At 43.9% G+C, this 128,129-nt stretch overlaps 28 non-coding genes across 28 annotated transcripts; 15 read left to right on the top strand and 13 right to left on the bottom strand.

Moving 5' to 3' along the window:
• Nucleotides 1–9,115: 9,115 nt before the first annotated feature.
• trnav-aac (transfer RNA valine (anticodon AAC)) lies at nucleotides 9,116–9,188 on the bottom strand. The gene has a single exon. It is a non-coding gene; the product is annotated as a tRNA-Val (tRNA).
• A 446-nt stretch (nucleotides 9,189–9,634) lies between these two features.
• Nucleotides 9,635–9,707, bottom strand: trnav-aac (transfer RNA valine (anticodon AAC)). Its single transcript has one exon. It is a non-coding gene; the product is annotated as a tRNA-Val (tRNA).
• A 6,082-nt stretch (nucleotides 9,708–15,789) lies between these two features.
• On the top strand, nucleotides 15,790–15,863 carry trnan-guu (transfer RNA asparagine (anticodon GUU)). Its single transcript has one exon. It is a non-coding gene; the product is annotated as a tRNA-Asn (tRNA).
• Nucleotides 15,864–22,173: 6,310 nt separating this feature from the next.
• Nucleotides 22,174–22,247, bottom strand: trnai-aau (transfer RNA isoleucine (anticodon AAU)). The gene has a single exon. It is a non-coding gene; the product is annotated as a tRNA-Ile (tRNA).
• A 4,742-nt stretch (nucleotides 22,248–26,989) lies between these two features.
• trnas-cga (transfer RNA serine (anticodon CGA)) lies at nucleotides 26,990–27,071 on the top strand. Its single transcript has one exon. It is a non-coding gene; the product is annotated as a tRNA-Ser (tRNA).
• Nucleotides 27,072–32,433: 5,362 nt separating this feature from the next.
• On the bottom strand, nucleotides 32,434–32,507 carry trnat-agu (transfer RNA threonine (anticodon AGU)). Its single transcript has one exon. It is a non-coding gene; the product is annotated as a tRNA-Thr (tRNA).
• A 4,154-nt stretch (nucleotides 32,508–36,661) lies between these two features.
• On the top strand, nucleotides 36,662–36,750 carry trnap-agg (transfer RNA proline (anticodon AGG)). The gene is given in 2 exon segments: nucleotides 36,662–36,697; nucleotides 36,715–36,750. It is a non-coding gene; the product is annotated as a tRNA-Pro (tRNA).
• A 5,009-nt stretch (nucleotides 36,751–41,759) lies between these two features.
• Nucleotides 41,760–41,841, bottom strand: trnas-gcu (transfer RNA serine (anticodon GCU)). The gene has a single exon. It is a non-coding gene; the product is annotated as a tRNA-Ser (tRNA).
• Nucleotides 41,842–50,592: 8,751 nt separating this feature from the next.
• Nucleotides 50,593–50,663, top strand: trnag-gcc (transfer RNA glycine (anticodon GCC)). The gene has a single exon. It is a non-coding gene; the product is annotated as a tRNA-Gly (tRNA).
• Nucleotides 50,664–62,905: 12,242 nt separating this feature from the next.
• trnak-cuu (transfer RNA lysine (anticodon CUU)) lies at nucleotides 62,906–62,978 on the bottom strand. The gene has a single exon. It is a non-coding gene; the product is annotated as a tRNA-Lys (tRNA).
• A 2,726-nt stretch (nucleotides 62,979–65,704) lies between these two features.
• trnap-ugg (transfer RNA proline (anticodon UGG)) lies at nucleotides 65,705–65,794 on the top strand. The gene is given in 2 exon segments: nucleotides 65,705–65,740; nucleotides 65,759–65,794. It is a non-coding gene; the product is annotated as a tRNA-Pro (tRNA).
• A 526-nt stretch (nucleotides 65,795–66,320) lies between these two features.
• On the bottom strand, nucleotides 66,321–66,394 carry trnai-aau (transfer RNA isoleucine (anticodon AAU)). Its single transcript has one exon. It is a non-coding gene; the product is annotated as a tRNA-Ile (tRNA).
• Nucleotides 66,395–68,081: 1,687 nt separating this feature from the next.
• Nucleotides 68,082–68,171, top strand: trnap-ugg (transfer RNA proline (anticodon UGG)). Its single transcript is given in 2 exon segments — nucleotides 68,082–68,117; nucleotides 68,136–68,171. It is a non-coding gene; the product is annotated as a tRNA-Pro (tRNA).
• A 526-nt stretch (nucleotides 68,172–68,697) lies between these two features.
• Nucleotides 68,698–68,771, bottom strand: trnai-aau (transfer RNA isoleucine (anticodon AAU)). The gene has a single exon. It is a non-coding gene; the product is annotated as a tRNA-Ile (tRNA).
• Nucleotides 68,772–70,653: 1,882 nt separating this feature from the next.
• trnap-ugg (transfer RNA proline (anticodon UGG)) lies at nucleotides 70,654–70,743 on the top strand. The gene is given in 2 exon segments: nucleotides 70,654–70,689; nucleotides 70,708–70,743. It is a non-coding gene; the product is annotated as a tRNA-Pro (tRNA).
• A 506-nt stretch (nucleotides 70,744–71,249) lies between these two features.
• On the bottom strand, nucleotides 71,250–71,323 carry trnai-aau (transfer RNA isoleucine (anticodon AAU)). The gene has a single exon. It is a non-coding gene; the product is annotated as a tRNA-Ile (tRNA).
• Nucleotides 71,324–73,143: 1,820 nt separating this feature from the next.
• Nucleotides 73,144–73,233, top strand: trnap-agg (transfer RNA proline (anticodon AGG)). The gene is given in 2 exon segments: nucleotides 73,144–73,179; nucleotides 73,198–73,233. It is a non-coding gene; the product is annotated as a tRNA-Pro (tRNA).
• Nucleotides 73,234–73,759: 526 nt separating this feature from the next.
• Nucleotides 73,760–73,833, bottom strand: trnai-aau (transfer RNA isoleucine (anticodon AAU)). Its single transcript has one exon. It is a non-coding gene; the product is annotated as a tRNA-Ile (tRNA).
• Nucleotides 73,834–83,459: 9,626 nt separating this feature from the next.
• Nucleotides 83,460–83,544, top strand: trnak-uuu (transfer RNA lysine (anticodon UUU)). Its single transcript is given in 2 exon segments — nucleotides 83,460–83,496; nucleotides 83,509–83,544. It is a non-coding gene; the product is annotated as a tRNA-Lys (tRNA).
• Nucleotides 83,545–86,311: 2,767 nt separating this feature from the next.
• trnag-gcc (transfer RNA glycine (anticodon GCC)) lies at nucleotides 86,312–86,382 on the bottom strand. The gene has a single exon. It is a non-coding gene; the product is annotated as a tRNA-Gly (tRNA).
• A 12,764-nt stretch (nucleotides 86,383–99,146) lies between these two features.
• Nucleotides 99,147–99,220, top strand: trnai-aau (transfer RNA isoleucine (anticodon AAU)). The gene has a single exon. It is a non-coding gene; the product is annotated as a tRNA-Ile (tRNA).
• Nucleotides 99,221–99,746: 526 nt separating this feature from the next.
• On the bottom strand, nucleotides 99,747–99,837 carry trnap-ugg (transfer RNA proline (anticodon UGG)). The gene is given in 2 exon segments: nucleotides 99,747–99,782; nucleotides 99,802–99,837. It is a non-coding gene; the product is annotated as a tRNA-Pro (tRNA).
• Nucleotides 99,838–101,587: 1,750 nt separating this feature from the next.
• On the top strand, nucleotides 101,588–101,661 carry trnai-aau (transfer RNA isoleucine (anticodon AAU)). Its single transcript has one exon. It is a non-coding gene; the product is annotated as a tRNA-Ile (tRNA).
• Nucleotides 101,662–104,127: 2,466 nt separating this feature from the next.
• trnai-aau (transfer RNA isoleucine (anticodon AAU)) lies at nucleotides 104,128–104,201 on the top strand. Its single transcript has one exon. It is a non-coding gene; the product is annotated as a tRNA-Ile (tRNA).
• A 526-nt stretch (nucleotides 104,202–104,727) lies between these two features.
• trnap-ugg (transfer RNA proline (anticodon UGG)) lies at nucleotides 104,728–104,817 on the bottom strand. Its single transcript is given in 2 exon segments — nucleotides 104,728–104,763; nucleotides 104,782–104,817. It is a non-coding gene; the product is annotated as a tRNA-Pro (tRNA).
• Nucleotides 104,818–108,076: 3,259 nt separating this feature from the next.
• On the top strand, nucleotides 108,077–108,150 carry trnan-guu (transfer RNA asparagine (anticodon GUU)). The gene has a single exon. It is a non-coding gene; the product is annotated as a tRNA-Asn (tRNA).
• A 2,104-nt stretch (nucleotides 108,151–110,254) lies between these two features.
• On the top strand, nucleotides 110,255–110,327 carry trnak-cuu (transfer RNA lysine (anticodon CUU)). The gene has a single exon. It is a non-coding gene; the product is annotated as a tRNA-Lys (tRNA).
• A 13,614-nt stretch (nucleotides 110,328–123,941) lies between these two features.
• trnas-gcu (transfer RNA serine (anticodon GCU)) lies at nucleotides 123,942–124,023 on the top strand. The gene has a single exon. It is a non-coding gene; the product is annotated as a tRNA-Ser (tRNA).
• Nucleotides 124,024–128,129: the final 4,106 nt, after the last annotated feature.

The following is a 128,129-nucleotide window of genomic DNA, read 5'->3' as shown; positions in this document are numbered from 1 at the left end:
CTTACAGTCCCAACACCTCCGTCTGAGAAACAGTTGGGTAGCAATCCAGACTTTGCTGAATTGTGCAAAAATGTGTAAACCAGCAATGCGGAAAAGCACTTCTTATCAAAGATGGGTTTTTGGTGAGGCGGCCAAAATGGAAGGGTGCACAAATTCTGGCAGCAGTGAGATTCGAACCCACATAATTCAAAAATGGAAACCAGCATCTGAGACAGCGCAGTTACTCACGCATATGACAAGCCATTCAGATCTGATGATGAAGGTCATAGAGCTGAAACGTTCCCTTTGGTTCTTTCACCACAGGTGCTGCCTGACCTGCTCAGCGTTTTCAGCATTTTCTATTTTCATTTTTGTGATTTCACAATGGCTGTTTTCCTGAAAACACCCAATTTGACCCAAGGACGCAGCTCGCACTTCACTTTCCTCACGCGCTTAAAGTCTGCCGTTTCCGAACAAAATCTCCTCCGCGCCGAGCTTTCAAAGGACCTTTCGCTCATGGTCAATCTGTAATCGACACCTTTTCACCATTGCCGCTCTTTTCATTTCTCCTCATTCCTTTTCAATCGGACATTTCCACAGACCTATTAAGATCAAGCGAAACATTTCCGACTTTGCTGCACCGCCCAGATTGCCAATAATGCACCTTCCAGCCGCCATTCGCAGCGATGCAGCGCCGCCCGTCTCTCCCGCACATCAACTGCTCGGGGAAAAGCGCCAACGACCATGAAAACAAAACCCAGTTTTTCAGTTAACATCCCCCGTGTCACAAGATACCCCATGAAAATTTCACGGAAAAGTATGCGCTGTCCTTCCGAATGCCAGACATGCTTTCTTCGAGCTTGTCTCTGGAGCAGACAGGCAGATCAAAATGTATCGACTGGTTTCAAGTCACAAATGAACATTGATGTGAACGGGACATGTGCCCCCGAGAAACAGCGGTCGATGGAGAGCAACCTTAAAGGCGTAAGAATGTGAAAGTGAGTGTTAGAGTGGGCAAGGCCGCAGGAAAGTCTCAATGAAATGGACCATGATTGTGGAAGGAAGGAAAAGCTGGAAGAAGCGGCGGGTCTGAATTTTGGATCATCCAACAGAGACACGTGAGAGAACAAAAACAGGATACAGACAAATGTGCTGGAGGCAGAAAGACAAAGAAAGAAAGAAGAGGAATGGGAGAGAGGGAGGTGAAAGAAAGAAAGAGAGAAAGAAAGATAGAAGGGAGCGAGAAAATCAAGCGTGCAATACTCACCCCGCAAACGGGCGCTGCTCCCAATCGGCTACACTTCGCCCCACTGACCCTCATCCCATTCACACCATCCGACAATACACTGTCAATGCTGTGCAGAGAGACAGAGAGTATAAAGGCATGAAGACACACACACCATCCTACAATACACTTTCAATACCCGTGCAGAGAGACAGAGATACTCACATACTATCCTACAGTACACATTAAATATCCGTGCAGTGAGTCAGAGAGTTTACAGGTACAGAGACACTCACAGCGTCCCACAATACACTTTAAATCATGTGCAGTGAGTCAGAGCGTTTAAAGATACAGAGAAATTCACCTTTTTTTTTCAAAAGTGGCACATCCCAGAAGCAAGAGAGAGCGTGGGTCAGTCTCCTTCTCCTGATAGAGCTGAGGCTTGTCAGTCAAGAGTCCCCTCCTCCCTGTATTGGCCGTGGAGGAAGTGTAGAGTAGATTTAATAGAATACCTTCAGCCTGACGGAGGTTTGGCTGACTGGCCTGTAATTACTTGATCTATCCTATTCTCCCTTTTTGTACAACAGTACAACTTTAGCAGTCCTCCAATCCTTCGGCATATCACCTGTAAACAGGGAGGATTGGAAAATTATGGTCAGAGCCTCTGTTATTTCCTTCCTTGCTTCTGTTAACAGCCTGGGATATAATTCCTCGGGTTCTGGAGATTCAGGTGGAGTGATCTGCGTACTTCATTTTCCTTTTGCAAAGATTGGCACCGCAGGTCAAGATCACAAGTTTTGGTCCAAATTAGGACTACTTCCGGGTTGAACCTCAAATCGTGAAATGTACCCGAACCCCAACGAGCCCAGAAACAAGAACGTGTCTTAAGTTAACCCGTTACAGACACATTCTATGAGAGGTCTGACTGTACAATGAAAGGGCGTTATGGAAGAGCCAATCTGATATCCGTTTCCTCCTCAAACCTGAACAAATACCAATTCCAATGTGCCATTTTGTCACTTAATTCCACAAATCAGGTAAAAATAATTAGTTGGACAAGGCATTGCTGGGAGTTGAACCCAGAATTTTCTGTTTACAAAACAGATGTTTTAACCAACGAAGCCACAGGGCCCATCCATGGTAACTTAGCCCTACCTCCTCTCACTAATATCTATCAGCGATACGTTACTCTCTGTTTGGGGTTCAGACCGTTTCATCTTTGTCTGTTTCGCTTGTCCGTTCACCTGTGCATGCCGATGCTGCCTGCATATCTCGTTGTGTTTTTCTTTGTGTGTCCATCAGTGCGTTGATACAGGGATGATTACGTGCACTTATGTTTGTTACATTAAATAAATTCCAGGTTTAGACAATTCTCGCTCTGAAAGTGAAGAACTATTGAGATGAACTTTACAGCAAAGTATTGTTTATTTTGGTGCTGAAAATAAAAAAACCGTAAGAGGTCCAAACAGGGAAAAGGAGAAAAACCTGTTAGGGAAAATGAGGACAACAGTCAAGATTTTTACCAGTATATTAAGTGAAAGAAGGGAGGCTTAGAGCAATGTGGGCCGCTTAAAGACAGATGGAGGTGATATTGTAATTGAAAATCCTGAAATTGAAAATCCTAACCCTAACCCGAATGCAGAGTTGCTAAATATTTACTTTGCTTCGTTCTTCACAGAAATAAATGAGGCTAACATATCAAAGATATGAGGAAAACTGTAAATAAATCAAGGGGATTCAGTATAAGTAAAATAATGGCAATGGAGAAAATAATTAGATTGAAGATAGACAAATCTCCAGGACCTGATGGTTACCATCCCAGGGGACTGAGAGGACTAGGTGAGGAAATTGTACATGCTTTAGTCATGATCGTTCAAACTCTCTTGATTCAGGAATTGTTCCTTTGATGGAAACAATTTCAATGTCACTCCATTATTTTGAATGGGTAGCAGAGATTAATTTGGAAATTATAGACCTATTAGTCTGACATCCGTTGTGGGGAAGTTGCCAGTATCCGATGTTAGGGAAAGAAAGATTGAGCACTTGGATAAATGTGAATTGATCAGAGAGAGCCAGCATGGATTTGTAAAGGGTAAGTCAAGTCTAACAAAACTAGTTGAACTTTATGAAGATGTAACTAACGTGGTAGATAATGGAGTGTCCATGGTTGTTAAATGATATTGACTTCCAGAGGTATTCGATAAGGTACCATATAAGAGACTGTTAACGACAATGACAGTGCGTGGAATTTAAGGCAACCTAATGAAATGGGTAGGGAATTGGTTAGAAGGTGGGAGACAGAGTCCCGGTATATCAGTGACATAGACGAAGGAATAGAGAGCCGTGTATCCACGTGTGTCGCTGACACCAAGATAGGTGTCACGGTGAGTCGTGCAGATGGAAGCATAAAGTTACAAAGGGAAATTGATAAATTAAGAGAGTTGGCAAAACTGTGTCAGATGGAGTAACACAGAATTACATAGAATGTACATCACGGAAACAGGCAATTCGGCCCAACTAGACAATGCCGGTGTTTATGCTGCAAACAAGCCTCCGCCATCCCCATTTAATCTAACCCTATGAGCAAACCCTTATGTTCCTTTCTCCTCCATTTGTTTTTCCAGGTTCGCCGGAAACGAATCCATGCTATTCGCCTTAACTACTCCTTGTGGGAGCGAATTGAACATTCTAACCACTCTCTGGGTGAATGTGTTCCTCTTGAATGCCATATTGAATTAAATAGTGACTACCTTATATTCATTGCCTCAATGATTTGGAGTCCCCACCTCCACAAATGCAAACACCTTATCTACGTCTAACCTATCAAACCCTTGGATAATCTTAAAGTCCTATATCAGGTCACCCCTCATCCTTCACTTTTCTATACAGAAGAGCCCCAGTCTGTTCAAACTTTCAATATGGAGAAGTGTGAGTTCATCTCCTCTGGACTGAAGTAAGATAGATCAGAGTATTTTCTAAATGGTGAGAAGCTAGGAACTGTGGAGGAGCAGAGAGATTTAGGGGTCCAAGTACAGAAATCGCTAAAAGCCAGTGGAATGGTAGAACAATTAATTTAAATGCCTCATGGGATGTTGGCCTTTATCTCAAGGAAGCTGGTATTCAAAGGGCGGGGGGGGGGGAGAATGTTGCAGATAGAAATCTCTGCTGAGACCCCACTTAAAGTACTGCATTCAGCTCTGGGCACCAGAACTCAGGAAGGAAATATTGGCCTTAGAGTGGGTGCAGCGCCGAATGACCAGAATGATACCGGGGCTAAAATGGTTAAAATATGACGACAGGTTATGCGGAGGTCGGTCCTCATTTTTCTCTGATGGATCCGGCCCCATCCGTTTACTGTGGACGGGAGCGCGTCTGATACTAAGTCAGTCAGAATCCGATGCAAATCACATAACCCGCACAGCGGATCTGGAAATCGCGACTGGTTTTACATTGAGTCTTTTTTATGGGATAGGCTGTACATTGTTTGTATAATAATAATAAGTTGGATACAATGAAGGTTTTTTCATTTATTTCCCATTTCCATCCGCACCAGTTTTACATAGTAAAAGGTAACAATGTTTAAGGGATGTGATGTGCAGTGTTGGTGGAATCAGTGTATTTTATCTTGATACATTGAAGAATCTCTTGTCTATCCCAGGCTCTTACCTCAGGTTTAGATCCTCACCGAGTTTAAAAGCAGTCACTCACTGATATAAATAAACCAGGAACAACACCGAAACCTCAGCGGGGATATTTGTTCCGATACTAAGTGACGGTCCCAATTTCCACTGAAATTCTCGATCAGCAAATAGCAGAGGCTGTTTTGGGTTTGACAAACTGTGAAACCGATTGTTTTAAAAGCCGGGAAGAGGAAAAAATGGTGATTGATATGAAGTGTTTTACATTAACTCTTTCTGTTTCAGATTTACAATTTATCTTTGTGTGTGACTGACAGGAGCGGCTATAACGGAGCCCAGTGACTGGGTAACGAGCTGCACTGAATCATTGTCCTGTGTTACAGACCGGCTCGTTAGACCTGTTCATTTCGTCTCATCTCATTGTCAGCAAACAGGAAATTACTAAAGTTAAGGCTGGTGAATAACAGCTCGAAATATCAATCCTCTCCACCATTGGGGACAGAGTCTTCCGAAAAACAGGGATTTTCACTCGTGCAAATTTCATCCACATTTTCTGCTCTTCATTTCTCTGATCTGTTTGATGCGGCTTTCCCTTCCATTCACGACCTACAGGAAAAACCCGATTTTATCGTCGATTTTCGGGTCAAGAGGTATGGTGAGATTTCAAATAATTGAAATCGACTCTTATCAAACCCAATATCGTCACCAACACGTTTGACGAATGCAAAGCGGCTTCACTCACGGTTTTGCTGCACAACTCGTTCAAAGATACTGTCGGTAATTGGAGGGTCTTTGAAGTGATGACACGAACATAACAGTTCGCGCTGCCGTTTTTCTCAAGACGCTTCAGATTCATGTGGAATGATTTCGGTCTGGCGGTTAAATCCGTTCCCTCTTCACAAATCCGCCTTTGAACCTGTATCCTTTAGTATTTTTGATAACCGATACCAAATCGGTTTGCCCTGTACTGAACATTACGTTTTTAAATATTACAGATAAGCAGAGCACTTGAGCTGTCACAGCTGTGACTTTGACTTTTCTCCCTCTGCTCTCGATCTCCCCGGTAACTGCCACTAACCACAATCTTCTGTCACACTTCTCCATCAGAAAGTTCCGAGCCTCGGTTTTCAAATGAAATAACGCCCATCTCTTCAATCAACGACAGCCCAGAGAGAGTTTGTCAATTTCATTTCACACTTTTTCCAAATCCTCCTTAAAGCACCATCAAAAGTTGTCCTTCAGTTAATAATAAGATCAATAAAAGTTCTTATCTTCTGGGGTTTTGTTTCAGATTCCAGGGTTTTTAAAGTTCACTGCGGATATTTATCGAAGCGCATCTTGATTGGAGGCTTCTTGGAGAAATCGGAAAAAGATCACAAAGCGATAATTCAGAGACGGAAAATGAAGCTGTTTGACGGGAGCACTGATCGAACCGATTGTGCGCTGCTCTTGTGGCGCAAGCGCTCAGCGTGCGGTATTTTTATGAACTCCAGAAATGCCCAGGTTGTGAGTTTGAGCCTCATCTGGAACAATCGAACATTTTGAGTTCAAGGTCCAACTGGTATGTTCCATAACGCATCTACTTCTTAGTGTTCCCATGTGAGCACTTGGGTTCCTCTGGCCTACCGTCTTAAGAACATAAGAAATTGGAGCAGGAGTAGGCCAATCGGCCCCTCGAGCCTGCTCCGCCATTCAATAAGATCATGGCTGATCTGATCCCAACCACAAATCTAAAGAACACAAGAAGTCGGAGCAGGACCCGGCCACATAGCCCCTGGGCCCTCTCCGCCACCCACAGGGCATTGACCGATCCGAACTCAGCTTCATGTCCAATTTCCTGCCCGCTCCCCATAACCCCTAATTCCCTTTACTTCTAGGAAACTGTCTATTTCTGTTTTAAATTTATCTAATGATGTAGCTTCCACAGCTTCCTGGGGCAGCAAATTCCACAGGCCGACCACCCTCTGAGTGAAGAAGTTTCTCCTCATCTCAGTTTTGAAAGAGCAGCCCCTTATTCTAAGATTATGCCCCCTAGTTCTAGTTTCACCCATCTTTGGGAACATCCTTACTGCATCCACCCGATCAAGACCCTTCACAATCTTATATGTTTCAATAAGATCGCCTCTCATTCTTCTGAACTCCAATGAGTAGAGTCCCAATCTACTCAACCTCTCCTCATATGTCCGCCCCCTCATCCCCGGGATTAACCGAGTGAACCTTCTTTGTACTGCCTCGAGAGCAAGTATGTCTTTTCTTAAGTATGGAGACCAAAACTGTATGCAGTATTCCAGGTGCGGTCTCACCAATACCTTATATAACTGCAGCAATACCTCCTTGTTTTTATATTCTATCCCCCTAGCAATAAAAGCCAACATTCCGTTGGCTTTCTTGATCACCTGCTGCACCTGCATACCAACTTTTTGATTTTCTTGCACGAGGACCCCCAGATCCCTTTGTACTGCAGTACTTTCCAGTCTCTCGCCATTAAGAAAATAACTTGCTCTCTGATTTTTCCTGCCAAAGTGCATAACCTCACATTTTCCAATATTATATTGCATCTGCCAAATCTCCGCCCACTCACCCAGCCTGTCCATATCCCCTTGCAGGTTTTTTATGTCCTCCTCACTCTCTACTTTCCCTCCCATCTTTGTATCATCTGCAAATTTTGATATGTTGCACTCGGTCCCCTCCTCCAAATCGTTAATATAGATTGTAAAGAGTTGGGGACCCAGCAACGACCCCTGTGGAACACCACTGGTTACTGGTTGCCAGTCCGAAAATGAACCATTTATCCCAACTCTCTGCTTCCTGTTTGATAACAAATCCTCCACCCATGCCAGAATATTACCCCCAATCCTCTTGCAATAGTAGGTGTGAATTTATTTGTTTATAGGGGGAGAGGGAGCTATTAGCGGCAGCTGATATGGCAAAGGGGCCGGTATGAGAACTTTCAATCTAAAGAACTAAACATACAATTCTTCTTTTCGTTTAGCGGATATTCATCAGTTGGAAGTTTCGTGTGGGGAAAATCTGGATGGGAAATATTCTCCCTGGTGTCACTGTGTCACGGGTGAAATTATTCAGCTTACAGATGTTCATACGCTGAAAGGTCGAGAGGCCTTTTCCAGCTGCCGTGTGGGACAAGTTCAGCTTTTGAGCCACTGGGTGAAGTGTTATTTTAATTGCTGCTAACGAATGACAAGATATTGTTAAATAATAGCTGCATCTTGAAATAAATTTAAAACAGAAATAGATAGTTTCCTAGAATTAAAGGGAATTCGGGGTTACGGGGAGCGGGCAGGAAATTGGACATGAATTTAGATTTGAGGTTAGGATCAGATCAGCCATGATCTTATTGAATGGAGGAGCAGGATCGAGGGGCCGATTGGCCTACTCCTGCTCCTATTTCTTATGTTCTTATGTTTTTATTTGGCACAAACACGAGAATTGTAAACTCACGAGTTCACTGTCCATGTTTCTTACATCATGTTCAACAGAAACAAGGATTGTCCTCAACACGTTGCTGATATTTTATAACAGGGACCCTCACCCAATTTCGACATCTACGATGGATAATTCAGAGTCCTACAATGAATAAGTACGATAGGAACTTAACAAATTGCGAGCCTGCGTCGCTCCGGAGATAGAGTAACAGACTTTTAAAACGGATAGTGATCTGAGGATCCAGTGTTCTGGTTGTAAATTTTGAAACAGCTGGCAAGTTCTGTCTTCGCAGCGGAGCAACAACTACGGGACAGACGATGCCTGCGATGTGTTGTCAAAGCTTCGGTGTTATCTTGTTTCCCAGGGATGGGCAGTAATGCGCTGCCTGAAGCGGCAATTGCAGCTTCCCGCCAGCAACGTGTGATCGGACAGGCGGCCTGAATGTTGTTGCTCTCGTGGCCTCACTCAATGCGGGAGCTGGGGAACATCGAACATCGAAAATCTGATCTGTTTGTTGCCGCGGCTGCAATGCAGTTTATAACTGTATTTATAAACCGAGGCAGCGCTGCAGGATCCTTCAATGACCTCTCACAAATCAACTGAAAACAATCGCAATGTGCAGCTTTGAGAGGGGCTTCCTGCTCAGTCGGGGCATGAAACGTGAATGAGGGCGAGACACATGTGTAGTGTTTGAATGTGTATTGAACTATACAGAGAATGGAAAACATATCGGTTCTGTGAGGTGTGGTATTTTATTCACATTTAACCACAGAATGAATTCTTGCTTTTTTTCAGACGTATTGATTTTTAGTGGGGAACTTTTTCAAAATGATTCTGCCCGGTTTCGAACCGGGGACTTTTCGCGTGTTAGACGAACGTGATAACCACTACACTACAGAAACTCTGCTTTACAGTTTAGTATTGGAAACCCTCAGAAGATAGCTGCCGACTGCAAATGCTCTCAGTGTGGGAGACGGGTCCCTGTCCCGTTCAGGGAATTCAATTCTCCAAAATAGTTGACTGTATTAATTTCGCAATACTCATTAAACTCTGAAAAAAGAAGAATAGTTGTTCAAATCGCCATTGGTCAACTAATAACTTTTTGTTTCAAGCTGACGGAAATACTGACTTTTTGAAAAATTATTCACCAGGCAGATTACAGAAAGTTCAGAGGGGAACTGAAAGTGGAAATAAGAGGGGCAAAGAGAGGGTATGAGAATAGACTGGCGGCCAACATAAAAGGCAATCCAAAAGTCTGCCACAGGCATGTAAACATGAAACGGGTCGTGCGAACCCGACTCTGATTCGGGACCACAAAGGAGATCGATTCATGGAGGCAGCCCAAAAATGTTTCTGCCCGGTTTCGAACCGGAGACTTTTCGCGTGTTCGGCGAACGTGATAACCACTACACTACAGAAACTCGGCTGGATATATTGTTATAGGAAACCCTCAGAAGATAGCTGCCGTCTGCAAATGCTCTCAGTGTGGGAGACGGGTCCCTTTCCTGTTCAGGGAATGAACGACGACAAAATAGTTTGCTGTATTAATTTCGCAATACTCATCAAACTCTGAAAAAAGACGAATAGTTGTTCAAATCGCCAATAATCAACTCATAACTTTCTGTTTCAGGCTGACGGAAATCCTAACTTTTTTTTTATTCATTCACCAGGCAGAATATCGAAAGTTCAGAGGGGAACTGATAGGGGAAATAAGAGGGGCAAAGAGAGGGTATGAGAATAGACTGGCGGCCAACATAAAAGGCAATCCAAAAGTCTTCCACAGGCATGCAAACATTAAACGGGTCGTAAGAACCCGACTGTGATTGGGGAGCATGAAGGAGATTTGACTCATGGAGGCAGCCCAAAATTTTTTTTGCCTGGTTTTGAACCGGGGACTTTTCGCGTGTGCAGTGGACGTGATAACCACTACACGACAGAAACTCTGCTGCGCACGTTATTTCAGGAAACCCTCAGAAGACAGCTGCCGTCTGCCAATGCTCTCAGTGTGGGAGGCGGGTCCCTTTCCCGTTCAGGGAATGAACTAAGGCAAAATAGTTTACTGTATTAATTTTGCAATACTCATTAAACTCTGAAAAAAGACGAATATTTGTTCAAATCGCCATTAATCAACTAATAACTTTCTGTTTCAGGCTGACGGAAATCCTAACTTTTTTTTCATTCATTCACCAGGCAGAATATCGAATGTTCAGAGGGGAACTGAAAAGGGAAATACGGGGGGCAAAGAGAGGGTATGAGAATTGACTGGCGGCCAAAAGACTTCCACAGGCATGTAAACATAAAACGGGTCGTGAGAACCCGACTATGATTCGGGACCATGAAGGAGATCGACTCATGGAGGCAGAGGGGGTGGCCCAAAAATGTTTTTGTACGGTTTTGAACGTGCTGCACACGTTGTTTTAGGAAACCCTCAGAAGATAGCTGCCGTCTGCAAATGCTCTCAGTGTGGGAGACGGGTCCCTTTCTCGTTCAGGGAATTAACTTCTACAAAATAGTTTACTGTATTAATTTCGCAATACTCATTGAACTCTGAAAAAAGACGAATAGTTGTTCAAATCGCGAATCATCAACTAATAACTTCCTGTTTCAGGCTGGCGGAAATCCTAACTTTTTAAAAATTCAATCACCAGGCAGAATATGGAAAGTTCAGAGGGGAACTGAAAGGGGAAATAAGAGGGGCAAAGAGAGGGTATGAGAATAGACCGGTGGCCAACATAAAAGGCAAACCAAAAGTCTTCCACAGGCATTTAAACATTAAACGGGTAGTGAGAACCCGACACTAATTTGGGAGCATCAAGGAGATCGACTCATGGAGGTAGAGGGTTTGGCCCAAAAGACTGTGGGCCAAACTCTGGAAAGTGGGTTGAGGCTCGATACCTCTTTTTCGGACGGCTCAGACACGAAGGGCCGAATAGCCTCCTTCTGTGGGGTAACTTTCTATGATTGTATGATTCCATAATATTATTGCCGTCTGTCTCGGAATGGTGTTAATATACAATCTACTATAGGTATACTTTAATCAAATTGGTGCCTCTGTTTCACTGCGAGAGAGAAGAGGCATTAATGTGTGGACATTGGCTGCAGCAGCTGGGTTGCCCCTTTACTTTTCCTCCTGTCCCAATCTTTCTTTAACCTCCTCTGCTGGTGTTGCAGGTTAGATCAGCCATCGCCGTTCAAGGAAGCCTGAGAAGTCCATCAGGGGATAACACAAGAGACAGAGACAGGGAGAGATAGAGAAATGCATGCAATGAAAATAAACTGTATAAATAGAATTATACAGTCATTATTTTTTGAGTTCGTTCATGGGATGTGGGCGTCGCTGGCGAGGCCAGCATTTATTGCCCATCCCTCATTGCCCTTGAGGTATGGTTACAGTACAGAAGGAAGTTATTCAGCCAATCAAGCCCGTGCAGGCTCATTGTAAGAGCAATCCAGTCAGTCCCATTCCCCCGCTCCTTTCCGGTAGCACTGCATTTTTTCCCTTCAAGTACTTATCAAATTCCTTTTTGAAAGCCACGATTGGATCTGCTTCCACCATCCTTTCAGGCTGCGCGTTCCAGTTTACAACTACTCGTTGGTAAAGAAGTGTTTCCCCATGTCGCCTTTGGGTCTTTTGCCAATCACCTTCAATCTGTGTCCTCTGCTTTTCGACCCTTCCGCCAATGGGAACAGTTTCTATTTATTTACTTTATCTAAACCCTCCATTATTTTGAACACTTCTATCAAATCTCCTCGAAATGTTCTCTGCTCCAAGGAGAACAACCCCAGCACGGGGTAAATGCGGTCAATTAGCTTCAATTCATTTATTTGAGCATTAAACAGCTCTTTAAACATTACTGTGACATTATGGTAGCGTGCCCTCGCGGTCTCAGGTGTTCCATCAAATTTCGACGGAGGCGTGGGTTTGAATCCCACTGCTGTTAGAATTTCTGCCAATGTTCATTTTGGCTTGTTCGCAGAAAACCCGATTGTCGTGCGATGGAGCAGAGGATGTGAAAGAAGTTGAAAGTGAAAGTGCAGATATTATTTTCATCACAATGACTGGACACGTTTCCACAGGTAAGTGCCTCTCACCTTAAGGTTCTTTCCAGCAGAGTGGGACAGGTGATCAAAGTGACTGGGCTCCAGCGGCGCAACCAGTCAGTGCGCGGTCCTTATATGACAGTCCAGGGCCGGGAAATGGCGAGGTTGTTAGTCGAGGCCCACCGAAACCAACCAATCCTTTTCCTTGTGAAAATGTCGGCCGGAGTTGAAGGTACAATTGGTGTGTTCCAAAATGCATCTAGTTATTTGCATAGCCGTGTGGTTCCTCTGGCGTATGCTGTTGCAATAGCAGATGAGAACATTTCGGACTGAGATGAGGAGAAATTTCTTCACTCAGAGGGTGGTGAACCTATGGAATTCTCTACCACTGAAGACTGTGGAGGCCAAGTCAATGAATATATGTAAGAAGGAGCTGGATAGATTTCTAGACACAAAAGGCATCAAGTGGTATGGGGAGAGAGCGGGAATATGGTATTGAGGTCCAGGATCAGCCATGATCGTATTGAATGGCGGAGCAGGCTCGAACGGCCGAATGTCCGACTCCTGCTCCAATTTTCTAAGTTTCTATTTACAATTGGTGTGTTTCGTAATGCATCCAGTTATTTGTTCAGCCATGTGGTTCCTCCAGCCTACTCTGTCGCAATCGCAGATGAGATGGTTAGTCTTCTTAGTTTACAGAGGGAGGCTTCGGAATTGGAGCCACAAACTATGATTTTGATCCATCTCCAAATTATGGGATTTAGATTGAGCTTTAAACCAGCGCGTTCGACCGCTCAGCCACGATACTTTCCATCTTGCGATCTTCACGTGCTACTTTTACAGGAATAGAATTACTCGAAGCAAGAATTCTACCGCTCAAGCACCAATGCTCGCAGGCAGCAGGATGAATGTGTCCAGTTAGAAACCTGTCTGAAGGAACATCCCGTCTGACAGAGCTGGAAGTCCAGCATATTGTCTTCCGCGGTAAGCAGATGATGAGCCTCCTTCTTGAGAGTGTTTCGCCAATCCAGCTCAGAGTGGATTAAGCATTATAAATTCGGGTGGGACTGGAGCCACTAGTATAAGAGAAAGTGGATGGGGGCTGTTTCCCTTCCTTGACAGATATTAATGATCCTGTTCCGGTTTTGCTGCAAAATTTCACTTCCCAGCTCCGAAATCAACGAACTAAAATTTAACGGTGGTGCGATGCGAACACACAATTTCTGAGCGAAAACTCCGATGTGCTCCCCATTGCGCGACAAAACCGGTTATGAATTATATGATTTCACATTACCCATATGCTGCTTATGAACTTTTGATGCGGCAGAGCAAGTGGTTCGAAAGCTCAGTGGGGTTTCAAATGAACTCCTGAGAAAGTTTGTCAAAATAGTGCTCTCTCTCCCTCTTTCTCTTCCTTTTGCTCTCTCTCGCTTTCTCTCTTGAGCTCTCACTCTCCCCGTTTATCTATAGAGGGGTCGAATACAAAGAGGTGGAAGTTTTGTTACAGCTGCACAGAGCTCTGGTGAGACGCCATCTGGAGGACTGCATTCAGTTCTGGGCACCCCAACTCAAGAAGTATGTATTAACCTGGAGGCTCGAGGGGCTGAATGGCCTATTCCTGTTCCTATTTTGCAATGAATGAAACAATAATTCAAGAATCGAGACGCTAATGTATCAGGATGAGTGAGTGAAGGATGTTTTATGTTTGAAGTACTGATTTCATGAATTGAATATCCTCAGTGACTCAGCTCAGTGCAGTCCAGTCCAAACACCTGCTCGCACAAAGTGGCATTTTCTGTGAGAACACGAAAGACGTGTTCAGGCCATGACAGTACCGAGTGCGGGCAGGCCTGCGCGTGAAATGGAAAATTGAGGTGAAATACTCCTACAAGCAGCGGATGTCTCTGTTTCCATTTCCAAAATGCACGCACGCACCGGCCGAATCGATGCAGCTCCTGGGAAAGATACGAGGCGAGGCAGGGCTGCAGTGGATCATTTGAAGCAACTGAAACGCAAAAGATTCCGCCTGTTTCACGTGGCATCTCCAGTTTCTGACTATTTTTCCCCTCCCGCTTCCTCTACTCCTCCAGCTGCCAGGTGAATTAGATGCTTGATGAAAACACAGGGGAATTCATGAATCCCATCCTGACCTGGACAGCAGGGGGAGAGGGAAAGAACAATGCTGGCCATTGAGAAGGGATGGATTTTGCACATGCCGGGAAAATAGACACAAAGATCTCATCTCCCTGCTTCTTTGGTATGTGGGATATCTTAATGCTCAGGTGATGATATCACTGCCCCCCGGCCCATGATCTCCACTCGCACTCTCCTTCCAATCTCGCACACCTTTGCTTTGGTTTGAAATCGTGTAAGTTTTCACACTGGGATTCAATTTGAAGAAAGCGATGCTGTGATAACCTGGGGCTATTGAGGAGTTGCAGTGCAAGAAGGCTAATGATAACAGTGACAGTTCTGACACTATGAGCGACAGTTAAAGGTGAACAACATTTAAAGTCTCATGCAGCAGGTCTGGGTCCAAATCTTTCACGTGGCATGTCCTTCTGCTCCTGTCACTCATTTACCTCCACGGAGAGTTCATTTGGAATTCCTGTGCTGCTGCATTGCGCATTTTCCAGTTCTGCTTCGAACAATCGGGACTTTAAAGGCACCTCTGTGACCCGCACTTTCTTTCAATGAGTTTAGTTCGCTTTGCATTCGACTGTGAAATCGTTTTAGGATTTCATCTCAATGAACCAGACTGTGACCGCATTGTATCTGTCAGCGTGTAAGTGGCGAGGTTGGGGTCAGCACGGGTCGTTTTCAACTTTTGAAATCTCACCAATTACAAGAAAAAAGAGACATTGAATCAAACTGTCCCTGTCAGTGATGAATTGAAGGGAATATCGCTCCAAGCAGATCTGGACAATGAGCAGTGCAGCCGCACAGGAGTTCCAAATCCACCCTCTCGCCACTCGGCAATCGCATTATCTGAACTTTACTCTGACCCAGTGTCACCGCGCTGAAATCGAATGTTTGTCGGCCACATTTTTTCTTAACATCATAGTTACTGGTTTAATGGTGAAAACTGCCGTCCGCTGCACTGCAAGTACAAGAGACAATTTTGTAGACACCGTGTAGTATCACAGACCTGCTCGTTGGACCTGCTCGTTTCATCTCCTCTCATTTTCACCACACCTGAATATGACTGGAACAGAGAATGGAGAATCACAGCTCGAAAAATCAATCCTCTCTGCCACGATGCGACTCAGACTTCCAACATACAGATGTTTAATGGCAAGGTGAGTTTAATGTTCAGAAATAATAGAGCACAGATTTTCACTCATGCAAGCTTCACACCCTTTATTTTGGAAAAGTAAACTGATGGTGGAGAGATGTTGTATTCATCGCGGCAACCTGAATTTTTAGCTGGTTGAATCAATGGCTCAAAAACAAAAGTGTCGTGTCTCTGTGGCGCAATCGGTTAGCGCGTTTGGCTGTTAACTAAAAGGTTGGTGGTTCGAGCCCACCCAGGGACGGTGGGAAAATTTTACCTTAAGTTTCATGGTCTCGTATTTCCTGGTTTCAAATATATGTTTTGTCTGCAAAAAAATGCACGGTTTCGATGGCCAGCTGAGCACGGCCAATCTTCCACCATTTAACCTGAGATTGCCTTCACGGAAATCAGAATTCTTCTTGACAGACAAGGTCGAAAGATTGGAGGAGAGCCGCTTCACTCTGACATGGATGTTTCTGCAGTGAGCGACACCAGACTGTTTCCACAATAAATGTCAGTCCTTTTATTTTGGAAACGCAAAATTGTTTTCGCATTCCGACGGGTTTCAGTTCATTTGTGAACTCCACCACTGACACTGCTGAAGGTTGTAGGCTCATAGGATGGGACCTCCAGGAGTGGACTGTAAGAAAGCTGGGTTTCGGCATCCTGACAAATATATGCCGAGGAACCAGAGGAAACCTTACGAAGGAACCGTCTGGGGTTTTACCTGTTAGTTTAGGTCTCAGGGTGAATGATTCCTGACTCCCCGAACTGTCTTACATTAAACTCAGGTCAGATCAGGATGAATTCAGTTTACAGGAGGATAGTGTCAAATATCACCCACAATCGAGGGGGACAAAAGCAGCCATTAGAGAAGCTACGAGATCTTTGGAAAAGAAGATGGTGCACAATTGTGGGAATAAAAGCAAACGCCTTTTCAACTGCGTCGGGAGTCAGAAGACCATTAAAGATAGTTTAGGTACACTGAAAGGCAGTTCAGGACAGATTCCCAGGCTAAGGCAGAGCTGTTAAATGACTATTTCTCATCAGCCTACACTCCTGTGATTGATGCTGAGATTCCAGCTGTGGGATGTGCTGTCGACAATAACATCATAAATATTAAAATAGAAAGTGATGTCATCTTGGATAAAATACGAAATCTCAAAATAGATTGTGCTCCAGGTCCAGATGATATTCACCCACGGGTGTTTTAAGAGATGGGACGGGTGGTCTGTGAGCCCCTTGCCTGTATCTTCAACAGCTCAATAGAGTCAGGGATTGTCCCCTGAGATTGGAAGGTAGCTCACGTAGTTCCCATTTTCATTAAAGGGGACAAATCAGAGACAGGGGATGACGGGCCCATCAGTGTGACCTCGATCAGAGGGAAGATGCTTGAATGGATCCTAAGCGATGCTGTTTTGACCACGGGGAAAAAGAAGGAGCCATTAGAGATACTCAACGCGGCTTCCGAAAAACAAGGTCGTGTCTTACAAACTTGCTTGAGTTTTTTGAAGAAGTTGCTCGGTTAGTGGATGAGGGTAATCCGGGTTCACATTGTCCATCTCAGGGGTGTCAAACTCATTTTCGATGGTGAGCCTGATCTGATATCATGGCACTTGGCCTGGGCCACATTCCGCAAAAGTTATTAAACTGGAAATAGATGAAGATTAACTATATTGGTACTTACTTACGTTTAGATTTTATTTATTGCTGCTGCTGCTCCCGATACCTGGCACCTCTTAGCTTGAACCATTGCATCAACATTTGGAGTAAATGACTGGGCTGTGTGATGTCTTGGATAAAAACATGAGGAGAACTTGTCATTAAAGAACTTTGGAAGTGATTTCCATAATTTCACAACACCCTGTGTAATGAGATTTCTCTTGATCACTGCACTAAAGCAGAAAGTAGGGGTTAAGGTTCGCTACTCAGACTGGTAAAAGGTGGAAAGTGGTGTTCCAAAATGATCGGTGCTGGGACGACTGTTCACAATTTATATAAACGATTTGGACTCGGGAATCGGATGGAAAATTTCAAAATTTACGGATGACACCAGTTTGGGGCGGGGTAAAGCTGATACTGATCAAGACTACAAAAATATACAAGAAGACATTAATAAACTTGCAGAATGGGGGTGTAATTGGCAAATTAAGTTTAATAAAGATGAGGATGAAGTGGAGCATCTTGGTAGCAAGAACAAGGAGGCCTCATAATGCTTGGATAATAAGAGTCTATATGGGGTAGAGGAGTAGAGAGATCTGGGGACACAGATCCACAAATCACTAAAATTAGTGATGCAGGTTAAAATGGCCATTTAAAAGCAAACCAAACACTAGGGTTCGATTCTGGAGGGATAGAATTGGAAAGCTATGTTAAACTTGTATAGAACCTTGATTAGACTACACTTGGAGTACTGTGAACAGTTCTGGTCTCCATATTATATGAAGGATATACAGATACTGGAGAAGGTGCAAAAAGGATGTCACCATTTTAGTGGTCGCTGGATTTGGTGTCTCTGTGTAACTGATCCCTGTATTTGGTGTCCAAATGTAAATGATCCCTGGACTTGGCGTCTCAGTGCAAGTGGTCCCTGGATTTGGTGTCTCTGTGTAAGTGGTCTCGAGATTTCGTATCCCTGTGTACGTGTCCTTGGATTTGGTGTCTCAGTGTTCGTGTTTCCTGGATTTGGTGTCCCAGTGTAATTGGTCCCTGGATTTGGTGTCTCAGTGTAAGTTGTTCCCGGATTTGGTGTCCCGTGTAAGTTGCCCTCGATTTGGTGTCACAGTGCACGTGGTCCCTTGTGTATTGAGGCATCGCTCGTGGAATTTTTCACCTCCTTCCACTTTTGCAAAAGTTGTTGACAGCTTATTAAAGCCACTAACTGGCTCTCGGGTCGGGCACAGAAAAAATGAGACATCGTCAGTTTCCCTGAGAATGACAGGTCTGAATTCGAGTGAGAGAACAATTAGCAATTAAACCAGACTGGGCGGGTCGGGCCTGAGTTTTTTTTTATTCGTTCACGGGATGTGGGCGTCGCTGGCAAGGCCGGCATTTATTGCCCATCCCTAATTGCCCTCGAGAAGGTGGTGGTGAGCCGCCTTCTTGAACCGCTGCAGTCCGTGTGGTGACGGTTCTCCCACAGTGCTGTTAGGAAGGATGTTCCAGGATTTTGACCCAGCGACAATGAAGGAACGGCGATATATTTCCAAGTCGGGATGGTGTGTGACTTGGAGGGGAAAGTGCAGGTGGTGTTGTTCCCATGCGCCTGCTGCCCTTGTCCTTCTAGGTGGTAGAGGTCGCGGGTTTGGGAGGTGCTGTCGAAGAAGCCTTGGCGAGTTGCTGCAGTGCATCCTGTGGATGGTGCACACTGCAGCCACAGTGCGCCGGTGGTGAAGGGAGTGAATGTTTAGGGTGGTGGATGGGGTGCCAATCAAGTGGGCTGCTTCATCTTGGATGGTGTCGAGCTTCTTGAGTGTTGTTGGAGCTGCACTCATCCAGGCAAGTGGAGAGTATTCCATCACACTCCTGACTTGTGCCTTGTAGATGGTGGAAAGGCTTTGGGGAGTCAGGAGGTGAGTCACTCGCCGCAGAATACCCAGCCTCTGACCTGCTCTCGTAGCCACAGTATTTATATGGCTGGTCCAGTTAAGTTTCTGGTCAATGGTGACCCCCAGGATGTTGATGGTGGGGGATTCGGCGATGGTAATGCCGTTGAATGTCAAGGGGAGGTGGTTAGACTCTCTCTTGTTGGAGATGGTCATTGCCTGGCACTTATCTGGCGCGAATGTTACTTGCCACTTATCAGCCCAAGCCTGGATGTTGTCCAGGTCTTGCTGCATGCAGGCTCGGACTGCTTCATTATCTGAGGGGTTGCGAATGGAACTGAACACTGTGCAGTCATCAGCGAACATCCCTATTTCTGACCTTATGATGGAGGGAAGGTCATTGATGAAGCAGCTGAAGATGGTTGGGCCTCGGACACTGCCCTGAGGAACTCCTGCAGCACAGTTGCGACTTACTAACGGAAAAGCAGCGGCCAGTTTACTTCGCACCATGGGGAAGGTCTGAGCACTCGGGTTTCTGTATAATTTATTTATTATGTTTGTTGCTTCCCTGGCACCAACCTCGATGGGATGACAATAATTAATTTTCTGTTCACCAATTCCGGCTTTCAATGGCGGGGCATTTCCCCACAGTCCCCCGCGCCTCAGAATGTGCCCTATCAATGAATACAGGAGTCCAGTGCGCGGTGCCAGGACCGGGCTGTGCTCTGAGCATGCGCAGTGCGAGTGGCGGCGAAGCACTGAGGAGGAACAGGCGTGTCGGAGGCCGGGAGAAGACGGGGGAGTAATTGGACCTATGGTTAGGCGGAGAAGCATCACAAGCACCTGATGGCGTCTTGAGGCCACAAATCCGAGTCCACAGGCCCAGTGTTTGCACCTCGGTGACAGGCCCGACAAGCAGCCGTCCGAAAATCAGTGTGACTGGCCGCCATCTTGCGAGCGGAAGTCATGGTAGAATCTTGGCGCATGCGCGGCCATCTTGGCGCTGGAACAACGAGTGGGCGGGGTTTCAGGGTCCCAGTCCCCGGTCACAAAGAGTGGGCGGGGCTTCTGGGTCCCAGTGACCAGGAACAAAGAGTGGGCGGGGCTTCTGGGTCCCAGTGACCAGGAACAAAGAGTGGGCGGGGCTTCAGGGTCCCAGTGACCTGGAACAAAGAGTGGGCGGGGCTTCTGGGTCCCAGTGACCAGGAGAGAAAACCATTGCCTCATTTATTTTATTCTCACTCTGCCCACAGCGCGTGTAGAACTGAACCCAATCAGAGGAGAGGGAGGGAGAAAACTGGGAGTGGAGGGAAGAAATATTGGAGATGGTGGGATGGGTTTGGATTTCAGCACAGGGAGGAGGGAGAGTGTGTGGGACGGGGATTTACGGCTTTGGCGGAAAAGAGAGGATAGAAAGTTCCATAGAAACTAGAATTGTCTGTTCCAAATTTCGATCCTGTATTTAGAGTGATGACTTTTTAAAACTTTTACAGGGTATTAGAAGGGGAGGATTTGCAGACGGGAAATTCAAACCAAAGATCACGTCAAGATCTGACAGAGTCACTCGATTCATCAGGACTTGAATATCATCGACCTATGAATGTGGAAGGAGAAATGTTTGTCTTTTCTGTCTGTGGAAGAAGATTTCAAACATCAGTGTGACTGGAAAAGCACCCAGACACACACACCCGAGTGAGAGTGTTCCAGTGCACTGTCTGTGGAAAGAGCTTTCACCGGTTACACAGCCTGAAAAAACACTGCACCATTCACAGCGGGGAGAAACCGTCCACGTGTCCTGTTTGTGGACGAGGCTTCAACTGATCATCCAACCTGGAGAGACACAAGGACACCCGCACCACGGAGATACCGTGGAAATGTGGGGACTGTGGGAAGGGATTCAATTACCCATCAGAGCTGGAAACTCATCGACGTAGTCACACTGGGCAGAGGCAGTTCACCTGCTCCACACAAAACAGGAAAACCACAGTTTCCGGTCTGGGGTGCGTTTCCTGATCTCACCCGGAGTGGTACTGAGCCCCACAGAGCAGGAAACGCCCAGGCACAGTCCCAGGCCTGTGCCAGACAGTCGAACTTGGGATGGAGCCGATACAGCTCAGTTGAGAATGCAAAAATTTGAAAGTCCCGAGTTCAATTCCGAATTTCAGCAAAATTTGGTTGTTTGGATCTCATTCTTTGGGTCGAATCTCGCATTAATTTACACTGAAATATTAACCGGCGCTGGAGGCTTGGGGAAGGAGCAGAGAAGCATCAAGGATGAGAAATATTGATAGCATCTTTATTTAGCTTTATTTCTTTCTGCATTTTTCTCTTTTTTTTGCCTCTCTCAGCGCCGGCGAACATTTGATTTGAAGCATTTGATTCCTAAACTGATGCCTTTTCCTCATCTCCGCTCTGTCTGTTTCTAACTGCTTGTGACCGTTGAAGAGAACAGGCCCCGAGTTAAACGTTTTTCAGCAAACCGACAGAGAGATATCACAGCGGGAATAAAACTCGTTGCTTCACATTGTTAGATACTCAGTGACTCAGTTTGTAATGTGTGTCAGTAAACATACCCTGATACTGAGTGACACAGATTGTAATGTGCGTCAGTAAACATACCCGGATACTGCGTGACACGGATTGTAATGTGTGTCAGTAAACACACCCTGATACTGAGTGTCACAGATTGCAATGTGTGTCAGTAAACATACCCGGACACTGAGTGACACAGGTTGTAATGTTTGTTAGTAAGCATACCTGGAAGAATGGTCCCGGAAATGGAAAGAAATGGAGAGATAGGAAAAGAGACAGTCAGAAAGAGATGGAGACACGGAAAGGTGAGTGAGAAATGAAGGATAAATGAAAAATGAGCGGAAAGATTTTTTTTCTCCGCCCCAGGGGCAAAGGTATATCAAACATTGTAATGAATGCTATTCCAAAAACGATTCCTTCTGAATTTTGCATGAACTTCCTTGTTTGTGAAGTCTGGATTTTCAAAGTCACTCAAATAATGTCATAAATTACTGATGGCCCGGAAGGGGATCGAACCCGCGACCTTGGCGTTATTAGCACCACGCTCTACCCAACTGAGCTAACCGGCCATTTTTTTTTCTTACGGCAATCGGTTTGGGGCACTCATTGGGTGGTCTGTGTTTTACTTCTTGCACTGCGTTGTTCGGTTATTGCACGAACATTGAACACACCACATCCCTGAAACATTGTTACTTGTTTCTGCATAAAACTGGCAAGGGTGTAAATCGAAATTAACAGATAAGGAGCACTTTAATGCGACAAATTTAATTCTGGTAAAAATTATGTTCTGAACATTGAAAGCCCACCCCTGAAACACTGCCCCGCTGTGAAAACAGTGGGCAGGACACTGAGGGACTGCGAAAATTGTGTGCTGAGTTTTCCGCAGTGCAATGCTTGTCATGTTCGCCTTTTACGTGAAAAAGCTCTATTTCAGTTCCCGCATAAAAACATAGTTTTGAGGAACTTGCTTCGGATAAACCTCCAGTCGTCAACTTGTGGTTCGAGAAGGGACAATTCTTGTTCCTTCCTGTTAACTTTAACAACGGCTGTACCAAATTCCAAGTGTCATAAACTATCAATATTTGAAACCAAACCCTTAAATGCAGTCTGGAAAGTGGAAAACGGTGAAAGTGCATCACATACAAAACACAAAAACTTATTTAAGGTTTCACTATCCATGTTAGTATTTCCGTGATTCTGCAGCACAAAGTTATCGGTTACAACAATTATTCATCTTTCACAGAATTTCATTAGTTTCATCAATTAATTTAATAACGTTCTTTGGTTACTGCAACCACAAGCTTTAGCTCGGTGAAAAATTAATGTTGTTAATCATGCGATGTGATGTTTTTCTCTGGCACAATCATTTAGCGCGTTCGGCTCTTAACCCAAAATTTGATGGTCCAATGACCCCCAAGGGACGATACAATATCCTGGATTTCAATGCGTGTTTTCACTGTAAGAAAATGCACCATAAATGAATTTGATGAAAAGTGACTAATATTGTTGACTTTAAATAGTTAGTGTCCAACTTGACATTGCACCACATCGGAATCGAAATTCAGATTCGGGGCCAGAAAAGCAGATGATGCACGGAGGCAGAGGGCAAGGCTGAAGTATTAAATGAGTACTTTGCATCTGTCTTCACCAAGGAAGAAGAAGCTGCCAGAGTCAGTAAAAGAGGAGGTCGTGGAGATACTGGATGGGATAAAAATTGATAAAGAAAAGGTACGAGAAAGGCTGGCTGTACTTAAAGTGGGTCAGTCACACGGTCCGGATCGGATGCATCCTTGGTTTCTGAGGGAAGTAAGGGTGAAAATTTCAGAGTTGCTGGCCATAATCTCCAATCGTCCTGAGATATGGGGGTGGTGCCAGACGACTGGAAAATCTCAAATGTTACTCCCTTTTTAAAAACGTGTGCAAGGATAAACCCAGCAACTACAGGACAGTCAGTTAAAACTCGGTGGCAGGGAAGCTTCTGGAAACGATAAATACGGGATAACAATAACAGCCAGTTCGACAAGTGTAGATTAATAAAGGAAAGCCAGCACGAATTTGTTAAAGGCAAATCATGTTGAACTAACTTCATTGAGTTTTTCGATGAAGTAAAGTGCCACATAATATGCTTCTCAGCAAAATCGAAGCACATGGAATAAAAGCATGGATACTAAATTGGATAAATGACAGGAAACAAACAGTCGTGGTGAAGGTATTTTTTTTCGGACTGGTGGAAGGTAGTCAGTGTTGTTTCACAGGGGTCGGGACTAGGACCACTGCTTTTTGATATATATTAATAAATTGGACTTGTCCGGACAGGAACAATTTCAAAATTCGCGGATAACACAAAACTAGTAATTGCAGTAAACAGTGAAGAGGATAATAATAGTCTTCAAGAGTACACAGACGGGCTGGTGGAATGGGCGGACACATGGCAGATAACATTTAATGCAGAGAAATGCGAAGTGATATATTTTGGCAGGAAGAATGGGGAGAGGCAATATAAACTAAATGATACAATTCTCAATGAAATGCTGGAATAGAGAGTCCTGGGGGCATATGTGCACACATCTTTGAAGGTGGCAGGACAGGCTGAGAAAGTGGTTCTGGGTATCAATAGAGGCATGGAGTACAAAATCAAGAAAGTTATGTTGAACCTTTATAAAACACTGGTTCGGCTACAACCAGAGTATTGTGTCCAATTCTGGGCACCGCATTTTAGGAAGGATGTGAAGGCCTCCGGGAGCATGCAGAAAAGATTTACTGGAATGGTTCCAGGGATGAGGGACTTCAGTTAGGTGGACAGACTGGAGAAGTTAGGATTGTTCTTAGAGCAGAGTCGGTTGAGAGGAGATTTGATAGAAGTGATCAAAATCATGAAGGGTGTTGAAAAAGTAAATAAAGAGAAGCTGTTCCCATTGGCAGAAAGGTCGAGAACCAGACGACACAGATTTAAGGTGATTGGCAAAAGAAACCAAAGGCGAAATGAGTAAAACTTTTTTACGCAGAGACTTGTTATGATCTGGAACGTGCTGCCTGAAACGGTGGAAGCAGAATCAATCGTGGCTATCAAAAAGGAATGGGATAAAGACTTGAAGGGAAAAAATTGCAGGGCCACGTGGAAAGAGCGGGGGAATGAGACGAACTGGATTGCTCTGACAAAGAGATAGCACGGTCTGGATGGGCCGAATTGACTTCCTTCTGTGCTGTAATCATTCTATGATTCGATGATTGGATGGACAGAGCGGTCTAATAGGATAGGCGATCGGTTGTGGGGAGCAGGGAAACTTTCGACTGGTTGCACGGCTGTGTTACTGACGGCTCGTTGGTCTCGGATTATGGTTTTCACTTTGGGCGTTTCACTAATTGATATGTGAGAGGTCCGGGGTTCAAATTCCTGGACGAGCCCTCCTGTGTCACTATTTTCAGTGGAAATTCATTCATTTATTTTTCACATCTTTTCAGCCTTGCAGAATACAGGATTGACTTAATTCTAGAGCATGTTTGACGTTTCGTGGCTGGAATGCAGAGGGTTTGTCGACGCAACACCACATAGGGAAAGGAAAATGTCTCAACGTGGTGTGCAGATTGAAGCTGAATGTGAATCTATCTCTTTTCAGGGGTGCAGAATGAAAATGCTTCTTCATCGGCCGGGAACCAATCCCCGTCTCCTCGGGTGGCAGGTGAGAATTCTACCAGTGAAACAGCAACATCCAGACGGTCGCGGCTGCATGTGTCCAGTTGGAAACCTGTCTGAAAGAACATATTGTCTCACAAATCTCCTGTGAGTACCCTGTTCATTCTGATTTACAGCCGTGCATCAAAGGCGCTCGCAGCTGCGGTAGTCGCGTGGTTCAGACGTTAGATCTGAAACCCAATGGGGTATTCCGGCAGAAGTTGGAATCGTGCTATCGGCGCTATTGTGTAAAGTTTTGTTCAATGCTCAAATAAATATGAACTGGAGATAACGGGCTGCAATTCCTTCCCTCAGAGAGATACTCCACCGCGGCAGATCATTTTAACTGGGAGCCCAGTGGTCACTTGCAAAATATCAAGATACGTGAAGGGAACTTCACAATGTTCCACAACTGTCCAAAACTGGGCACCGCACTTTATAAAGGATGTGAAGGCGTCAGAGAGGGTGCAGAAACATTTACTGGAATGGTTCCAGGGATGAGGTCATCAGTTACGTGGGTAGACTGGAGAAGCTGGAGTTGTTCCCTTCGAGCAGAGAAAGTTGAGTGGAGATTTGATAGAAGTGTTCAAATCATGACGGGTTTAGATAAAGTAAATAAAAAAAAACTGCTCCCGTTGGCGGAAGGGTCGAGAACCAGAGGACGCAGATTTACGGTGGTTGACAAAAGAACCAAAGGCGATAAAAGGAAAAACTTCTTAAACTAGCGAGTGGATATAATCTGGAATGCATCGCCTGAAAGGGTGGTGGAAGCAGATTTAATCATTGTTTCTAAGAGGAATTGGATAAGTATTTGAAGGGAAAATATTTGCAGGTATACGGGGAAAGAACGGGGGAATGGGACGATCTGGATTGCACTTAAAGAGAGCTGGCACAGGCTCGATGGGCCGAATGGCCTCCTTCTGTGCAGTGACGATTCTATGATTCTATATCTCCCAATCTCCATCGTAAATGCTGCTAACTTGACGTTAGGTTTTTTCGATACTTTTATCTCTCTGTCTCTCTCTGTCTCTCTGTGTTTCCCCCTGATGGACTTCTCAGGCAGCCTTGAACGGCCAAAGCTGATCGAACCTGCGACACCAGCAGAGAAGGGTAAAGATAGAAAGACTGAGACGGGAGGAAAACTAAAAATCCAACCCAGATGATGAACTCGCAGATAATATCTACACATTAATGTCTCTTCGTCCTCATAGTGAAAACATCAGTAATTTTATTCCAGTATAAAAAGAAAGAAAGTCTTGTCTTAAAAAGCGCTTTTCACGACCTCAAGACCTCCCAAAGCGCTTTTCAGCCAATGAGGTATTTTTGAAGTGTCGTCACTGTTACACTTGTGGTTGAGTGGATAATCTGCGGATCCCGAGGGAGACAACAATGTAACTTTCGAGAAATTAATTCTGAAAAGTCTCACTTGGCATGACAAGTCGCACATTCAAAACGAATGTGGTAAAGAGAGGCTAATATTGTTGATATGAAATAGTTAGTGTACAACTTCACATTGCTGTGCATCGGAATAGAAAAAGTGATTGGATGGATCGCAGGATGGCCGATCGGCGATGGGTTGCACCGAATTCTGCACTGGTTTCACCCTTTTGGTAGCAGTAGCTGCTCTGTTTTTGCATAGCTGCGATGGCCGAGTGGTTAAGGCGTTGGACTCGAAATCTAATGGGGTTTTCCTGCGCAGGTTCGAATCCTGCTCGTAGCGCTATTTCTTATAGATTTGTTCAATGATCAAACAAATAAGGACTGGAGTTGACGGACCGTGTTCCCTCCCTCAGAGAGATGATCCAGCGTGGCAAATGCTTTTAATTCGGAGCCAATGGTCTCTTGCAGAGTTGCACGGCACGTGAAAGAATCTCTACCAAGCTCCATCTTAAATTCTGCTCGTTCGCAAAGCTTGATATTTATCCGATTTGTTTCTATACTTTAATCTCTCCCTGTCTCTTGACTCTCTGAATTTTCCCCTGATGGACTTCTCAGGTTTTCTTGAACGGCCAAGGATGATCGAACCTGCAACACCAGCAGAGAAGGGTAAAGATGGAAAGACTGAGACGGGGGGAGAAGCAAAGGTGCAACCCTGTTGATGTATTCGGAGCTATTGTCCACACATTTATGTCTCTTCGACCTCACAGTGAAAAAAATCAGCAATTTGAATACAGTGCACTTATGGTAGAGTGTTTAAATGCGAATGTTGAGACATACAACAATCAAACCGTTGCCATGGTGATGATCGAATCTAAACACTAGACCACAAGGAAACGCTGAAAATTCTTTGGTGCGAACAAGCAGCCCAACGCGGCCTTTCCTACTTGCCTCTTTGTAATTCAGGTCATTATTGTGCGAGACAAGCTGCTCGCAAAAAAATGGCATTTTCTGTTCAAACTACTATCGCGACAGAAGGTGATGTTCAGGCAATGACAGCACCAAGTGCAACTAGGCATGTACTTGAAATGGAAAGTGAGGTAAAATACTACCACAAGCTGCTGATGGACATGTTTCCATTTCCAAAATTCACGAACCTGAATGCAGCTCCTGGGAAAACTGCAAGGCCACGCAGGTCCATCATGAATCATTTGAAGCAACTGGCAGTTTAAAGTGGCATCTCCTCCTGCTTCTGTCGGGGGTGAAGGAGTGACACCGTCGTTATAAACGTACAGTTTGATTTTGTACAGAACTGTACAGAGAAGGAGCACATATACTGGGGCTGTGAGATATTCTATATTATTCATATTTAACCACAAGAATATCCGCAGTCAGAAGCTGAAAAGAAGGGAGAGATAAGAGGCCTGAAAATAAACACAGAGCTGAATGAATCACGGAAGAGTGAAAGAAAAGTCAATCTTACCAGTTCTGCTGTGTTCCGTGCGCAATCTTGGGCGCTCCCCGATGGACTGATGGTGAGAATTCAGTGCTCCCACCAACGCATGAGTTCGATTCCAAGTCAGCGAATTAACTTCAGCAAAAGTTATTAAATTAATTACATGAAACTAATTAAACCCTGTTGGTAGATGAATGACTGTTTTATTCACCATGAATCAAACGATAACTTTCGATTTCATACTGAAGGAGATGTTGACGTGGTTACCGAGAGACAGTCAAAACTTCAATCAGATTTTTATGCTTTGCAGGTGATCAAATTTCATCATTTTACAGACTGTATCTTAAGAGTATGATTAAAAGCTCAGTGCAGCTGTTGTTAAATTTAAAATGAATAGGAAATTGTCGCCTTTTATTACAAGAACGCCCGAACCGGTTCTACGATCAAGATGAAAGTAACGCAACGAGGAACATCTGATACAAAAATACCCACCGTTTTGCTTTTCCAACATAAAGGGTGTGAAATTTATTTTCTGAACATAGAAACAGTCTGGTCTCGCTCACTACAGAAATCTCCATGTCACAGCGAACCAGCTCTCCTGCAGCGAGTGCGGCCTCCCTTCGGCTTGTCTGCCAAGGAGAATTGTAATTTTCTTGCTTCCAAAACATACATTGAAACCTTGGAACTTTGAGGCGATGAATCCTGAGGAAAAATCAAATAAGAGCTCGAACCATCAAACTTCCGTGCTAACCGACAGCACCAACTGGACAGGCGAAGAGGTCACCTGCTAAACCAATAATTAATTGGGCTAAACTTTGAGTTTGCAGCGACCAATATAACAACTGTCTGCAGTCAGTCCAAAATGAATGGTTGAAGCTTGTAGGAGTGAAAATCCAAACAGCCGGTCTTCACTCTTAAACCAGCAACTATGAAGAAAAACATGCCGGAGAAATACTCACTTTCAGTGCGGTGACACTGGGCCAGAGTAAAGCTCAGTTAATATGATTGGTGAGTGGCTGGAGGGTGGATTTCGAACTCCTGACCGATTGCACTGTGCATTTTCCAGATCTGCTTGGAGCACCAATCCCTTCAATTCATCACTTACAGGGACAATTCGATTCTCGGTTTCATTTCGCTGACGCTTGGTGAAATTTTACAAATTGGAAGCGATCAGTGTCAAAGCTCACCACGTCACCGACATGCTCGCAGATACAAAGCGGCCACACTCTGCTTCAGCAAGATGAAAGCCGAGAGCGATTTCACGGTCAAATATAATGGCTAACAAAACTTATTCAAAGAAAGTGCAGGTCGTTGAGTTGCCTTTAAATTCCTGATTGTTCGCATTGAACTTCTTCCCATTGCGTTTGAGAGCCACGTGGGGCGATTTGGGGACTTCATTTCATTTTATGCAGAAGTTTCAAATGCAGTTCAAGGTCAAAAGTCCTGGGACCACTGTTGTTCACAATTTACCGGTGCTGGGACCACTGTTGTTCGCAATTTATCGGTGTTGGGACCACTGTTGTTTACAATTTGTCGGTGCTGCGACCATTGTTGTTCGCAATTTATCGGTGCTGGGACCACTGTTGTTCACAATTTACCGGTGCCGGGACCACTGTTGTTTACAATTTGTCGGTGCTGCGACCATTGTTGTTCGCAATTTATCGGTGCTGGGACCACTTTTGTTCACAATTTGTCGGTGCTGCGACCATTGTTGTTCACAATTTATCGGTGCTGGGACCACTTTTGTTCACAATTTGTCGGTGCTGCGACCATTGTTGTTCACAATTTATCGGTTCTGGGATCACTGTTGTTCACAATTTACCAGTGCTGGGACCATTGTTGTTCACAATTTATCGGTGCTGGGATTACTGTTGTTCACAATTTATCAGTGCTGGGTTTGAGAATGCATACGGGGCGCCCTTTTAATAAAAATGCATATGGGGTAAGCTTTTAGTGGTTTATAGTGAGATACCTCCATAGCGAAGTAGCTGTGTGGTGAACCAATGGTTAATATAAGTAGCCCATTTTGCTAGCTAGAATTAGAAACAATGAGCTTCTTCTTTGACCACCTGTTTACGTTATTAATTTTTTTTATGTATAAGCCTGCCTTGTGTTAATCAAGCAAAGAGATATGATAAAGTTGAATTCTAGTATAAGGAGTTGTCATGCAGCTGCATTAATGAATGGATCTCCCTTTGCAGGCAAGGTCAAAAAACATCCCAAGCCAGAGATAAGGTAGCCTCCCTTTTCCTTGGCATACGCATGAACAAGTATTACCTGTGAGTGGTCGGTCATTATGTCAGTTAGCATGGCTTGCCAAGACTCAGCTTATGATTGGTTTTAACCCCTTGCTACTCATGTCCCTCCCCACTCTGAAAATGTATAATTGTGTGGATCTGCCTATGTAATTTTGCCTGCTCTATGAGATTGACCAGACTCTGTCAAGAGTTGAAATCAATTCTACAGATAAGGTCAGCTGCAGCTAATAAATTGTGTTAAACTTTCAAGTGTTATTCTCATCAGTTATTGCTGAACCAGACTAAGGGTAAAGAAATCCGGTATCGTCAGGTCCACTGTTGTTCACAGTTTATCGGTGCTGGGGCCACTGTTGTTCACAATTTATCGGTGCTGGGACCACTGTTGTTCTCAATTTGTCGGTGCTGGGTCCACTGTTGTTCACAATTTATCGGTGCTGGGTCCACTGTTGTTCACAATTTATCGGCGCTGGGTCAACTGTTGTTCACAATTTATCGGTGCTGGGTCCACTGTTGTTCACAATTTATCGGTGCTGGGTCCACTGTTGTTCACAATTTATCGGTGCTGGGACCACTGTTGTTCACAGTTTATCGACGCTGGGGCCACTGTTGTTCACAATTTATCGGTGCTGGGACCACTGTTGTTCTCAATTTATCGGTGCTGCGACAACTGTTGTTCACAATTTATCGGTGATGGGACCACTGTTGTTCACAATTTATCGGTGCTGGGACCACTGTTGTTCACAATTTACATTAATGATTTAGTCATAGGAATCGGAAATACAATTTTAAAATTGACAGACAGCACATAATTGGGAGCTGTAGTTAATACATCAGTAAACTTGCAAAATGGGCGTGTAAATGGCAAATTAGTTTCAATATTTATTGTGTATTCCCTTGCCTTGCTTGCCCTCCCTAAATGCATTACCTCATTCTCCAGATTGAATTGCATTTGCCACTATTCTATCCACCTGTCCATTCCACTGATATCTTCCTGCAGTCCACAGCTTCCCTCCTCACCATCAACCACACGACCAATTTTTGCATCTTCTGCAAAATTGTTAATAATACCCCGTACATTTAAATCCAAATCAATGATCTGTGCCACGAAAAGCAGCGACCGAGTACGGATCCCTGCGGAACCCCACTCGAGACAGCCTTGCAGTCACAAAAACACCCGTCGACCATTGCTTCCTGCCACTCAGTCAATTTTGGATCAACTTGACAATTTCCCTTGGATCCAATGGGCTTTTACACTTTTGACCAATCTGCCATGTAGGACTTTGTCAAAAGCCTCGCGAAAATCTATGTAGACTACAAAAAACGCACTACCCTCATCCACCTTCCTTGATACCTCCAAAAAAATTCAATTCAAACGACCTTCCCTTAACAAATCCATGCTGACTGCCCTTCATTAATCCGTCCCTTTCTAAATGAAGATTAATACTTTCCCCCAGAATTGTGCTCAATACCGAGGTTAGGCTGACTGGCCTGCAATAATTCGATCTATTCCTTTCTCCCTTTTTAAACAACGGTACAACTTCAGCAGTCCTCCAATCCTCCGGCATCACACCTGCAGCCAGGGAGGATTGGAAAATGACGGTCAGAGCCTCCGATATTTCCTTCCTTGCTTCTGTTAACAGCCTGGGATGTATTTCATCCGGGCCTGGCGATTCAGGTGGAGTGATTTGGGGACTTCCTTTCCCTCTTTGCAAACGTTTGCACCGCAGGTCAAGATCACAAGTCTTGGTCCAAATTAGGACTACTTCCGGGTTTGAACATCAAATCGCGAAATATACCCCGACCCCAACGAGCCCAGAAACAAGAACGTGTCTTTAAATTAACGTGTTGCAGACACATTCCATGAGAGGTCTGTCTGTGCAATGAAAGGGCGTTTTTGATCTGTCATTCGGTTACCGTTTCCTCCTGAACAAACACCACAGTGTTATTTTGTCGCTCAATTCCACAAATTAGGTAAAATAACCAGCTGCACAAGGCACTGCTGGGAGTTGAACCCAGGATCTTCTGTTTACTCGACAGACGCTTTAACCAACTAAGCCACAGCGCCAATTGATGACACTTTGCCCCCACCTCCTCTCATTAATATCTATCAGCGACACTTCACTATTGGGGGTTCAGGCCGTTTTATCTTTGTCTGTTTCGCTTGTCCGTTTACCTGTGCATTCCGACACTGACTGGATTTCTCGCTGTGTTCATCTTTGTGTATCCATCAGTGCGTTGATACACGGATGATTATGTGTGATTGTATTTGTTACATTAAATAAATTCGGGGATCAGACAATTCTCGCTCTGACATTGGAGAACTATTGAGCCGAACTTTACAGCGAAGTGTTGTTTATTGTAGTGCTGAAACTAAAAAAAAAGCGTGAGAGGAGCAAAAAGGGAAAAGGAGAAAAACTTGTGAGGGAAAATGAGGACAACTCTCAAGGTTTTTCCAAATATATTAAGAGAACGAAGGGAGGCTTGGAGTAATGTGGGCCGCTTGAAGACAGATGGAGGTGATATTGTAATTGAAAATCAGGAAATGGCAGAGTTGCTAAATTTTTACTTTGCATCGGTCGTCACAGAAATGGATGAGGCTAAAAGCAGTGACACGAGGAAAACTGTTAATAAATCAAGGGGTTTCGTTTTAGTAAAATAATGGCAATGGAGAAAATAATTAGGCTAAAGATAGACAAATCTCCACGACCTGATGTTTACCGTCCCAGGGGATTGAAAGGAACAAGTGAGGAAATTGTACATGCTTTAGTCATGATCGATCAAAACTCTCTTGATTTAAGAATTGTTATTTAATGAAGCGCATCTTGATTGGAGGCTTCTGTTTGAGAAAGATCTCGAAGTGATAATTGAGAGACCGAAAATGAAACTGTTTGGCAGGAGCGCTGATGCTGTCGGTTGTTCGCTGCTCTCGTGTTGCACAATTATTGAGCGTGCGTTACTTATTTACAGCAGTATGGGCTCCAGAAATGACCAGGTTGTGAGTTCGAGCGTCTTCTAAAACAATCAAACCTTTTACTCCGAACATTTTGACTGGAGTTCAAGGTACAACTGGTATGTTGAATAACGCATCTACTTCTTAGTGTTCCCATGGGAGCTCTTGGGTTCCTCCGGCCTGCCGTCTTGCAATAGCAGGTGCCAGTTTACTTGTTCATAGGGGGAGAGGGGACTTTTAGCGGCAGCTCATATGGCAACGGGGCCGGTACGAGATCTTTAAATCTAAAGAACCTCACAAACAATTCTTCTTTTCGTTAAGCCGATATTCATCGGTTGGAAGTTTCGTGTTGGCAAAATTTGGAAGGGAAATATGCTGCCTGGTGTCACTGTGTAACGGAAGAAATTATTCAGCTTACAGATGTTAATACGCTGAAAGGTCAAGAGGCCTTTTCCAACTCCCGTGTGGGACAAGTTCAGCTTTTGAGACTCTGGGTAAAGTGCTACTTTAATTGGTGCTAACGAATGACAAGACATTTGGCACAAACAAGAAGAATTGTAAACTCACGAGTTCACTGTCCATGTTTCTTACATCTTGTTCAACAGGAACAAGGATTCTCCTCAACACGTTGCTGAGAATTTTATAAAACGGACCTCACCCTTGCTCGCCGGCTGCAGGGATGATTCAGAGGCCTCCCATGAATATGCACGATGAGAGCTTATGTAGTATCGAGCCTGGGTAGCTCAGTCGGTAGAGTATCAGACTTTTAAAGTGGGCAGTGAGCTGAAGGTCCAGCGTTTAACTCCCTGTCCAGGCTCCAAATTTCGGAATAGCTGGCAAGCTGTGACTTTGCAGCGGGACCTGCTATGTGTTGTCAAAGTTTCGGAAGTATCCTTTTTCCCAGTGTGGGCAGTAATGTGTTGTCTGAAGCGGTTCCCCATCAGGAATTCTAGTTCACTATATTAATTTCGCAACACTCATTAAACTCTGTAAAAAAGACGAATGTTTGTTCAAATCGCCATTAATCAACCAGTAACTTTCTGTTTCCGGCTGAATGAAATGCTAACATTTTTATGCTCTCATTCACCAGGCCGAAATTAGGGAGTTCAGAGGGGAAGAGAAAAAGGAAATGAGAGGCAAAGAGCAATATGACTATGGACTGACGGCCAACATAAAAGGGAATCCAAAAGTCTTCTGCAGGCATGTAAACAGTAAACGGGTAGTAAGCGGAGGCGAGAGGCGGATTCGGCCCGATCAAGGAGATCTACTCATGGAGGCAGAGGGGATGGCCGAGGTACCAAATGAGTACTTTGCATCTGTCTTTACCAAGGAAGAAGATGCTGCCAGAGTCTCAGCAAAGGAACTTATAGTTGAGATACTGGATGGTCTAAAAATTGATAAAGAAGAGGCACTTGAACGGCTGGCTGTACTTAAAGTAGGTAAATCACCTGTTCCGGATGGGATACATGCTAGGTTGCTGAGGGAAGTAAGGGTGGAAATTGCAGAGGTACTGGCCATAATCTATCAACATCCTTAGATATGTGGGTGGTGCCAGAGGACTGGAGAATTTCAAAGGTTGCACCCTTGTTCAGAAATGGGTACACGGATAAACCCAGCAAATATAGGCCAGTCAGTTTAAGCTCAGTGGTGGGGAAACTTTTAGAAACGATAATCCGGGACAGAATTAACAGTCACTTGGTCGAGGGTGAATTGATTCGGGAAAGCAAGCACGGATTTGTTAAAAACAAATCGTGCTTAACTAACCTGTAAGAGTTTTTGATGAGGTAACAGAGAGGATAGATGAAGGCAATTCAGTTGATGCGGTGTATATAGACTTTCAAAAGGTGTTTGATAAAGTGCTGCATGGTAGGCTTATCATCAAGAAAGGGACAGGAAACAGAGATTACTGGGGAACGGTTCTTTTTCGAACTGGAGAGAGTTGTACAGTGGTGTTCCCCAGGGATCAGTGCTCGGACCACTGCTTTTCTTGATATATATCAATGACTTGGACTTTAGATAAAAAGGGCACAATTTCAAAATTTGCAGATGAAACAAACCTTGGAAGGGTAGTAAACAGTGTTAAGGACAGTGATAGACTTCAAATGACATAGACAGGCTGGTGGCATGGGCGGAGACGTGGCAGATGAAATTTAACGCTGAAAAATGCGAAGTGATACATTTCGGTTGGAAGAACGAGGAGAGGCAATATAAACTCCAGGGCACAAATGTGAAAGCGGTACAGGAAAAAAGAGAGGTTCATGTGTTCAAATAGTTGAATGTGGCAGGGCAGGTTGAGAAAGCGGTTAAAAAGCATTCGGGGTCCTGGGCTTTATAAATAGATGTATAGAGTGCAAAAGTATAGAAGTCAGGATGAAACATTATAACACACTGGTTCGAATACAACTGAAGTATTGTGTCCGGTTCGGGACACCGCACTTCAGGAAAGATGTGAAGGCCTTGGAGGGGGAGCAGAAAAAAATTACCAGCATAATTGCAGGGATGAGGGACTTTAGTTACGTGGATAGACTGGAGAATCTGAGGTTGTTCTCCTCGGAAAATAAACGGTTTTGTGGAGATTTGATAGAGGTATTCAAAATCATGAAGGATCTCGACATAGAAGATGGAGAGCAACTGTTCCCATTGGCGGAAGGGTCAAGAACCAGAGGACATCGGTTTCAGGTGATTGGCAAAATAACCAAAGGTGACATGAGGAAAAACTTTTTCACACAACAAGAGGTTCGGATCTGGAATGCACTGCCCGAGGGTGTGATGGAGGCAGATTCAATCATGGCCATCAAAAGGGAACTGGATAAGTACTTGAAAGGAAAGAAAATGCAGGGCTTCGGGGAAAGGCGGGGGAGTGTTTCTAGCTGGATTGCTCTTGCAGAGAGCGATCACGGACTCGATGGGCCGAATGGCCACTTTCCGTGCTGCAGCCTTTCCATGATTCAACTCAATGTGCATGAGGCGATGCAAAGGGAACAGAGCGTGCCTCAAATCGACACACCTCTCAGTATCCTCCCAAGCAATGTAGTTTAAGAGCAAATAATTCTGAAACGTCTCACTTGACAACTCAAGTCGTACACTCGAAACCAATTTGGTAAAGGGAGACTAATATTGGTGATTGGAAATATTTGGTGTGCAACTTGATATTGCTGGACACCGGAGCAGAAAACGAGATTGGATGCACAGACCTGGTCTGAAAGGATGGCCGATCGGCTGTGGGAGGCAACGAACTTTTACACTGGCTGCAAAGCTGAAGTAACAGCGGCTCGTTGGTCTAGGGGTATGATTCTCGCTTAGGGCGTTTCATTGAGTGATATGCGAGAGGTCCCGGGTTCAAATCCCGGACGAGCCCTCCTTTTAGTGAAAAGTCACCAATTGGCTTCTGACATGTTTTCAGTGTTGCTGTTGGTGGAACTGAATTCGATCCAGAGGATGTTTGAGCTCCAGTGGACTCAATGCCGGAGTATCGTCGGCGCAACACACGTGAAAGAAATAAAATGTCTCAAGATGATGAGGAGTTTGAAGCTAAATTTGGATTTTTTCCAATTCTGGCGGATATTAGATGACGGGATAGAAAGTCACATATCCAAGTTTGCCGATGACACCAAGATGGGCAGCATTTTCAGCAGTGCAGATGGAAACATAAAATTACAGAGAGGTATTAATACAATAAATGAATGGGTAAAATTGTGGCAAATCGATATGAATTTCGTCAAGTGTGAGGTCATCCACTTTGGACCAAAAAGGATAGATCAGAATACTTTTTAAATGGTGAAAAGCTCGAAACAGTGGAGGTCCAAAAAGACTGATGTGTCCATCTACATACATCATTAAAATGTCATTGACTGGTACAAAAAATAATCAAAAATGTTAATGGAATGTTGGTCTTTATATCTAGAGGACGAGAATACAAGGGGATAGGCATTATGATACAGCTATACAAAGCCCTGCTTGGACCACACCTGAAGAACTGTATTCAGTTCTGGGCAACGCACCTTAGGAAGGATATATCGGCTGTGGAGCGAGTGCAGCTTCGGTTTACTGGAATGTTACCTGGACCCCAAAGGTTAAATTACGCGGAGAGATTACATGAACTCGGGTTTACCTCGAATTTAGTAGATTAAGAGCTGATTTGATCGAACTTTTCGAAATATTAAGGGTAACTGATGGAGTAGATGGAGAAAAACTATGTCCGCCGGTTGGGATGTCTGGGACGAGGGGACATCGCCTAAACATTAGGGTCAGGACTTTCAGGAGTGAAGTTGGGAAACACCTCTGCAAGCAAAGGGAGGTAGAAGTTTGGAACTCTCTTCCGCAAACGGAAGTTGATGCGAACTGAATTGTTAATTTTATACCTGAGATTGATCGATTTTTGTTAACTGAAGTTATTAAGCGATACGGAGCGAAGGCGATTATCTGGAGTTCGGTCACATATCAGCCATGATCTGTTTGAATTGCGGAACAGGCTCGAGGGGAGAAATGGCATACTTATATTCCTCAGCTCCTCATTGGTGAGAATGATTCTGCATTGGCCGGAAATCGAACCAAAGTCTCCCGCATAAGAATTGAGAATTCGACCCCTGCACAACCAATGCGCGCGTTCTTAATAGCGGCAAGTGTCCATTTGGAATCCGATCTGAATGAACATGCCGTTTACAGCTGCGGTGGCCGAGTGTTTAAAGCGTTGGACTCAAAATTCAATTGAGGTTTTCCTGCGCAGGTTTGAATTCTGCTCGCAGAGCGAATGTTCAAAGATCACTTCAGTGCTGAAATAGATTAATTGGAGTTAATTGACCTCATTTACCTCTCTCCCAGAATGAGAGATTCGACAGCGTGGCCGGTGCTTTTAATTAGTGTCAGATCTTCTCTTGCAAGATTTCAAGAGCCGAGAGGGTATTCTCTCCCAATCTGTAACTTAAAGTCTGCTAGTTTGCAAAACCTGACATTTATACTCTATTTTCTTTGCCTGCATCTCTCTATCTCTCCCTGTCTCTGTCTCTTGTCTCTCTGTGTTGTCCCCGATGGACTTCTCAGGCTTCCTTGAATGGCGAGAGCTGATCTAATCTGCAAGACCAGCAGAGAAGGGTAAAGAAATAAAAGACTGAGACAGTCGGAAAAGGGAAGGTGCAACCCAGCTGATAAATTCGTAGCTAATGTCTCCACATTCATGGGTCTTCGCTCTCATAGTGAATGAAAGCAGCAATTTGAGTAAAGTATACTTATGGTGGAGTGTAAACTATGACGATGCCGAGACAGACGACAATGTCGTTTCAGAGTAATTCATTCTGTAAAGTGTTACTTGATAATACAAGTCGTACATTCAAAACGAATTTGATATTGTTGATATGATATAGTTAGTGCAAAACCTGACATTGTTCGATATCGTATATCGTACAAGAAAGCGGAATTGAATGGACAGAGCGTTCTGAAAGGATGGCGGATCGGCTGCATTGCAGCAAAATTTTACAGTGGCTGCACGGCTCTGTTGCCAGTTGGTCTTTGGGTCTGATTCTCGGTCAGGGAGTTTCACTGTTTCAAATCCCGGATGAGCCCCGTTGTGTCCCCATTTTTAGTCAAAAATCACCAATTGGCTTCTCATTTCCTTTCAGTGGTGCAGAAGGCAGGTTTGACTTATCTCCAGCAGAGCTTGTCTGAGCACCAGAGGACAGAATGCAGAGGGTTTGTCCACGCAACACACGTTGACGAAATGAAGATAATCCTTCAAGAAGTTGGACAGATTGAAGCCGTCACATGAATTTATCCCAATTCAGGCGATCTCATGGGCACAGAATTCAAAAGGTAAAGGATGCTGCATTGTCCTGGAAACAAACTCATGGTTTCCCGCCGGCAGGCAAGGGTTCCACACAGAACCACCAATGCAGACTGCACGAGTAGCGTTGGATCCATGTCTAGAACATGCAGTCATGCAGAGTTCCCGTATGTCCACCTCCAAGATTTCACGAATTGCCTTTAAGCTGTACCTTAAATTCTGCTCAATCACAGAATTTGGAGATTTATACTATTTTTCTTTTCATATATCTCTCTCTCTGTCGGTGTTTTTTCTCTCTCTCTCTGATTCCCCCCTGATGGACTTATCTGGCTTCTTTGAACGGCCAGGTCTGGAAACCCGCGCGTTCCAGAAGGGTTTCTGTAACGCGCGGGTTTCCAGAATGTCGGATCTTCAGTCCAATTGTTGGATTTTGACGGGAGGGGCTTTGCGATTTTCGTCTCCGTTTTTGGAAAATATAAACCCAGATGGGTTTTCATCTCCTTGGGTCCCGTCAACATCGGGTAATGGGAATGAACCCAATCTATCATTCGGTCTTAATATCTGTATTCTCATTGCTTAAGAATAAAATTACGGGGTTACAGTTATTTTGAGGACACATTTTAGAAATTAACACATAACGGACTTATTCGAAAACTAGAAGCACGTGGGATTAAAGGACCGGTGGCAACGTGAGCACGTAATTAGCTAAAGGATCGGAGGCAGAGAGTCGTGGTGAACGGATGTTTTTCTGAATGGAGAGAAATATGCAGTGGGATCCCCCAGGGGTCGGTATTAGAACTATTGCTTTTCTTGTTATATATACATGACTTGGATGCAGGAATAGGGAGTACCGTTTCGAAGTTTGCGGATGATACAAAACTTGGCAACTGAGAACATAGTGAGGAAGAATGTAGCAGACTTCAGGAGAACATGGACAGATGGTCAAATGGGCAGTCACGTGACAGATTTAACGTCGATCAGTGTGAAGTGATGCACTTTTGGAAGAAGAACAAGAAGAGGCAGTATAATCTAAATGGAATAATTTATGCGGGGTTGCAAGAGCAGAGGGACCTGGGGGAGCATATTCACAAAACAGGGCAAGTAGATAAGGTAGTTAAAAAAACGGATGGGATATTTGGCTTTGTAAATGGGGGCATTGAATTTAAATACATGGAAGTCACACGAAACCTTTACAAATCACTGATTAGGCCTCAGCTGGAATGTCTTGTACAGTTCTGGGCACCATACTATACAATGGATGAAAAGGGATTGAAGAGGATTCAGAGCAGGTTGGCCTGGGTGATACCAGGGATGAGGGACTTCAGTTATTTGGAGAGATTGGAGAAGCTGGGATTATTCTCCTTGCAGCAGAGAAGGTTAACGGGAGACCTAATAGAGGTATTCAAAATAATGAGGGGTTTTGAAAGAGCAATTAGGGAGAAACTGTTTCCTCTGGCAAGTGGGTCGGTAACCAAAGGTTATAGATTTAAAATATTTGGCAAAATAACTAGAGAGAAATCTAAGAGATTTTTTTTCACACAGAGGGTTTGTAAAGACCAGGAACGCACTTCCTGAAAGGGTGGTGGAAGCCGATTCCACAGGATCATTCAAAAGGCAATTGGACATGTACTTGAGGAGGATTAATTTGCAGGGTTATGGGGAAAATCTGGGGTGTGGGTCTAATTTGGACAGGACTTCTAAAAATAGCCGGCACAGGTACGATGGCCGAATGGACTCCTTCTATGCTGTAAGATTCTACGATTCTATAAATCCTTCTGAATCGTTGGAATTGATAATATTCAGTGTTGTGGAGCCAAAAAATTATAACCATGATATTCGGCTTCGCCATTCCCTTATGAATATCGCAGATTATAATGTCCAGGCGGGGGTGGGACTGAATGGGGGATAGAGTGCGGAGATTGGAATGGAAGCCCAGCAGAATGAATTTGATCTCAACAGCAGGCGGTGAACCTTCTTCTCCAGAGAGGATCTTCATTTCAGTTCAGTAGGAAAAAGGTATCAAGAAAATCGGGTGAAACAGATACGGAATGATCCGGGACTGACAGCACATCCCTTTTAAACATACACAGACACTGAATGATATGGGACTGACAGCACATCCCTTTTAAACAGACACAGACACGGAATGATCCGGGACTGACAGCACATCCCATTTAAACCGACACAGGCACGGAATGATGCGGGACTAACAGCACAACCCTTTTAAACGGACACAGACACGGAATGATCCGGGACTTACAGCACATCCCTTTGAAACAGATAGAGACATGGAATGATCCGGGACTGACAGCACATCGCTTTCAAACAGACACAGACACGGAATGATCCGGACATAAATCATAATTATGGTACATAAGTTTCTCTTACGTTGACTATAAGATTTACTCCTTTTACAATGACACGACTGATACACTTTGATTCTTCGCGACCTTCCAATCTCAACAACTTCTTGGTTGGAACTGTTGCTGATTTCAGCAAACAATGCAAAAACCTCTGTCTGCCGTTTCGAGAAGGAAGGGACCCGACCTTCTGGATGGACTGAATGAAAGAAACAAAATTGAACACAACATCGACGAGAATGGGATTCGAACCCACGCGTGCAGAGCACAATAGATTAGCAGTCCAACGCCTTAACCACTCGGCCACCTCGTCACATGGAGAAGCTCACACAAGCTCCTTTATTCAAAATGGAAATACTGGCTATGTTGCCAAACTGAAATGAAAACAGTAAATGCTGGATATCCTCAGCAGGTCAGGCAGAATCCTTCGATATAGAAACAGAGTTAATGTTTAATGTAGGTGACTATCACATGAGTAATCTATTACAACCCTGACTTGCGCCTTGTAGATGGTGGGACGGCTTGTGAAATCAGGTGGTGAGTTACTCGGCGCAGAATATCCAACCTCTGACCTGCTCTTGACGCCACAGTATTGATCTGGCTGGTTCAGTTAACTTTCTGGTTCATGGTGATCACCAGGATGTTGATGGTGGGTGATTCCTGGAAAGATTCCATGAATGAGGGGCTTTAGTTTCATGGATCGACTGGAGAAGGTGGGGTTGTTCTCCTTGGAATAGAGACGGTTGCGAGGAGCTTTAATAGAGGTATTCAAAATCATGAAGGGTCTGGACAGAGTCGATAGAGAGAAACTGTTCCCGTTGGCCGAAGGGTCAATGACCAGAGGACATCGATTTAAGGTGTTTGGCAAAAGAGCCAAAGGTGAGATGAGGAAAAAGCTTTTTACACAGCGAGTGTTTATGATCTGCAATGCACCGCCCGAGGGGGTGGTGGAGGCAGATTCAATCACGGCCTTCAACAGGGAACTGGATAAGTACTTGAAACGAAAAAAAAAATACAGGGCGACAGGGAAAGGGCGGGGTGGGGCGGTGGGGTCCAGCTGGATTGCTCTTGCAGAGAGCCGGCACGGACTCGATGTGCCGAATGGCCTCTTTCCATGCAGTAACCTTTCTATGATTCTAATCTATGTGTCAGGGGCGATGCAAAGCGACCGGAGCATGACGTAAATCGACCTGCTCATGTCCATTCCCTGATAATAAATCCTAGTGTGATGCAAAGAAGAAATACATAATTATGGTCCATATCTTTCATCTTATGCTCACCATAAGAGATACTTCGTTTACCAGGGGGCCATTGCGCACTTTGATTGACACTTCACCTGGATCACCCCTAACACTCCCAACACCTCCGTGCAAGAAACATTTTGGGTGGCAATTCAGACTTTGCTGATTTGTGCAAACAGATGTAAGCCAGCAATGCGGAAACGCACTTCTTTGGAAAGAAGATTTTAAGGTGAGGCGGCCAAAATAAACAGCTCCACCAAATGTGGCAGAGGGGGAATTCAAACCCACATGATCGAAAGATTGACACCAGCATCTTAGACAGTTCAGCTACTCTTCTACATACCAATCCATCCATTTCTGATGAAAAAGTTCGGAGGGCTGAAACCTTCCCTCTGGTTCTTTCTCCACAGGCGCTGCCTGACCTGCTGAGTGTTGCAAGCATTTTCTGTTTACATTTTTGTAATTTCACAATGGCTGTTTTCCTGAAAACACCCAGTTTGACCAAAGGACAAAGCTCGCACTTCACTTTCCCCACGCGCTTTAAAGTCTGTCGTTTCTGAACAAAATCCCCTCCGCGCCGGACATTCAAAGGACCTTTCGCTCACGGCCAACCTCCTGTCATCGACACTTTTTCACCATTCCCGCTCTTCTCATTTCTCCTCATTCCTTTTCAATCGGACATTTCCACAGACCTATTAAGATCAAGCGGAACATTTCCGACCTGACTGCACCGCCCAGATTGCCAAAACTGCATCTTTCAGCCGTCATTCGCAGCTATGTCGTGCCGTCCGTCTCTCCCGCACATCAACTGCTCGGGGAAAAGCGCCAACGACCATGAAAACAAAACCCAGTTCTTCAGTTAACATCCCCCGTGTCACAAGATACCCATGGAAATTTCACGGGAAAGTATGCCGCTGTCCTTCCGAATGCCAGCCCTGCTTTCTTAGTGCTTGTCTCTGGAACAGTCACGCAGATCGAAATGTATCGATTGGTTTCAAGGCACAAATGAACATTGGTGCGAACGGAACATGTGCCCCCGAGAAACATCGGTCGATGTCGAGCAAACATAAAGGCGTAAGAATGTGAAAGTAAATGTTAGAGTGGGCAAGGCCGCAGTAAAGTCTCAATGAAATGGGTCATGATTGTGGAAGGAAGAAAAAGCTGGAAGAAGCGGCGGGTCTGAATTTTTGATCATCCAACAGAGACACATGAGAGAAGAAAAACAGGATACGGACACGGGTGCTGGAGGCAGAAAGAAAAAGAACGAAAGAAGAGGAATGAAAAGAAAGTGACTTACTTGAGAGCGAAGAGACATTATTGTGTCGACATTGGCTGCAGCAGCTGGGTTGCACCTTTACTTTTCCTACCGTCTCAGTCTTTCTTTAACCTTCTCTGCTGGTTTTGCAGGTTCGATCAGCCAACGCCGTTCAAGGAAGCCTGAGACAACACAAGAGACAGAGACAGGGAGAAATAGAGAAATGCATGCAAAAAAAATAAAGAGAATAAATAGAATCATACAATCATAAAATGGTTACAGCACAGAAGGAGGCTATTCGGTCCATCGAACCCGTGCCGGCTCATTGTGAGAGCGATCCAGTTGGTCCCACTCCCGCGCCGCTTCCCGGTAGCCCTGCATTTACTTCCCTCCAAGTATTTATCCAATTCCTTTTTTGAAATTCACGATTGAATTTGCTTCCACCACCCTTTCAGGCAGCGCATTCCAGATTATAAATACTCGCTGGTTAAAGAAATGTTTCCTCATGTCGCCTTTGGTTCTTTTGGCAGTCACCTCAAATCTGTGTCCTCTGGTTCTCGACCCTTCCGCCAATGGGAACAGTTTCTCTTTATTTACTTGATCTAAACCCTTCATGATTTTGAACACTTCGATCACATCTCCTCTTAACCTTCTCTGCTCGAAGGAGAACAGCCCCAGCACGGGGTAAATGCCGTCAATTAGCTTCAATTCATTTATTTGTGCATTCAACAGCTCTTTAAACGTTACTGTGAAATAATGGTAGCGCGGCCACGCGGTCTAAGGTGTTACATTTAATTTCTATGGAGGCGTGGGTTTGAATCCCACTGCTCTTAGAATTTCTGCCAATGTTTATTTTGACCTGTTCACAGAAAACCCGAATGTAGTTCGATGGAGCAGAGGATGTGAAAGAAGATGAAAGTGAAAGTGCAGATATTATTTTCATCACGGGGACAGGATACGTTCCCACAGGTGAGGGCCTCTCTCCTTAATATTCCTTCCAGCAGAGAGGGACGGGTGATCAAAGTGACCGGGCTCTTGCGGCGCGATCAGTCAGTGCGCGGTCCTTATATGACAGTACAGGGTCGGGAAATGCCGAGGTTGTTAGTTGAGTCTCATCTAGATCAACCAATCCTTTTCTTTGTGAACATTTCGAACGGAGTAGAATGTGCAATTGGTGTGTTACAAAATGCATCTAGTTATTTGTTCAGCCATGTGGTTCCTCCGGCCTACGCTGTTGCAAAAACAGATGAGATGTTTAGTTTTATTAGTTTACAGGAAGGAGGCTGCGGAATTGGAGCCACAAACCGTGATTTTGAACCATCTACAAAATATGGGATTTAACTGGAGCTTTAAACCAGCGGGTTAGACCGCTCAGTCACGATACTTGAATTCTTGCGATTTTCAGGAGCTACAAGAGGGTTGTTTCCCTTCTTTGATGAACATTCGTGATCCTGTTGTGGTTTTGCTGCAAAGTTCTAATTCCCACCACCAAAATTGAGACCTCAACTTCAACGGTAGTCAAATTGGAATCCACAACTTTGGAGCTGGTGATTTGAAGTCCAACGTGCGACCCATTGCACCACAAATCGGCTGTCGATTATGTGATTTCACATTACCCATTTGCTGCTTATGACTTTTTGCTGCGGTGGAGCAAGTGGTTCGAAAGCTCAGCGGGGATTCACAGCAGCTCCTGAGAAATCTACACAGCGACGGTTTCTCCAATGCCTCGTGATCTGTCTGTCTGTCTGTCTGTCTCTATTCGTCTTGCTCTCTCTCGCTTTCATTCTTGAGCTCTTACTCTCCCCGTTTATTTCAAGAAGGCTGGAATACAAAGGGGTGGAAGCTATGTTACAGCTGCACAGAGCATCTGGAGGACATCATTCAGTTCTGGGCACTCCGCCTCAGGAAGGATGTGTTAACCTGGAGGCTCGAGGGACTGAATGGCCTCTTCCTGTTCCTATGCTCCAATAAATGAAAACATAATTCAAGTATAGAGACCCTAATGTATAAGGGTATCCGTTCACCACTACTCTCTGCCTCCCATTCCTGAGCCAATTAGGTGCCCACGTTACCACAGGTCCTTTAATTCCACGTGCTTCTAGTTTTCGCATAAGTCTGTTACGTGTTAATTTCTAAAATGCGTCCTGAATATAGCTGTAACCCCGTAATTTTATACTTAAGCAATAAGAATACGGATGTTCCGACCGAGCGATAGATTGGGTTCATTCCCATTACCCGGAGGTGACGGGACTGAGGAGGTGAAATCCCATCTGGGTTTATATTTTCCGAAAACGGAGACGGAAAATAGCAAAGCTCATCCCGTCGAAATCCAACAATTGGACTGAAGATCCGACAGTCTTTTCCATCCCCGGTTTCCAGACCTGGCCGTTCAAGGAAGCCTGATAAGAGAGAGAAGAAACGTAGACAGCGATAGAGAGATGCATGCAAAGAAATAAAATAATATAAATCTCCAAATTCTGTGATTGAGCAGAATTTAAGGTACAGTTTTTTTGAAATTCTGTCTCAAGTCGTGAAATCTTAAAGGTGAACATTGGGCTGGATTATCCCTTAACCTCTGAGAGAAGTAAACACTACCTGGTAATTACAGCTCTTATTTATTTGACTGTTTCACAATCGTCGTATAAGCTGGTTTCGAACCCCCAGTGAATTTCACGACCATGCTTAATCTATAAGTTAACACAAAGGCATCGCGCGGCTGTCGAGTCGATTGCGCAGGGTAATCACAGGAACTCTGCCAGAGTGCATGTTCCAGACATGTATCCAAAGCTACACGTGCTGCCTGCAGCCGTGTGTCCATTGGTGGTTCAGTGGTGGAACCCTCGCCTGCTGGTGGGAAACCAGGGGTTTGTTTCCAGGCCAATGCAGCATCCTTTACCTTTTTTGTATTCTGTACCCATGAGATTGTCTGAATTGGGATAAATTCATGTGCCGGCTTCAATCTACAACTTCTTCAAAGATGATCTTCATTTCGTCTACTTGTGTTGCATGGACAAACCCTTTGCTTTCTTTCCTCTGGTGCTCAAACATGCTCTGCTGGAGATAAGTCAAAACTGCCTTCCACACCGCTGAAAAGATGTAAGAAGCCAATTGGTGATTTTTGACTAAAAATGGGGATATAACAGGGCTCATTCGGAATTTTGAACGATTCGAACTTCCTGAGCGACATTCAGACCCAAAGACCAACAAGCAACAGAGCCGTGCAGCCGCTGTAAAATTTCGCTGCCATGCAGCCGTTCCGCCATCCTTTCAGAAGGCTCTGTCCATACAATCCCGCTTTCTTCTCCGATGCACGATGTAGAGCAATATCAGATTCTACACTGATCATTTCATATCAACAATATTTCTCGCTCTTTATCAAAATTGCTTTGAATGTAAGACTTGCATAATCAAGTAACACTATGCAGAATGAATTGCTCTAAACAACATAATCGTCTGTCTCGACATCGGCATAGTATACATTCTACCATAAGTATAGTTTACTCAAATTGCAGCTTTCAATCACTATGAGAGTAACATAAATGGACATATGCAGTGCGTGTACGTACGAGTATTGGTGGCTCTGGGATGGATTTCTCCCCTCTGACACGGATTCGATTCGCGGACAATGCATGAACGTTTCGTGTTTTGCACCATATTAGGAAGATGAGTAAGCCATTGAGCTACTCGAGCCCGTTCCGCAATTCAGTGAGATCATGGCTGATCTGTGACCTAATTCCATATAACCGCCTTCGCTCCGTATCCGTCAATACCACTGGTTAACGAAAAAAATCTATCAGTCTCAGGATTAAAATTAACAATTAAGCTAACACTGTCGCTTGCTGAAGAGAGTTCCAAACTTCTACCCCCCTTTGCTTGTTGAAGTGTTAACTAATTTCACTCCTGAAATTCCTGACTCTAATTTTTAGGCCAGGTTCCCGAGTCCTGGACATCCGAACGAGCGGGAAGAGTTTCTCTCCATCAACACCAAAAGTTCCCCGTAATATCTTGAAAACTTCAATCAAATCAGCCCTTATTCTACTAAATTCCAGGGAATACAACCCTAGTTTGTGTAATCTCCCCTCGTAATTTAACCCTTGGATTCCAGGTATCAATCTAGCAAAATTACACTGCACTACCTCCACGGCCAAAATATCCTTCCTAAGGTGCGGTGCCCAGAATTGAACACAGTACTCCAGGTGTGGTCTAACCAGAGCTTTGTATAGCTGTAGCATAATGTCTATCACCTTGTATTCTGGTCCTTTAGATATAAAAGCTAGTTTTCCATTAGCCTTTTTGATTATTTTCTGTACCTGTCCATGACATTTTAATGATCTATGTATATGGACCGGTAAGTCCCTTTGGAACTCCACGGTTTCGAGCATTTCACCAGTTAGAGCGTATTCTGATCAATGCTCTATAGGTCCAAGTTGGATGACCTCACACTTACCTAAATTGAAATCCATTTGCCACAGTTTTGCCCATTCATTTATTATATTAAATACTCTCTGTAATGTTCTGCTTCCATCTACTTTGCTTGCAGTGCTGCCCATCTTGGCGTCATCTGCACATGTCGCTCTCCATCCCGTCATCTCATATCAATGAGACCGACTGCACTGGGGTAAATTCACATTCAGCTTCAATCTCCTCATCATATTGAGACATTTATTTTTTCACCTGTGTTGTGCCTTGGAAATTTCCGCACTCTGTCCTCTGGAGCTCAAACATTCTCTGGATATAATTCAATTCTACCAACAGCAACACTGAAAAGATATCGGAAGCACATTGGTGACTTTTCACTAAAAGCACAGAAACAGGAGGGGTCATGCGGGATTTGAAGCTGAGATCGCGCGCATATCACATAACACAACCCTCGAAGCGAAATTCATACCCCGAGACCAACAAACCGCTGATGCTGAAGCCGTGGAGTCAGTTGAAAGGTGCGCTGCCTCCCACAGCCGATCGGCCATCCTTTCAGACCTCTTCTGTCCATCCAATCTCGTTTTCTGTTCCGGTGCACAGCAATATCAAGTTGTACATTAACTACTTCCAGTCACCAATATTAGTCTCCCTTTAACAAATTGGTTTCGACTGTACGACTTGAATTATGAAGTAAGACGTTTCAGAATTAGTTGCTCTGAAACTACATTGCTTGGGAGGAGACTGAGAGATATAGATGAACAGCAAAACCTTGGAGTGTATGTCCACAGATCCCAGAAGGTAGCAGAACAGCTAGATAAGGTGGTTAAGAAGCCATAAAGAATATTCTCCTTTATTAGCCGAGGCATAGAATATAAGAGCAGGGGAAGTTCTGGTAGAAATTTATAAAACAATAGTTAGGCCACAGCAAGAATACTGCATACAGTTGTGGTCACCACATTACAGGAAAGATGTGATTGCACGAGAAAGGGTACAAAGGAGATTTAAGACAATGTTGCCAGAACTGGAGAATTTTAGCTATGAGATTAGATTGGATAAGCTGGGGTTGTTTGCTTTGGAACTGAGGAGGCTGTTGGGAGATTTAATTGAGGTGTATAACATTATGACGGGCCTCGATCGAGTGTATAGTAAGTACCTATTTCCCTTCGTAGGGAGGTCAATAATCAGGATACATCAATCTTAGGTAATCGGTAGAATGATTAGAGGGGAGTGAATTTCTTTTTCCATCCAGAGGGTGGTGGGTGTGGGGGTCGGAAAATCACTGCCGGAAAGGGTGGGAGAGGCGGAAACCCTCATCGCATTGAAAAATAAAAACTTCAATATGCACGTGAAGATCCGTAACCGACAAGATTCGGGACTAAACGCTGGAAAGTGAGATGAGGCTCGGTACCGATTTTTCGGCCGGCACAGGCACGATGTGCAGAATGGTTTCCTTCTTTGGCATAACTTTCTCGGATTCTATGATATAATTGCCGTCTGTCTCGGCATCGCGATAATATACACTCGACCAGAAGTATACTTTAATCAAATTGATGCTTTGTTTCACTGTGAGAGTGAAGAGACATAAGTGTGTAGACATTAGCTGCAGCAGCTGGGTTGCACCGTTACTTTTCCAACCGTCTCAGTGCCTTTTTTTTACCTTTCTCTGCTGGTGTTGCAGGTGAGATCAGCCTTCGCCGTTCAAGGAAGCCTGAGAAGCCCGTCGGGCACAACAGAGAGAGAAGAGACAGAGACAGGGAAAGATAGAGAGATGCATGCAAAGAAAATAAAGAGTATAAATGTCAGGTTTTGCAAACGACCAGAATTTAAGTTACAGATTCGGAGAGATTCCTTCTCGGGTCTTGAAATCTTGCAAGAGAAGATTGGACGCTCAATTAAAAGCACCGGCCACGTTGAAGTATCTCTGATGCTGGGAGAGAGGTAAATGCGGTCAATTAACTCCAATTAATCTATTTGAGCATTGAAGAGATCTTTAAACAGATCAGGGTTGCGAGCAGAATTCAAACCTCGGCAGGAAAACCCAACTGGGATTTTGAGACCAACGCTTGAACCACTCGGCCATCGCAGCTGTAAACGGCATGTTCGTTTAGACAACATTCCATATAGAAGCATGTAACTTCTACAAAAGCCAGCATTGGTGGTTCAGGGGTAGAATTCTCGCCTGCCACGCGGGAGACCCGGGCTCGATTCCCGGCCAATGCAAGATCGTTTTGCATTTTGCACCAATGAGGAACCTCGGAACAGGATTGTGGTATTTGGTCCGTCGAGTCTGTTCCGCAACTCAATACGATCATGGCTGAGTTGTGACCGAAATCCCTGTACCCGCCTTTGTCCCATATCTCGAAATATCTTTGCATGACAAAAATCGATAAATCACGGGTTTGAAATTAACAATTGAGCTCGCATCAACTGCCGTTTGTGGAAGAGAGTTCCAAACTTCTCCAACCCTTTGCTTGTAGAAGTGTTTCCTAACTTCAACTCCTGAAAGTCCTGACTCGAATGTTTAGCCTATGTCCCCGAGTCCTAGACACCCCAACGAGCGGAAATAGTTTCTATCCATCAACCCCATCAGTTCCTCTTAATATCTTGAACATTTCGATCACATCAACCCTTAATCTACTAAATTGAAGGGAATACAACTATAGTTTGTGCAATCTCTCCTCATAATTTATTGCCTAGAGTCCAGTTATCTTTCTAGTAAATCACACTGCACTCCCTCCAAGGCCAATATATCCTTCCTAAGGTGCGGTGCCCAAAACTGAACACAGTACTCCAGGTGTGGTCCAACCAGAGCTTTGTGTAGCTGTAGCATAATGTCTATTCTCATCCTCTAAACATATCGGCCACCATTCCATTAGCCTTTTGGATTATATCCTGTTCGTGTCCATGACATGTAATTGATCTATGTCCATGGACAACTAAGTTCCTTTGGAACTGCACAGTTTCGAATTTTTCACCTTTTATAAAGTATTCTGATCTATCCTTTTGAGGTCCAAAGTGGATGACCTCACACTTGCTTATATTGAAATCCATTTGCCACAGTTTTGCCCATTCATTCATTATATTAATGTCTCTCTGGAATTTACCAGAATGATACCCGAACTTCAAGGGTTAAGTTACGAAGAGAGATTACACAAATTGGGGTTGCATTCTCCAGAGTTTCGAAGGTTAAGGGGTGATCTGATTGAAGTTTGTAAGATATTAAGGGGAACAGATAGGGTGGATAGAGAGAAACTATTTCCGCTGGTTGGGGATTTTGGAAGTCGGGGGCACTGTCTAAAAATTAGAGCCAGACCTTTCAGGAGTGAGATTAGAAAACATTTCTACACACAAAAGGTTGTAGAAGTTTGGAACTCTCTTCCGCAAATGGCAATTGATACTAGCTCAATTTATAAATTTAAATCTGAGATAGATAGCTTTTTGGCAACCAAAGGTATTAAGGGATATGGGCCAAAGGCAGGTGCATGGAGTTAGATCACAGATCAGCCATGATCTTATCAAATGGCGGAGCAGGCACGAGGGGCTGAATGGTCTACTCCTGTTCCTGTGTTCCTCTTCCTATATAATCTGCACTGCTTATTACGCTGCCCATTTTGGTGTCATCGGCAAACTTCCATATGTCGTTCCCTGTCCCGTCATCCAATATCAATGAGACCACCTGAATCGGGGGAATTCACATTCAGCATCAATCTCTGCATCATCTTGAGACATTTTATTTACTTCACACGTGTTGCACTTTGGAAACTTCAGCACTCTGTCCTCTGGAGCTCAAACATGCACTTTAATCCTACCAACAGGAACACTGAAAAGATGTCAGAAGCCAATTGGTGAATTTTACACTCAACGTAGCTGAACAGCAAGAGCTTGTTGGGGATTTTACCCCGGGACTCTCAGATATTAATCAACCAAAGCCCCCGAAACAAGAATCATACATCCAGACCAACCAGACGCTGTTACTAACATCATGCAGCCAGTTTAAAGTTTCGCTGTCTCCCATAGCCGATCGGCTACCCTTTCAGACCTCTTCTGTCCATCCAATCTCGTTTTCTAATCCGGTATACAGCAATATCAAGTTGTACACTAACTATTTCCAGTCACCAATATTAGTTTCCCTTTACTAAATTGGTTTCGTCTCTACGACTTATATTATCAAGTAAGACGTTTCAGAATTAGTTGCTCGGAAACTACATTGCTTTGGAGGATACTGAGAGGTGTCGTTAAAAAGAGAGACCTTGGAGTGCATGTCCACAGATCCCTGAAGGGAAGAGGAGAGGTGGTTAAGGTGGTTAAAAAGGTATAAAGGATACTTTGCTTTATTAGCCGAGGCATAGAATGTAAGAGCAGGGAGGTTATTCTGGAACTGAATAAAACACTAGTTCGGCTGCAGCTGGAGTATTGCGTACAGTTTTGATCACCACATTACAGGAAAGATGGGACTACACTCGAAATGGTACAGAGATTTACGACGATGTTGCGAAGAGTGGAGAATTTTGGCTATGAGGATAGATTGGATAGGCTGAGGTTGTTTTCTCTGGAACCGACGAGGCTGAGGCGAGATTTAATTGAGGTGTATAAAATTATCACGGGCCTCGATAGAGTGGATAGGAAGGACCTGATTCACGTAGCAGAGAGTTCAATAAAAAGGGTCATAGATTTAAGGTAATTGGTAGAAGGATTAGAGTGGAGCAGAGGGGAATTTTGTTCCACCCAGCGGGTGGTGGGGGTCTGGAACTCACTGCCTGAGAGGGTGGGAGAAGCAGAAACCCTCATCGGGTTTAAAAAGGACCTCAATATGCACTTGAAGAGCCGTAACCGACAAGACTACGGACTAAACGCTGGTAAGTCGGGTGATGCTGGATATCTCTTTTCCGGCCGGTACAAACATGATGGGCCGAATGGCCTCCGCTAACGTAAATTTTAATGATTCTATGATATGTTTTGCCGTCTGTCTCGGCATGGTGATAACATACACTCTCCCAAAAGTATACTTTAATCAAATTGGTGCTTTGTTTTACTGTGAGAGCGAAGAGATCTTAATGTTTAGACATTGACTGCAGCAGCTGGGTTGCACCTTTACTTTTCCTACCGTCTCAACCTTTCTTTAACCTTCTCTGCTGGTGTTGCAGGATCGATCAGCCGTCGCCGTTCACGGAAGCCTGAGAAGTCCATTAGAGGACAACACATGAGACAGAGACAGGGAGAGATGGAGAAATGCATGCAAAGAAAATAAAGAGTATAAACAGAATCATAGAATCATTAAATGGTTATAGCAGAGAGGGAGGCCATTCGGCCTATCGAGCTCGTGCCGGCTCGTTGTTAAAGCAGTCAAGATAGTCCCATTCCCCCGCTCCTTCCCGTTAGCACTGAATTTATTTCCCTTCAAGTATTTATCCAATTCCTTTTTGAAAGCCACCTTTCAATCAGCGCATTCCAGATTATAACTACTCGCTGGGTAAAGAACTGTTTCCTCATATCGCCTTTGGTTCTTTTGCCAATCACCTTAAATCTGTGTCCTCTGGTTCTCGACCCTTCCGCCAATGGGAACAGTTTCTCTTTATTTACTTTATCCAAACCCTTCATGATTTTGAACACTTCGATCAAATCTCCTCTTAACGTTCTCTGCTCGAAGGAGAACAACCCCAGCACCGGGTAAATGCGGTCAATTAGCTTCAATTCATTTATTGGAGCATTAAACAGCTCTTTAAACATTACTGTGACATTATGGTAGCGCGGCCTCACGGTCGAAGGTGTTAAATTTAATTTCTATAGAAGCGTGGGTTTGAATCCCACTGCTGTTAGAATTTCTGCCAGTGTTTATTTTGATCTGTTCACAGAAAACCCGATTGTAATGCGATGGAGCAGAGGATGTGAAAGAAGCTGAAAGTGAAAGTGCAGATATTATTTTCATCAGGGGGACAGGACACGTTTCCACAGGTAAGGGCCTCTCACCTTAAGATTCTTTGCAGCAGAGGAGGAGAGGTGATCAAAGTGACCGGGCTCGAGCAGCGCAATCAGTCAGTGCGCGGTCCTTATATGACCGGACAAGGTCGGGAAATGGCGAGGTTGTTAGTCGAGTCTCACCTAGATCAACAAATCCTTTTCCTTGTGAACATTTCGAACGGAGCTGAACGTATAATTGAGTGTTCCAAAATGCATCAATTATTTGTATCGCCACGTGGTTCCTCTTGTTGCAATATCAGATGAGATATTCAGTGTTATTAGTTTACAGGAGGGAGGCTGCGGTATTGGAGCCGCAAACTATGATTTTGATCCATCGACAAATTATGGAATTTAGCCTGAGCTTTAACCCTGCGCGTTCGACCGCTCAGTCACGATACTTTCCATCTTGCGATCTTCAGGAGCTACTTTCACAGGAATAGAATTACTGCAAGCAAGAATTCTACCCCTCAAGCACCAATGCTCGCAGGCAGCAGGATGCATGTGTCCAGTTGGAAACCTTTCTGAAGGAACATGCAGTCTGACAGAGCCGGAAGTCCAGCAGATTGACTTTTGCGGTGAGCAGATGATGTGCCTCCATCTTGAGAGTGTTTCGCCAATCCAGCTCAGAGAGGATTAAGCATTATAAATTGGGGTGGGACTGGAGCCACTTGTATCAGAGGAAGTGGAGGGGGTTGTTTCCCTTCCTTGACGGGCATTAATGATCCTGTTGCGGTTTTGCTGCAAAATGTCACTTCCCAGCGCCGAAATCACCGAACCCTGAACTAAAATTCAACGATGGTGAGATTTGGACACACAACCTTTGCAGTGATTAGAAGAAGCCCCACGTGCTACTCATGGCACCACAAATCGGCTATCGATTAGGTTATTTCACGTTACCCATATGCTGTTTTGGAACTTTTGCTGCGGTGCAGTAAGTGGTTCAAAAGCTCAGTGGGGATTCACAGCGCTCCTGAGAAATCGACACAGGGACGGTTTGTGCAATGCATAGTCCTCTCTCTCTCTCCCATTTGCTCACTCTCGCTTTCTCTCTTGAGCTCTCACTCTCCCCGTTTATCTCAAGAGGGCTGGAAAACAAGGGGTGGATGTTATGTTACAGCTGCACAGAGCTCTGGTGAGACCCCATCTGGAGGATTGCACTCAGTTCCGGGCACCCACCTCAGGAAGGATGTATTAACCTGGACGCTCGAGGGGCTGAATGGCCTACTCATGTTCCCAAGTTCCAATGAATGGAACAATAATTCAAGTATGGAGACCCTAATGTATCAGGATGAGTGAGTGAAGAATGTTTTCTGTTTGAAGTACTGATTTCATGAATTGAATACTCCCAGTGTCATACCTCATTGCAGCCCAGGCCGGACAAACTGCTCGCACAAAGTGGCATTTTCTGTGAGAACACGAAAGACTTGTTCAGGCCATGACAGTAGCGAGTGCGGGTAGGTCTGCGCGTGAAATGGAAAAGTGAGGTGAAATACTCCAACAAGCAGCGGATGTCTCTGTTCCCATTTCCAAAATGCACGCACGCACTGGCCCATGATCACCACTCACACTCTCCTTCCAATCTCACACACATCGCTTTGGTTTGAAATCGTGTATGTTTTCACAATGGGATTTAATTTGAAGAAAGCAGTGCTGTAACAACCCGGGGATATTGAAGAGATGCAGTACAAGAAGAAACCTTAAAGGCAAATGATAATAATGACTGTTCTGACACCGTGAGCTACAGTTAAAGGCTGACAACATTTAAAGTCTCATGCAGCAGGTCCGGGTCCAAATCTTTCACGTGGCATCTCCTTCTGTTTCTGTCACTCCTTTTCCTCCACGTAGAGTGGATTTGGAATTCCTGTGCGGCTACATTGCGCATTTTCCAGATCTGCTTCGAGCGCAATTCGCTCCAGTTCATCAATTGCAGATATTAGTTTGATCAAGGGGAGAGGACACCTTTTCACAGGCAAGGGCTGTTCATCCTATTGTTTTTCTAGCAGAGTAGAGCAGATCATCAAAGTAACCGGATTGGGTGAACTGTCCGTACAGGTGCCTGGTGGGCTCGTGGTTATGATTCGGCGTTCACACCTCTATAATTAATTACATGAAACCAAATAAACTCGACGAAAAGAGGAATATTTCTGTAAACACCATGAACCAACCTATAACATTCTGTTGCAGACTGAAAGAGACGCCAACGTGGTTACCGAGTGACAGTCACAAGTTTAATCATGACTGCATTTTAGGAGACTGGTTGCACAGCTTGCTGGAGTAAAACATGCCATCATCGCGGGTTTGATTGCTGTATGGGCTGATAAGGGCCTTTGTTTTGGGTTTTCGTAATTTTAAAATCCAAGCTTTACAATCAGATCCACAGTCAAATTCACGGGACAATTTTATTGAATAACATCCATTGTAACTTTACCCCTGGGCCGGAGAAACAAGTCTTTCTTTTTCTTTTTCTTTCTCCGGTTTGCAGAGAGACGTTCAACTCGCGGCCTGTTCCCATTAATGATCATCAGCAACAACAGAAAGACAGAGCGGGTCTGACCGCCCCGAGATGTGGAAAAGGGATCAGTTTAGAACAAATGCATCAAATCAAATGGTCACCCGGCACCGAGAGAGGAAAAACCAAGAGGAAAAGGCAGAAGGTAACAGAGAAATAAAAACCAAATGCAGACGATATAAATATTTCCCATCGTTGATGTCTCTCTGTTCCATCCCCAATCCTTCAGTGGCGGGGACAAAATTTCACTGCAAATAAATGCGAGAATCGACCCAAAGAAGAAGAAACTAAATAACCAAAAACTGCCAAACACTGGGTTACACCAAAGACCTTTAAGTTTTCAGTCTAATGCAACCGCGACTGAGCTATTGGGACACCAAAGCAAATGCAACTTTTCGCCATTGTCTTGCAAGAAAATATCACCCCAGCGACGCCTTACTGTTCATTACTGCACTTCATATATAAACATCACACTCAAATATACCCAACCACAGTCCATAGATAAACACCGCACTCACATACACACAACAACAGTTCATATATAAACATCACACTCATATATACACATCCACAGTTCATATATAAACATCACAGTCATATATACACACCCACAGTTCATATACAAACATCACACTCATATAGACACACCCACAGTTCGTATATAAACATCGCACTCATATATACATACCCACAGTTCATATACAAACATCACACTCATATATACACACCCACAGTTCATATATAAACATCGCACTCATATATACACACCCACAGTTCATATATAAACATCGCACTCATATAGACACACCCACAGTTCATATATAAACATCGCACTCATATATACACACCCACAGTTCATATATAAACATCGCACTCATATATACACACCCACAGTTCATATATAAACATCACACTCATATATACACACCCACAGTTCATATATAAACATCGCACTCATATATACATATCCACAGTTCATATATAAACATCGCACTCATATATACACACCCACAGTTCATATACAAACATCACACTCATATACACACACCCACAGTTCATATACAAACATCACACTCATACAGACACACCCACGGTTAGTATATAAACATCGCACTCATATATACATACCCACAGTTCATAAACAAACATCGCACTCATATATACACACCCACAGTTCATATATAAACATCGCACTCATATATACATATCCACAGTTCATATATAAACATCGCACTCATATATACATACCCACAGTTCATATATAAACATCGCACTCATATATACACACCCACAGTTCATATACAAACATCACACTCATATAGACACACCCACAGTTAGTATATAAACATCGCACTCATATATACATACCCACAGTTCATAAACAAACATCGCACTCATATATACACACCCACAGTTCATATATAAACATCGCACTCATATATACACACCCACAGTTCATATATAAACATCACACTCATATATACACACCCACAGTTCATATATAAACATCGCACTCATATATACTCACCCACAGTTCATATATAAACATCGCACTCATATATACATACCCACAGTTCATATATAAACATCGCACTCATATATGCACACCCACAGTTCATATATCAATACTGCACTCATATATACACATCCACTGTTCGTATATAAACATCTCACTCAAATACACTCACCCACAGTTCATATTTAAACATCGCACACCTATATATACAACGACAGTTCATATATAATCATCGCACCCACATATAAGTATCCACAGTCCACATATCAACATCGCACTCATAGAAACATACCCACATTTCATATATAAACATCGCACGCATATATAAACACCCACAGTTCATATATAAACATTGCATTCATATACACTCACCCACAGCTCATATATAAATAGCGCATTCATTGATAGTCACCCTCAGCTTACATATTAAAATCGCATTTTTTTTATTCGTGCATTTATTGCCCATCCCGAATTGGCCTTCCAGAACTGCTGCAGTCCGTGCGGAGAAGCTTCTCCCACAGTGCTGTTAGGAAGGGAGTTCCAGGATTTTGAACCAGCGACGATGAAGGAACGGCGATATATTTCCAAGTCGGGATGGTGTGTGACTTGGCGGGGAACGTGCAGGTGGTGTTGTTCCCATGTGCCTGCTGCCCTTGTCCTTCTAGGTGGTAGAGGTCGCGGGTTTTGGAGGTGCTGTCGAAGAAGCCTTGGCGAGTTGCTGCACTGCATCCTGTGGATGGTAAACACTGCAGCCACTGTGCGCCGGTGGTGAAGGGAGTGAATGTTTAGGGTGGTGGATGGGGTGCCAATCAAGCGGGCTGCTTTGTCCTGGATGGTGTCGAGCTTCTTCTGTGTTGTTGAGCTGCACTAATCCAGGCGAGTGGAGAGTATTCCATCACACTCCTGACTTGTGACTTGCAGATGGTAGAAAGGCTTTGGGGGGTCAGGACGTGAGTCACTCGCCGCAGAATATCTAGCCTCTGACCTGCTCTTGCAGCCACAGTATTTATATCGATGGTCCAGTTAAGTTTCTGGTCAATGGTGAGCCCCAGGATGTTGATGGTGGGGGATTCGGCGATGGTAATGCCGTTGAATGTCAAGGGCAGGTGGTTAGACTGTCGCTTGTAGGAGATGGTCATTGCCTGGCCCTTGTCTGGCGCCAATGTTACTTGCCACTGATGAGCCCAAGCCTGGGTGTTGTCCAGGTCTTGCTGCATGCCGGCTCGGACTGCTTCGTTATTTGAGGGGTTACGAATGGAACTGAACACTTTGCAATCATCAGCGAACATCCCCATTTCTGACCTTATGATGGAGGGGAGGTCATTGATGAAGCAGCTGAAGATGGTTGGGCCGAGGACACTGCCCTGAGGAACTCCTGCAGCAATATCCTGGGGCTGAGATGTTTGGCCTCCAACAACCACTACAATCTTCCTTTTTGCTAAGTATGACACCAGCCACTGGAGAGTTTACCCCCTGATTCCCATTGACTTCAATTTTACTGGAGCTCCTTGGTGCCACACTCGGTCAAATGCTGCCTTGAAATGAAGGGCAGTCACTCTCACCTCACCTCTGCAATTCAGCTCTTTTGTCCATGTTTGGACCAAGGCTGTAATGAGGTCTGGAGCCGAGTGGTGCTGGCGGACCCCAAACTGAGCATTGATGAGCAGGTTATTGGTGAGTCAGTGCCGCTTGATAGCACTGTCGACGACACCTTCCATCACTTTGCTGATGATTGATAGGAGTCTGATGGGGCGGTAATTGGCCGGATTGGATTTGTCCTGCTTTTTGTGGACAGCACATACCTGGGCAATTTTCCTCGTTGTCGGGTAGATGCCAGTGTTGTAGCTGTACTGGAACAGTTTGGCTAGAGGCGCAGCTCGTTCTGGAGCACAAGTCTTCAACACTACAGCCGGGATGTTGCCGGGGCCCATAGCCTTTGCTGTATCCAGTGCACTCAGCCGTTTCTTGATATCACGTGGAGTGATTCGAATTGGCTGAAGACTGGCTTCTGTGATGGTGGAGATATCGGGAGGAGGCTGAGATGGATCATCCACTCGGCACTTCTTCCTGAAGATGGTTGCAAACGCTGCAGCCTTGTCTTTTGCACTTACGTGCTGGATTCTGCCATCATTGAGGATGGGGATGTTTACACAGCCTCCTCCTCCCGTTAGTTGTTTAATTGTCCACCACCATTCACGGCTGGATGTGGCAGGACTGCAGAGCTTTAATGTGATCCGTTGGTTGTGGATTCGCTTAGCTCTGTCTATGGCATTTTGCTTCCGCTGTTTAGCATGCATATAGTCCTGAATTGTCGCTTCACCAGGTTGGAACCTAATTTTTAGGTACGCCTGGTGCTGTTCCTGGCATGCTCTTATGCACTCCACATTGAAGCAGGGTTGATCCCCTGGCTTGTTTATTAATGGTAGAGTGAGGAATATGCCGGGACAAGATATTACAGATTATGCTGGAATACAATTCTGCTGCTGCTGATGGCCCACAGCACCTCATGGATGCCCAGTTTTGAGCTGCTAGACCTGTTCTGAATCTATCCCATTTAGCACGCTGATAGTGCCACACAACACGTTGGATGGTATCCTCAGTGCGAAGACGGGACTTCGTCTCCACGAGGACGGTGCGGTGGTCACTCCTACCAACACTGTCATGGACAGATGCATTTGCGACAGGTAGATTGGTGACGACGAGGTCAAGTAACTTTTTCCCTCGTGTTGGTTCTCTCACCATCTGCCGCAGTTCCAGTCTGGCAGCTATGTCCTTCGGGCCTCGGCCAGCTCAGTCAGCAGTGATACGACCGAGCCACTCTTGGTGATGGACATTGAAGTCCTCCAACTAGAGTACATCCTGTGCCCTTGCTACCCTCAGTGCTTCCCCCAAGTGGTGTTCAATATGGAGGAGGATTGATACATTAGCTGAGGGAGGGCGGTTGGTGGTAATCTGCAGGAGCTTTTCTTGCACTTGTTTGACCTGATGCCATGAGATTTCATGGGGTCCAGATTCAATGTTGAGGACTCCCAGGGCCACTCCCTCCTGACTGTATATCACTGCACCGCCACCTCTGGTCGGTCTGTCCTGCCGTTGGGACAGGACATGCACAGGGATGGTGATGGAAGAATCTTGGACGTTGGCTGAAAGGTATGATTCTGTAAGTATGGCTATGTCAGGCTGTTGCTTGACGAGTCAGTGGGACAGCTCTCCCAATTTTGGCACAAGTCCCCAGATGTTAGTAAGGAGGACTTTGCAGGGTCGACTGGGCTTGGTTTGCCTTTGTCGTGTCCGGTGCCTAGTGGTCCGATGCCGGGTGGTCCGTCCGGTTTTATTCTTATCATGACTTTTATTAGCGAGATTTTACAACTGAGTGGCTTGCTAGGCCTTTTCAGAGGGCAATTAAGAATCAACCACATTGCTGTGGCTCATTTATACTCACTCACAGTTCACATATAAACATCGCATTCATATATACTCACCCACAGTTCATATATAAACATCGCACTCATATTTTTACACCCACAGTTCACATATATACATCGCTCTCATATATAAACTCATTCGGTTTATAAAGCAACAGCGCGCTCATAAACCCACACCCAGTTTATAGTAGCAGATCGGTACCGATCGCCGATAGAGCTCTCAGATTCCGAGAGTCCGAAGTAGCAGCGACCGAACAAATTCTGGATCTCATCCTTAACACAGACCGGTCGATCCACCTGTAAAATTACATCGCACTTGGATATCAGGGAGGGTAATGGTTTCTGAGAATGTATCAGGGAGCCTAATGGCTTCTTAGTGGCGATCCATCGGGGCAAGGGCATCTCAGAGAGGGGAAGGGACAGTCAGAGGGTATCAGAGAGTGTAAAGGGATCTCAGAGCGGGGAAGGGATAGTCAGATGTCATCAGAAAGTGTCAGGGGGCTCAAAGAAGGGAAGGGACTGTCAGAGGGCATCGGAGAGTACATTAAGAACTGAGAGAGGGGAAGGACTGCCGAGTCTGAGAGAGTGTAAGGGGGCTCAGGGCAGATCTGTGTAAGGGGCACTCAGTGGCTATGAGAGAAGGTAAAGAACGCTGACAAGGTTCAAAGATGATCATGGACTCTCTGAGGTCAGAGACAGAGTGTATCAGAGAAGTTAAGGAGCTCAGCGAGAATCAAAGAGGGTAAGGGGGGCTCAGGAGGTATCAGAGAGGCGAATGGATCCAGAGATATCATCTTCTAAATATTACAATTTCGAACATTCAACATTTTTGATAACAGCAATAAATGAAGCCGATTGAACCGATAATCTGCCGTGTCCCATCTGGAGGGAATGAGAAGGTAGAATCGGGAGGGACTGGATATTTGGCAACGCTCAAGGTTTCATTTCACACAGCTCAGTGTTGTGTCTGTTTTTTAACTGGATTTCATGAACTCGAGAAAAGAGGTTGCAATTTGAAAATTGTATTCCCCATTGTGAAAAATAGAACACAAATCGCCCAACGTGGGGCTCGAACCCACGACCCTGAGATTAAGAGTCTCATGCTCTACCGACTGAGCTAGCCGGGCTGGTTGCTAAAATTTTTCCCATTCTATTATTGTAGAGAGACAGCTGTTGGCTTTGCTGCAGGGGTTCAGTTCTTTCTGCAATCTCAGGGTTTCTCCTTCTGTGCAACTGATTTTCATTCTGGAGTCAGTCTGATGCCTTTTGCACGTCATTCAGCACCACGCTGAGCTGAAAAGGAACATCGGAACAGGAGAGGGCCATTCAGCCCCTCTTCCTGCTGTGCCATTCAATTCGATCATGACGTGATCTGCAACTCAAATGTCCTTCCCCGCCTTGGACACAAATCCCTTGGAACCCAAACCGAGAAATGATCGACCAATATCAGTCTTGAAAATTTGAATTGAGCCACAATCCACATCCTTTTGGCCGAGAGAGTTCCAGCTTTCGGCCGTATTTTGTTTGCTAAAGTAATTCCTGATTTCTTGCCTGATTGGTCTGTCTCCAATTTCAAGATTAAAACACCTCATTATGGATTCCGCCAACATAGAGAGAGATGACACAAAGATAGACAGAATTATAAGCAGTATGGATGGAAGAATGAGATTACAGAGAGATATTACTCGATTAAGTGAATGGGCAAAACTGCGGCAAATGGATTTCAACGTAAGCAAGTTTGAGGCCGTCCACTTTGGACCTCAAAAAGATAGATCACAAAACATATTAATGGATGTCACTCCAAAAAATTAACTTTATGACATTTTGTGTGGATTCGCTTGTTTCTTAAGTCTGCCAAACTTTTAAAAGTTACCGAAATATTGCAATAGGAACCTTATGGCCAGTTCGGGGTTCGAACCCGCGACCTTGACTTTATTCGCACCACGCTCGAACCAACTGAGCTAACCTGCCATGTATACATCTTAGCTTTATGGGCTTACCCACGTGTTGGGTAGTTTGTGTTTATTTTTACACCGCCTGACACGGTTTTTGGACGAATGTTGATAACACCACATCCCTTTAACATTGTTACTTGTTTCTGCATACATTGTCGATGATCTTGATCAAAATTAACAAAAAAAGAGCACTTTAATGTAACAAATTAAATTCCGATCAATATTATTTTACTAACAATCAACAGCCCATCCATAAAACACTGCCCCGCTATAAAACCTGTGGGCAGGACCCTGAGCGACTGTGAAAATGATATCACCGCAACGTGATTCCATCACGCTGCGTATTGACGTTGAGTCAGATGTCTGTCTGTCGATCTGTCTGTCTGTTTATCCGTCTGATTGGGTCTCGGCCTTATTATCAGGCCAGGCTTTTTGTTTGCTGGCTGCAGGCCTCGCTCCCCGACTGACTGAACAACTACCGGGCCGTGTGTCAGAATCAATGACTGTGACTGACTGTCTGCCCATTTATGGCCACATTTCTGAGTTCCTGCCTTCGCTCTGTGTCGCAGGCCTGTCTCTGTCCCTTAGGATCACAACACACCCACAAGCTTCACGACTGAACGCAGGTTTGGTCATTCTGTCCTCGCAGGTCCTTCGGAAGCTAATGATTTTGAACAGAATTATTTTTCCTGAGTGTCTTGTGAAGTTTTGTTCAGTGATATGTTTGCGAAAGAGAACGGAGGAAACAGTTAGTGTGCAATTCGCCATTTCTCTACATCGGAATAGAAAACGTGATTGGATGGATAGAAGAGGTCTGAAAGGATGGCCGATCGGCTGTGGGTGGCAGCGAATTCTGCAGTGGCTGCAGTGGTTCATTACCGGTAATGAAAATGAGGTAATATACTACCACAAGCTGCCGCTGAAAATCATTCAATTTCCCAAACTTGACCCACCGAATCAAATGAAGCTCCTGGGAAAGCTACAAGACAACGCCGGTCTATCGGGCATCGTTTGAAGCAACTGGCAGTTTAAAGTGGCATCGACAGCCATGCAAGTACTGCCATGTGCCGCTGCGATCGCCGAGTGGTTGAAGCGTTAAATTCAAGATCAAATGGAGTTTTCCTTCGCAGGTTTGATTTCTGCTCGCTGAATTATTGTTTAAAGATCCGTTCAATGCTCAAATGAATGAACTGGATATAACTCACTTCATTTATCTCTCTCAGAGCATGAGAGATACTCGAGCGTGGCCGGCGCTTTTAATTGGGTGCCCAATGTACTCTTGCAAAATTCAAATACACAAGAAAGAATCTTGCCCAATCTGCAACTAAAATTCTGCTACTTTGCAGAACTAAGCGACTTTATTTACATGAATCTCTCTATCTCTCCTTGTCTCTTGTCTCTATGTTGTCCCCTGATGGACTTCTCAGGCTTCCTGGAACGGTAAAGGCTGATCTAACCTGCAACACCAGCAGAGAAAGGTAAAGGAAAAAAAGACTGAGACGGTCGGAAAAGTAAAGTTGCAACCCAGCTGATAAATTCGTAGCTAATGTCTCCACATTTTTGTCTCTTCGCCCTCACAGTGAAAGAAAACAGCAATGTGAGTAAAATATACTTATGGTAGCTTGTGCACTCTGACGATGCCGAGACAGATGCCAATATAGCTTCAGATTAACTAATTCTGAAAAGTATTATTTGAAAAAACAAGTCGTACATTGTAAACGAATTTAGTAAAGAGAGGCTAATATTGGTGACTGGAAATAGATCGTGTACAACTTGATATTGCTGTATTTTGGAATAGAAAACGAGATTGGGTGGACAGAAGCGGTTGGAAATGATAGCCGATCGGCTGAAGACTATGGTGAAATTTTAAACCGGCTGCAGGGCGTTTTTTAGCAAGCGGCTCGTTAGTATAGGGGTATGATTCTCGCTTTGGGCGTTTTTCTAATGGAATATGCGAGAGGTCCCGGGTTCAAATCCCGGACGAGCCCTGTTATCTCACTGCTTTTTAGTGAAAAGTCACCAATTGGATTCTGACATCTTTGCAGTTGTTCGAATTGAATTATATTTGAGCTCCAGAGGACAAAGTGCAGAAGTTTCCAAGGCGCAACACACACGGAGTAAATAAAATGTCTCAAGATGATGTGGAGATTGAAGCTGAATGTGAATTTACCCCAATTTAGGCGGTCTCATTGATATTAGATGACGGGATCGAGAACCACATATCCAAGTTTGCAGATGACACAAAGATGGACAGAATTATAAGCAGTGTGGATGGAAGAATGAGATTACAGAGAGATATTACTAGATTAAGTGAATGGGCAAAACTGCGGCAAATGGATTTCAACGTAAGCAAGTTTGAGGCCGTCCACTTTGGACCTCAAAAAGATAGATCAGAAAACATATTAATGGATGTTACTCCAAAAAATTGACCTCATGACATTTTGTGTGGATTCGCTTGTTTCTCAAGTCTGCCAAACTTTTAAAAGTGACCAAAATATTGCAATTGGAACCTTATGGCCCGTACGGGGATCGAACCCGCGACCTTGGCGTTATTAGCACCACGCTCTAACCAACTGAGCTCACCGGCCACGTAGAATCATAGAATCATAGAAGTTACAACATGGAAACAGGCCCTTCGGCCCAACATGACATTTTAGCTTTATGGGCTTACCCGCGTGCTGGGTAGTTTGTGTTCATTTTTACACCAGCTGACAGGGTTTTACAACGAATATTGAAGAAACCACATCCCTTAAACATTGTTACTTATTTCTGTATATACTGTCGAGGATGTAGATCAAAATTAACAAACAAAGAGCACTTTAATGTAACAAATTAAATTCCGATCAATATTATTTTACTAACAATCAACAGCCCATCCATAAAACACTGCCCCGCTATAAAACCTGTGGGCAGGACCCTGAGCTGCTGTGAAAATGATATCACCGCAACGTGATTCGATCACGCTGCGTTTTGACGTTGAGTCAGATGTCTGTCTGTCTATCTGTCTGTCTGTTTATCCGTCTGATTGGGTCTCGGCCTTATTCTCAGGCCAGGCTTTTTTTTGCTGGCTGCAGGCCTCGCTCCCCGACTGATTGAACAACTCCCGGGCCGTGTGTCAGAATCAATGACTGTGACTGACTGTCCGCCCATTTATGGCCACGTGATTGGATGGATCGAAGAGGTCTGAAAGGATGGCCGGTCGCCTGTGGGTGGCACCGAATTCTGCAGTGGCTGCAGTGGTTCATTACCGGTAATGAAAATGAGGTAATATACTACCACAAGCTGCCGGTGAAAATCATTCAATTTCCCAAACTTGACCCACCGAATCAAATGAAGCTGCTGGGAAAGCTACAAGACAACGCCGGTCTATCGGGCATCGTTTGAAGCAACTGGCAGTTTAAAGTAGCATCCACAGCCATGTAAGTACTGCCATGTGCCGCTGCGATCGCCGAGTAGTTGAAGCGTTAAATTCAAGATCAAATGGAGTTTTCCTTCGCAGGTTTGATTTCTGCTCGCTGAATTATTGTTTAAAGATCCGTTCAATGCTCAAATGAATGAACTGGATCCAACTCACTTCATTTATCTCTCTCAGAGCATGAGAGATACTCGAGCGTGGCCGGCGCTTTTAATTGGGTGCCCAATGTACTCTTGCAAAATTCAAATACACAAGAAAGAATCTTGCCCAATCTGCAACTAAAATTCTGCTACTTTGCAGAACCACCCATTTATAAGCGACTTTATTTACATGAATCTCTCTATCTCTCCTTGTCTCTTGTCTCTATGTTGTCCCCTGATGGACTTCTCAGGCTTCCTGGAACGGTAAAGGCTGATCGAACCTGCAACACCAGCAGGGAAAGGTAAAGGAAAAAAAGACTGAGACGGTCGGAAAAGTAAAGGTGCAACCCTGCTGATAAATTCGGAGCTAATGTCTCCACATTTTTGTCTCTTCGCCCTCACAGTGAAAGAAAACAGCAATTTGAGTAAAATATACTTATGATAGCTTGCACACTCTGACGATACCGAGACAGATGCCAATGTAGCTTCAGATGAACTAATTCTGAAAAGTATTATTTGAAAAAACAAGTCGTACATTGTAAACGAATTTAGTAAAGAGAGGCTAATATTGGTGACTGGAAATAGGTCGTGTACAACTTAATATTGCTGTATTTTGGAATAGAAAACGAGATTGGGTGGACAGAAGCGGTTGGAAAGGATAGCCGATCGGCTGAAGACTATGGTGAAATTTTAGACCGGCTGCAGGGCTTTTTAGCTGGCGGCTCGTTGGTCCAGGGGTATGATTCTCGCTTTGGGCGTTTTTCTAATGGAATATGCGAGAGGTCCCGGGTTCAAATCCCGGACGAGCCCTGTTATCTCACTGCTTTTTAGTGAAAAGTCACCAATTGGATTCTGACATCTTTGCAGTTGTTCGAATTGAATTATATTTGAGCTCCAGAGGACAAAGTGCAGAAGTTTCCAAGGCGCAACACACACGGAGTAAATAAAATGTCTCAAGATGATGTGGAGATTGAAGCTGAATGTGAATTTACCCCAATTTAAGCGGTCTCATTGATATTAGATGACGGGATCGAGAACCACATATCCAAGTTTGCCGATGACACAAAGATGGACAGAATTATAAGCAGTGTGGATGGAAGAATGAGATTACAGAGAGATATTACTAGATTAAGTGAATGGGCAAAACTGCGGCAAATGGATTTCAACGTAAGCAAGTTTGAGGCCGTCCACTATGGACCTCAAAAAGATAGATCAGAAAACATATTAATGGATGTTACTCCAAAAAATTGACCTCATGACATTTTGTGTGGATTCGCTTGTTTCTCAAGTCTGCCAAACTTTTAAAAGTTACCAAAATATTACAATTGGAACTTTATGGCCCGTACGGGGATCGAACTCGCGACCTTGGCGTTATTAGCACCACGCTCTAACCAACTGAGCTAACCGGCCATGTAGACATCTTAGCTTTATGGGCTTACCCGCGTGTTGGGTAGTTTGTGTTTATTTTTACACCAGCTGACAGGGTTTTACAACGAATATTGAATAAACCACATCCCTTAAACATTGTTACTTGTTTCTGTATATACTGTCGAGGATGTAGATCAAAATTAAAAAACAAAGAGCACTTTAATGTTACAAATTAAATTCCGATCAATATTATTTTACTAACAATCAACAGCCCATCCATAAAACACTGCCCCGCTATAAAACCTGTGGGCAGGACCCTGAGCTGCTGTGAAAATGATATCACCGCAACGTGATTCGATCACGCTGCGTTTTGACGTTGAGTCAGATGTCTGTCTGTCTATCTGTCTGTATGTTTATCCGTCTGATTGGGTCTCGGCCTTATTCTCAGGCCAGGCTTTTTGTTTGCTGGCTGCAGGCCTCGCTCCCCGACTGACTGAACAACTACCGGGCCGTGTGTCCGAATCAATGACTGTGACTGACTGTCTGCCCATTTATGGCCACATTTCTGAGTTCCTGCCTTCGCTCTGTGTCGCAGGCCTGTCTCTGTCCCTTAGGATCACAACACACCCACAAGCTTCACGACTGAACGCAGGTTTGGACAGTCTGTCCTCGCAGGTCCTTCGGAAGCTAATGATTTTGAACTGAATTATTTTTCCTGAGTGACTTGTGAAGTTTTGTTCAGTGATATGTTTGCGAAAGAGAACGGAGGAAATAGTTCGTGTGCAACTCGACATTTCTCTACATCGGAATAGAAAACGTGATTGGATGGATAGAAGAGGTCTGAAAGGATGGCCGATCGGCTGTGGGTGGCACCGATTTCTGCAGTGGCTGCAGTGGTTCATTACCAGTAATGAAAATGAGGTAATATACTACCACAAGCTGCCGGTGAAAATCATTCAATTTCCCAAACTTGACCCACCGAATCAAATGAAGCTGCTGGGAAAGCTACAAGACAACGCCGGTCTATCGGGCATCGTTTGAAGCAACTGGCAGTTTAAAGTAGCATCGACAGCCATGTAAGTACTGCCATGTGCCGCTGCGATCGCCGAGTGGTTGAAGCGTTAAATTCAAGATCAAATGGAGTTTTCCTTCGCAGGTTTGATTTCTGCTCGCTGAATTATTGTTTAAAGATCCGTTCAATGCTCAAATAAATGAACTGGATCTAACTCACTTCATTTATCTCTCTCAGAGCATGAGAGATACTCGAGCGTGGCCGGCGCTTTTAATTGTGTGCCCAATGTACTCTTGCAAAATTCAAATACACAAGAAAGAATCTTGCCCAATCTGCAACTAAAATTCTGCTACTTTGCAGAACTAAGCGACTTTATTTACATGAATCTCTCTATCTCTCCTTGTCTCTTGTCTCTATGTTGTCCCCTGATGGACTTCTCAGGCTTCCTGGAACGGTAAAGGCTGATCTAACCTGCAACACCAGCAGAGAAAGGTAAAGGAAAAAAAGACTGAGACGGTCGGAAAAGTAAAGTTGCAACCCAGCTGATAAATTCGTAGCTAATGTCTCCACATTTTTGTCTCTTCGCCCTCACAGTGAAAGAAAACAGCAATGTGAGTAAAATATACTGATGGTAGCTTGTCTGCTCTGACGATGCCGAGACAGATGCCAATGTAGCTTCAGATTAACTAATTCTGAAAAGTATTATTTGAAAAAACAAGTCGTACATTGTAAACGAATTTAGTAAAGAGAGGCTAATATTGGTGACTGGAAATAGATCGTGTACAACTTGATATTGCTGTATTTTGGAATAGAAAACGAGATTGGGTGGACAGAAGCGGTTGGAAAGGATAGCCGATCGGCTGAAGACTATGGTGAAATTTTAGACCGGCTGCAGGGCGTTTTTTAGCAAGCGGCTCGTTGGTATAGGGGTATGATTCTCGCTTTGGGCGTTTTTCTAATGGAATATGCGAGAGGTCCCGGGTTCAAATCCCGGACGAGCCCTGTTATCTCACTGCTTTTTAGTGAAAAGTCACCAATTGGATTCTGACATCTTTGCAGTTGTTCGAATTGAATTATATTTGAGCTCCAGAGGACAAAGTGCAGAAGTTTCCAAGGCGCAACACACACGGAGTAAATAAAATGTCTCAAGATGATGTGGAGATTGAAGCTGAATGTGAATTTACCCGAATTTAGATGACGGGATCGAGAACCACATATCCAATTTGCCGATGACACAAAGATAGACAGAATTATAAGCAGTGCGGATGGAAGAATGAGATCACAGAGAGATATTACTAGATTAAGTGAATGGGCAAAACTGCGGCAAATGGATTTCAACGTAAGCAAGTTTGAGGCCGTCCACTTTGGACCTCAAAAAGATAGATCAGAAAACATATTAATGGATGTTACTCCAAAAAATTGACCTCATGACATTTTGTGTGGATTCGCTTGTTTCTCAAGTCTGCCAAACTTTTAAAAGTTACCAAAATATTGCAATAGGAACCTTATGGCCCGTACGGGGATCGAACCCGCGACCTTGGCGTTATTAGCACCACGCTCAAACCAACTGAGCTAACCGGCCATGTAGACATCTTAGCTTTATGGGCTTACCCGCGTGTTGGGTAGTTTGTGTTTATTTTTACACCAGCTGACAGGGTTTTACAACGAAAATTGAATAAACCACATCCCTTAAACATTGTTACTTGTTTCTGTATATACTGTCGAGGATGTAGATCAAAATTAACAAACAAAGAGCACTTTAATGTAACAAATTAAATTCCGATCAATATTATTTTACTAACAATCAACAGCCCATCCATAAAACACTGCCCCGCTATGAAACCTGTGTGCAGGACCCTGAGCTGCCTGTCTGTCTGTCTGTCTGTCTGTTTATCCGTCTGATTGGGTCTCGGTCGTATTCTCAGGCCAGGCTTTTTGTTTGCTGGCTGCAGGCCTCGCTCCCCGACTGACTGAACAACTACCGGGCCGTGTGTCAGAATCAATGACTGTGACTGACTGTCTGCCCATTTATGGCCACATTTCTGAGTTCCTGCCTTCGCTCTGTGTCGCAGGCCTGTCTCTGTCCCTTAGGATCACAACACACCCACAAGCTTCACGACTGAACGCAGGTTTGGTCAGTCTGTCCTCGCAGGTCCTTCGGAAGCTAATGATTTTGAACTGAATTATTTTTCCTGAGTGACTTGTGAAGTTTGGTTCAGTGATATGTTTGCGAAAGAGAACGGAGGAAATAGTTAGTGTGCAACTCGACATTTCTCTACATCGGAATAGAAAACGTGATTGGATGGATAGAAGAGGTCTGAAAGGATGGCCGATCGGCTGTGGGTGGCACTGAATTCTGCAGTGGCTGCAGTGGTTCATTACCGTTAATGAAAATGAGGTAATATACTACCACAAGCTGCCGGTGAAAATCATTCAATTTCCCAAACTTGACCCACCGAATCAAATGAAGCTGCTGGGAAAGCTACAAGACAACGCCGGTCTATCGGGCATCGTTTGAAGCAACTGGCAGTTTAAAGTAGCATCTACAGCCATGCAAGTACTGCCATGTGCCGCTGCGATCGCCGAGTGGTTGAAGCGTTAAATTCAAGATCAAATGGAGTTTTCCTTCGCAGGTTTGATTTCTGCTCGCTGAATTATTGTTTAAAGATCCGTTCAATGCTCAAATAAATGAACTGGATCTAACTCACTTCATTTATCTCTCTCAGAGCATGAGAGATACTCGAGCGTGGCCGGCGCTTTTAATTGGGTGCCCAATGTACTCTTGCAAAATTCAAATACACAAGAAAGAATCTTGCCCAATCTGCAACTAAAATTCTGCTACTTTGCAGAACCACCCATTTATAAGCGACTTTATTTACATGAATCTCTCTATCTCTCCTTGTCTCTATGTTGTCCCCTGATGGACTTCTCAGGCTTCCTGGAACGGTAAAGGCTGATCTCACCTGCAACACCAGCAGGGAAAGGAAAAGGAAAAAAAGACTGAGACGGTCGGAAAAGTAAAGGTGCAACCCAGCTGATCAATTCGCAGCTAATGTCTCCACATTTTTGTCTCTTCGCCCTCACAGTGAAAGAAAACAGCAATGTGAGTAAAATATACTTATGGTAGCTTGTGCACTCTGACGATGCCGAGACAGATGCCAATGTCGCTTCAGATCAACTAATTCTGAAAAGTATTATTTGAAAAAACAAGTCGTACATTGTAAACGAATTTAGTAAAGAGAGGCTAATATTGGTGACTGGAAATAGGTAGTGTACAACTTGATATTGCTGTATTTTGGAATAGAAAACGAGATTGGGTGGACAGAAGCGGTTGGAAAGGATAGCCGATCGGCTGAAGACTATGGTGAAATTTTAGACCGGCTGCAGGGCTTTCTAGCAAGCGGCTCGTTGGTCTAGGGGTATGATTCTCGCTTAGGGTATTTTTCTAATAGAATATGCGAGAGGTCCCGGGTTCAAATCCCGGACGAGCCCTGTTATCTCACTGGTTTTTAGTGAAAAGTCACCACTTGGATTCTGACATCTTTGCAGTTGAACGAATTGAATAAAATTTGAGCTCCAGAGGACAAAGTGCACAAGTTTCCAAGACGCAACACACACGGAGTAAATAAAATGTCTCAAGATGATGTGGAGATTGAAGCTGAATGTGAATTTCCCCCAATTGAGGCGGTCTCATTGATATTTGATGACGGGATCGAGAACCACATGTCCAAGTTTGCCGATGACACAAAGATGCACAGAATTAGAAGCAGTGTGGATGGAAGAATGAGATGACAGAGAGATATTACTCGATTAAGTGAATGGGCAAAACTGCGGCAAATGGATTTTAACGTCAGCAAGTTTGAGGCCGTCCACTTTGGACCTCAAAAAGATAGATCAGAAAACATATTAATGGATGTTACTCCAAAAAATTGACCTCATGACATTTTGTGTGGATTCGCTTGGATCCAAAGTCTGCCAAACTTTTAAAAGTTACCTCAATATTGCAATAGGAACCTTAAGGCCAATACGGTAATCGAACCCGCGACCTTGGCGTTATTAGCACCACGCTCTAACCAACTGAGCTAACCGACCATATATGCAGTTTAGCTTTATGGGCTTACCCGCGTGTTGGGTAGTTTGTGTTTATTTTTACACCAGCTGACAGGGTTTTGCAACGAATATTGAATAAACCACATCCCTTAAACATTGTTACTTGTTTCTGTATATACTGTCGAGGATGTAGATCAAAATTAACAAACAAAGAGCACTTTAATGTAACAAATTAAATTCCGATCAATATTATTTTACTAACAATGAACAGCCCATCCATAAAACACTGCCCCGCGATAAAACCTGTGGGCAGGACACTGAGCTGCTGAGAAAATGATATCACCGCAACGTGATTCGATCACGCTGCGTTTTGACGTGGAGTCAGATGTCTGTCTGTCGATCTGTCTGTCTGTTTATCCGTCTGATTGGGTCTCTGCCTTATTCTCAGGCCCGGCTTTTTGTTTACTCGCTGCAGGCCTCGCTCCCCGACTGACTGAACAACGACCGGGCCGTATGTCAGAATCAATGACTGTGACTGACTGTCTGCCCATTTATGGCCACATTTCTGAGTTCCTGCCTTCGCTCTGTGTCGCAGGCCTGTCTCTGTCCCTTCGGATCACAACACACCCACAAGCTGCACGACTGAACGCAGGTTTGGTCAGTCTGTCCTCGCAGGTCCTTCGGAAGCTAATGATTTTGAACTGAATTATTTTTCCTGAGTGACTTGTGAAGTTTTGTTCAGTGATATGTTTGCGAAAGAGAACGGAGGAAATAGTTAGTGTGCAACTCGACATTTCTCTACATCGGAATAGAAAACGTGATTGGATGGATAGAAGAGGTCTCAAAGGATGGCCGATCGGCTGTGGGTGGCACCGAATTCTGCAGTGGCTGCAGTGGTTCATTACCGGTAATGAAAATGAGGTAATATACTACCACAAGCTGCCGGTGAAAATCATTCAATTTCACAAACTTGACCCACCGAATCAAATGAAGCTCCTGGGAAAGATACAAGACAACGCCGGTCTATCGGGCATCGTTTGAAGCAACTGGCAGTTTAAAGTGGCATCTACAGCCATGCAAGTACTGCCATGTGCCGCTGCAATCGCCGAGTGGTTGAAGCGTTAAATTCAAGATCAAATGGAGTTTTCCTTCGCAGGTTTGATTTCTGCTCGCTGAATTATTGTTTAAAGATCCGTTCAATGCTCAAATGAATGAACTGGATCTAACTCACTTCATTTATCTCTCTCAGATCATGAGAGATACTCGAGCGTGTCCGGCGCTTTTAATTGAGTGCCCAATGTACTCTTGCAAAATTCAAATACACAAGAAAGAATCTTGCCTAATCTGCAACTAAAATTCTGCTACTTTGCAGAACCACCCATTTATAAGCGACTTTATTAACATGAATCTCTCTATCTCTCCTTGTCTCTTGTCTCTATGTTGTCCCCTGATGGACTTCTCAGGCTTCCTGGAACGGTAAAGGCTGATCTCACCTGCAACACCAGCAGGGAAAGGTAAAGGAAAAAAAGACTGAGACGGTCGGAAAAGTAAAGTTGCAACCCAGCTGATAAATTCGAAGCTAATATCTCCACATTTTTGTCTCTTCGCCCTCACAGTGAAAGAAAACAGCAATGTGAGTAAAATATACTTTGGTAGCTTGTAGACTCTGACGATGCCGAGACAGATGCCAATGTAGCTTCAGATTAACTAATTCTGAAAAGTATTATTTGAAAAAACAAGTCGTACATTGTAAACGAATTTAGTAAAGAGAGGCTAATATTGGTGACTGGAAATAAGTAGTGTACAACTTGATATTGCTGTATTTCGGAATAGAAAACGAGATTGGGTGGACAGAAGCGGTTGGAAAGGATAGCCGATCGGCTGAAGACTATGGTGAAATTTTAGACACGCTGCAGGGCTTTCTAGCAAGCGGCTCGTTGGTCTTGCGGTATGATTCTCGCTTTGGTCTTTTTTCTAATGGAATATGCGTGAGATCCCGGACGGGCCCTGTTATCTCACTGCTTTTTCGTGAAAAGTCACCAATTGGATTCTGACATCTTTGCAGTTGTTCGAATTGAATTATATTTGAGCTCCAGAGGACAAAGTGCAGAAGTTTCCAAGGCGCAACACACACGGAGTAAATAAAATGTCTCAAGATGATGTGGAGATTGAAGCTGAATGTGAATTTACCCCAATTTAGGCGGTCTCATTGATATTAGATGACGGGATCGGGAACCACATATCCAAGTTTGCCGAGGACACAAAGATAGACAGAATTATAAGCAGTGTCGATGGAAGAATGAGATTGCAGAGAGATGTTACCAGATTAAGTGAATGGGCAAAACTGCGGCAAATGAATTTCAACGTATGCAAGTGTGAGGCCGTCCACTTTGGACCTCAAAAACATAGATCAGAAAACATATTAATGGATGTTACTCCAAAAAAATAACCTTTTGACATTTCGTGTGGATTCGCTTGTTCCTGAAGTCTGCCAAACTTTTAAAAGTTACCAAAACATTGCAATAGGAACTTTATGGCCCGTACGGTGATCGAACCTGCGACCTTGACGTTATTAGCACCACGCTCCAACCAACTGAGCTAACCAGCCATGTATACAGCTTAGCTTCATGGGCTTACCCACGTGTTGGGTAGTTTGTGTTTATTTTTACACCGGCTGACAGGTTTTTTGAACGATTGTTGAATAGACCACATCCCTTAAACATTGTCACTTCTTTCTGTATGCACTGTCGAGGATGTAACAAGTAACAATGTTTCAGGGATATGGTTTATTCAATATTCGTTCAAAAACCTGCGAAGTAAAACTCCATTTGATCTTGAAGTTTTGAAGGTAAACGTTGGTTCTTTCGAGGCTGAGGCAGGTTAAATTATCATGCGAAATTCGGAAATGAGCAGAGATGTTAAACAAATATTTTTTTTTAATCTGCCTTGAAAGTAGAAGACACAAAAAATACCTGAAATAACGGGGAACCAAGGGGCTAATGAGAGTGCGGAATTTAAAGTAATTAATATCAGCAGATAAAAAGTACTTGAGAAACTTAAGGGATTAAAAGGCGTTAAATCCCCTGGACCTGTTGGCCCACATCCGAGGGTTGACATAAGAACACAAGAACCAGGAGAAGGAGTAGGCAATACGGCCCCTCAAGCCTGCTCCACTATTGAATAAGATCATGTCTGATCTTCGAGCTCAACTAAATTTCCCTGCCCGATCCCCACATTCCTTGATCCCGTGGAGTCCAAAAATCTGTCGATCTCAGCCTTGAATATACTCAACGACTCAGCATCCACAGCCCTGTGGCGAAGAGAATTTTATAGATTTACAACTTTCTGAGTGAAGAAATTCCTTCTCATCTCAGTCTTAAATGGCCGACCCCTTATCCTGCGTCTATGACCCTTAGATCTGGACTCTCCAGTCAGGGGAAACAATATCACAGCATCTACCATGTCAAGTCCCCTCAGAATCTTATACGTTTCAATGAGATCACCACTCATCCTTCTAAACTCCAGAAAGAATAAGCCCATTCTACTCAACCTCTCCTCATAGCACAGCCCTCTCATCCCACGAATTAATCCAGTGAACCTTCGTTGCACCGCCTCTAAGGCATGTAAATTCTTCCTTAGATAAGGAGACCAAAACTGTACTCAGAACTCAAGGTATGGTCTCACAAAACACCTGTGCAATTGTAGTAAGACTGCCGTGGTCTTGTACCCCAATCCCCTCGCAATAAATGCCATAATACCATTTGCTTTCCTAACTGCTTGTTGAACCTGCAACTTTTTGTGTTTCTTGTACGAGGTCACCAAAGACTTTCTGTACACCAACATTTAATAGTTTCTCACCATTTAAAAAATATTATGTTCTTCAATCCTTGCTGCCAAAGTGAATGACCTCACATTATACCTCACCTGCCACATTCCTGCCCAATCACTTAACCTATCTATATCCCTTTACAATCTTTGTGTCCTCCTCACAGCTTACTTTCCCATCTAGATCTGTATCATCATCAAATTTGGATACATTACACTGGTCACTTCATCCAATCATTAATATAGATTGTAAATAGCTGAGGCCCAAGCACCGATCCTTGCAGTACCCCACGAGTTACAGCCTTCCAACCTGAAAATGACACGTTCATCCCTACTCTCTGTTTTCTGTCCGTTAACCAATCCTCCATCTATGCTAATATGTTAACCCCAGCCCATGAGCCCTTATCTTGCATAACGACCTTTTATGTGGCACCTTATTGAATGCCTTTTAATCCAAATATACTGCATCCACTGGTTCCTCTTTATCTGCTCTGCTAGTTACATCCTCAAAAAACGCGAATAAATTCGTCAAATACGATTTCCCTTTCATAACACTAAATTGACTCTGCCTAACCATATTATGATGTTCTAAGTGCCCTGTTGCTGCTTCCTTAATAATGGGTTCCAGCATTTTCCCTACTATTGAATGTCAGACTAACTGGCCTGTAGTTCCCTGTTTTCATTCTCCCTCCTTTCGTGAATATCGGGATTACATTTACTACCTTGCAATCCGCTGGGACCAATCTCGAATCCAGGGAATTTTGGAAGATCATAACCAATGCATCCATTATCTCTTCAGCCACTTCTTTTAGAGCCGTCGGATGTGGGCCATCAGGTCCAGGGGGTGTATCGGCTTTCACTTCCATTAGTTTCTCAAGTCGTTTTTCTCGACTGATATTAATGACTTTAAGTTCCTCATTCTCGTTAGTCCCTTAGTTCCCCAATATTTCTGGTATGCTTTTGGTGTCTTCTACTGTGAAGACAGGTAGAAAATATCTGTCTAACGCATCCGTCATTTCCATATTCCCCATTATAATTTCTCCTGTCTCAGCCTCTATTGGACTCACATTTACTTTTGCTACTCTCTTCAATTTTAGAAACTCTTAGAAGCTCTCCCTGTCTCTTGACACTCTGTCTTTTCCTCCGATGGACTTCTCAGGCTTCCATCAACAGCCAAAGCTGATCGAATCTGCAACACCGGCAGAGAAGGGTAAAAAAAGAAAGGCTGAGACGGTAGGAAAAGCAACGGTGCAGCCCAGCTGATGAATTTGTAACTAATGTCTGCGCATTTCTGACTCTTCGCCCTCACAGGGAAAACATCAGCATCTGAGTACAGTATACTTGTGGTCGAGTGTATAATCTACGGATGCCGAGACAGAAAACAATGCAGCTTTAGAGCAACAATTTCTGCAAAGTCTTATTTGAAAATACAATTCGTACATTCAAACGAATATGGTAAAGGGATGCTGATATTGTTGACTTGAAATAGTGAGTGTACAACTTGACATTGCTGTACATCGGAATAGAAAGTGAGATTGGATGGACAGAAGCGGTCTGACAGGGTAGCTGGTCGGCTGTGGTTGGCAGCGACATTTTACACTGGCTGCACGGTATTGCTGCAATGCCTGTTCCAAGGGTCTGATTCTTGTTTTGGGCGTTTCACTGATTGATGCGTGGGAGGTCCCGGGTTCAAATCCTCGAAGAGCCCTGTTGTTTTATCCATTTTAGTGAAAATTCACGAATTGCCTTCTCACATCTTTTCAGCGGTGGAGAAAGCAGGATTGACTTAATTCCGAAGCATGTTTGAGCACCAGAGGATAGAATGCAGAGGTTTTGTTGATGCAATGCGCAGAGAGAAAAGAGAATGTCTCAAGATGGTGCGCAGATTGAAGCTGAATATCAATTTAACCCAATTCACACGATTTCATCGGAACAGAATGGAAATGCTCCTTCATTGGCCCAGACCCAAAACCGGGCCGCTCAAGCGCCAGACGAGAATTACACCAGTGGACCAGCAATATCCGCACTGTAACTGGCTGCATGGGTCCAGTTGCAACCCAGTCTGAAAGAACATACAGCGTCAATATCTCCTGCGATAACCCTACGCATTCTGATCGACAGCCGTGCAGAAACATCCACTTGCAGCTGCAATGGTCGAGTGGTTAAGGCGTTAGTTTTAAAATCTAACCGTGTTTTCCTACGCAGTTTTGAATCTTGCTCGCAGTGCTACTGTTTAAAGCTCAAATAAATATGAACTGGAGCTAAATGACCGCATTTCCATCTCGCAGAGAGATAGTCCAGCGCAGCAAGTGCTTTTAATCGGGTGCCCAATGGTCTGTTGCAAGATTTGAAGTCACGTGAAGGACTCTTTCTCAAGATCCACCTTAAGTTCTGCTCGTTCGCAGAACTTGTTATTTATTGTATTTTTCTATCCTTTCATCTCTCTATCTCTCCCTCCCTGTCTCTGTCTCTTGACTGTGATTTTCCCCTCACGAACTTCTCAGGAAGCCTTGAACGGCAAAGGCTGTTCGAACCTGCAACTCCAGCAGAAAAGTGTAAAGAAAAAAAAGACTGAGACGGTTGGAAAAGTAAAGGTCCAATCCAGCTGATATTATATATTATTCATGTTTGACCAGAGGAATATCCGCAGTCAGAAGCTGAAAAGAAAGGAGAGATAAGAGGCCTGAGAATAAACACAGAGCTGAATGAATCACGAAAGAGTGAAAGAAAAAATAAATGTTATCAGTTCCACAGTGCCTGGTGCGGAATTTGGGGAGCTCCGCGGCAGAATCTTGGTTCGGATTCGGCGCTCTCACCGCCGCGTGATTCGATTCCCGGTCAAGGAATTGACTTAAACAAGAGTCATGACCTTGGTAAATTTATTACATGAAGATAATTAAACCCTGTTCGTAGTTGAATCACTTTCAATCACCATTAATTAAACGATAACTTTCTATTTCAGACTGAATGTGATGCTGACCTGATTGCCGAGACAGTCAAAACTTTAATAAGGTTTTTGTGCTTCGCAGGTGATGAAATTTCATCATTTTACAGATTGTATCTTAAGAGTAGGAATAAAAGTTCAGAGCTTCTGACACCAGGAATCTGGTGCAGCCGTTGTTAAATTTATCATTAACAGGCAATTGTCGCCATTTATCACAGGAAAGGCCATAACCGGTTATGCGATTAAGATGAAAGTGACGCAACGCGAAACATCTGATACAACACGAAAGGCATCGGGCGATGAATAAAATCCGCACCGTTTTGCTTTTCCAAAATAAATGGTGTGACATTTGTTCTCTAAACATAGAAACAGTCTGGTCTCGCTAACTACAGAAATCTCCATGTCACAGCGAATTCGTCTTTCGGGACCTTGTCTGTCAAGATGAATTGTGATTTCCGTGAAGCCAATGTTCAATTTCTTAAAATGATTCATGTGCCTGCTCTCCGATCGCAGGTAAATGGTAGAATATCAGTCCTGCTCAGCTGGCAATGATCACGGTACATTTTCTTGCAGATAAAACACACAATGAAACCCTGGAACTTTGAGGCGATGAATCCTTAGGAAAAATAAAAATAAAAATCATAATCAAACAAGGGATCGAACCATCGCGCTAACCGATAACACCGTTGAAACAGGTGAATACATTACCTGCTAAACCAGCAACTCACGGAGCTACATCTTGTGACTACAGTTATGTGCTGTCAGTTTACTTTTCCAAAATGAATGGTTGAATCTTGCAGGATTGAAAATCCAACGAACCGGCCTTCACTCTTAAACCAGCAACTATGAAGTTAAGAGAAATGTGCTAGAAAAATGCTCGAGTGGCTGGAGGGTGGATTTGGAACTCCTGATCGACCGCACTGTGCATTTTCCAGATCTGCATAGAGCAACAATCCCTTCAATTCTCGGTTTCTTTTCCCTGTGATTGGCGAGATCTTAAAAAGCTATCCTCGTCACCGACATGCTCACTGATACAAAGCGGCCACACTCTGCTTCAGTGAGATGAAAGCCCAGAGCGGTTTCAAGGTCGAAGACAATTCCAAAGAAAGCTCCTTCAATGAAATTGTCGGTCATTGAGTTGCCTTTAAAGTCCTGATTGCTGGAACTGAACTTCTTCCGAAACCACTTAGATTCAGGTGGAGTGACTTGGGGACTCCTGTTGGCTCTTTGCAAAAATTTGAACCGCGTCTCAAGATCAAAAGTCTAGGCCTAAGTTAGAGCTTCTCCGGGGTATAAACCTCGAATCGAGAATTGTACCCCGACCTCAACGAGCCCAGAAACAAGAACGTGTCCTTAAATTAACGTGTCACGGTTACATTCTATGAGAGGTCTGTCTGTAGAATGAAAGGACATTTTTGAAGAGACATTCTGATCAGTTCCGTGTTGGCTCCTAAACAAAATACAAACACCGCACGACATATTTTTCTACTCAAATTCACCAAACATCATAAATTATACAAAAGCTCCAATGCAAATTGAACCCAGGGTCGCTTATTTATTAATCAGGTGTTTTAACCAAGTAAGCCACGGAATGGCACTGGTGCCCACCTCCTCTCATTAATATCTATCAGCGACACATCACATTCTTTTGGGGGTTCAGACTGTTGTATTTTTCACAACCGATAGCAAATCAGTTTGCCCTGTGCTGTACATTACTTTTTAAATATTACAGATAAGCAGAACACTTGAGCTGTCACAACTGTGACTTTGACTTTTCTCCCTCTCCTCTCGATCTCCCCGGCAACGGTCACTAACCACAATCTTCTGTCACACTTCTCCATGAGAAAGTTCCGAACCTCGGTTTTCAAATGAAATAAGGCCCATCTCTTCAACAACGGTAGCCCAGAGAGAGTTTCTTAGTTTCAGCTCCCACTTTAGACAAATCCTCAAAGTATCATGAAAATAATTGTCTTTCATTTAACAATAATAATATAATTAAAAGTTCTTACCTTCTGGGGTTTTGTTTCAGATTCCACGGCTTTTCAAGGTCACTGCTGATGTTTAACGAAGCTCCTCTTGGTTGGAGGCTTCTGTGTGGGAAAGATCACGAAGCTGTTTGATGGGAGCACTGGTGACACAGACCGTGCGCGGCTCCAGTGGTGCAATCGGCCAGCGCGCGTTATTTCCACTCGAGAAATGCCGAGGTTGTGAGTTTCAGCCTCACCTGAAGTAATTGAGTCTTTTGCTTCTGAACATTTTGACCAGAGTTCAAGGTACAACCGGTATCTTCCATAACGCATCGATTTATTCGTGTCCCCATGTGGGCACTAAGGGTCCTCTGGCCTATCGTGTTGCAATAGCAGGTGCCAGTTTACTTGTATATGGGAGAGAGAGGGGGCGATTGGCCACAGCTGAAATGGTGAAGGGGCCGGCACGAGATCTTTAAATCTAAAGAACCAAAAACACAATTCTTCTTTCCGTGAATCAGGTATTCATCGGTTTGAAGTGTCGTGTAGAGAAAATTCGGGAGGCAAATCTACTGCCTGGTGTCACGGTGTAACGGGTGAAATTATTCCGCTTTCAATTGTTGATCGGCTGAAAGGTCGAGAGGCCTTTTCCAGCTCCCGTGTGGAACAAGTTTAGCTTTTGAGCCATTGGGTAAAATGTTTTTTTTTAATTGCTGCTAAAGAATGCAAGATATTTGATACAAACAAGAAGAATTGTAATCTCACGAGTTCGCTGTCCATGTTTCTTACATCATGTTCAACAGAAACAAGGATTCTCCTCAACGCGTTGCTGAGAATTTGAGAAAACGGACCCTCACCCTCATTCAACAGCGACAAGGGATAATTCACAGTCCTACCATGAATCTGTATGATGGAAGCCAGTCAAACAACGAGCCTGGGTAGCTCAGTCGGTAGAGCATCAGACTTTTAAAACAGGTCGTGATCTGAGGGTCCAGGGTTCAAGTCCCTGTTCAGGCGAAAAGTTTTAAAGCAGCTGGCAAGTTCTGCCTTTCCAGCGGACCAAAAGAAGCAGGAGCAGGCGACAGCGTCCCTCGACCCTCCTTCGCCATTTCATAAGATCATGGATGATCTTCCACCTCACTTCCACTTTCACGACCTATCCCCATATCCCTTGATTCCTTTAGTGTCCAAAAATCTATCGATCTCAGCTTTGAACATACTCAACGATTCAGCATCCACAGTCTTCTGGGGAAGAGAATTCCAATGATTCACAACCCTCTCAGTGAAGAATTTATTTGTCATCTCTGTACTAAATCGCTGGCCCCTCATCTTGAGATTATGACCGTTACTTGTAGACTCTCCAGCTAGGGAAAGCAGCCTCCCAGCATCAAGCTGTCACACCCTTTAAGGATTTTATACATATCAATGAGATCATCTCATTATTCTAAACTCCAGTGAATATAGGGCCATTCTACTCAACCTCTCCTCAGAGGGCAAACATCTCATCCCAGGAATCAATCCAGTGAACATTTGTTGCCCTCACTCTCAGGCAAGTATATCGTTCCACAGGTAAGGAGATCAAAACTGTACACAGTACTCCAGGTGTGGTCTCACCAAAGCCCTATATAATTGCAGCAAGACTTTCTTATCCTTGTACTCCAAACCCTTTTCAATAAAGGCCAACATATCATTTGCTTTCCTAATTGCTGGCTGCACCTGCATGTTAACATTCTGTGGTCCGTGTACAAGGACAGCCAAATCACCCTGAATACCAACATTGCTCAGTCTCTCACCTTTTAAAAGTTATTCTGCTTTTATATTCCTCGCAAAGTAAATAACCTCAGATTTCCCCACTTTATACTTAATTTGCCACCTTCTCGCCCATACACCCAACCTGTCCATATCACTTTGCATTCTCTTTGCGTCCTCCTCACAGCTTACTTCCCAACCAACATTGTATCGTCAGCAAACTTGGATATATTACGCTCGGTCGCCTCATCTAAGTCATTAATTTCGATTGTAAATAGCTCAGGCCCAAGCACTGATGCTCACGGCACCACATGAGTTGCAGCCTGCCAACCCGAAAATGACCTGTTTATTCCTACTTTCTGTTTTCTGTCCGTCGACCAATCCTCAATACATGTTAATGTATCACCCATGATCCCATGAGCACTAATCTTGTGTACCAACCTCTTATGTGGAACCGTATCGAATACCTTTTGAAAATCCAAATATACTACATCCACTGGTTCTTCTTTATCTATCCTGCTAGTTACAGCCTCAAAAGCTCTAATAGATTTGTTAAACACTAATTGCCTTTCATAAATCCGTATTGCATGTGACTAATCATATTATGGTTTTCAAATTGTCCTGTAACCACGCCCCTAGTAATATATCCTAGCATTTTACCTACTACTGTTCTAGAATGTTGGGAATTCTGGAACATCGAAACCAATGCATCCACTCTATCTACAGCCACCTCTTTTAAAACCCTAGGATGTAGGTCATCTGGTCCAGGGGATTTGTTGGCTTTTAGTCCCATTAATTTCACCAGTACTTTTTCTTTACTAACCTTAATTACTTTAAGTTCCTCATTCTCTTCAGCCCCTTGATTCCCCACTATTTCTGTAATGTTTTTTATGTATTCTACTGTGAAGAAAGATAAAAGTAGTTGTCTAACGTCTCTGCCATTTCCTTATTCCCGAATATAATTTCTCCTGTCTCTGCCTCCAAGGGACCAATGTTTACTTTCGCTAATCTCTTCCTTTATACACACTTGTAGAAATTCTTACAATCCATTTTTATATTCCTTTCTGGTTTACCCTCATCCTATTTTCTCCCTTTTTATCAGTTTCTTGGTCATCCTTTGATCATTTCTAAAACTCTTCAAATCCTCAGTCTACTACTCTTTATGGCAACATTGTAAGCCTCTTCTTTTAACGTAATACTACCCTTAATTTCTCCAGTTAACCAAGGTTGTACCACTTTTCTAGTGAAGTTTTTAATCCTCAAGGGAATGTATTTTCGTTGAGAATTATGAATTATGTCTTTAAATGTTCGCCATTGCTTATCTCCAAACATATTTTTAATTTAATTTCCCAAACTACCTTAGCGAACTTGCCACTGATAACTACTTAATTGGCTTTGTTTAAATTTAAGAGCCTAGTTTCGGAACTAACGACAGCACTCTCAACTCAATATGAAATTCTATCATATTATGATCATTGTTCGTCAGAGGATCATTTACTCTAAGATTAATAATTATCATAGAATCATAGAATGGACCATCTGGACATCTGGACCATCCGACCCATCAATCCCGTACCTGCCTTTTGTAAGACCAATCCGGTTAGTCCCATTCCCCGTGGCCCTGCATTTTCCCCTTCAAGTATTTATCAAACTCCTTTTTGAAAGCAACGATTGAATCTGCTTCCAACACCCTTTCAGGCAGCGCATTCCAGATCATAACTGTTCGCTGAATAAAAAAGTTTTTCCTCATGTCGCCTTTGGTTCTTTTGCCAAACACCTCAAATCTGTGTCCTCTGGTTCCCGACCCTTCCGCCAATTAGAACAGCTTCTCTTGATTGATTTCATCTGAACCCTTCATGGCTTTGAAAACTTCTCTCAAATCTCCTCTGAACTGTCACTGCTCCAAGGAGAACAACCCCAGTACCGGGAAAATGTGGTCACTTAGTTCTGCTTCATTAATTTTGGCATTAAACAGACCTTTGAACAGTGGCCAATTGACCCTGTTCCGGTGGTACTTTTTGGTGCAAAATGCCGATGCATTGGCCGGGAATCGAACCCGGGTCTCCCGCGTGGCAGGCGAGAATTCTACCCCTGAACCACCAATGCTTGTACCAATCGTTCCTGCATGTGTCCATTTGGAATTCTATCTGAACGAACATGCCGTTTTCAGCTGCGATGACTGAGTGGTGAAAGAGTTGGGCTCAAAATTCCAAGGGGGTTTTCCTTCCTCGGTTTGAATTCTGCTGGTAGCGCGACCATTTACAGATCTCGTCAATGCTCAAACAGTTAATTAACCGTATTTACCTCTCTTTCAGCAGGAGAGATACAACAGCGTGGCCGGTGCTTTCAATTGGATGTTAAAACTTCTCTTGCAAGATTTCAAGACCCGAGAAGGAATCTGTAACTTAAATTCTGCTAGTTTGCTGCACCTGACATTTATAAACTTTATTTTCTTTGCATTCATCACATAAGAACATAAGAAATAAGAGCAGGAGTAGGCCAATCGGCCCCTCGAGCCTGCTCCGCAATTCAATCAGATCATGGCTGATCTGATCCGAACTTCAAATCTAAAGAACACAAGAAGTAGGAGCAGGACCCAGCCACTCAGCCCCTGGGCCCGCTCTATCTCTCCCTGTCTTTAAGCTTTTCTCTCTCTGTGCTGTCCCCAATGGACTTCTCAGGCTTCCTTGAACGGGGAAGGCTGATCTAACCTGCAACACTAGCAGAGAAGGGTAAAGAAATAAAATAATGAGACGGTAGGAAAAGTAAAGGGGCAATCCAGCTGATGCAACCAATGTCGACACATTAATGTCTCTTCGCACTCAGAGTGAAACAAAACACTAATTTGATTAAAGTATACCTATGGTAGAGTGTATGTTATCACGATACGGAGAAATTTACTTGCGAGCATTGGTGCTTGAGGGGTGGAATTCTTGCTTGCAGTAATTTTATTCCTGTAAAACTAGTTCCTGAAGTGTAGGATGGAAAGTATCCTGGCTGAGCGGTCGGAGGCGCTGGTTTAAAGCTCCAGTTAAATCCCACGATTTGTAAATGGATGAAAATCATAGTTTTCGTCTCCAAAACCGCAGCCTCCCTCCTCGAAACAAGTAATACTGAACATCTCATCTGCTATTGTAACAGCGTAGGCCGGAGGAACCACATGGCAATTCAAATAAGTAGATGCATTTTGGAACACAACAATTGTACCTTCAACTCCGGTCGAAATGTTCATAAGGAAAAGGATTGTTTGATCTCGGTGAGACTCGAATTAAAAACCCCGGCATTTCCCCAGAATCTGCGGCATAAAAAGACCGCGCACTGACCGATTGCACCACTAGAGCCCGGTCACTCTGATCACCTGTCCCACTCTGCTGGAAAGAATCTGAACATAAAATGTTCTTACCTGTGGAAACGTGTCCTGTCCCCGTGATGAAACTAATATCTGAACTTTCACTTTCAGCTTCTTTCACATCCTCTGCTCCATCGCATTACAATCGAGTTTTCTGTGAACAGGTCAAAATGAACATTGCCAAAAATGCTATCAGTGGTGAAATTTGAACCCAGAAACACCCCAGACATTGGATCCACGCACCTTTGACCACCAGCTCACGCTTCCATAAAACAGCACCACTGGTTAAAGGTCTGTTTAATGCTCAAATAAATGAATTAGAGCAAATTGACCGCATTTGCCGCGTGCTGGGATTGTTCCCTTGGAGCAGAGAAGGTTCAGAGGAGATTTGATAGAAGTTTTCAAAGTCATGAAGGGTTCAGATAAAGTAAATAAAGAGAAGCTGTTCCCATTGGCGGAAGAGTCGGAAACCAGAGGACACAGATTTAAGGTGATTGGCAAAAGAAGCAAAGGAGACATGAGGAAAAACCTTTTTACGCAACGAATAATTATAATCTCGAATGCGCTGCCTGAAAGGGTGGTGGAAGCAGATTCAATCGTGGCTTTTGAAAAGGAATTTGATAAATACTTCAAGGGGAAAAAATGCAGGGCTACCGGGAAAGGGCCTGACTGGATTGCTCTTACATAATGCCGGCACGGGTTCGATAGGTCGAATGGCCTCCTTCTGGACTGTGTCCATTCAATGATTCCACAATAATTATTATTTTACAAACAGTGAACAGCCCATCCCAAAAAGACGGTCCCGCTTTCAAGCAGAGAGACACTTAATCGCTGTGAAAACGCAATGACCTCGACATGATTTGAACACGCATCCTTCTAATCTAGAGTCAGACGCGCTACCGTTGCGCCACGAGATCCACATCCAACAGCTGGAGCCGTATCCATAAGAGGGAGATCAGTACCGACCGCCGCAGGGACTTCCAGAGGCGGAAGCAGCAACAGCAACAGTTCCGCTTTCTCATCGAGCCACTGCCCGGTCCCGGCCTGAGCCCTGTCTGGGAGCCGCCTGCCAGTCTCTCTTCACTGAACGAGATCATGAAAGGCTCCAGCAGCGCTGTCTCGGCGAATAGCAACAGTTCAAAACCGCATTCCAGATGCGACAACAAACCCATCAGTTTTCCACTGTTCCCCAGCTGCCGGAGTGAGAGAGTTTGCGACAGCAGAATTTATGGAGGACCGGAGAGAGTGAAACTTTATTTGGGCTTTCGTGGGAAATCCTGGATTTGAACCAGTGAAACTCCCTGAGCGGGAATCAGATCCAAAGATCAACTGGCAACAGAGCCGTGCAGCCAATGTAAAATTTCGCTGTCACGCAGCCGATCAGCCAACCTTCCAGAACACAATATCCGTCCATTCTCGCTTTCTTCTACAATATATGATGTACAGCGATATCAGATTCAGCACTTATTATTTCAAGTCAACAATATTATCCTCTCTTCACCAAATTCGTTTTGAATGTACGACTTGCTTTATAGTGATCAGTTTGCAGAATGAAGTGCTCTGAAGCTACATAAATGTGGAGACATTGGCTACGAACTCATCAGCTGGGTTATAACTTTACTTTTCCTACCGTCTCAGACTGCTGGTGTTGCTGGTTAGATCAGTTTTCACCATTCAAGGAAGCCTGAGAATTCTATCAATTGAATTATTTGTATAATAAATTGAACCCGTTAATTTATTATACAATTATTTTTTAAATTTATTCATAACAATTAAACACGTGAATTATTTATATAATAAATTATACACTTGAATTATTTATATAATAAATAAATCAATTGAATTATTTCGATAATAAATTAAACTAATGAATTATTTATATAATAAATTAAACTATTGAATTATTTATATAACAAACTATTGAGTTATTTTTATAATAAATTAAACATTTTAATTATTTTGATAATTAAACATTTGAAGTGTTTGTATAAAAAATAAACACTTGAATAAATTATATAATAAATGAAGCAATTAAATTGTTTATACTATAAAGTAAACAATTGAATTATTTATATAATAAATTAAACACTTGTCTTTATATAATAAATTAAACAATTGAATTATTGATATGATAAAATATACTATTGAATTATTTATATATAAAATTAAAGGATTGAAATATTTATATAATAAATTAAACAATTGACTTATTCATATAATAAATTAATCAATTGAATTATTTAGATAACCAATTAAGCTATTGAATTATTTATATAATAAATTAAACACAAATTATCATAAAAGAAATTTAAAAATTGAATTTTTTATTAACAAATGAAAGACTTGTGTTCTTTATATAATAAATTAAACATTTGATTATATAACAAATTTTTTTAATGAATTATTTATATGATAATTAAACACGAAGTTTTTATGCAATCAATTAAACAATTTCATTATATAATACATTAAACAATTCAATTATTGATATATTAAGTTAAACTATTGAATTATTTATATAAGTTAAACAATTGAATTGTTTAGATAATAAATTAAACACATGAATTATTATATAATAAATTATACACATGAATAATTTATGTAAAAAATTAAACAATTGTCGACAAGAGACAGAATCAGTGACAGATACAGTGATGCAAGGAAATAAACAAAGAGTATAAATGCCAGGTTCTGCAATCTAGAAGAATTTAAATTGCTGATTGGGAGATATTCCTTCTCGTGTCTTGAAATCTTGAAAGAAAGCATTGGTCGCCCGCCACGGTGGAATGCCTCTCCTGCTTTGAAAAAGGTAAACGCGGTCAATTAGCTCTAGTTTATTCATTTGGACATTGAACAGATCGTAAAACAGTAACTCACCGAGTATAATTCAAACCGGGGCAAGAAAAACCGAGTGGGGTGTGAGTCCAACGCTTCAAACACTGGGCCATTGCAGCTGCACAAAGCAGTTCTTGCACAGCTGTAGGTCAGACTGCGGAGGGTTATCACAGGGCCTCCGTCAGACGACATGTGCTTTCAAACAGGATTCCAAATGGACACATGCAGCAAATGGCCATACGAGGATTGGTGGCATTGGCGTTGAATTCTCGCCTGCTTATCATGCGACCCGGTTTTGATACCTGGCCAATGCAGGATCGTTTTACATTCTGCACCAATGAGGAACACGGGAACAGGAGTCGGCCATTTCGCCCATCGAGCCTGTTCTGCAATCAAGTCCACAAAAAAGCAGGACAAATAGAATCCGACCAATTGCCGCACCATCAGTCTGCTCTCAATCATCAGCAAAGTGATGGAAGGTGTCGTCGACAGTGCTATCAAGCGGCACGAACTCACCAATAAGCTATTAATCGATGCTCAGTTTGGGTTCCACCAGGACAAATAGGCTCCAGATCTCATGACAGCCTTGGTCCTACCATGGACAAAAGAGCTGAATTCCAGAGGTGAGGTGAAAGTGACTGCCTTGACAGCAAGGCAGCATTTGAACGAGTGTGACATCAAGGAGCCCGAGTAAATTTGAAGTCAATGGGAATCAGGGAGAAAACTCTCCAGTGGCTGGAGTCATACCGAGCACAAAGGAAGATGGCAGAGTTTGTTGGAGGCCAATCATCTCAGCCCCAGGACATTGCTGCAGGAGTTCCTCAGGGCAGTGTCCTTGGCCCAACCATCTTCAGCTGCTTCATCAATGAACTTCCCTCCATCATAACGTCAGAAATGGGGATGTTCGCTGATGATTGCACAGTGTTCAGTTCCATTCGCAACCCCTCAGAAAATGAAGCAGTCCGAGCCTGTATGCAGCAAGACCTGGACAACATCCAGGCTTGGGCTCATAAGTGGCAAGTAACATTCGCGCCAGACAAGTGCCAGTCAAGAGACTTTCTAACCACCTCGCCTTGACTTTCAACGACATTACCATCGCAGAATCACTCAAATCAACATCCTGGGGGTGACAACGGATCAGAAACTTAACTGGACCAACCACATAAATACTCTGGCGACAAGAGCAGGTCAGCGGCTGGGTATTCTGTGGCGAGTGAATCACCTCCTCATTCTCCAAAGCCTTTCCACCATCGACAAGGCATAAATCAGGAAGGTGATGGAATAATCTCCACTTGCCTGGATGGGTACAGCTCCAACAACACTCAAGAAGCTCGACACCATCCAGGACAAAGCAGCCCGCTTGATTGGCACCCCATCCTCCACAATAAACATTCACTCCCTTCACCACCGGTGCACAGTGGCTGCAGTGTGTACCATCCACAGGGTGGACTGCAGCAACTCGCCAAGGCTTCTTCAACAGCACCTCCCAAACCCACGACCTCTACCACCTAGAAGGAAAAGAGCAGCAGGCACATGGGAACAAAACCGGCTGCACGTTCCTCTGCAATTCACACCCCGTCCCGACTTGGAAATATATCGCCGTTCCCTCGTCGTCACTGGGTAAAAATCCTGGAACTCCCAACCTAACAGCACTGTGGGAGAACCTTCACCACACGGACTTCAGCAGTTGAAGAAGACGGCTCACGACCACCTTCTCAAGGGCAGTAAGGGATGGACAATAAATGCTGGCCTTGCCAGCGACGCCCACATTCCATGAATATTTTAAAAATGTCTGACCTGTGACCTAACTCCCTATAACCGCCTCAGCCCCATATCTCTTCGTAACTTCGGTTAACAAAAACCTGTCAATCTAAGATTTAAAATTTACAATTGAGGTCGCTTCAACTGCCGTTTGCTGAACCGTGTTCCAAACTTCTACCAACCTTTGCGTGTAGAAGTGTTTCCTAACTTTATTCCTGAAAGTCCTGGCTCTAATTTTTACGCTATGTTCCCTCATCCTAGACTCCCCAACCAGCGGAAATAGTTTCTCTCTATCTACCCCTTTAGTTCCCCTTAATATCTTGAAACTTCGATCAAATCACCCCTTAATCTTCTGAATTCTCGGGAATGCAACATAGGAACAGGAATAGGCCATTCAGCCCCTCGTTCCTGCTCTGCCAATTGTTAAGATCATGGCTGATCTGTGATCTAATTCCATGTACCTGCCTATGGCCCATATCCCGTAATACCTTTGGTTGCCAAAAAGAAACTGTCCATTTCAGATTTAAATTTAGCAATTGAGCTAGTATTAATTGCCGTTCGCGGAAGAGAGTTCCAAACTTCTACAACCCTTTGTGTGTAGAAATGTTTTCTAATCTCACTCCTGAAAGGTCTGGCTCTAATTTTTAGACTGTGCCATCTACTCCTAGAATCCCCAATCAGTGGAAATAGTTTCTCTCTATCCACCCTATCTGTTCCCCTAATAAACTTCGATCAGATCACCCCTTAACCTTCGAAACTGTAGAGAATGCAACTCCAATTTGTGTAATCTCTCCTCGTAACTTAAACCTTGAATTCCGGGTATCATTCTCGTAAACCTACGCTGCACTGCCTCCAAGGTCAATATGTCCTTCCGAAGGTGCGGTGCCCAAAACTGCACACAGGACTCCAGGTGTGGTCTAACCAGGGTTTTGTACGGCTCTGGCATAACTTCTGCCTCCTTGTACTCTAGTCCTCTAGTTATAAAGGCCAGCATTCCATAAGCCTTCTTGATTATTTTCTGCACCTGGTCATGACACTTCAATGATCTATGTACCTGAACCCTTAAGTCCCTTTGGACATTCACTGTTTTTAACTTTTTTACCATTTAGAAAGGACCCTGTTCTATCCTTTTTTGATCCAAAGTGGATGACCTCACATTTGTCTACATTGAATTCCATTTGCCACAGTTTTGCCCATTCACCTAATCTATCAATATCGCTTTGTAATTTTATGTTTTCATCTACATTGCTTACAATGTCACCAATCTTTATGTCATCGGCAAACTTAGATATGAGACTTTCGATGCCTTCATCGAAGTCGTTAATGAATATTGTAAATAATTGAGGCCCTAAGACAGATCCCTGCGGGACTCCACTGGTCACATCCTGCCAATGTGAGTACCTACCCATCCCTACTCTCTGTCGCCTTTCGCTCAGCCAACTTTCTAACCAAGTCCGTACTTTTCCTTCGATTCCATGGGCTTCTATCTTCGCTAACAATCTCTGATGTGGGACCTTATCAAATGCCTTCTGGAAGTCCATATGAATAACATCCATTGACATTCCCTTGTCCACTACTTTAGTCACCTCTTCAAAAAATTCAATCAGGTTTGTCAAGCACGACCTACCTTTCACAAATCCATGCTGGCTCTCTCTGATTAACTGTAAATTCTCGAGGTGTTCAGTCACCCTATACTTAATTATAGACTCCAGCATTTTCCCCACAACAACCCGAGTTTGTGTAATCTCTCCTCATAATTTAGCGCTGGGAATCCAGATACCATTCTGGTAAATCTATGCTTCACTCCCCCCAAGGCCAATATATCACTCCTAAGGTGCGGTGCTCAGAACTGATCACAGGACTCCAGGTTTGGTCCAACCAGGAACTTTGTATAGCTGAAGCATGACTTCTAACCCCTTGTATTCTAACCCTCCTGATGTAAAGGCCAACATTCTATTTGACGATTTGATTATTTCCTGTACCTGTCCATGACAGTTCAATGATGTATGTACATAGACCCCGAAGTCCCTTTGGACCTCAAGAGTTTCGAGCAATTCACCATTTATAAAGTATTCTGATGGAACATTTTTAGGTCCAAAGTGGACGGCCTCACACGTGCCTACATTGAAATCAATTTGCCACAGTTTTGCCCATTCACTTAATCGAGTAATATCGCTCCGTAATCTTATTCTTCCACCGACACTGCTTACAATTCTGTCATCGGCAAACTTGGACATGTGATTCTCGATCCCGTCATCTCATATCAATCAGACCGGTCAAACTGGGGTAAATTCACATTCAGCTTCAATCTCCACATCATCTTGAGACATTTTATTTACTCCGTGTGTGTTGCGCTTTGGAAACTTCTGCACTTTGTCCTCTGGAGCTCAAATATAATTCAATTCGAACAACTGCAAAGATGTCAGAATCCAATTGGTGACTTCGAACACAGAAACAGTGAGATAAAAGGGCTCGTCCGGGAGTTGAACCCGGGACCTCTCGCACATTCACATCGTTGAAACACCCTCAGCGAGAATCATTCCACCGTCTTCAGCCGATTGGCCATCCATTCAGACCTCGTCTGTCCATCCAATCTCGTTTTCTATTTCGATGTGCAGCAACATCAAGTTGCACACGATCTATTTCCAGTCACCAATATTAGTCTCTCTTTACCAAATTCGTTTCCAATGAACGACTTGTTTTATCAAATAAGACTTTTCAGAATTAGTTAATCTGAAGCAACATTGTCATCTGTCTCGGGATCGGCGTAGAATATAAGTTACCATCAGTGTACTTCACTATTAACGCTGTTTTCTTTCACTGTGATGGCGAAGAGACATAAATGTGGAGACATTAGCTCCGAATTTATCAGCTGGGTTGCACCATTACATTTCCTACCGTCTCGGTCTTTTTTTTCGTTAACTTTCCCTGCTGGTGTTGCAGGTTAGATCAGCCTTTACCGTTCCAGGATGCCTGAGAAGTCCATCAGGGGACAACACACAGAGACAAGAGACAGGGGGAGATAGAGAGATTCATGTAAATAAAGTAGAGTATAAATGGGTGGTTCTGCAAAGTAGCAGAATTTTAGTTGCAGATTGGGCAAGATTCTTTCTTGTGTATTTGAATTTTGCAAGAGTACATTGGGCACCCAATTAAAAGCGCCGGCCACGCTCGAGTATCTCTCATGCTCTGAGAGAGATAAATGAAGTGAGTTAGATCCAGTTCATTCATTTGAGCATTGAACGGATCTTTAAACAATAATTCAGCGAGCAGAAATCAAACCTGCGAAGGAAAACTCCATTTGATCTTGAATTTAACGCTTCAACCACTCGGCGATCGCAGCGGCACATGGCAGTACTTGCATGGCTGTAGATGCTACTTTAAACTGCCAGTTGCTTCAAACGATGCCCGATAGACCGGCGTAGTCTTGTAGCTTTCCCAGCAGCTTCATTTGATTCGGTGGGTCAAGTTTGGGAAATTTAATGATTTTCACCGGCAGCTTGTGGTAGTATATTACCTCATTTTCATTACCGGTAATGAACCACTGCAGCCACTGCAGAATTCGGTGCCACCCACAGCCGATCGGCCATCCTTTCAGACCTCTTCTATCCATCCAATCACGTTTTCTATTCCGATGTCGAGAAATGTCGAGTTGCACACGAACTATTTCCTCCGTTCTCTTTCGCAAACATATCACTGAACAAAACTTCACAAGTCACTCAGGAAAAATAATTCAGTTCAAAATCATTAGCTTCCGAAGGACCTGCGAGGACAGACTGACCAAACCTGCGTTCAGTCGTGAAGCTTGTGGGTGTGTTGTGATCCTAAGGGACAGATACAGGCCTGCGACACAGAGCGAAGGCAGGAACTCAGAAATGTGGCCATAAATGGGCAGCCAGTCAGTCACAGTCATTGATTCTGACACACGGCCCGGTAGTTGTTCAGTCAGTCGGGGAGTGAGGCCTGCAGCCAGCAAACAAAAAGCCTGGCCTGAGAATAAGGCAGAGACCCAATCAGACGGATAGACAGACAGACATCTGACTCAACGTCAAAACGCAGCGTGATCGAATCACGTTGCGGTGATATCATTTTCACAGTAGCTCACGGTCCTGCCCACAGGTTTTATAGCGGGGCAGTGTTTTATGGATGGGCTGTTCATTGTTAGTAAAATAATATTGGTCGGAATTTAATTTGTTACATTAAAGTGCTCTTTGTTTGTTAATTTTGATCTACATCCTCGACAGTATATACAGAAACAAGTAACAATGTTTAAGGGATGTGGTCTATTCAATATTCGTTGCAAAACCCTGTCAGCCGGTGTAAAAATAAACACAAACTACCCAACACGCGGGTAAGCCAATAAAGCGAAAATATATGCATGGACGGTTAGCTCAGTTGGTTCGAATGTGGTGCTAATAACGCCAAGGTCGTGGGTTCGATCCCCGTACGGGCTATTGCAATATTTTGGTAACTTTTAAAAGTTTGGCAGGCTTTTGAAACAAGCGAATCCACACAAAATGTCATGAGGTCAATTTTTGGAGTAACATCCATTAATATGTTTTCTAATCTATCTTTTTGAGGTCCAAAGTGGACGGCCTCAAACTTGCTTACGTTGAAATCCATTTGCCGCAGTTTTGCCTATTCACCTCATCGAGTAATATCTCTCTGTAATCTCATTGTTCCATCCACACTGCTTATAATTCTGTCTATCTTTGTGTCAACGGCAAACTTGAATATGTGGTTCTCCATCCCGTCATCTAATATCAATGAGACCGCCTAAATTGGGGTAAATTCACATTCAGCTTCAATCTCCACATCATCTTGAGACATTTTATTTACTCCGTGTGTGTTGCGCCTTGGAAACTTCTGCACTTTGTCCTCTGGAGCTCAAATATAATTCAATTCGAACAACTGCAAAGATGTCAGAATCCAATTGGTGACTTTTCACGAAAAAGCAGTGAGACAACAGGGCTCGTCCGGGATTTGAACCCGGGACCTCTCGCATATTCCATTGGAAAAACGCCCAAAGCGAGAATCAGACCCCGAGAAAGCTTGCGAGAAAGCCCTGCAGCCGGTCTAAAATTTCACCATAGTCTTCAGCCGATCGGCTATCCTTTCCAACCGCTTCTGTCCACCCAATCTCGTTTTCTATTCCTATTTGCAGCAATATCAAGTTGTACACTACCTATTTCCAGTCACCAATATTAGCCTCTCTTTACTAAATTCGTTTACAATGTACGACTTGTTTCTTCAAATAATACTTTTCAGAATTAGTTAATCTGAAGCTACATTGGCATCTGTCTCGGCATCGTCAGAGTATACAAGCTACCATAAGTATATTTTACTCACATTGCTGTTTCCTTTCACTGTGAGGGCGAAGAGACAAAAACGTGGAGACATTAGCTACGAATTTATCAGCTGGGTTGCACCTTTACTTTTCCGACCGTCTCAATCTTTTTTTTCCTTTACCTTTCCCTGCTGGTGTTGCAGGTTAGATCAGCCTTTCCCGTTCCAGGAAGCCTGAGAAGTCCATCAGGGGACAACATCGAGACAAGAGACAAGGAGAGATAGTGAGTTTCATGTAAATAAAGTCGCTTATAAATGGGTGGTTCTGCAAAGTAGCAGAATTTTAGTTGCAGATTGGGCAAGATTCTTTCTTGTGTATTTGAATTTTGCAAGAGTACATTGGGCACCCAATTAAAAGCGCCGGCCACGTTCGAGTATCTCTCATGCTCTGAGAGAGATAAATGAAGTGAGTTAGATCCAGTTCATTCATTTGAGCATTGAACGGATCTTTAAACAATAATTCAGCGAGCAGAAATCAAACCTGCGAAGGAAAACTCCATTTGATCTTGAATTTAACGCTTCAACCACTCGGCGATCGCAGCGGCACATGGCATTACTTGCATGGCTGCAGATGCCACTTTAAACTGCCAGTTGCTTCAAACGATGCCCGATAGACCGGCGTTGCCTTGTAGCTTTCCCAGGAGCTTCATTTGACTCGGTGGGTCAAGTTTGGGAAATGGAATGATTTTCAGCGGCAGCTTGTGGTAGTATATTACCTCATTTTCATTACCGGTAATGAACCACTGCAGCCACTGCAGAATTCGGTGCCACCCACAGCCGATCGGCCATCCTTTCAGACCTCTTCTGTCCAACCAATCACGTTTTCTATTCCGATGTAGAGAAATGTCGAGTTGCACACTAACTATTTCCTCCGTTCTCTTTCGCAAACATATCACTGAACAAATCTTCACAAGTCACTCAGGAAAAATAATTCAGTTCAAAATCATTAGCTTCCGAAGGACCTGCGAGGACAGACTGACCAAACCTGCGTTCAGTCGTGTAGCTTGTGGGTGTGTTGTGATCCTAAGGGACAGAGACAGGCCTGCGACACAGAGCGATGGCAGGAACTCAGAAATGTGGCCATAAATGGGCAGACAGTCAGTCACAGTCATTGATTCTGACACACGGCCCGGTAGTTGTTCAGTCAGTCGGGGAGCGAAGCCTGCAGCCAGCAAACAAAAAGCCTGGCCTGAGAATAAGGCAGAGACCCAATCAGACGGATAGATAGACAGACATGTGACTCAACGTCAAAACGCAGCGTGATCGAATCACGTTGCGGTGATATCATTTTCAAAGCAGCTCAGGGTCCTGCCCACAGGTTTTATAGCGGGGCAGTGTTTTATGGATGGGCTGTTCATTGTTAGTAAAATAATATTGATCGGAATTTAATTTGTTACATTAAATTGCTCTTTGTTTGTTAATTTTGATCTACATCCTCGACAGTATATACAGAAACAAGTAACAATGTTTAAGGGATGTGATTTATTCAATATTCGTTGTAAAACCCTGTCAGATGGTGTAAAAATAAACACAAACTACCCAACACGTGGGTAAGCCCATAAAGCTAAGATGTATACATGGCCGGTTAGCTCAGTTGGTTAGAGCGTGGTGCTAATTACGCCAAGGTCGCGGGTTCGATCCCCGTACGGGCCATAAGGTTCCTATTGCAATATTTTGGTAACTTTTAAAAGTTTGGCAGACTTGAGAAACAAGCGAATCCACACAAAATGTCATGTGGTCAATTTTTTGGAGTAACATCCATTAATATGTTTTCTGATCCATCATTTTGAGGTCCAAAGTGGACGGCCTCAAACTTGCTTACGTTGAAATCCATTTGCCGCAGTTTTGCCCATTCACTTAATCTAGTGATATCTCTCTGTCATCTCATTCTTCCATCCACACTGCTTATAATTCTGTCTATCTTTGTGTCATCGGCAAACTTGGATACGTGGTTCCCGATCCCGTCATCGAATATCAATGAGACCGCCTAAATTGGGGTAAATTCACATTTAGCTTCAATCTCCACATCATCTTGAGACATTTTATTTACTCCGTGTGTGTTGCGCCTTGGAAACTTCTGCACTTTGTCCTCTGGAGCTCAAATATAATTCAATTCGAACAACTGCAAAGATGTCAGAATCCAATTGGTGACTTTTCACTAAAAAGCAGTGAGACAACAGGGCTCGTCCGGGATTTGAACCCGGGACCTCTCGCATATTCCATTAGAAAAAACGCCCAAAGCGAGAATCATACCCCTAGACCAACGAGCCGTTTGCTAGAAAGCCCTGCAGCCGGTCTAAAATTTCAACATAGTCTTCAGCCGATCGGCTATCCTTTCCAACCGCTTCTGTCCACTCAATCTCGTTTTCTATTCCTATTTGCAGCAATATCAAGTTGTACACTACCTATTTCCAGTCACCAATATTAGCCTCTCTACTAAATTCGTTTACAATGTACGACTTGTTTCTTCAAATAATACTTTTCAGAATTAGTTAATCTGAAGCTACATTGGCATCTGTCTCGGCATCGTCAGAGTATACAAGCTACCATAAGTATATTTTACTCACATTGCTGTTTCCTTTCACTGTGAGGGCGAAGAGACAAAAATGTGGAGACATTATCTACGAATTTATCAGCTGGGTTGCACCTTTACTTTTCCGACCGTCTCAATCTTTTTTTTCCTTCACCTTTCCCTGCTGGTGTTGCAGGTTCGATCAGCCTTTACCGTTCCAGGAAGCCTGAGAAGTCCATCAGGGGACAACATCGAGACAAGAGACAAGGAGAGATAGTGAGATTCATCTAAATAAAGTCGCTTATAAATGGGTGGTTCTGCAAAGTAGCAGAATTTTAGTTGCAGATTGGGCAAGATTCTTTCTTGTGTATTTGAATTTTGCAAGAGTACATTGGGCACCCAATTAAAAGCGCCGGCCACGTTCGAGTATCTCTCATGCTCTGAGAGAGATAAATGAAGTGAGTTAGATCCAGTTCATTCATTTGAGCATTGAACGGTAGATGCCACTTTAAACTGCCAGTTGCTTCAAACGATGCCCGATAGACCGGCGTTGTCTTGTAGCTTTCCCAGGAGCTTCATTTGATTCGGTGGGTCAAGTTTGGGAAATTGAATGATTTTCAGCGGCAGCTTGTGGTAGTATATTACCTCATTTTCATTACCGGTAATGAACCACTGCAGCCACTGCAGAATTCGGTGCCACCCACAGCCGATCGGCCATCCTTTCAGACCTCTTCTATCCATCCAATCACGTTTTCTATTCCGATGTAGAGAAATGTCGAGTTGCACACTAACTATTTCCTCCGTTCTCTTTCGCAAACATATCACTGAACAAAGCTTCACAAGTCACTCAGGAAAAATAATTCAGTTCAAAATCATTAGCTTCCGAAGGACCTGCGAGGACAGACTGACCAAACCTGCGTTCAGTCGTGAAGCTTGTGGGTGTGTTGTGATCCTGAGGGACAGAGACAGGCCTGCGACACAGAGCGATGGCAGGAACTCAGAAATGTGGCCATAAATGGGCAGACAGTCTGTCACAGTCATTGATTCTGACACACGACCCGGCAGTTGTTCAGTCAGTGGGGGAGCGAGGCCTGCAGCCAGCAAACAAAAAGCCTGGCCTGAGAATAAGGCAGAGACCCAATCAGACGGATAGACAGACAGACATCTGACTCAACGTCAAAACGCAGAGTGATCGAATCACGTTGCGGTGATATCATTTTCAAAGCAGCTCAGGGTCCTGCCCACAGGTTTTAAAGCGGGGCAGTGTTTTATGGATGGGCTGTTCATTGTTAGTAAAATAATATTGATCGGAATTTAATTTGTTACATTAAAGTGGTCTTTGTTTGTTAATTTTGATCTACATCCTCGACAGTATATACAGAAACAAGTAACAATGTTTAAGTGATGTGATTTATTCAATATTCGTTGTAAAACCCTGTCAGATGGTGTAAAAATAAACACAAACTACCCAACACGCGGGTAAGCCCATAAAGCTAAGATGTATACATGGCTGGTTAGCTCAGTTGGTTAGAGCGTGGTGCTAATAACGCCAAGGTTGCGGGTTCGATCCCCGTACGGGCCATAAGGTTCCTATTGCAATATTTTGGTAACTTTTAAAAGTTTGGCAGACTTCAGAAACAAGCGAATCCACACAAAATGTCATGAGGTCAATTTTTTGGAGTAACATCCATTAATATGTTTTCTGATCTATCATTTTGAGGTCCAAAGTGGACGGCCTCAAACTTGCTTACGTTGAAATCCATTTGCCGCAGTTTTGCCCATTCACTTAATCTAGTAATATCTCTCTGTAATCTCATTCTTCCATCCAAACTGCTTATAATTCTGTCTATCTTTGTGTCATCGGCAAACTTGGATATGTGGTTCTCGATCCCGTCATCTAATATCAATGAGACCGCCTAAATTGGGGTAAATTCACATTCAGCTTCAATCTCCACATCATCTTGAGACATTTTATTTACTCCGTGTGTGTTGCGCCTTGGAAACTTCTGCACTTTGTCCTCTGGAGCTCAAATATAATTCAATTCGATAAACTGCAAAGATGTCAGAATCCAATTGGTGACTTTTCACTAAAAAGCAGTGAGATAACAGGGCTCTTCCGGGATTTGAACCCGGGACCTTTCGCATATTCCATTAGAAAAACGCCCAAAGCGAGAATCATACCCCTAGACCAACGAGCCGCTTGCTAGAAAGCCCTGCAGCCGGTCTAAAATTTCACCATAGTCTTCAGCCGATCGGCTATCCTTTCCAACCGCTTCTGTCCACCCAATCTCGTTTTCTATTCCTATTTGAAGCAATATCAAGTTGTACACTACCTATTTCCAGTCACCAATATTAGCCTCTCTTTACTAAATTCGTTTACAATGTACGACTTGTTTCTTCAAATAATACTTTTCAGAATTAGTTAATCTGAAGCTACATTGGCATCTGTCTCGGCATCGTCAGAGTATACAAGCTACCATAAGTATATTTTACTCACATTGCTGTTTCCTTTCACTGTGAGGGCGAAGAGACAAAAATGTGGAGACATTAGCTACGAATTTGTCAGCTGGGTTGCACCTTTACTTTTCCGACCGTCTCAATCTTTTTTTCCTTGACCTTTCCCTGCTGGTGTTGCAGGTTCGATCAGCCTTTCCCGTTCCAGGAAGCCTGAGAAGTCCATCAGGGGACAACATCGAGACAAGAGACTAGGAGAGATACTGAGATTCATCTAAATAAAGTCGCTTCTAAATGGGTGGTTCTGCAAAGTAGCAGAATTTTAGTTTCAGATTGGGCAAGATTCTTTCTTGTGTATTTGAATTTTGCAAGAGTACATTGGGCACCCAATTAAAAGCGCCGGCCGCGCTCGAGTATCTCTCATGCACTGAGAGAGATAAATGAAGTAAGTTAGATCCAGTTCATTCATTTGAGCATTGAACGGATCTTTAAACAATAATTCAGCGAGCAGAAATCAAACCTGCGAAGGAAAACTCCATTTGATCTTGAATTTAACGCTTCAACCACTCGGCGATCGCAGCGGTACGTGGCAGTACTTGCATGGCTGTAGATGCCACTTTAAACTGCCAGTTGCTTCAAACGATGCCCGATAGACCGGCGTTGTCTTGTAGCTTTCCCAGGAGCTTCATTTGATTCGGTGGGACAAGTTTGGGAAATTGAATGATTTTCAGCGGCAGCTTGTGGTAGTATATTACCTCATTTTCATTACCGGTAATGAACCACTGCAGCCACTGCAGAATTCGGTGCCACCCACAGCCGATCGGCCATCCTTTCAGACCTCTTCTATCCATCCAATCACGTGTTCTATTCCGATGTAGAGAAATGTCGAGTTGCACACTAACTATTTCCTCCGTTCTCTTTCGCAAACATATCACTGAACAAAGCTTCACAAGTCACTCAGGAAAAATAATTCAGTTCAAAATCATTAGCTTCCGAAGGACCTGCGAGGACAGACTGACCAAACCTGCGTTCAGTCGTGAAGCTTGTGGGTGTGTTGTGATCCTAAGGGACAGAGACAGGCCTGCGACACAGAGCGATGGCAGGAACTCAGAAATGTGGCCATAAATGGGCAGACAGTCAGTCACAGTCATTGATTCTGACAGTCGGGGAGCGAAGCCTGCAGCCAGCAAACAAAAAGCCTGGCCTGAGAATAAGTCGGAGACCCAATCAGACGGATAGACAGACAGACATCTGACTCAACGTCAAAACGCAGCGTGATCGAATCACGTTGCGGTGATATCATTTTCAAAGCAGCTCAGGGTCCTGCCCACAGGTTTTATAGCGGGGCAGTGTTTTATGGATGGGCTGTTCATTGTTAGTAAAATAATATTGATCGGAATTTAATTTGTTACATTAAAGTGCTCTTTGTTTGTTAATTTTGATCTACATCCTCGACAGTATATACAGAAACAAGTAACAATGTTTCAGGGATGTGATTTATTCAATATTCGTTGTAAAACCCTGTCAGATGGTGTAAAAATAAACACAAACTACCCAACACGCGGGTAAGCCCATAAAGCTAAGATGCGCACATGGCCGGTTAGCTCAGTTGGTTAGAGCGTGGTGCTAATAACGCCAAGGTCGCGGGTTCGATCCCCGTACGGGCCATAAGGTTCCTATTGCAATATTTTGGTAACTTTTAAAAGTTTGGCAGACTTCAGAAACAAGCGAATCCACACAAAATGTCATGAGGTCAATTTTTTGGAGTAACATCCATTAATATGTTTTCTGATCTATCATTTTGAGGTCCAAAGTGGACGGCCTCAAACTTGCTTACGTTGAAATCCATTTGCCGCAGTTTTGCCCATTCACTTAATCTCGTAATATCTCTCTGTAATCTCATTCTTCCATCCACACTGCTTATAATTCTGTCCATCTTTGTGTCATCGGCAAACTTGGATATGTGGTTCTCGATCCCGTCATCTAATATCAATGAGACCGCCTAAATTGGGGTAAATTCACATTCAGCTTCAATCTCCACATCATCTTGAGACATTTTATTTACTCCGTGTGTGTTGCGCCTTGGAAACTTCTGCACTTTGTCCTCTGGAGCTCAAATATAATTCAATTCGAACAACTGCAAAGATGTCAGAATCCAATTGGTGACTTTTCACTAAAAAGCAGTGAGACAACAGGGCTCGTCCGGGATTTGAACCCGGGACCTCTCGCAGATTCCAATAGAAAAACGCCCAAAGCGAGAATCATACCCCTAGACCAACGAGCCGCTTGCTAGAAAGCCCTGCAGCCGGTCTAAAATTTCACCATAGTCTTCAGCCGATCGGCTATCCTTTCCAACCGCTTCTGTCCACCCAATCTCGTTTTCTATTCCTATTTGAAGCAATATCAAGTTGTACACTACCTATTTCCAGTCACCAATATTAGCCTCTCTTTACTAAATTCGTTTACAATGTACGACTTGTTTCTTCAAATAATACTTTTCACAATTAGTTAATCTGAAGCTACATTGGCATCTGTCTCGGCATCGTCAGAGTATACAAGCTACCATAGGTATATTTTACTCACATTGCTGTTTCCTTTCACTGTGAGGTCGAAGAGACAAAAATGTGGAGACATTAGCTACGAATTTATCAGCTGGGTTGCACCTTTACTTTTCCGACCGTCTCAATCTTTTTTTCCTTGACCTTTCCCTGCTGGTGTTGCAGGTTCGATCAGCCTTTCCCGTTCCAGGAAGCCTGAGAAGTCCATCAGGGGACAACATCGAGACAAGAGACAAGGAGAGATAGAGAGATTAATGTAAATAAAGTCGCTTATAAATGGGTGGTACTGCAAAGTAGCAGAATTTTAGTTTCAGATTGGGCAAGATTCTTTCTTGTGTATTTGAATTTTGCAAGAGTACATTGGGCACCCAATTAAAACCGCCGGCCACGCTCGAGTATCTCTCATGCTCTGAGAGAGATAAATGAAGTGAGTTAGATCCAGTTCATTCATTTGAGCATTGAACGGATCTTGAAACAATAATTCAGCGAGCAGAAATCAAACCTGCGAAGGAAAACTCCATTTGATCTTGAATTTAACGCTTCAACCACTCGGCGATCGCAGCGGCACATGGCAGTACTTGCATGGCTGTAGATGCCACTTTAAACTGCCAGTTGCTTCAAACGATGCCCGATAGACCGGCGTTGTCTTGTAGCTTTCCCAGGAGCTTCATTTGATTCGGTGGGTCAAGTTTGGGAAATTGAATGATTTTCAGCGGCAGCTTGTGGTAGTATATTACCTCATTTTCATTGCCGGTAATGAACCACTGCAGCCACTGCAGAATTCGGTGCCACCCACAGCCGATCGGCCATCCTTTCAGACCTCTTCTATCCATCCAATCACGTTTTCTATTCCGATGTAGAGAAATGTCGAGTTGCACACTAACTATTTCCTCCGTTCTCTTTCGCAAACATATCACTGAACAAAACTTCACAAGTCACTCAGAAAAAATAATTCAGTTCAAAATCATTAGCTTCCGAAGGACCTGCGAGGACAGACTGACCAAACCTGCGTTCAGTCGTGAACCTTGTGGGTGTGTTGTGATCCGAAGGGACAGAGACAGGCCTGCGACACAGAGCGATGGCAGGAACTCAGAAATGTGGCCAGAAATGGGCAGACAGTCAGGCACAGTCATTGATTCTGACACACGGCCCGGTAGTTGTTCAGTCAGTCGGTGAGCGAGACCTGCAGCCAGCAAACAAAAAGCCTGGCCTGAGAATACGGCAGAGACCCAATCAGACGGATAGACAGACAGACATCTGACTCAACGTCAAAACGCAGCGTGATCGAATCACGTTGCGGTGATATCATTTTCACAGTAGCTCAGGGTCCTGCCCACAGGTTTTCTTGCGGGGCAGTGTTTTATGGATGGGCTGTTCATTGTTGGTAAAATAATATTGATCGGAATTTAATTTGTTACATTAAAGTGCTCTTTGTTTGTTAATTTTGATCTACATCCTCGACAGTATATACAGAAACAAGTAACAATGTTTAATTGATGTGATTTATTCAATATTCGTTGTGAAACCCTGTCAGATGGTTTAAAAATAAACACAAACTACCCAACACGCGGGTAAGCCCATAAAGCTAAGATGCACACATGCCCGTACGGGCCATAAGGTTCCTATTGCAATATTTTGGTAACTTTTAAAAGTTTGGCAGACTTGAGAAACAAGCGAATCCACACAAAATGTCATGTGATCAATTTTTTGGAGTAACATCCATTAATATGTTTTCTGATCTATCTTTTTGAGGTCCAAAGTGGACGGCCTCAAACTTGCTTACGTTGAAATCCATTTGCCGCAGTTTTGCCCATTCACTTCATCTAGTGATATCTCTCTGTAATCTCATTGTTCCATCCACACTGCTTATAATTCTGTCTATCTTTGTGTCATCGGCAAACTTGGATATGTGGTTCTCGATCCCGTCATCTCATATCAATGAGACCGCCTAAATTGGGGTAAATTCACATTCAGCTTCAATCTCCACATCATCTTGAGACATTTTATTTACTCCGTGTGTGTTGCGCCTTTGAAACTTCTGCACTTTGTCCTCTGGAGCTCAAATATAATTCAATTCGAACAACTGCAAAGATGTCAGAATCCAATTGGTGACTTTTCACTAAAAAGCAGTGAGATAACAGGGCTCGTCCGGTATTTGAACCCGGGACCTCTCGCATATTCCATTGGAAAAACGCCCAAAGCGAGAATCGTACCCCTAGACCAACGAGCCGCTTGCTAGAAAGCCCTGCAGCCGGCCTAAAATTTCACCATAGTCTTCAGCCGATCGGCTATCCTTTCCAACCGCTTCTGTCCACCCAATCTCGTTTTCTGTTCCTGTCGACAGCAATATCAAGTTGTGCACTCACTATTTCCAATCACTAATATTGGCCTCTCTTTACTAAATTCGTTTCCAATGTACGACTTGTTTTTTCAAATATTACTTTTCAGATTTAATTAATTTGAAGCTGCGTTGGCATCTGTCTCGGCATCATCAGAGTATACAAGCTACCATAAATATACTTTACTTGCATTGCTTTTTTCTTTCACTGTGAGGACGAAGAGATATAAATGTGTAGACATTAGCTACGAATTTATCAGCTGGGTTGCACCTTTACTTTTCCTAACGTTTCTGTCTTTTTTTTCATTTCCTTTCGCTGCTGGTGTTGCAGGTTAGATCAGCCTTTACCGTTCCAGGAAGCCTGAGAAGTCCATCAGGGGACAAATTGGAGACAAGAGACAGGGAGAGATGGAGAGATACATGTAAATGAAGTCGAGCATAAATGGGTGGTTCTGCAAAGTAGCAGAATTTTAGTTGCAGATTGGGAGCGATTCTTTCTTGTGTATTTGAATTTTGCAAGAGTACATTGTGCACCCAATTAAAATTATTTTCGAAATTGTAATAGATATCGAGACAGCTGTTCCATTGATCGCTGCAATCTGAAACGTTCGCTCGGTGAATTAGTTGTTCAACCACCCAACCATCGTGTCTCTGTGGCGCAATTGTTTAGCGCGTTCGGCTGTTTACTGAACGGTTGGTGGTTCGAGCCCACCCGGGGACAATGAGGAGCTTTTACCTGAACATTCGTTGTTTCGCGTTTCGGATGTGTGTTCTGTTGGCATGAAAATATGCCGTAAACGTTGCCAGCTGATCTTCCGCCATTTAATCTGCGGTCGGATGACAGGTGTCTGAACAATGTCCAAAAAACCGAGAATGGCTTGAAGGACAAGGTTGAAAATGGAGGGCTCACGATAAAAGTGAAATGCTGTTCACCTTCCGACAGGTTTCAGTTTATTTGTGAGAAATCGTTAAAGGATCCTGAAGCGCTCCCTCAGTTAACAAAAGTAGCTCTTAGCCGCATTTTTGCCGCAGCAACAAATCCATCAGTTTTTCTCTGTTACCCAGCTCCCCGAGTGAGTGAGGTCGTGACAGCAGCAACATTCTCCGGCTCCGCTCTCTCCAATCACCCGCTGCCGGCGGAAAGCAGCGAATGCAGTCTCAGGCAGCGCATTACTGTCCAACCCTGGGAGACAATTTCCCACTGAAACAGATTGGATTTGTGCTGAACTTTGAGTCTGTCGCGTGTCCGTGACGAGGTTCAGGTTGATTTCATCGATTCGTTTTCTTTTATCTCAGAAGCGCAGCAGGAGAAAACCGGAACTGAGAATCAAATTGTCCCTGTCGGTGATGAATTCAAGAGAATGTCGCTCCAAGCAGATCTGTGAAAGTCGCAGTGCAACCGCACAGAAGTTCCAAATACTCTGGCCTGGTGTCACCTCGCTCAAACCCTCTCTTTCGCTTATGATATTTCACGAGTGCAAAGCGTCCCCCGCTTCACTGAAGCTGCAATCGACATTTTCTTCTAGATGCCATGTCATGGGCCAAATAAAGGATGTGCACAGTTGCTGCTGAGAACAAATTACAAAGTAGCAGAAGTTCATCAAACTTGCACCATTGAAAGTCCTGGGTGGAGGTTTAGAGGATGCGATTGTGGGAAGAGTTTTATTGCAAATTTAACAGACCCTCACGTGAATTGCCGGGATGTCCAGAGCACCGAAAAAGCTCAGTCAGACTGAAGATCTGAAGGGTTCAATCCCGGGTTTCAGGAGCCTTTTCTCTCCCTCTCTGTTATCTTGATACCTCCTCCGTGCCCTTTACATTCTCCGATACGCTCGGAGTGCCACTTACCCACTGACACTCCCTGACTCTCCCTGATAACATCTGGCAGTCCCTTGCCCGAACTGTTAACTTCTGAGAGTGCCGTTAACTCTTTGAAACATCGTAGAACCTTCGTGTCACCTTGAAAACCCCTGAAAAGACCTTTGATTCCCTTACAGCCTGTGGAATCCCTCGCCTCACCGGATCGACACTAAGAAACTCTTAGACTCCCCGATTCTTTCTCAGGAGCCATTAACCTCTCTGATACCCAAGCGCGATTTAATGACATATGTGGATCTACCAGTCTTTGTTAAGGATAAGAGCCACAGTTTGTTCGCTCCCATTCCTCCGAAGTGCTGCGTTCATCGAGAGGGAAATCGCATCGACATTTATTTGATTTTCAAAGAAAAATAAAACATTGCATGTACAGGAAACAGAAATAGCTCAGATGGGGCAGCGTTAGAATTAAAATCTAGAGATACTTTGTTCAATCTGCGCTTAAGGCGGTCTTTATCTTTCTCTCTCTGTTGGCGGAATCCATAATGAGGGGTCTTAATCTTGAAATTGGAGACAGACCAATCAGACAAGAAATCAGGAATTACTTTACCAAACAAAATACGGCCGAAAGCTGGAACTCTCTCGGCCATAATGATGTGGATTGTGGCTGAATTCAAATATTCAAGACTGATATTGATAGATCTTTTCTCGGCTCGGGTACCAAGGGATATGTATCCAAGGCGGGGAAGCAGAGTTGAGTTGCAGATCACCTCATGATCCAATTGAATGACGCAGCAGGGAGAGGGGCTGAATGGCCCTCTCCTGTTCCGATGTTCCTATACTGCTCAGCGTGGTGCTGGATGACGTGTCAAAGGCATCAGACTGACTCCAGAATGAAAAGCGGGTGCACAGAAGGAGAAACCCTGAGATTGCAGAACGAACTGAACCCTTGCAGCAAAGCCAACAGCTGTCTATCTACAATAATGGAATGTGAAGAATTTTCACAACGACCCCGGCTAGCTCAGTCGGTAGAGCATGAGACTCTTAATCTCAGGGTCGTGGGTTCGAGCCCCACGTTGGGCGATTTGTGTTCTATTTTTCACAATGAATGTTAAAATTTTCTCGAGTAAATGAAATCCAGTTAAAAAAACAGACGCAACCCTGAGTTGTGTGAAATGAAACCTCCACCTTCTTATTCCCTCCACATGGGACACGGCAGATTATCGGTTCAGTCGGCTTCATTTTTTGCTGTTATCAAAAATGTTGAAGGTGAGAAATTGTAATATTTAGAAGATGACATCTCTGGATCCATTCGCCTCTCTGATACATCCTGAGCCCCCCATACCTTCTTTGATTCTCGCTGAGCTCCTTATCTTATCTGATACACTCTGTCTCTGATCTCAGAGAGTCCATGATCATCTTTGAACTTTGTCAGCGCTCTTTAACTTCTCTGATACCCACTGAATGCCGCTTACACAGATCCGTCCTGAGCCCCCTTACACTCTCTCAGACTCGGCAGTCCTTCCCCTCTCTCAGTTCTTAATATACTCTCCGATGCCCTCTGACAGTCCCTTCCCTTCTCTGAGCCCCCTGACACTTTCTGATGACATCTGACGATCCCTTCCCCGCTCTGAGATCCCCTTACACTCTCTGATTCCCTCTGACAGTCCCTTCCCCTCTCTGAGATCCCCTTGCCCCGATGGATCGCCACTAAGAAGCCATTTGGCTCCCTGATACATTCTCAGAAACCATTACCCTCCCTGATATCCAAGTGCGATGTAATTTCACAGGTGGATCGACCGGTCTGTGTTAAGGATGAGATCCAGAGTTTGTTCGGTCGCTTCTACTTCCGCCTCTACGAATCTGAGAGCTCTATCGGCGATCGGTACCGAACTGCTCCTATAAACAGGGTGTGGGTGCATGAGCGCGCTGTTGATTTATAAACCGTGTGAGGTTATATATGAGTGCGATGTTTATATATGAACTGTGGGTGAGTATATATGAATGCGATGTTTATATGTGAACTGTGGGTGAGTATACATGACCCACGGCAATGTGGTTGATTCTTAATTGCCCTCTGAAAAGGCCTAGCAAGCCATTCAGTTGTAAAATCTCGCTAATAAAAGTCATAATAAGAATAAAACCCGACGGACCACCCGGCATCGGACCACCAGGCACCGGACACGACAAAGGCAAACCAAGCCCAGTCGACCCTGCAAAGTCCTCCTCACAAACATCTGGGGCCTTGTGCCAAAATTGGGAGAGCTGTCCCAGAGACCAGTCAAGCAACAGCCTGACATAGCCATACTCACAGAATCATACCTTTCAGCGAACGTCCAAGATTCTTCCATCACCATCCCTGTGCATGTCCTGTCCCACCGGCAGGACAGACCGACCAGAGGTGGCGGTACAGTGATATACAGTCAGGAGGGAGTGGCCCTGGGAGTCCTCAACATTGACTCTGGACTCCATGAAATCTCATGGCATCAGGTCAAACAAGTGCAAGAAAAGCTCCTGCTGATTACCACCAACCGCCCTCCCTCAGCTGATGAATCAGTCCTCCTCCATGTTGAACACCACTTGGGGGAAGCACTGAGGGTAGCAAGGGCCCATAATGTACTCTTGGTGGAGGACTTCAATGTCCAGCACTAAGAGTGGCTCGGTCGTATCACTGCTGACTGAGCTGGCCGAGCCCTGATGGATATAACGGCCAGACTGCAACTGCGGCAGGTGGTGAGCGAACCAACACGAGGGAAAAAGTTACTTGACCTCGTCGTCACCAATCTACCTGTCGCAAATGCATCTGTCCATGACAGTATTGGTAGGAGTGACCACCGCACCGTCCTCGTGGAGACGAAGTCCCGTCTTCGCACTGAGGATACCATCCAACGTGTTGTGTGGCACTATCAGCGTGCTAAATGGGATAGATTCAGAACAGATCTAGCAGCTCAAAACTGGGCATCCGTGAGGTGCTGTGGGCCATCAGTAGCGGCAGAATTCTATTCCAGGATAATCTTTAATATCTTGACACTGCATATTCCTCACTCTTCCATTCATAAACAAGCCAGGGGATCAACCCTGGTTCAATGTGGAGTGCATAAGATCATGCCAGGTACAGCGCCAGGCGTGCCGAAAAATTTGGTGCCAACCTGGTGAAGCTACAACTCAGGACTACATGCATGTTAAACAGCGGAAGCAACATGCTATGGACAGAGCTAAGCGAATCCAGAACCAACGGATCGGATCAAAGCTCTGCAGTCCTGTCACATCCAGTCGTGAATGGTGGTGGAAAATTAAACAACTAACGTGAGGAGGAGGCTCTGTAAACATCCCCATCCTCAATGTTGGCGGAGTCCAGCACGTGAGTGCAAAAGACAAGGCTGAAGCGTTTGCAACCATCTTCAGGAAGAAGTGCCGAGTGAATGATCAATCTCGGCCTCCTCCCGATATCTCCACCATCACAGAAGCCAGTCTTCGGCCAATTCGAATCACTCCACGTGATAACAAGAAACGGCTGGGTGCACTGGATACAGCAAAGGCTATGGGCCCCGACAACATCCCGGCTGTCGTGCTGAAGGCTTGTGCTCCAGAACGAGCTGCGCCTCTAGCCAAAATATTCCAGTACAGCGACAACACTGGCATCCACCCGACAACGAGGAAAATTGCTCAGGTATGTCCTGCCCTCAATAAGCAGGACAAATCCAATCCGGCCAATTACCGGCCATCAGTATACTCTCAATCATCAGCAAAGTGATGGAAGGTGTCGTCGACAGTGCTGTCAAGCGGCACTTACTCACCAATAACCTGCTCACCGATGCTCTGTTTGTGTTCAGCCAGGTCCACTCGGCTCCAGACCTCATTACAGCGTTGGTCCAAACATGGACAAAAGAGCTGAATTCCAGAGGCGAGGTGAGAGTGACTGCCCTTGATATCAAGGCAGCATTTGACCGAATGTGGCACCAAGGAGCTCCAGTAAAATTGAAGTCAATGGGAATCAGGGGAAAAACTCTCCAGTGGCTGGAGTCATACTTAGCACAAAGGAAGATGGTAGTGGTTGTTGGAGGCCAAACATCTCAGCCCCAGGACATTGCTGCAGGAGTTCCTCATGGCAGTGTCCTAGGCCCAACTATCTTCAGCTGCTTCATCAATGACCGTCCCTCCATCATAAGGTCAGAAATGGGGTTGTTTGCTGATGATTGCAAAGTGTTCAGTTCCATTCGCAACCCCTCAAATAATGAAGCAATCCCAGCCCGTATGCAGCAAGGCCTGGACAACATCCAGGCTTGGGCTCATAAGTGGCAAGTAACATTCGCACCAGACACGTGCCTGGCAATGACCATCTCCAGCAAGAGACAGTCCAACCACCTCCCCTTGACATTCAACGGCATTATCATTACCGAATCCCCCACCATCAACATCCTGGGGATCACCATTGACCAGAAACTTAACTGGACCAGCCATATAAATATTGTGGCTGCAAGACCAGGTCAGAGGCTGGGTATTCCGCGGCGAGTGACTCACCTGCTGACCCCCCAAAGCCTTTCACCTATCTACAAGTCACAAGTCAGGAGTGTGATGAAATACTTTCCACTCGCCTGGATGAGTGCAGCTCCAACAACACTCAAGAAGCTCGACACCATCCAGGACAAAGCAGCCCGCTTGATTGGCACCCCATCCACCACCCGAAACATTCACTTCCTTCACCACCGGCGCACAGTGGCTGCAGTGTGTACCATCCACAGGATGCAGTACAGCAACTCGCCAAGTCATCTTCGACAGCACCTCCCAAACCCGCGACCTCTACAACCTAGAAGGACAAGAGCAGCAGGCACATGTGAACAACACCACCTACACGTTCCCCGCCAAGCCATACACCATCCCGTCTTGGAAATATATCATCATTCCTTCATCGTCGCTGGGTCAAAATCCTGGAACTCCCTTCCTCACAGCACTGTGGGAGAAGCTTCACCGCACGGACTGCAGCAGTTCTGGAAGGCGGCTCACCACCACCTTCTCAAGCGCAATTCGGGATGGGCAATAAATGCTGGCCTCGCCAGGGACGCCCACATCCCACGCACCAATAAAAAATAGCGATGTTTATATCTAAGCTGTGGGTGAGTATTAATGAATGCGATATTTATATATGAACTCTGGGTGCTTATATATGGGTGCGATGTTTATATATGAACTGTGGGTATGCATATATGAGTGCGATGTTTATATATGGACTATCGATTTGTATATGTGGGTGCGATGTTTATATATGAACTGTGGGTGAGTATCTCTGAGTGCGATGTTTATATATGAACTGTGGGTGTGTATTTATGAGTACGATGTTTATATATGAACTGTGGGTGAGTATCTCTGAGTGCGATGTTTATATATGAACTGTGGGTGTGTATTTATGAGTACGATGTTTATATATGAACTGTGGATGTGTATATATGAGTGAGATGTTTATGGACAGTCGATTTGTATATGTGGGTGCGATGTTTATATATCAACCGTGGGTGTGTATGTAGGAGTGCGATGTTTGTATATGAACTCTGGGTGTGTATATATGAGTGTGATGTTTATATATGAACTATGGATGTATATATATGAGTGCAGTATTGACATATGAACTGTGGGTGTGTATATATATGTTCGATGTTTATATATATGAATTGTGGGTGTGTGTATGTGAGTGCGTTGTTTATATCTTGAACTGTGGATGTGTATATATGAGTGCGGTGTTTATATCTTGAACAGTGGATGTGTATATATGAGTGTGGTGTTTATCTATGGACTGTGGTTGGTTATATATGAGTGTGATGTTTATATATGAAGTGCGGTAATGAACAGCAAGGCGTCTTTGGGGTTATATTTTGTTGCAAGACAATGGCGAAAAGTTGCATTTGCTTTGGTGTCCATATGGCTCAGTCGGGGTTGCATTAAACTGAAAATTTAAAGGTCTTTGGTTCAATCCAGTTTTTGGTTATTTAATTTCTTCTTCTTTGCGGCGATTCTCGCATTTATTTGCAGTGAAATTTTATCCCAGCCACTGAAGGATTGGGGATTGAGTTTATTTCTCAAACTGGGTGATAAAAGGTTCAAAATGCAACCTCTTATCTCTAGTTCATGATATCCAGTTATACAAACACACAACACTGAGCTGTGTGAACGGAAACCGTGAATGTTGCCAAATATCCACTCCCTCCCGAATCTACCTTCCCATTCCCTCCACATGGGGCACGGCAGATTATCGGTTCAATCGGCTTCATTTTTTGCTGTTATTAAATGCGTTGATGTTTAGAAAATGTAATATTTAGAAGATGACAACTCTGGATCAATTTGCCTCCCTGATACCGACTGAACACAACCCCCACCCCCTTGCCCTCTTCGATTCTCCCTGAGCTCCTTATCTTCTCCGATATCCTCAGAGAATCCATTATCCTCCTTGAACCTTTTCAGCACCCTTTAGGTTCTCTGATGCCCGCTAAATGCCCTTTATCCACCCATACACCCTGAGCCTTCTTATACTCGATGATACCCTCTGACACTCATTTGCCCACCCTGTGACCCACTTACACTCTCTAATATCCTCGCATAGTCCCTTCCCCTCTCTGGGTTCCCCTTGCCCCACCGGATCTCCACTAAGAAGCAATTAGACCCCCTTGTTCCTTCTAAGAAGCCATTACCCTCCCTCATACACAAGTGCGATGCAATTTCACAGGTGGATCTACCTGCCTGTGTTGACGATGGGATCCAGAGTTTGTTCGGCTCCTGGTGCTTCCGCCTCTGCCACTTCGAGAGCTCTAGCGGCGGTGGGAACCGATCTCCCTCCTATAAACTCAGTGTGTAAGTTTTAGTGCGCTGCTGTTTCATAAACTGTGGGAGTGTCTATATGAGTGCGATGTTTAAATATGAACTGTGGTTGTGTATATATATTTGTGATGTTTAAATATGCATTGTGGGTAAGTATATACGAGTGTGATGTTTAAATATGAACTGCTGGTGCGTATATATGAGTGCGATGTTTATATATGAACTGTGAGTGTGTATATATGAGTGCAATGTTTATATCTGAGCTGTGTGTATGTATATATGAATGTGCCTTTTAGATATGAACTGTGGGTGTGTATATATGACTGTGATGTTTACATATGAAATGTGGGTGCGTATTTCTTTGTCCGATGTTTATATATGAACTGTGGCTATTTATATATGAGTGCGATGTTTACTTATGAACTGTGGGTGTGTATATATGAGTGCGATGTTCACTTATGAACTGTGGGTGTGTATATATGAGTGTGATGCTTATATATGAACTGTGGGTGTGTATTTATAAGCGCGATGTTTATATATGAGCTGTGGGTATGTATATATGAGTGTGTTGTTTATATATGAACTGTGTGTGTGTATATTTGAATGTGATGCTTATATATGTACTGTGGGTGTGTATTTATAAGTGCGATATTTATATATGAACTGTGTGTGTGTATATATGAGTGCGATGTTTATATATGAACTGTGGGTGTATCTATATGAGTGCAATGTTTATGGATGATCTGATGGTGTGTACATCTGAGTGTGATGTTTATATATGAACTGTGGGTGTGCATATATGTGTTTTCTTTGTATATGATCTGTGGGTGTGTAGATATAAGTGTGATATTTATCCATGAACTCTCTGTGTGTATATATAAGTGCGATGTTTATATATGAACTGTGGGTGTGTATATATGCGTGTGATGTTTATACATGAACTGCTTGTGTGTATACATGAGAGCGATATTTATCTATGAAGTGCGGTAATGAACAGGAGGGGCATGGCCTCGCGGGTTTCTATTTTCTTGCAAGTCAATGAAGAAAAGTTGTATTTGCTTTGGTGTCCCAATAGCTCAGTCGGGATTGCATTGGACTGAAAATTTAAAGGTCTTTGGTTCAATCCCGTGTTTGGCAGTTTTTGGTTGTTTAGTTTCTTCATCTTTGGGTCGATTCTGACATTTATTTACAGTGAAATTTTATTCCCGCCACTGAAGGATTGGGGATTGAATAGAGAGACATGAAGGATGGGAAATATTTCTATCGTCTTTTTTTGTTTTTTATTTCTCTGTTACCTTCTGCCTTTTTCTCTTGGTTTTGTCTCTCTCGGCGCCGGGTGACTATTTGATTTGATGCATTTGTTCTGAACTGATCCGTTTTCCACATGTCGGGGCGGTCAGACCCGCTCTGTCTCTCTGTTGTTGCTGATGATCATTAACGGGAACAGACCGCGAGTTAAACGTTCATCTGCAAACCGGAGAAAGAAAAAGAAAAAAGAAAGACGTGTTTCTCCGGCCCAGGGGTAAAGTTACAATGGATGTTATTCAATAAAATTGTCCCGTGAATTTGTCTGTGGATCTGTTTGTAAAGCTTGGATTTTAAAATTACGAAAACCCAAAACAAAGCCCCTTATTAGCCCAGACAGGAATCAAACCCGCGATCACGAACTTATGGCATGTATTAATCTGGCAAGCTGACCAGCCGTTACTAACATCTCATTGAAAAATTCAAACCTTTTTTGTACCTTTTCTAGTTTGAAGTGATTTCTGTGGAAGGACCCCTACATTTCTCTGCTCCTCCACAGTTCCGAGCTTATCAGCATTTGGAAAATACTCTGATTCATATTTCTTAGATTTAAAGTGGATGACCTCGCTCTCACTCACATTGAACTCTGTTTGCCACAGTTTTGCCCACTCACTGAATCTATCATTTCCCACTTTTCAACTTCCACCTTCTATCCACATCACTCACTGCTCCACCAGAAGGCCGCGTGTTCAAATCCCGCCGGGGTAACCGTTACTTTTCGAGCTGATCGGATTCTGGATCGTTACCGGGATGAATATTGTATCTGCTTTTTCTCAATAAACAGAACCTTGCTCTAAAGTCTGCTTCCCTAGTTCCCAAATTTCAGGAAGGCGCCTCATTTTGCCCTCGACTTTTGATCTTGAACTGCGGATGGAACTTTTGCAAAGAGGGAGAAATCCCCAAATCACACCATGTGAATCACAAACGCTTTGGGAAGAAGTTCAGTGCAAACACTTAGCAATTTAAAGGCACCTCAATGACCTGCACTTTCTTTGAATGAGTTTTGTTCGCCTTTGCATTCGACGGTAAAATCGCTCCCGGTTTTCATCTGAATGAACCAGAGTGTGACCGCTTTGTATCTGTCAGTGCGTAATTGACGAGGTTGGGGTAAACACGGGTCGTTTTCAAGTTCTGAAATCTCACCAAGCACCAGAGAAAAGAAATATGGAATCAAATGTCCCTGCAAGTGATGAATTGAAGAGAATATCGCTCCAAGCAGATTTGGACAATGCGCAGCGCAGCCGCACAGGAGTTACAAATCCACCCTCTCGCCACTCGGCAATCACATTAACTGAACTTTACTCTGGCCCAGTGTCACCGCGCTGAAATCGAGTATTTTTCGGCCTTTTTCTTCTTAACACCATAGTTACTGGTTTAAGAGTGAAAACTGCCGCCCGCCTGAATGTAAGTGCAAGAGACAACTTTGTGTACACCGTGTAGTGTCAGAGACCTGCTCGTTGGACCTGCTCATTTCAACTCATCACAATTTCAGCAAACCTCTATATTATTGGGAGAGAATGAAGAATGGCGAATCACAGCTTGAAATATCAACCCTATCTGCCACGAGGGGACTGAGTCTTCCAACATACAGGTGTTTAATGGCAAGGTGAGTTTAATGTTCAGAAATAATACAGCACAGATTTTGACTCGTGCAAACTTCACACACTTTATTTTAGAAAAGTAAACTGATAGTAGAGAGATGTTATATTGATCGCTGCAACCTGAATTTTTAGCTCGTTGAATTAGTGGTCCAATAGCGAACGTATCGCTTCTCTGTCGCACAATCGGTTTGCGCGTTCGGCTATTAATAGAAAAGTTAGTAATTCGAGCCCACCAAGGGACGCAAGGGTAACTTTTACCTTAAGGTTCATGGTCTCGCATTTACTGGTTTCCAATGTGTGCTTTGGTTGCAAAATAAATGCTCGGTTTCGATGGCCAGCTGAGTACGGCCGATCTTCCGCCATTTAACCTGTGATTGGCTTCACGGAAATCAGAATTCTTCTTGACAGACAAGGTCCGAATGTTGCAGGAGAGCCGCTTCACTCTGACATGGATATTTCTGCAGTGAGTGACACCAGATTGTTTCCACAATGAATGTCAATACCTTTATTTTTGAACGCAAAATTGTCTTCACATTCCGAAAGGTTTCAGTTCATTTGTGAGAGATCATTAAAGGATCCTGCAGCGCTGCCTCGGACAATAACAACAGTTCTAAGCCGCATTTCAGTCGCGGCAACAAATCCTTACATCCGAAGATCTGCACCCTTAAATCCGAGTATCTGCACCCTTAAATCCGAGTATCTGCACCCTTACACCGGAGTATCTGCACGCTTACACCGGAGTATCTGCACGCTTACACCGGAGTATCTGCACGCTTACACCGGAGTATCGCAACCTTACACCCGTTAACTCATGAACCGTCCCCAGTCACCTAGAACAGCATCGGGAACCCGAAACAAAACCCAACATAGAAGAAATTAGCTTTATAACTTTTCACTCATGTACGGACATATTTTTATTTCGTGTACTTTAAAGGAGATTTGGGGAAAGTGGGCGCTGATACTCAGAAAGTCACCCTCGCATATCGCTACTTGGTGCTATTTTTTCAGCAGGCTCGTTGGTCCAGGCGAATGATTCTCGATTCGGGTTTACTGATTGAAATATGCGAGAGATCCCGGACGAGCCCTCATTTTCTCCACGCCTTTTGATGTTGACCTGCTGTTAAAACGAGCGACTTCGGCTCTGGAAAGTAAAATTTTGTAGCAAAATCGCAACAGGATCAATAACGTTCGTCAAGGAAGGGAAACAGCCCCCTACACTTCCTCTTACACAAGTGGCTCCAGTCCCACCCGAATTTATAATGCTTAATCCACTCTGAGCTGGATTGGCGAAACACTCTCAAGAAGGAGGCTCATCATCCAACTGGAGACATGCATCCTGCTGCGGTGTGAGCATTGGTGCTTGAGGGGTAGAATTCTTGCTTGTAGTAATTCTATTCCTGTAAAAGTAGCTCCTGAAGATCGCAAGATGGAAAGTATCGTGCCTGAGCGGTCTCACGCGCTGATTTAAAGCTCAAGCTAAATCCCATAATTTGTAAATGGACCGAAATCATAGTTTGTGGCTCCAATTCCGCAGCCTCCCTCTTGCAAACTCATAACAGTAAACATTTCATCCGTTATTGCAACAGCGTAGTCCGGAGGAACCACATGGCAATTAAAATAAGTAGATGCATTTTGGAGCACACCAATTATACCTTCAACTCCAGTCGAAATGTTCACAAGGAAAAGGATTGGTTGATCTCGGTGAGACTCGACGAACATTCCCGACCCTGTAATACCATATAAGGATCGCGCACTGACCGATTGCGCCGCTGGAGCCCGGTTACTTTGATCACCTGTCCCACTCTGCTGGAAAGAATCTTAAGGCGAGAGGCCCTTACCTGTGGAAACGTGTCCTGTCCCCGTGATGAAAATAATATCTGCACTTTGACTTTCAGCTTATCTCACAGCCTCTGCTCCATCGCACTACAGGTCAAAATAAACATTGGCAGAAATTCTAACAGCATTGGGATTGAAACCCACTCCTCCATAGAAAGTTGATTAAACACCCTGGACCGCGAGGTCGCGCTACCATAATGTCACAGGAACGTTTAAAGAGCTGCTTAATGCTCAAGTAAATGAATTGAAGCTAATTGATCCCATTTACCCCGTGCTGTGGTTCTTCTCCTCAGAGCAGAGAACGTTAAAAGGAGATTTGATAGAAGTGTTCAAAACCATGAAGGGTTTCGATAAAGTCAATAAATAGAAACTGTTCCCATTGGCGGAAGAGTCGAGAACCAGAGGACACAGATTTAAGGTGATTGGCAAAAGAACCAAAGGCGACATGAGGAAACACTTTTTTTACCCATCGAGTAGTGATAATCTGGAATGTGCTGCCTGAAAGGGCGGTGGAAGTAGATTCAATCGTGGCTTTCAAAAAGAAATTTGATAATAGTTGAAGGGAAAAAAATGCAGGTCTAACGGGAAGAGGCGGGGGAGTGGGACGATTTGGATCGCTCTTACAATGAACCGGCACGGGCTCGATGGACCGAATAGCCTCCTTCTGTGCTGTAACCATTTTATGATTGTATGATTCTATTTATTCTCTTTATTTTCTTTGCATGCATTTCTCTACCTCTCCCTGTCTCGGTCTTTTGTGTTGTCCCCTGATGGACTTCTCAGGCTTCCTTGAACGGCGACGGCTGGTCGAACCTGCAACACCAGCAGAGAAAGTGAAAGAAAGACTGAGACGGTAGAAAAAGTAAAGGGGCAATCCAGCTGCTGCAGCCAATGTCTACACATTAATGTCTCTTCGCTCTCAAGTAAGTCACTCTCTTTTCATTCCTCTTAATTCGTTCTTTTTCTTTCTGCCTCCAGCACCTTTGTCTGTATCCTGTTTTTGTTCTTTCATGTCTCTCTGCTGGATGATCCAAAATTCAGACCCGCCGCTTCTTCCAGCTTTGTCTTCCTTCCACAATCATGGTCCATTTCATTGAGACTTCACTGCGGCCTTGCTACTCTAACATTCACTTTCACTTTCTTATGCCTTTAAGTTTGCTCTACATCGACCGCTGTTGCTCGTGGACACATATCCCGTTCGCATCAATGTTCATTTGTGCCTTGAAACCAGTCGATACATTTCCATCTGCGTGTCTGCTCCAGGGACAAGCACTTAGAAATCAGGACTGGCATTCGTGAAATTTCCATGGGGTATCTTGTGACACGGGGGATGTTAACTGAAGAACTGGGTTTTGTTTTCATGGTCGTTGGCGCTTTTCCCCGAGCAGTTGATGTGCGGGGGAGACGGGCGGCGCTACATAGCTGCGAATGACGACTGAAAGGTGCATTTTTGGCAATCTGGGCGGTGCAGGAAAGTTGGAAATGTTCCGCTTGATCTTGAAAGGTCTGTGGAAATGTCCGATTGAAAAGGAATGAGGAGAAATGAGAAGAGCGGCAATGGTGAAAAGGTGTCGACTACAGGAGATTGGCCGTGAGCGAAAGGTCCTTTGAAAGTTCGGCGCGGAGGGGATTTTGTTCGGAAACGACAGACTTTAAGCGCTTGGGGAAAGTGAAGTGCGAGCTGCGTCCTTGGGTCAAATTGGGTGTTTTCAGGAAAACAGTCATTGTGAAATCACAAAAATGAAAACAGAAAATGCTGAAAACGCTGAGCAAGTCAGGCAGCACCTGTGGAGAAAGAACCAGAGGAGACGTTTCAGCTCTATGACCTGAATCATCAGAACTGAAGGATTTGCCATGTGCGTGAGTAACTTCGCTGTCTAAGATACTGGCTTCCATCTCTGAATTATGTGGGCTTGAATCTTACTGCTGCCAGAATTTGTAGAGTTTTTCATTTTGGCCGCCTCACCAAAAACCCTTCTTTGATAAGAAGTGCTTTTCCGCATTGCTGGTTTACACCTGTTTGCACAATTCAGCAAAGTCTGGATTGCCACCCAACTGTTTCTTAGACGGAGGTGTTGGGACGGTAAGGTGTGATCTCGGTGAAGTATCAATCAATGTGCACAATGGCGCCCTGGTGAACCCAGTACCTCTTATAGTCAGTATAATATAAAAGATATGGACCATAATTATGAATTTCTTCTTTGCATCACACTAGGATTTATTATCAGGGAATGTACATGAGCAGGTCGATTTACGTCAGGCTCCGGTCGCTTTGCATCGCCTCCGACAAATAGAATAGAATCATAGAAAGGTCACAGCACGAAAAGTGGCCATTCGGCACATCGAGTCCGTGCCGGCTCTCTGCAAGTTCAACCCAGATAGACCAACTCCCCCACCCTATCCCTGTCGCCCTGTATTTTCTTTCGTTTCAAATACTTATCCAGTTCCTTATTGAAGACAATGATTGAATCTGCCGCCACCACCCCCTCGGGCGGTGTATTCCAGATCCTAAACACTCGCTGTGTAGAAAAGTTTTTCCTCATGTCACCTTTGGTTCTTTTGCCAAACACCTTAAATCTATGTTCTCTGGTCCTTGAACCTTCCGCCAATAGGAACAGTTTCTCTCTATCCACTCTGTCCAGATCCTTCATGATTTTGAATACCTCTATCAAATCTCCTCGGAACCGTCTCTGTTCCAAGCAGAACAGCCCCAGCTTCTCCAATCTATCCATGAAACATATACCCCTCATCCCTGGAATCTTTACATTAAATCTCTTCTGTTGGGATTTGGTATTAACGTCGCCGAACCCCCACCATCAACATACTAGTGGTTATCATTAACCAGAAACATAACTGGACCAGCCATATACATACTGTGGTTACAAGAGCAGGTCAGACGCTGGATATTCTGAGCCAAGTCACTCACCTTCTAATTCCCCAAAGCCGTTCAACCATCGACAAGGCGCAAGTTGAGTGAGTTGGAATACTCATGTGATGGTCATCGACCTGAAACGTTAACTCTGTTTCTATGTCTAAAGATTCTGCCTGACCTGCTGAGGATAAACACATTTACAGTTTTTATTTCAGATTGGCAACATAGCCAGTATTTTCATTTTGAATAAAGGAGCTTTCGCTTATTTCCGCATGCGACGAGGTGACCGAGAGGTTAAGGCGATGGACTGCTAATCCATTGTGCTATGCACGCGTGGGTTCGAATCCCATCCTCGTCGTTATTTTGTTCAAGTTTTGTTTCTCTCATTCAGTCCACCCAGAAGATCTGGTCAAAGTCCCATCCTTCTCGAAACGGCAGACAGAGGGTATTGCATTGTTTGCTGAAATCAGCGACAGTTCCTTCCAGGTAGGTGTTGAGATTGTATGGTCGCGAAGTATCAGATTGTACATTGGTGTCATTGTAAAAAGAGTAAATCTTATGGTCAACGTAAGAGAAACTTATGGACCATAATGAAGATTTATGACCGGATCATTCCGTGTCTGTTTCCGTTAAAAAGGGACGTACTGTTAGTCCCGGATTATTCCGTATCTGTGTCTGTTTAAAAGGGGTGTGGTGTAAGTCCCGGATCATTCTGTGTGCGTTTTACCCTATTTTCTTGATACCTTTTTCCTTCTGAACTGAAATGACGATCTTCTCTCGAGAAGAAGGTTCACCGCCTGCTTCGGGCAACTGGTAGGAAAAATAGCAAAAACTGATGAGACCAAGTTCATTCTGCTGGGCTTCCATTCCAATCTCCGCACTCTATCCCCCATTCAGTCCCACCCCCGCCTGGACATTATAATCTGCGGTATTCATAAGGGAATGGAGAAGCCGAATATCACGGTTATAATTTCCTTGGTTGCTCAACACTGAATAGCATCAACTGCAATGATTCAGAAGGTAATCATAGAATCATAGAATATTACAGCACAGAAGGAGCCCATTCGGCCGTCATGCCAGTGTCGGCTTTTTCGAAGATCTGTCCAAATTCGACCAACACCCCAGATTTTTCCCCATAACACTGCAAATTAGTCCTCTTCAATGATGTCCAATTGCCTTTTAAATGATCGTATGGAATCTGCTTCCACCATCCTTTCAGGAAGTGCGTTCCTGATCTTAACAACCCTCTGTGTGAAAAAAATTCTTCTCAATTCCCCTCTAGTTCTTTTGCCAATTATTTTAAATCTGTGATCACTGGTTACCGACCCACTTACCAGAGGAAACAGTTTCTCCCTACTTGCTCTTTCAAAACCCCTCATTATTTTGAATATCTCTATTAGGTCTCCCGTTAACCATCTCTGTTGGAAGGAGAACAATCCCAGCTTCTCCAATCTCTCCGCAAAACTGAAGTCCCTCATCACTGGTGTCATCTCGGTCAACCTGCTCTGAATCCTCTTCAATGCCTTTTCATCCTAAAGTGTGGTGCCCAGATCTGTTCAATGTACTTCAGCTGAGGCCGAACCACTGATTTGTAAGGATTAGTATGATTTCCTTTTTTTTTGTATTCAATGCCCCTGTTTACAAAGCCATGTATCCCATACGCTTTCTTAACCACCTTATCAGCTTGACTTGTTTTATGAATATGAACCCCCAAATCCCTCTGCTCTTGGAACCCCCCATAAATTGTTCCATTTAGATTATACCACCTCTCCATGTTCTTCTTCCAAAAGTGCATCACTTCACACTGATCGGCGTTAAATCTGTCACGTGACCGCCCATTTCACCAGTCGATCCATCTCATCCTGAATTCTGCTATTATCTTGCTCACGATTTACTACGTTGCCAAGTTTTGTATCATCCGGAAACTTCGAAATTGTACTCCCCTTTCTCACATCCAAGTCATTTATATGTAACAAGAAAAGCAATAATCCTAATACCGACCCCTGGGGGATTCCACTGCATATTTCTCACCAGTCAGAAAAAACATCTGTTCACCACTAATCTCTGCCTCCTATCCCTTAGCCAATTCCTTGCCCACGTTAACACCGGCCCTTTAATCCCACGTGCTTCTAGTTTTCGAATAAGTCTGTTATGTGTTAATTTCTAAAATGTGTCCTGAAAATAACTGTAACCCCGTAATTTTATTGTTAAACAATGAGAATACAGATATTAAGACCGAACGATAGATCGGGTTCATTCACATTACCCGAAGGTGTCGGGACCCGAGGAGGTGAAAACCCATCTGAGTTTATATTTCCCGAAAACGGAGACTGAAAATAGCAAAACTCATCCCATCGAAATCCAACAATTGGACGAAGAACCGACAGCCTTTTCCCATCCCTGGTTTCCAGACCTGGCCGTTGAAGGAAGCCTGATAAGTCCATTAGGGAGCAACACCGAAAGTGAAGAAACGCAGACAGAGATAGAGAGATACATGCAAAGAAAAATAGTCTAAATTTCCAATTCTGTGATTGAGCAGAATTTAAGCTGCAGCTTAAAGGAAATTCGTCTCATGTCGTGAGATGCACATAGGGCTGGATTATAACTTTATTTCTGAGAGAAGTAAACACTGCTTGATAACTACAGCTGTTATTTTTTTAACCATTTTACAGTGGCGGTGTGAAGTGATTTCGAATCTCAGTCAATTTCAAGACCATGCTTGATCCACTCGTTTGGTCACCCACAGGTAGCACGCGGCTGTAGAGCAGACTGCGCAGGCTTATCACAGGAACTCTGCCAGACTGCATGTTCCAGACTTTTATCCAACGCTGCACGTGCAAACTGCAGCCATGCGTGCATTGGTGGTTCAGTGTAGAACCCTCGCCTGCCGGTGGGAAACCAGGGGTTTGGTTGCAGTCCAATGCAGCATCCTTTACCTTTTTTATCTGTACCCATGAGATCGCCTGAATTGGGATAAATTCATGTGCCGGCTTCAATCTGTACAACTTCTTGAAAGATTATCTTCATTTCATCCACGTGTCTTTCGTGAACAAACTCTCTGCATTCTGTCCTCTGGTGCTCAAACATGCTCTGCTGGAGATAAGTCAAATCTGCCTTCTGCACCGCTGAAAGGAAATGAGAAGCCAATTGGTGATCTTTGACTAAAAATGGGGACACAACGGGGCTCATCCGGGAATTGAACCAGTGAAACTCCTTGAGCGAGAATCAGACCCAAAGACCAACTCGCAACAGAGCCGTGCAGCCACTGTAAAATTTCGCTGCGACGCAGCCGATCCGCCATCCTTTCAGAACGCTCTGTCCATACAATCCCGCTTTCTTGTACGATATACGATATAGAACAATGTCAGGTTCTGCACTAATTATATCATTTCAACAATATCAAATTTGTTTTGAATGTACGACTTGTATTATCAAGTAACACTTTACAGAATGAATTACTCTGAAACGACATTGTCGTCTGTCTCGGCATCGTCATAGTTTACACTCCACCATAAGTACACTTTACTCAAATTGCTGCTTTCATTCACTATGAGAGCGAAGATCCATGAATGTGGAGACATTAGCTACGAATTTATCAGCTGGATTGCACCTTTCCTTTTCCTACTGTCTCCGTCTTTTTTTTCTTTCACATTCTCTGATATTATTGCCGGTGAGATCAGCTCTCGCCGTTCAACGAAGCCTGAGAAGTCCATCGGGGACAACACAGAGAGACAAAAGACAGAGACAGGGAGAGATAGAGAGATGCAGGCAAAGAAAATGAAGAGTAGAAATGTCAGGTTTTGCAAACTAGCAGAATTTAAGTTCCTGATTGGGAGAGATTCCTTCTCGGGTCTTGAAATCTTGCAAGAGAAGATCTGACACTAATTAAAAGCACCGGCCACGCTGTCGAATCTCTCATTCTGGGAGAGAGATAAATGCGGTCAATTAACTCCAATTAATCTATTTCAGCACTGAAGTGATCTTGAAACAGTTGCTCTGCGAGCAGAATTCAAACCTGGGCAGGAAAACCTCAATTGAATTTTGAGTCCAACGCTTTAAACACTCGGCCACCGCAGCTGCAAACGGCATGTTCGTTCAGATAGGATTCCAAATGGACACATGCCGCTATTAAGAACGCGCGCATTGGTTGTGCAGGGGTCGAATTCTCACCTCTTCTGCGGGAGACTTTGGTTCGATTTCCGGCCAATGCAGAATCATTCTCACCAATGAGGAGCTGAGGAATATAAGTATGCCATTTCGCCCCTCGAGCCTGTTCCGCAATTCAAACAGATCATGGCTGATATGTGACCGAACTCCAGATAATCGCTTTAGCCCCGTATCGCTTAATAACTTCAGTTAACAAAAATCGATCAATCTCAGGTATAAAATTAACAATTCAGTTCGCATCAACTGCCGTTTGCGGAAGAGAGTTCCAAACTTCGACCTCCCTTTGCTTGCAGAGGT

Source organism: Heptranchias perlo, chromosome 20 (genome assembly GCF_035084215.1).
Source record: "Heptranchias perlo isolate sHepPer1 chromosome 20, sHepPer1.hap1, whole genome shotgun sequence".
Taxonomy (NCBI): Eukaryota; Metazoa; Chordata; class Chondrichthyes; order Hexanchiformes; family Hexanchidae; genus Heptranchias; species Heptranchias perlo.
Note: the sequence above shows the minus strand (reverse complement) of the source record. Positions and strands in the feature narration are given on the sequence as shown.